At 34.6% G+C, this 144,179-nt stretch overlaps 3 protein-coding genes across 3 annotated transcripts in view; 2 read left to right on the plus strand and 1 right to left on the minus strand.

Annotated features, from left to right (window-relative positions):
* Window positions 1–3,929: 3,929 nt before the first annotated feature.
* On the minus strand, window positions 3,930–28,927 carry SLC25A32 (solute carrier family 25 member 32). Its single transcript, XM_051970967.1, has 7 exons — window positions 28,680–28,927; window positions 22,109–22,259; window positions 13,539–13,624; window positions 11,795–11,952; window positions 8,043–8,156; window positions 7,464–7,609; window positions 3,930–5,400 (listed from the first exon to the last, which is right to left on the minus strand). The coding sequence occupies exons 1-7, from the start codon at window positions 28,831–28,833 to the stop codon at window positions 5,268–5,270; spliced, it is 942 nt and encodes a 313-aa protein (XP_051826927.1). The 5' UTR covers window positions 28,834–28,927; the 3' UTR covers window positions 3,930–5,267.
* Window positions 28,928–29,246: 319 nt separating this feature from the next.
* Window positions 29,247–59,706, plus strand: DCAF13 (DDB1 and CUL4 associated factor 13). The gene is made up of 12 exons (XM_051970966.1): window positions 29,247–29,419; window positions 33,958–34,157; window positions 34,679–34,786; window positions 36,874–36,963; window positions 38,008–38,163; window positions 39,668–39,745; window positions 43,936–44,018; window positions 49,351–49,515; window positions 54,610–54,745; window positions 55,262–55,425; window positions 56,316–56,427; window positions 59,280–59,706. Exons 1-11 carry the CDS (start codon window positions 29,350–29,352, stop codon window positions 56,401–56,403), a joined length of 1,338 nt encoding a protein of 445 aa, XP_051826926.1. The 5' UTR covers window positions 29,247–29,349; the 3' UTR covers window positions 56,404–56,427; window positions 59,280–59,706.
* A 72,889-nt stretch (window positions 59,707–132,595) lies between these two features.
* The window catches only part of RIMS2 (regulating synaptic membrane exocytosis 2), a 761,226-nt gene continuing 749,642 nt past the window's right edge, over window positions 132,596–144,179 (plus strand). The window contains exon 1 of the mRNA XM_051974462.1: window positions 132,596–133,135. Coding sequence (XP_051830422.1) covers window positions 132,966–133,135 — 170 coding nt within the window. The 5' untranslated portion in view covers window positions 132,596–132,965. The remainder of the gene's footprint in view (window positions 133,136–144,179) is intronic.

The raw sequence follows: 144,179 nt of genomic DNA on the forward strand, positions 1-144,179 counted from the left end.
AATGAATGTTGAAAAACTATCTTTGCGTGTATTTTGAAAAATAAAAAGCTATTGTAAAAGTATTTCTTTGTTGCTACCTGGTTTGGGTACTTGACAATCCATTTTCTACCTCTTTGCCTTTCCTGAATTTTCTTGTTGCTAGTGCTTTTTTCCTCTTAAAAGTATTTTGTAGATATTTTGTATTTATTTAATGTACTTGTATCCCTGAATAGAAAGTAAGGTCCTTAAGGGGAAGGGCTATTTCTTTTTATTCCCCCAAAGTACATAGTAGGTGTATAATGCTCATTAGATTGAATCATATCAATATGGCTTTGAATCCTCTCCTATTTTTTAATCTCCTTTTCTAAAAGGCATAATTTCTCAATGTCATTCCTGAATGGAAAATAATATTAAAGATACTGTCTGATCAGGGCAGAATAGAGTATTAATTCCTTCATTTTAGAGAGTATTTCTTTTAGTGCAATATAAGCTAGATTTGCTTTTTGGCTACCACATGACATAGCTGACCCATGTTGAGTTCTTAATCCACTAAAACTAATCTTTTAAAAAATGTTAATTGTTGTCTAGCCTTGTTGTGTACTTCTGCAGTTGGTTTTCTGAGCTGAAATCCAAGATTATTTCATACTTACACAAAGAAAATTTCATCACATTTGGCCTATGATTCTAGCTACTGAGAACTTTTTGTATCTCATTTTTTTCATGCAAAATCTTAGCTTTGTAACATTTGCAAATTTCCTAAGTATGTTCATTGTTTTCAGCTAAATTATTAAAAAATGCTTATCCGAACAGAGCCCAGAGCAAAAGTAACATATCAACAGAAACAGAATTAAAGAATCTCAGAATTTGAGAATTAGGATTTCAGCAGAAATCTAGACCAAATCATACGTTAAAGAAATCCTCACTATTAACGTATCTGTTCTGGCATCTACTTGAAGACTTACAAGGAAAGGGAACCCAAAATATTTAAGGCAGTCCACTCTCTTAAAAATGATGTTATGAAGCTTATTTTCCCCTTTTTCTTGACCCAATAAATACAGCTTAATTTGTCTCTGTAAGTTCTACCCATTGCTCCTGATCTTACCTTTTGGAGATGTTATGCCACAGTTCTCTTTAAATGTCCTGACTCAGTTTCCCTGTACGAGTTTCCCTTGTCTCAGTTTCCTTAACTATTCTGTCTCAATCTCTTTAATTGTAAATCCCCCTCTGACCCAGTAAGACTGAGGACTATTTGTTCAAAGGTTATAAATTAGCAAGATAAACAAGAGAGTAGGCCTTCTGACTCTTTTCTGTCCTCAAGGATTTACAATATCCCTCTAAAATATTCCAAGATACCCCATGGTATCTTTACTTCTTTGTATTCAGACATCCTGTCTCTGGGTTTTCTAGATTTATGGCCTCCCTATCCTGATAGAAGTTTTCCCTTGCTTCTTACCCCTTCCTTTGTTTAGAGAAAAGGTATTTAAGAAGTTGGGGTTCCTCCATTCATTGCTGGAGGATGGCAGCTGGCAGCTGGCTGTATGCTGGACGCTGGATTCTTTGGGATGGCAGTCTCCTCCAGCCCTGGGACCAACATGGATTCCTTGGTCCCAGTATACTTATCTCTGACTGGATAATTTGAGATGAGAGTCCTGTCCAGTCAATCTTACTCTCCCATTAATAAAATATTAAAAACTCTCTAATCTCTCTCCTGCCTCAGTTTCTCCGGCATTACAGAGATGAGGAAATTAAATTTAATCCTTTCTCCATGATAGCCTGACAAATATTGAATAGTTTTCATATTTTCTCCTGAGTTTTCTTTTCTCCTAGTTAAACCCCAATTTCTTCAACTGATGCCCACATGAAAAGAACTCAAATGTTCAAAATGAACATTTGATAACTGGCTCTTCTGCATACCCCTGGAGCTAACTTAAGTATACCCTTGCCTTTACCACTCTCAGTCTCCTGGATACTCTCCAGAGATGGTGCTCAGAACTAAACAGTACTTCAGATATGGTCCTCTGAGGATTGACTGAGTACCAAGGAACAATCATATAATTCTTGGAAATTATTCCTCTCTTAATTCAGTCTAAGATCACATTCATTTGTATAGTTGCTATATCATACTGCTATTTCATATTGAGTTTGTAGCCTGCTAAAACTGTTTAAGTAGGGGGTTTAGCAATTTTTCTATTAATTGGCACTTGGATATTTTATCAGTTCCTGAATTCTGTGATTTGGATCATCTCCCCTGGCAGACTTGACTAAGTTCTTTGAAAGAAAGGTTCATATCTTGTTTTCCCCATTTTTTTGTTTTTAGCAGTGGGTATTGGGAGTAGGAGTAGGGTGAAGTCTCAGTAAGCAAATACACCTCTAGCTATTGCTTTGATAAAAAAAATGTTTATTTTTTCAAATGATCATTTTAACACAGAAAAAAAGTTTTTTCAGCCTCAGAAGATGCCAATAGGACAAAGCTTGTGAGGATTTCAAAGGAGAGTCAAAGCAGGTGGGGGGCAAATAAAGCAAGTGGAGACACAAATACAGTCCATCCCAGATGGCAGAACCCAGCACTTCCCGAGCAAGAGCAGAACTAAGGGATGGTTGGCCACTAGTAGTTCCAAGATATTGGCAAAGAACAGATAGAATTAGTGGCCTCAGGTGCTGATCATTAAAACATGATTCTCCTTTCTTGGACTCAGCTTCCTCCTTCCAAATTCTAAATATGAGCATTGCTTAGAGTTCTGTTCTTCCCTCCCTTTTCTTTGTACTCTCGTTTGGGGGATCTTTGCATTTCTATGCCTTCAATTCTCACCACTGTTAAGATTCCAAATCTGTCTAGATCCATATTTTTTTACTGCCCATTAGATTTACCCGGATTGCCTAGACTTGAATAGTTTTCATTATCTTCCCCTGAATTTTCTTTTCTCCAGGATAAATGCCAGTTTCTCCAATTGTTCTTCAGATGAAAAGAATTCACGTAAATGTTCAAAATGGACAAACTTCCATCCTGATTTTTCTACTTCTTAGTGGTACTACCAAGCATTCCCAGTATCCTGGTAGCACAAATCATCTTTGACACTTTTCTTTTTTTTTTTTTTTAAACCCTCTCCCCCCCATTCCCAATCTTAAGAGTGCTGTGGATCTTTGACAGATGTCTCTAGCATATCCCTCATCATTTTTACTACTAATGCCACTAACTTTGTTCAGGCTCAATGCCTGGTAAAGTTCTGGATTGGAGTAAATTCTGGCTTTGCTATTTATAATTCTGTACAGGTCATGCCACTTCCAAGCTCACTCCTGTCCATAACTGTAGTATAGGAGTTAACTATAAAAATAGTCATATATATATATATATATATATATATGTATATAGGAGTTAACTATAAAAATAGACATACATATATATCGATTTCCAGGAGTGATTTTCACTGGTAAAAAAAATTCCTTAAAACCGTTATTCTCATGTCAATTATTGTTACTATGTCAGTATACTAACTGGCTCTCCATCCTCCAGTCCTTTCCTGTTCTCACCTACCAAACTTTCCTAAAGCATTGCTTAGATTAGCTTTGCCATCCCCAATCTCCTCTTCATTATTCATCTCATCTATTGGCCCAATTCCTACCACCTTCTCTCAATTCCCAAGATGATGTTTACCATAACAATAAGCATTTGTGAATTATTCTTTTGTATTAATTGGCACTTGGATATCCTTTTAATTCTTAAATTCTATGATTTGGGTCATCTAACCAACTAGACTTGACTAAGTTCTTTGATGGGGGAGTTCATATCCTGTTCTTATTTACTTTTCTTACAGCCCCCTGCCTAATTCCTGTTACATAGTAGGCATTTGATAAATGATCATGGGATGAAAATTCATACTGTTAATGTGAAAACAAAATATTAGCTTTATCAATGTTATGCAAAAAGGAATCACCATCAGAATCTCATGAACTTTTTGCTATAATCTATTAGTTCTTGAGAAGCACGAATGAAAAGATTTTATTAGAACCTTAAAACACATTTCCAGGTATAGTATCAATGCCTACATAGGAAATACACATAACATTATTTATTTCAGCTTTATTTGAAAAACAATACCATTCAAAATGTAAAAATAGATCCATTTTCAAAGAACCATTTAAATATGGCTTTGAAAATTGCAATATTTTATTTACAAGAAACAGATGGTAGTGCAATAGCAGTCATAGATATTTATGATAAATAAGAATATAATTACTATTTCAACATTTTAGGGTAAAGGGAAAGGGTAATATCTTTTTATTTAAGCCGCTCCTGCAATGCCTCATTAAAAATAAAATCAACAATAATAAGTACAGGTAAAATTTGTATTTCATGTAAAAACATGAATTTGACCAACCAATGGAATCCAGACCCCGATATTCCAAAGTTAGAGCATAACTGGGAAGACTGTTTTCCATTTTATATATAATCAACCAGTTAAGTAATACAACACTGAATCTGCAGAGGAATTCTGTAAGCATCTCTATTAAATTGTATGTAAATCAAGACAGAGATACTCAGTCTGGGAGCACGATGAGATTTGAAAAATCAAAAGTATATTCAATGCCAGTTTTCAGAAAACTTGGATCTGAAAGTAAACTTTAAACTGGGGGGGAGGGAAGAGAATTGTTATTACAATAGATACAGACTCCACTCACTCCTTAATCCTGAGAGAGGCATGGAATTTCAGCAGAGTACAAACTAACCTAAAACCAAAGTATATCACTAGTGAATGCTTGTTTCACTGTCCACTGATTCTGATATACTCTAAATTTGGGCACTTCTTTCAGCAAACCTTCTAAAGTTCGAAATCATTCCCTTAAAGTCAACTATTACATATATACCACCATGTATCCTTGTACAGAGGACAACTTCATACTATTGCACAAAAGCAGATTTTAAAAACCAATCTATACAGTTCAGTTTAGCAATAAAGGCAAATCATTTAATCCACTAGACAAATGTTGCAAAATCAGCTTCTATTTGAACAACGAAATGGACAAATTCACGGAGCTATACACTTCATGTCAGTTTTAATATTGTTTTGACGGCAGCTATTCTAGGCAAAGACAGCCAAGTCATATAGATCAATGAGAGCAAACCCAGAAAACTTTTGAGGATTCATCAGTTCTTTGACTTCTTTCAACAGTTCAAAGTTGATTTGAATTGGATAAATGCTGTTATGCATTATTTCTTCCATTTTTTGAATAATGAGCACTAAGGAGTATGATGTTTCTTGGCAGATATTTTTGCATTATTTTCTTTACATTTACTCTTCTCCTCTAAGGCCAAGTAAAAAATGGCAGACATTTTCGTAAACTAGAAAGGTAATGCAACAGGCTGGAGTCACTCTAATCAAATTAGGGACAATTCCTTTGTAAAATCCAAGGATGCCTTCTTTCCTATAGAAGGGAGAAAAATAAGTCAGTCTACAAAATAACTAGAGTGAAAATACTGAATAAAATTGAATCAAAACACAACATAGGAGAAAGAATATCTAAAATTTCCACTTAATGTTCTAAGATGAACAAGGAAATAATACTCGTTGCTATTTAGAGCCTTTGAGAAGTGCCATTTAGTTATTTTGTTTGTATAAATGTGAATACAACTGTTTATATACATTTAGTTATGGTTTACCATCCTGACCTGATCTGACCTGATTAAAATAAAGAACAGGAAAGAAAGCAATCTTTTTCAAAGAACTGCAAAGGATGACTTTTAAAATCATTTCATCTTAAAGTGTAGCTGCTAGAAAACTTTTCCCATAAGACTGAAATTGTGTAAGCCTACAGAAATGCCATTTACCAATTATCATACTTATTCACAATTGAATTTTATTGATATATAATCTATGTGATATTGGCATAAAATTAGAAACTAGGTAAAGAGTAGGCTTTTCATAAATACTTGTTAATTAGAACTAAAAAAGCAGTGTGCAGGAAGGAGAGGTCAAATCCTGGATCATGCCATCATTCTTAATCATGCTTTACTTTTTTTGTTGCTGAAGAATTGGGGTTAAGTGACTTGCCCAGGGTCACACAGCTAGGAAGTGTTAAGTATCTGAGACCAGATTTGAACTCAGGTCCTCCTGACTTCAGGGCTGCTGCTCTATCTACTGCACCAACTAGCTGTTCCAATCATGCTTAACTTTTACAACCAAGATTGTTACCTATTATTTTATCTTTTCCTTATCCTTATTGGATCCTAAACTATAACCTCTGCTCTGTCTTCACTGTTCTCTCTTTCCAATCTCAACTCTTGAAACAATCTGCTGAACAGTAAACTTTCCTGCACTCTCCCATCACAGAATTCTCAGGCTTGGTGTCACTTAACTCTTCCTAACCTTAATTCTCCATTAATGCAACCTTATCTACTTTTACTCATACATTACTGAGGAGTCCAAAAAAAGTCAGACAATGTGCTGCAAAAGTGCTCATCACAGATTGAGGTTAGCTGACCTGAAGTGGGACCTTAATACAATAAAGCAATCCATCTGTTCCTTGCTAATTAGCTATCACACTCCCTACAATAGTGATTTCTCCTACAACTTTAGAGCTGGGGACCTTACCTCATTATTAAGAAAATAATGGTCATTCTAAGCTCTTTAGATGCCCATCCTGCCTCCTCCATTTCTTATACTTAAAAAAAAAAAAAACTCATTGTAAATGTACACATTGTCTCCTCCTGCTATATTGTAAGCTCTTTATGGGTAAGGATATTTCATTCTTGTTTTTGTATTCGTAATGCCTAGCTCACAGTAGGTGCTTAAAGCTTTAAAAAATGATTGAAGGAGATAATGTTGGAGTTGGGAATCAGGAAGACTCAGATTCAAATCTTGTCTGGCATCTGTCTGTGGGACCATGGCAAGAGTAAACATATCTGTACCTGAGACAACTCTGAGATCAATGGGAGACTGTACATATTGCCTTGGAAAACTACAAATTACCATTATTGATGTTCTACTACATTTTTATTTATTTTGTTAATCATTTCTCAATTACATTTTGGGCTATGTTTGACACCCGTGTTTTATTACGCTATCAACTAAGTTACAAATGAGGTATGTTCAATGTTTCTTGGAAGAAATTTGCCCACCCACAAAGTCATAAGTCCCTGAGGAAGTGAATTGAATGGAAGTAAATTTATCATACTTTAATACTCAGCTTTTGAAAAGATCTAAAACAAAGTGTGGAGATCTCTTCCACTTCCAATTCATCTATATCTGTACAAAATAACAATGTATTTGTACGGTTGAGCTACCCAACAGAAAACAAGTACTACTTTGAGATAAAGTGTCTACAAAGAGTCAGTCTAAATTATAGCTTTCTCAAAATGTTTTAGAGCAAATATTTTATTCTATATAAAAACAAAAAAGCAAAATCCAAGGTCTTCCACAAGCTAGTCATTGCTACATCATTATTACCAATTCTATACTATATGAGACATTTAGCAGTTGTTACCTCACCTCCATGTCCTGTTGATTACATCAAGTACACCGTTGTAAAAAATATGTTGATCTTGAAGTCGGGCTCTCACTACTTGATATGGGTATGTTGCTGCCACAGCAAATATTTTTGACATCGCTGCAACTGATATATATTCTATTGTGCTCTAAAACAATAAGACAATATAGTTATGTCTTTTCTGGATATTTCTTAAATTGTACAAATTTCCTACCTTGAGCTTATAAAGCTTTCTTTTAAGTCCTCTTAAATGATGCAGTAAAGCTAAGCTAAAACAAAGCAACAAGTATTCAAAATGTGCTTAATTGCAAACTTTAAAATTTCTTAAATATATCCATGTTCTCATTAACTACATATGGCATTTTAAAAGAGTTCTAAACACCAACTTTAGAACACAATTTGTGGCATATTATAAATGACAAATGGGGGGAAAAATCAATTTTTGAGTATTGAAAACTGACACCCAAAGGTTAATATGATTTGAATTTCTAGCACATTTGATGATTATCTTCAAAAAGCCAATTTCAATTTATACATTTTCTTTAAAAGTAAATTAGACCATCTTTTCAAGAATTTCTTACCAACTGCGCATCTGGTAATCTATTAATGTGTGTGTTGTACTTCAATTTCAGCAATTCATATGCCATGAACTGAAGTGCTCCATGTGATGTTCCAATCAGCCCAGGCAGAAATCCCTAGATTAAAAAAAAAGTTACAATATCTATTGAAATAGTAAAACGTGACTATAAAAGTCACATTTAATATGTATTTCAACACTCCAAAACCATAGAAAGTTGTTATGGTAATAAAAATTCAACACAGAATCATCTTTTAGAACTAGAAAGGATATTAGAGGCTACCTGGTCTAACCCCCTCATCTTACAATTGAAGATTCTGAGGACTAAGGCTAGGTAACATTGGTGAACAAATGGATGGGATTTGAACCCAGGCCCTCTGATTAAAAAAGCCAGAGCTCATTATAATGTATTGTTACCACTTTATGACTAAACTTTAAGTGATAAGTCATTCTACTTAGCTGGGTGAGTCTTTAAAAGGCAGAAAACCAGGTCCATATTTATACTTAAAAGCATAATACTTCAAAGTATGTGCCTTTTCATCAATGTGGGATAGCATCCTTGCATACCCATATATTCTGCTATATATTCCTGCTTATATCTTTTTGAAAATTATCCAAAGCACTTTCTCTGAGTCTCCTGACATTATGTGGATACCACTGAGGAAGGTAGACAATTATTCCTCATTTTTAGTGTATAATTGGCCTACCTTCCTTCTTAAATGTTAATGTTTCACAGATTTTTTTTTTTTTTTTTGGATTAAATCTTTCCAAATATTCTCTCACCCTCATATCTCTTACTCACTTTTGCACAAACACAAACAATAAAGCAAAATTAATACAGCAAATGCTTTTAAAAGCAAATGAAATATTTAGCACCTCTAGTCTCCTATTCCTCTACTGAAAAGAGATGAAGTTCTATCACGAATCTTATGGAACCAACATTGTTTTTTTGCCTTTGAATTTAGCTGCCCTATAATGTTTTCAGTCACATTATTGTAATCAATGTTCATATTATTCTCCTTGTTCTAATCTGCTCTGCATAAATGCACATAAGCCTTTTCATACTTCTCTTAATGTTTCCTATTTGTTTAAGACACAATAACTTTTCACTATATTTATACAAATCACAACTATCTAAGACGTTCTCCAACTCATGTATACCTACTTTTTGTCTCTCCCTGCTCTCCTAAGAAACAAGGATACTAATTAATATTCAGGTATTTACAGGGCATTTCTGTCTTTCACCTCTTTGGGGCACAGAAATAGTAGTGCTAGCTCAAAGGGTATAAATAGCTCTAAAATATGAAAGAGAATTTCAAATTCTGTTGCAAAAAAAGCTAGCTCAATTCACAGCTCCAGCAGACATTCATCTTTGGTACTACTATTATGCTACTTCTTGTGTGTAATTCTTCATTAAATGATATCCTGAAGTTTACTCCCACCTACTATATATTTCTTCCCTGCTCTGAATCATCTGCAATTAAAATTCTTTAGAAATTGTAGTGTAAAAGAATGTAGCCATACAGTATCATTACAAAAATACCATGTTTGAAGCTGGAGCTTTGTTCCAATTTTGAGTCATTAAAAAGTACTAAAAAATTTCCCAAATGAGATTCAGCCCTCCTATTCAGTTTTAGGCCCAGTCCAAACTGTTCTGTTTGCCCACACATGTATGTATATATTTATGCATACATGCACACATATATGTATATATATTGACAGACCAACTCTGGAGGTTGTTCATCCAACTCTCTATCAACTAAGACAATGATATATTAGTTTAAAAAAAGAAAAAAGATGAATCTTTCTTTAAATAAGTTTAGGAGCTTGCTATTTAAAGGAATTAGACAATTTTAATCTTAGAAATGTCTTTAGAGGTCATTTAGTCTAATAGTTCAATTTTATTTAAAAATTATCTCCCTGAAACCAAATCCCAGTTGTTTAAGATTGATATTCTTCTAATGCATTAAGCATTTCTGTGTGCCAGAGAAGAAGCACAGTGTAATGGTTAGAAACCTAGACTTAGAGCCCAAAGATCTGGATTCCCATTCTGCTCTAATGTGTACTAGCAATGTAAGCCCAGACAAGTTCTAGGCAATTTTCTGAGACCAAGAAGGTGCCAACTTGCATTAAGAGAGAATTTATTTATAGGGAGTTCCTTATACCAATGAAATTACAGGTTTAGTCCCTCTCTTTATTCTTCCAGTGAAGCTATATAGCTACAATTCATTATAATCTATTCTGCTAAATCAAAACTGTGGGTAACCTATGGTGGGTACAATTAGGCTGCAGCATAATAATAATTAAATGCATGTAAGATGCAGTGCTTAAGATTCATTTAATACCTGAGAAGAAAAGGAAATAGGTCAGTTCATGAGAAAGGGTCTGTGGTAATGTTAATGAATACATAAATAAGGTAAAAAGATCATCAAGAAGGCCTAAAACACGATGGGTAGATTCTTCTCATGAAGGACACGGATAAGGATCATATAAAATAAACAGAAAATGAATGACTTGCTCTACTGACACTGTTGAATATTATATAATAATGAGATGAAATCATAGATCTATTATGCATGGTTCTTTTTTTTCTGTCACAGGAAAGGGAAGGGGTAGAGAGTAAGGGTAACAACCAACAGAGATGTTTACATTTTAAAATACAACAAATTTTATTTAAAGGTGTAAACATCTTTATTTAGTTGGGGCTATATAAAAAATAATAAATAGGTAGCAGGCCAAATTTGGCCAGCAGGCTGACAATGTCTGGAGTACAAAAAAGGAAGACAGGAAAGAAATATAATGCATTAAATAATTTAAGATCCTAATCAATTTCTTACACACATTGAACAATCAAAACTCTTCTATGTTGACTAAAGCAGTGTTATAGGAAAATTTCAGGACTGGATTGAATCACAGGATCATCATTGATTTAGAGCTGATGTATATATGGGCTTCAGAAGTTTTCTTTCAACTTAGATATAAGAAAACGGAAGTCCAAGTTGTGAAGTGTCCTTTCCAAGGTTTCATAATATTAATACCTATAATGTAAAATTATGAATGTCGTATCCTCTTTCATCCACAAATATAGAGAAGTAATTGTAATCATTTCTGTGTTTGTCTGTAAATATCTGGGAAGAAATTTTGCTTATTTTGTCCACAGCCTTAAAAAAATCTAAAGATCTCATTAAATTAGGTTAGTTAAAATATGAATGTAATTAACCAAAAATATAGGTCATAGCTCTGTACTGAATTTGATGCTGACATTTTTTTGCCATCATGTGCATTACTTATCTGACATTGGCATGCGTTGTGTAGCAAATCTTCTTTTTAAACATTTATTTACAATTATAAATTGTAACAATCAGAAAGATCTTATTGACCTATAAAACAAAATATTTCGCTAACCAGCAGAATTGTTTAAAGCGTAAATGCATGCCAAACTATCTACATATTAAAATAAGATGACTACAAAATTTTGGGCAATTTTGTTTCCCTTTCATCCACATCACCGTGATGCATCATATGGCAGTAAACAGAAATAGCCTAAAGTGAAAATACCCTTACTGTGGAATATATTTTATTTCTATTAAAATTATTACTTGCTCCTAGGCTTGTTTCTTTTTAGGACTGAGTACTGGAATCTTTCAGAATCTGAACCTAAAAGATCAATGCAAATTTATGTGGCAACTAACTCTTCAAGTAACAATATATATATTTATGTATCCTAATGATTTAAAACAACCAAATAAAAAGTACCTTGTATAATCCACGTACACCTTCATATTTATATATCTTTACAAGGGTATCCATCATTCCTTTGTACTGTCTCTGGGGAGTACTGACAACATCATACTGTAACATAAGTCGAGTCTTTGTAACCCATAATGGGTTGGTAATACAAAGTGTCATGGCCCCTAAAATAGAGAAGTTTAATTACATATGTACTTTCTCGACTAATGAATGCTACAAATACTTAAAAGTATTACTGGGAGACAAAGATGAACTCTCCTTGGAAACCAGGAGGTAAAGAAGTGACCTAAATCACTGTGTGCTTATCTTAAGGTGGACCCAGTGGCCTTAGCTGCAGAAGGATAGGAGAGAAAAGGCATTTTGGGAAGATGACAAGATTTTATTGTGGACAATGGGGCCTATTGGTTACAGCACTCCTTGGAGTGGGGCTAAAAAAGGGGATCATAACTCACTCCTTGGGTACATTTTCAAGAGCTTGACTTGGAGTGGGAATCTGGGTGTCCCAAAGTAGGTAAATAGTGAAGGTACTTAAGCTGGTTTCTTCATTGCTCTCTCCTTCCCATTGGTTCCTAGGACTTACTCTCCCAATTCCTTTCATCCTCTTGTTCAGATGCTTTGATGGTAGGGAAGAGGGAAGAGGTAAAGGGAGGGGAAAGAAGGGGAAGGGAGAGTTATATTTGCTGGGTTTCTACATTGCCTTTTCTGTTGTGAAGAGTGGGAACACTTTTCTCACAGAAATATTTAAAATAATTAGGATGATATATTACCCATCAAAAAAAGCTATCTAACTTTTAAAAATATAGTAGTAATGCTCACTAGGGTTAAAATAGGCTTTTGTGGTCTAGCATGGAAACTTAATTTCCATATATCACATTGTTTCTGTGGGAAACATTTGGGAAGTACCTTTTGGGTTCTAAAGAAATGATTTATAAATTAATTTTGGAACATAATCTATTTGTAATTTGGGGGTCATCTGAATATATGATTTTATAAATTCATACTCAGAGCACTTTGCTCCTTTAAGCCAGTCATTTCAGCAATTCTATGATTCAACTCCACTATTAAAAAAAAATGCCTTATTCTAAATAGTAGTGTATTAAGTATTATACACAGCAAAGCAGACATAGATGGAAAAAAGCAAAATATTTATACTGTCATATACCCATGTTTTCCCCTTTTATTTAAATACTTCAATAAACTAAACCAAGTTCTCAATCATAGTTCATTCCATAAAAATGAGATAAATAGAAAATAACAAAGTACCATGAAATAGTAAAGATTTTGCAAATATGTAAAACTTAAAAAAATTATTTTATAATTTCTTTAATATCTGCATATTTTCTTGGTTTTTCTAAAAAGTTAATCAATATCTATTAAACCTGGAACATGTTAAACACTGAATTAGATGCCATAAGGGAGTAAGTCACACTTCATATTTTTGTTCTATAAAACAATCAATTAAACAGTGTCCTAAATTAAATAATTAGGAAACTAAAACACTTTTTCCCCCTCTTTCTGCAAATTACATAATTTGTTTCTTATGAATCTACAACTTTGCTTAGATATTAAAAGTATATTATTTCAAATCTATCCAGAATAAAATGCCTTCCCAAGAATTTCATGTAATATCCAGTTTCATCCAATTGATACAGCTGAATAGAAAACAGTCATTATAAAGAAGGTGTGATAAAATACTGCAGTTTTTATAGATTAATGTGATGGAATTTTTATAAATTATACATTTCCTTACCAGCTTCAGCAGCTGAAACAAGGTATTCTGTTGCCTCTAGCCGTTCTGTTCTCCCCTCTGTCTTATATGATTTAATGGCGTTGTAGCTAAAAGAATTAAATGAGATTTCAATGAAAATGAGGAAAGATAAATTAAACATTTAGTGTTTTGAGTTATTCTAAAATGTTTTAATATAAATGTTTAAAATGTTATAATATTTAAAGCTGAACTATAATACAAACAGAAAAAACTTTATTTTTCAAATACTGAGCTTTAGCAGAAGAATTTTCTCCAATGCATGGCAGCTGAGAAGCTACATCATGAAAGTAAAAAGTAATTCTGAATTATAATTTACTTCAGTATCTAGCAATATTAACACTTCTTTCAAGGTGTGGGGGGGATGGATTAGATTTTATTAGAGCACATGTTTAATCAATTATCTGATGATGGGGAAGAAAAAAAAAGACACAAAGAGTATTTTTAAAGGGAGAAACATTAATTTAATAAATGTTTCCTGAATACCTATTATACTCAAGGCACAGTGAAGAAGGATATGAGAGATAAAATGCAAAGTTTAAATAAGTTCATGTTCTTGATCCTAAGGGATCAGCAACCTAAAAACAGAGATAAATTCCTTAACAATTAAAACCAGCACAAAACAAAATGGGCTGTCTCAAAAGGTTCTGGGTTCTTTCTTACTACAGATTTTTGGATAGATGGACTAAATAGCTGCAAAGATTGCTTTTAATTTTTAAAATCTGTGATTCTGGGAATGGGAGGGAAAGAAATATAAAACAAAAGATATTATGAATAACCAAAAGTTCCTGAGAACCAATTGCTTACATAATAGCTCATTATTCCACTGTGCTGTAAGGTTTACAAAGCACATTCCTCACAACAACTCTGTGGAAATATTGTTATCCCATTTTATAGATAAGGAAATTGACCCTCAGAGTAGAGTAGGGTTAAGAAAAGTCTGAATAGCTACTGTGGGGAATGTAATAAGGGGTCATCAAAAGATTAACAATTTTTAAAAGATGGCAAATTCTATATATGTAGAAGCTAAGATATTGGGAATTAAAAGGAAGACATAAAGTAGAGATGAGGAGGGAAAGAATTCCAGATATAGGAAATAGCCAGAGAAAAGTGAAGTGAAGACTAAACGACTAACAAGAAAATGCTTTACATGATTAGAGATGAATAAACTATATCAAACTGCTTACATTCTTAGACAGGAGGGAAAAGAAGATAAAAAGGGATAGAATTTGAAACAAAAAAAACAACAAATGACAAAAATCGTTTTTACACATAATTGGGGAAAAATTAAATATTATTAAAAAGAGAGAGACAAAATTTCTTGTCTGTGGAATAATAAGGTCACTATACTGAAGAATACATGGTAAGGAGTGAGGTGTAAGAAAACTAGAAAAATATGTTGGGGGGAAGGGAAAGAGGGAGTCTGATTATAAGGGACTTTTTAACATCAAACAGGATTTTGTATTTGATCTTGGGGGTTTTGCCGAATAAGAGTTGACATAGATGGATGTTCACTTTGGTGGCTCAATGAGGAATGGATTGGAGTGGGAAGGGAGATGAGACAGGCAGATCCATCAGCAGGATATTGGGATAGTCCAGCACGAAGTGATAAAAGCCTGCATCAGAGTGACAGTAGTGTCAGAGAAGAGAAGGGGTCATATTTGAGGATATTGCAAAGTTGAAATCAATAGGCCTTAGCAACAGATTAGATATGGCAAATGAAAAACAATGAGGATAAGCTACTAAGTGTTGTACTTTACAAGTAATAGGAAAAGGGAGGGCAGGGAGAGTAGCTAGTGATGGTGATGACATAATGGTCTAGAATAGGGGTTCTTAATTGAGAGGATTTATCAATTTGTTTTTAAAAGTGTGTCAATATAATTGTTTTCCTTTTTAGTCCTATATATTTTATTTTATGCATTGAAAAATAATATTCTGAAGTGTCTATAGAAATTTATGACACAAAAAGGTTAAGAAGGTTAAAAATCACTGGTTTGGAAGGAGCTGGGTGGGGGTTTCGATTCAGGAAGACCTAAATTGAAATCCAACCTAGACACTTCCTAGCTTTATGTCCTGATTAAGTCTTTTCGTTTTGCCACAGTTCTCCCAACTAGAAATTATGAATAGCACTTACCACCAAGGACTGTTGTGAGGATCAAAGGAGATCATATTTGAAAAAAAATTTACTGTAGTGCCTGGAACATAGTAAGTTCTATGTAAATGTTTATTCTCTTTCCTGATGAAAGTAAGAGACCTTCTATTTGGGAATCTAAATTTTCACAAGATTCCGAAATAGAAGGTCTCTTATTGAAATATCTTTTTTAATAGCAAGATTTCTTAGAGGTCAACTAGTCCAACTGTTTCATTCTACATATAAGGAATGAGTTCCAGGGAAATAAAGTGATTTGCCCAAAGTAACATGGATAGATCCAACAGATCAGAGAATAGGACGAAGTTTCCCAACTCAAGTCTAGTGTACTTATAAAAATAAACAAACAAAAAAACACATCTGAGAAATAACTTTTTCTTTATTGTAACAATACTTATCTAAAAGCTACGTTTCAAGTATATGAAACAGCCAAAAAAGTAATCAAAAAAGATATCACAAAAATTTATGAACTTTGCTCAATGGAGAGTCCCTCAGGAATTCACTTGAAATTTACCCTTCTTTTATTTAAAACTCTAAGAAGCCTGATAACCAATTACAAAGAGAAAAAGAGGAACTGGCATCGAAAAGAAGCAAATGGATGATAGAAAGACAGAAAAAATTTAAAGACAGACATCAATACTTAAAGAAGAAAAAAGAAAAAAAAAGCATGGTAATCTGGGTTGATGAACAAGTAGACAGAGTCCCACTCTGCTCATCTCAACAGGCCATGGAGTCATTATACAGGTCAACAGCCAGAGTTCATAATTATGACTCTGAGACATCTGGAAAAGTAACTTAATTGAATACAACAACTTCAAAAAGTCAAGGAAGAATATTATCTAAGAAGGAAGGTATATAAGTAATGCAGAATTCTCACTTTATCTAGTCTGGGCTTCAGAAAACTATTTTGTTTTTGTTGAGAGATTTAAAAAGGGGAAAGAATATTCATCATTTTCCTCTCAGATGAGGGTCTTTGGACCATTTGACAATGACCAAGACAACAACTACTTTATGGATGCATGCTTTAATTGAAGCCAAGTACCAAGTAGGAAAAGATTGCCATCACTTAACAAACATTCCTTTTTTTTTTTTTAAATAAAGAAAATCTATCTACTTTAAAATAATTTCTTGACTAGCAAAAGAAATATGGAATTAAAGATAACAGATAAAAATGAAAACTATTTGTAAACATGTTATTACAAACTTGTTTCATCATCAAAATCTAGGGAACCACCACATATGCACTTTAATATCTCATACAGATGTGCTGTATGAAGAAATAGAAATGACACTGAAGAAAACAATTGGAATAAACCAAGTATACATAAACCATGTATACATAAAGAATCACTAGCAAGTGATACTATTTTTAGGTTGCTGCGGAATTCTTAAGAATTGTACCTTCAAGGAAAGAGTTTAAAAGGGAGGGACTCTGTTACATAATTAACTACTAAGTCATATACCCACTATTTTCTTTCTATAAAATTATTCATTTTTTTTATTATAGTTAGCTTTTATATCACATCCTTACAAAAAAGATTTCAAAAGAAAAAGGAAAAGTAGTTCAGCAAACCCAATTATGTCAACTGAGGGATTCTATATCCATGGGCCCTCACTTCTACAATGAGAAAAATATATTTTCTCAACTCTTCTCCCTAGTCAAACTGGATCATTATAATTACACAGCACTGCTTTTTGTTTTATTGTTTTTTCATTTTAAATTGCTGTGCTCTTTCTCTCTCTTCTCCCCCTTTCCCCCCCGCCCCGGGAGTATTCGCTTACTTCATTCTGCATCAATTCACATATAATTTCCCATGTTTTTCTGAATTTCTCATTTTTATTTCTATAGAACCTAAGTTCCTTGAAAGCAGAGGCTGTATCATTTTTGTCTTTTTTGCTCCATAGCATCTGACCCTACGGTATGCAATTAAAAATTCTTGGATAGATTTGCTAAGGTGCAATGATATTCTACTGCTTTTCTGCATTACAATTTATTTAGCCATTACCTAATTGTTCAGCACTTGTTAGTTTCTTGTCATTCATTTGCTGCTATGAATATTTTGATGTAATACAGGATCTTTCTTTGCTTTTGACTTCCCTAAAATATGTCCAGCAATGGACAGATACATATTACTCCAGAAGAGTAACTGAATCAATCTACAATTTGACCAAATGCCTGTATCCACATATTTTCATCATTTTTTACTATTTACTACATTTACTATTTCCATCTTTTTTCATTTTTGTTAAGGTGACAGAATGAAAAGCAATTGTTTTAATTTACATGCTGTTTATCAAAGTTTTAAAACAGTATATTTATGATGAAGTTATGAGAAGGAAAAAATATCTTTCTGCCAAAAAAATGCTCTACAGTAGATCATATATTTACAATCACATAAGAGGCTGAAAGATGTAAAGAAAACAAGATCTCACTTGTTTGTTGATTATAAAAAAGCATTTGCTTTAAAAAATACTCCAAAAATGTTGTCCGTGCAGATACTGAAACCATGTAAGATATCCTGAAAAAAAAAAAGTACCGTATATACTTGAGTATAAGCCGACCCGAATATAAGCCGAGGCCCTAATTTTAACCCCAAAATCTGGGAAACCTTATTATATCAGTAGGTTTAGGTAGCACACCGGTGCCGGCAGAGAAAGAGAGCGGGTGCCGGTATACGTATGTAGAGTGGTTGCCAGCATTAGTATACAGTCCGGTTACCGACTGTGATACTACAGGAACAGCCATATCACCGTACCGGCCCTGAGGAGGGGATTTTCTGCCCAAAAATTGGGCAGAAAAACTCGGCTTATACTCGAGTATATATGGTAATACAAATTTAACTTTGTTCAAATATTGTCACATAAACCAAGAATATGCATGTTTGCCAAAGGTGTTTATCATTGAGACAGAGTTCACATAGGGAAGAATTTCCTATGGATGCTAAGATGTTCTAAAAACTCCTATTCTGCCAAACAATGCAAAGTCTTCTAAATAAGATATATAAGGATTCAATAGTTTAACAGAACTATCCATCCTGAGGGAAAACAAACAAACAAAACATTACATGTCTAGACTATGACACAGAATTGAATAATAACCATACCCAGTCATCAGTAAATATACTTTGGATAAATACTATAAATGGAGAAATAATGTACTTTTCAGAAATCACAAAATTATTTTATTTATTTAGCATCATTCTTTTAATAAGCCTAGACTTCTCTTTAAAGCAATGGTTGATTTTTAAAATACTAAAATGGATGTTGTATGGCTATGAGTCATAAAATACAGTAACTTGCACACAGTTGTTGCTCAATAAATGCTTGTTAAGTAATTGACTGAATACTGTAGTCCTTAAAGAACTGAACTTGAAGATCACCCAAAAAGCAATGGAGAAGATAAATGTTAGCTATGAGAAGACTGAACACATTGCAAATGAGAAATTATGTGGGCAAAACAGTATAAAATGTATCAGAGAAATATATAACTGGGTAAAAAAAAATGGACCAGTCAAATAGTGAGAATGAGAGATAATTGACAGCTTCATTAATATTCATGCAATGTCAAAATATCTTGAAGATTTCTAACACTGTGTGTTCCCCTTTCTACTCACAATAGATTTATAGGAATCAGAGACCAGAGTCACATAGCATGGCCATACATGGATGGTTTGCAATCTACAACTCAGGCCCTCTTCTCATAACATATGGTTATGTCAAGGTTGTGCTATTGTGTTCTTGTGTGTTTATGATAGAAAATGATGAGACAGTGTTTATATGTATGGTAAAAAACAACAGATTTGGAAAAGTGAATTTATAGCAGAACTCTGCTCCATGTATGACCCTAAGCAAGTTGCTTAAGTTTTCCAGGTCTCAATTACATCTATTAAATGAACTAAATTGATTAGACTATTTCTAAGATAGTTTCTGCCTCATTAACTGTATGACAATATGACAATATTACAATCATATATGTTTTGTTCTCTCTGTGTCCAAAAGAATTGCAGTTGTTTCCAAATGGCAGAAATAGAATAGGTTTTGAAGAAGGACAAAAATAAGTAGTAGTAGAAGTTGGTCAAATGTTAGAAAGCAAAGAAGATGCAGTGGGCCATCCCTTGAAGCATCATCATTTCTATCTTCTCATTCACCTGAGATCTCTCTTTTGCCCAAAGTTCTCATGTGGCATAAATGTATGTTTTGTTTATGAAAGCCAACATTCACCTTGGACCTTTCCACTTTTCCAGGTTCACAATACAGAATTTTGTGTTCTTGGAGAACATTAGAACCAATACCTCTTCCCCAATAAATATTGATAATCATGAACACATGTGAGTGATCCACAGACAATAAAAATATTTTCTTAAGAGTTTGATTCAGTGGGTTAGATTCAAAGGACAAAACAGCCAATAACTTTAATAATCTAGTGTTAGACAAACCCAAAGACTCCAGTTTTGGGGATAAGAACTCACTATTTAACAAAAATTGCTGGGAAAATTGGAAATTAATATGGCAGAAACTAGGCATTGACCCACACTTAACACTGTACACCAAGAAAAGGTCAAAATGGGTTCATGACCTAGGCATAAACAATGTGATTATAAATAAATTGGAAGAACATAGGATAGTTTACCTCTCAGATCTGTGGAAGAGGAAGGAATGTATGACCAAAGAAGAATTAGAGATCATTATGGATTACAAAATAGAAAATTTTGATTATATCAAATTGAAAAGTTTTTGTACAAACAAAACTAATGTAGACAAGATTAGAAGGGAAGCAATAAAGTGGGAAAACATTTTTACAGTTAAAGGTTCTGATAAAGGCCTCATTTCCAAAATATATAGAGAACTGACTCTAATTTATAAGAAATCAAGCCATTCTCCAATTGATAAATGGTCAAAGGACATGAACAGACAATTCTCAGATGAAGAAATTGAAACTATTTCTAGCCATATGAAAAGATGCTCCAAGTCATTATTAATCAGAGAAATGCAAATTAAGACAACTCTGAGATACCACTACACACCTGTCAGATTGGCTAGAATGACAGGGAAAGATAATGCGGAATGTTGGAGGGGATGTGGGAAAACAGGGATACTAATACACTGTTGGTGGAATTGTGAATACATCCAGCCATTCTGGAGAGAGATTTGGAACTGTGCTCAAAAAGTTATCAAACTGTGCATACCCTTTGATCCAGCAGTGCTACTACTGGGCTTATATCCCAAAGAGATACTAAAGAAGGGAAAGGGACCTGTATGTGCCAAAATGTTTGTGGCAGCCCTGTTTGTAGTGGCTTGAAACTGGAAAATGAACGATGCCCATCAATTGGAGAATGGCTGAATAAATTGTGGTATATGAATTATTATGGAATATTATTGTTCTGTAAGAAATGACCAGCAAGATCAATACACAGAGGCTTGGAGAGACTTACATGAACTGATGCTAAGTGAAATGAGCAGAACCAGGAGATCATTATATACTTCAACAATAATACTGTATGAGGATGTATTCTGATGGAAGTGGATTTCTTCGACAAAAAGAAGATCTAACTCAGTTTCAATTGATCAATGATAGACAGAAGCACCTACATCCAAAGAAAGAACACTGGGAAATGAATGTAAACTGTCTGTATTTTTGTTTTTCTTCCCGGGGTTATTTTTACCTTCTGAATCCAATTCTTCCTGTGCAACAAGAGAACTGTTCGGTTCTGCATACATATATTGTATCTAGGCTATACTGTGACATATTTAACATGTATAGGACTGCTTGCCATCTGGGGAAGAAGGTGGAGGGAGGGAGGGGAAAAGTCGGAACAGAAGTGAATGCAAGGGATAATGTTGTAAAAAATTACAGACCCCAGGCATGGGGTCTGTCAATAAAAAGTTATAATTATGAAAAAAAAAAATAAAACTTACAACTAAAAAAAAAAAAAAAAAAAAAAAAAAAAGAGTTTGATTCAAATTCCATTCTTTCCCACAAATGCTCACCCCAAACCATTATATAATGGCAAAATCAAAGTAAGTGATTTTTACTTCTTTGCCCTGTACATAAATACCCATTGCCAGAAATAAATATGAACCATGAAAAGAGCAACATGTGGCCACTAGAAGAAGTTTACTTCTACTTAGACAATTTTTATAAGGCAAAAGTGGGCAGAAAATCTACCTTAAAAGAGCCTTCTCTTAAATGGAAAGTTGTCTCCTCCCAAAGACATATTTATGACCAGAGATCACGAAGGGTGTTACATAGCACTTTCCAAGTCCTTTACACAAATCTCAACAAGTTAAAATGAGGCTGGCTATTTAGCTTGATCAACATTGTGCTATAAAAGGAAGGGTAAATATTGCTTCAAAAAAATTCATGTTCTCTCATAGAATATAATGAAATCTCTTTTGATATACTTACAAGAAAAAGTAGAGTCCCCAAGACAAACCTGCACCCCATACATTTGGAGTTACTCCTTGATAAAGGCCTCGTAGTCCATCAACTTTCCAAATAGTGGTTAAACAATGCACTATTCCTTTATATTTCGGTCTCAGTTCCAGTCCGTCACTCACTACATATTAAAGAATATAAAAAATTAGTTAAAATTGATTTCTACTCATTCTGTCAAAAATAGGATACTGGTAAAATGCTTAGTACAATTACTAGTGAATAGGAGGTTTATTCTTTTCCCTTTCTACCTTACCCCTACAGTCAAGGATCTGGGAAGAACATCAAAGGTCATCTAAACCAAACCCTTCATTTTACAAATAAGAAAACTGAGGCTTCAACATTAAGATTCTCATTGATGGTAAATAGGATATATAACTGTTGATATTTTATAAATCTCTTTTTCACATGCGAAAAAAAATTATGAAGACAAAATCTTTATATGTATGAAGCAAAATTTTTTGTGTAAGCAAAAATTTTATCTCTAAGGTCCATATGGCATTTTTTCTTGAAGTATTCAAAATGTTATAGAAATGACTTGTTTATGATCATAACAGTTATTATTTTTCTTTAACTGATAACTAGATAAGGAGAGAGTAGACAATCTACTTAATAAACTCCAATGGCTGCTTACCACCTCTAGAAAAAACAAAACAAAACAAAAACATCAGTTTAGCTTTTAAAGCTTTTTACAACCTGGTCCCAAATTATTTTGCTGGTCTGGAAAAAATATTTGAACATTTTTAAAATTTATATTCCAAAGGCTTAGCAAAATGTATGGCACATTGTTGACACTTTACAAATAGTTGCTGATATATTTGATATTGGATTTGAACCCACAAGTCTTTCTGATTCCAAGACAACTCTCTAGACACTTACATCATGTTGTTGAAGTAATGAATAGACATTTTAAAGGGCAAATTTAGACTTCATGTAAGGAAATTTTTTTTCTTTTTAAAAAAATATATATTTTATTTTTTCCCCAACATTTTACAAAACATTTTTATCTTTTAAAAAAAGTTTTGAGTTCCAAATTCTTTTCTTCTCTCCCTTTTCTCTCCTCTCCCAATAAGCAATCAGATATAGATTATACATGTACAAGAATGTAAAACATTGCAAAGAAAATGTATTAACAGTTAGTTATTCAAAATGTAATGTGTCTAAGGAAGAAATGGATTTTCCCTCAGTGGGGAATAATAATGATGTACGATGGGGATGTACATTGTAAAAAGCATTCTTTCAGGTATGGGCTGGATTAATTGGTCTCAGAGCCGTTTTAATTCTAAAATCATGTAAAAATTATCCTCTAATGAAAAATAAAACAAAACAATGAATGAGAAAATATAGAATGCTAAATGTATTTATGAATGTGTGTGTGTGTGTGTGTGTGTGTATATATATATATATATATATATGGAAAATAAGATTTCTTGACAAATATATTTTTAAAAGTGCTTTATTTACAAAAATCCCAAAGTTTTTTAATCTACAAATCCAAAATTTCTCATAATCTTGCCTCTCAAAATTGTTTCAGTAAATAAAGCAGGTTTTTTTCTCCCCAATGTAGAGAAGAAACATTAATAGCTCAAAGGGAAAGTAAATTCCTTTTATAACTAATCTGCTCAATAGTGCAGTTTTGCTACTCCTTTAAATGAATTATTCAATTTCTCTCTTAGCTTTTTGATGTTCTCCTTGGGCTTTAGGTTTCTCTTTCCCTTTCAAAAGTCTTTTGATACAGTAAACTACTTCCCTATTTTTCTTTCTTTCATTTCTTTCAACATGAAGCTCATACCCATCCCTGTAATGCTGCCCAGGTGGAGTTCAGAAGCACTTGGCTTGTCAAAGACCAACTGATTATGGCTTTAGTCCAAAGATCTCTACATTTGTTCTTTTGAAAAGTTATGTGAAATTTGGAACAAAAGGTTTTGCAAGGGTCAATGTTGGAAAAATTACCCATGCATATGCTTTGTAAACAAAAAGAAAGCAAGAAAAAAGAAAAGTTATGTCTGTGGTTTCTTAATTGTGGTGGAGGTAAGGGAGAGAACCTAGAACTCAAAAATCTTAAAAAACAAATGAAAAGTAATTGTTTTGAATGTTTGAAAAATAGTAACTAATTAATTAAAAAAAGTTATGTGCCAAAATTCTTATAATAATAGGTACCATCCTCTTTCTTTTCAGACACTTTTATTCCCTACTATAATATTTTACTCTATATTATACTCAAAATCATGTTTGATCATTTCAGTTGTGCCTAATTCTTTTTGACCTTTTTTGGAGTTTTTTTTGGCAAGGATACTGGAATGGTTTGCCATTTTTTTCTTCTGCTTATTTTACAGATGAGGAACTGAGGCAAAATGAGTTAAGGATCACATAGCTAGTAAGTGAGGCCAAATTTGAATTCACGTCTTTCTAACTTGTTTAAGCCCACTGGAGTCAGATTACACATAATAATTGTAACTATCCTTTATATTGTGCTTACTACATATTAATTGCCCTGGTACTATTCCACACAGAGCTTAAAAAAGAAATATAAATCATTTTATCAAACATGTATATCACTGGAGCATAAAAATTCATAATACTAGAAAGACATTATACAAGATAAAAACTATTAAATGAAGATATCTCATTCTGCATGACCCCACTCCTCTCCAACTATTCTTGCTAGTTTTACAATTATCTTAAAATCTTTAGCTGCTGAGAAGTTGGCTAAATAAAAACTGAAGACTTAAGAGATAAGACAATATCCTAGGTGCTAAGGAAGTGGTACAGAAAATGTCATCTGGGCAACATAGCTAATTAGTACTGTGTTGAAAGGAAATCTTATGACTTCAGAAGTGACTTGTGACTACCGAGTCTCCTTGGATATTTAAAAGCATTAAAAAAAAAAAATTAAAAAATGAAAACCAATCTCTTTTTTGTGAACCTAGAGCAATAAGAGGTAACACAAAGAAGAATGACGTAAATATAGTCCAAAATATTTTTTAAGATTAATAGAAGTCTACTTACTGGGAATCACTTTGAAAATTTCAGATAACATGGTAAATGAATCGAAAAAAATTAAGTTTAAAGTGTAAGTTCTTTAAGTATCTACTATGTACAAGGGATTAGATACAAATATAAACCTGAAAAACTATCTCGTCCTTGAGAAACCTGCATGGTAATAAGAAATAAAACAAACAGATAAAAAAATACCAAGTAATTTGAGAAGGAAAAAGACACTAATAACTAAGAGCATCAAGGGTTCTTAATTTTTTTGTGTGTGTGATGGAATTCTTTTCAAAATGTTTTAAAAGGTACATAATTATGAAGCAAAGCAATTATATATAAAGTTAGCAAAATATATTTTAAAAAATTCATGGATCCCAGTTTAAGAACTCTTGCTCTATTATACTTTGCTTAGTGAACATATCAGCTTTCAAGTTTCAATTATCAAGGCTTTGCAGCTAATTCTAAGATTTAAATCTCTAGTTCTAACTGATTTTCACTTAATGGCTATACCATGGTGCAAACTTTACCTCAAGCCTGGAAACACACACACACACACACACACACACACACACACACACACACGTATATGTATGGGTATAACCATAATATAATAATGGGTTGGAGCTCTTGCCTCAAATCTCTAAATATAAAATGTTCAATTTTGCATTTAAAGTCTTTTACTACTTGGTTCAGTTTTCTTAAACTATAAAATCCAATAAGACTTGCCTTCTGGCTGTACTTTACATGTTACATTGTATTTCTTTGTTCCTCCAGTCTGCATTTTCACTGGCTATTAATCAGGCTTGCAGTGTTCTTATTCCTCATAGTCAGCTACTGGCTTCAAGACTCAGTTCAAATCTCACCTTGTGCCTTTTCTGGTCCCCAAACTGCCTGCTTCCATGGCTACCTTCTGAGATAATCCATCTACTCTGTATACTTTCTTGTATTTTCATGTTTTTTTTAGTATGCTTTCTTTTTATAATGTGATCTTCTTGAGAGCCATTTTTCCCCCCTTTGGTCTTTGAATCTCTAGCACTTAATACAAGTAATTAGTACAGAGTATAAGTTTATTAAGTGCTTGTTGACTATTAACTAACTGTTCTTAATCTGGTCATCACTCCTATTTCTTCTTCTTCCTTCTCCCAAGGAATCAGCCAATAGGATGCCAGGCTCTGTTAAATCCGTTTTAGATTTATCTTTATAAGAACAAGGCTTCCATGCTATTACTAGGTCATCTTCATACCACACTCCTATCCCTTTATGTACTATTATCCCATATTAGAAAGGGAGTTCTTTGAAAGAACAAAGTATGTCTTTTTGCTTATATTTCTATCTCCAACCCAGCATAGTGTCTGGGAGAGTGCTTTTAAATACTAAGAATATTTAACAATCTCATTCTCTCTGTCTCTCTTCCTCCTTTTGTCTCTCCCTCTCCAGATTGTCCTTCAGTCCTCAAATGAACATTTCCCTACCTCACAAGACAGTTAACTGTATTTTTGGACTTAGCTAAATCTTAGAAAAATCTGTCTAATTTTGAGCTGAAATATATTCCTTAACTTTCACATTTAATATTCTATAATTTAATATGGGCTGTACTACAGAGCTACAATGATTAAGTTTAACACTCCTTATCTAAATGACCGTTTGATTAGTTTGATTTCTCCTAAGTGAGGGAATAACAAATATTTATAAAACCTATTACAGTATTCAAAGTGGTTTACATAGTTTCATTTGATCCTGAGGTAGATACTCTAGGTATTATTATATCTACTTCATAGATGATAAAACTGAAGCTCACCAAGTCAGTAAACATCAGGGATGAGATCTGAACTCCAATCTATCTTGTTTCACAGTTCCTCATAATTCATTGCCTAGTGCTTTAAGGTTTGAATTTTCTTCACAAAAACTATCAGAGGTAGGTGTAAAATGATATCCTCATTTTACAGATGAGGTTCTGAGATATGATTTTCCTATAGTCACATAGATAGTAATATCCTGAAAAAAATACTTGTAACAGTCCAGAATGCTATTTGTACTATGCTTCTCCACATCATTGGTAGAATCATAGATTTAGATCTTAGATTTTAGTCAAACTCCCATACCAAACAAATGGGAACAGAGAGGCAGATTAACTTATACCCAATAAATAGCAGAATCAGTATTTGAACCCAAGACATCTGACTCAAAATCTGGCCTTCTCCCAATGTACTGAATACTATGCATAGAACCTTTAATTAGCCCCCAAGGAAATAAATGAAATTCTCTAAATAATCACATGGCTCACTTCTCAGATCTAATACTTAAAACAAAACCCAATCTGTAAACAATTAAAATTTTAACAACAATAAAATTAACAATAAAATTCAATTTTAAAGCTCAGTTGTTTAAGCAGCCTTTTCATAATTTGCAAAAAAAAAAAATGCTGTTTTTATTTTTCATGACTTTTTCTTAATTTTGTTTCCACAAAACATTTCATTTGATCCTTACTTAGGTATACAAATATCATTTCCTTTATTTGCCAGATGAGGAAGCCTGAAAAGATTAAATGCTCATCCAGTGAGTAAATATCAGATCAAGCATTTATTAAATGTCTTCTGTGCCAGGGAATGTGCTAAATAGGGAAAATTTGTTTGCTGTCTCTCCCAATAGATTCTGAGCTACTTGGGGCAAGCCCCCTCACTTAGAGGGCACTTAAATTATTAGAGATTGATTTGTTGGGATCTACATGTACTCAACTTACCGGTGGAGAAAATTTACCTCGATAAACGTTATATAGAGCAATAATTGGAGATAAGTACTAGTATCAAGGGGATCAGGAAAGGCTGATTCATCAGGGAATGGGATTTGAACTTGTCTACCTACCTAGACCGTAATAGTTCAGAATATTTTAAACATAACATGCTGATATGACACTCAAACGTTCTAAAAATGTACTGTGGCCTCTGACTATGCACTTCTTCATGAAAAGGAGTTATGGCATCGAGTTCCTTGAAAGGGGGTTTCTTTGTATCTCACATCATTCAAAGTGCTCGGCATTTAGTAGGCGCTTAATAAATGCTTGCTGACAGTCTCCCTAAACCTGGGTTTAAGACGTTACTAAATCTCTCCACGCTTCAATTACTCAGGTGACTATGATTTGGGTATTTCAAGAGAAGCTGCTCTGAGGCAAAGGTGCGGACCCCAGAAAAAGAAAAAACATTGGCTCCCATTCTCCCCTAAAGCTCCCGCTAGCATGCCAGGTGTCCTCTCCCCGCCCTCAGACCGCTGTCGTTGGGTGGGTGCCCTGTCATGTGCTTGTTTCCTCGTAACCGTCCTCGTGGCAGCCACTCCAGGGTCCCCCGCGCGTGGTGCAAGGGAGGATTTCCGCACTTAGCGACGGGCCGAAAGCTGTCCTGTCTTGGCACCCTAAGGGCGGGGTCCCATGGACGGGAGGCCAGCCAGGGCAAGCTCTCTGTCCCCCGCCCCACCCCCGCCCGCTCTGACCCTAAGTATCCCGCATGGCTGAGCAGCAGCGCGAGCTGCCTCCCCCTCCCCGGCCCGGGCGGCCTCTTACCGGCGAAGCGGATCTTCACCAGGTCAAGCGGATGCAGCGCCAGGTTGGAGAGGACACCGCCGCTGATGCCCGCCACCAGGTTCTCGTATCGCACATGACGGAACACGGTGGACAGAGGCGACGACCCTGCCGTCGACTGGCCCTGGGCAGTCATGATGTCGGGAGCCGCGGACACCACGGCGTCCAGAGCCGCGGAAGTAGGACGGGACGCCGTCGCCGCCACTGTAGCGACCGTCGCCGCCTGGATCGGCGGAACAGCGCGGGTCGCGAGCCGGGGTCGGTGCGACCTGCGCGCGGGGACCCTAAGACTCCACGGAGCAGAGGGCGGGGGGCGTGGCGGGGGCGGGGGAAGGGGCGCGGCGGAAGCTGCCTAGCTAGCGTGCTTGCCGGAGGCGCGAGATGGAAGGCGGTACCTGTCACGCAGCCGCGGTAGGGAAACTCACACCGAGTGATCCCACCTCCTTTCAAATACCCGCCTCCGCTTTCGGAAGAGGAGAAACTACAAACCGTCAGGTCTTGGGCTGGGGGAATAGCATAGGAAAGTGATTGAAAGACGGCTTCCGCCGGGCTTCGGTCACGTGATCGGAAGTGGCGGGGACGATTCGTAGGGAAGGCGGAAGTCGCATGTGCCAGAGAAGTTGCTGGTGTAGAGTGGACCCCGGCCTACAAAATGAAGGTGAAAATGTTGAGCCGGAACCCGGACAACTATGTCCGAGAAACCAAGCTGGACCTGCAGAGAGGTGAGCGGGTTCTTGGGAGTGGGAGAGATGGGATTGAACAGCCCCATGATCCCTTCTCATGACATGGATTCCTGCCGGTCTCCTCGGACTGGGGTTACAGGAGGAGGGTTGGCTGGACTCGAGCCACCATAAGTGGGGTGACTCGAGCCGGGTCTTGTTCTTATCCTCAGTTTCCACGTTCTTCGCTCGAATTCGTTGTCCTCAGTGGGAGAACACGTGAGGCGTCCATTGGAGCGTCCGTGGTTCCACGCCCTCTGTGGGGGGAGGGTCCTAACCTTTCCTGTGGAGGGATTTAAAGTCCATAAATCACTTTAAGATAAACTATTTGAAGAAAGTAGTGCGCGCCTTAATTTGGAAGCACGGAACGTTCCTGTGAGAAGAGCCATTAGAGATAATAATCTTAACGTTTTTATAAAACTTCGAGGTTTCCTAAGCATTATAAATATCTTGTTTAGTTGTTTCATCTACTTTGGGAGGTGGATGCTGTCATTTCCCCATTTTACAAATGAAGAAACTAAGGCAGAAAGAGATTAAGTGACTTTTTAAGGCCAAAAAAAAAGCTATTAACTAACTGAGGCTGGATTTGAACTCGGTTCTTTCAGACTCCAGGTCCAACACAGTTGGCTTAGACACCTAGCTCCTTCATTTTTCTGATAAAGAGACTGAGGTCCCTTTTTTGAGCACACACATTAAGATCTTGCTATGTGCCAGGGACAGTGTCCGATGATGGGGCATGCCAAGACAAAAATAACTATTCCTGCCCTCAGGAAATTTATAGTTTATAACCAGAGAAAGAAAAACTTTGCCTCAGGACTAGTAATGACTTTAACACTGGGTATTCAGACTTCATATCCTCTACTTTTACGTTTAATCATCTGGGGCATTGTAATTGTGTTTGTCCTCAAGTTGAAGTTGAAGATCTATACATTTGTATGGTTGAGGAGTGGAACTTTAAAACTCAAGTAGTTTCTTTTAGGGACCCATCCAATTGAATAACTGTATAAGTCCTTTACTTAATCCCTATTTTTTTCTCTTCTGCCTTCATTCCTAAGCTGTCTGTTTTGCTGACCAGTCTATTTTGCTGTCAGCTCAGGACAATGTGGTGGGAAGAGTTTGAAACTAATGTTTAAAATTCAGATTGTCCTTTATTCACATTTTTCTTTTCACTTATTGACAAGTATATTTGAGAATTGCAAAGGTTCAACAAATGTTAAGGCTAAGAATGCACTATCTATATAACACTTGCAGAGAATGTTCACTTTCCTGGAATACTTTTCTTCATTTTTCCTTATAAAAAACATTTGTTGTTAATCATGTCTTCATGACCCCTTTTGGAGTTTATAATATATACAAAGAATACACATATTATGTACACATTGTGCCTAATATATGTGTATAATGTATAATGTGTTTCTCATGTATAAATGTGGGTGCTATGTATTTGTATGTATTTGATAATATACATGTATGTATGCACACACACACAGATATACATAAAAATAAATATGAAGTAGAGAAATGCTAGTTTCCAAACCGAAAGAGGAGGCAAATAGTTGGGGGAATCAGGAAAGGCTTTATGAAGATGGTGCTTGTATTCATTCCATCTTAAAAAGAGAAGAACTCTTGAAGGAGAAGTCAAGGTAGAATGCAATTCAGGAATGAGACCAGCATAAAGACAGGAGATAGTTGGTGTAAGAAGTGAAAGGAACAAAGAACTGAGCTGTTTAGATAGTTTGAAGAGATTGGGAAAGGAGGTAATGTCCAATGAGACTGAAAAGATAGGTAAATAGTAAGGGCTAATTAATTAGGGTTTTTTGGAACTACCTTTCCTACATCACAGGGAACCTTTCCTCCTCATATTTCCTCCACTAAATTATTTGGTAGTTATTATGTATATGTTTTATATTAATTATATGGATACATGTTTTTTCCTCCAGGAGAATAAAATCTCTTTCAGGTTGGGAACTTTTTTTTTCCTTACTTTTTTGGGTTTTGTGTACTCAAGACCTAGTACTATGATTGCTCACATAGTAGGTCTTATACGCTTATTGATTTAAATTGAGTAAAGTCCTTGGAGTAGCAATATAGATCTTATGACCTAGAAATAGTTTGATAAGGTAGTCCCTGCTCAAATAGAATTTATAATCCAGTGAGGTATAAAATCTAAATACAGATGATTATAGTCTTAAGGGAGGCAAACCACCTTGTTGTTGTTGGATTTTGTTTAACTATTCTTGACCCTTTTGGGGTTTTCTTGGCAGATTATGGAATGGTTTGCCATTTCCTTCTCCAGTTCATTTTACAGATGAGGAAACTGAGATAAATAGGGCTAAGTGATTAACTCATTTAGATGTATGGTTCAATAAAGAAGGATTAAAAGATAGATGCCATGGGCTCAGGTGATAAAGAGATTATTTGAGACTAGGATGATTTCATGAAATAAAATGCTTAAATTGCTAAGAACTTGAAGGATGGGTAGAATTTGAATTTGATAGAGGATGTACCCAGTGTACCCAGAGTCACACAGCTACTAAGTATCGTAGGCTAGTTTTAAGATCAGGTCTTCCTAACTCCAGGCTCAGAACCTAATCCACTTTGATACCTGCCTACCCTAATCTATCTTACATATCATAATAATAGTTAACATTTATATAGTGCTTACTATGTGCTGGGCACTAAGTGCTTTACAGTTATTATCTCATTTGTTCCCTATAACTTTGAGAATTATCCCCGTTTTACAAATGAGAAAACTGGGGCAAATGGGTTAAGTGATTTGCCCAGAGTCATATAGCTGGTATGTGTTTGAGGTCAGAATTGAACTCAGATTTTCCTGACTCTAGGCCTAGTACTCTACACACAGCTCACTGAGCTAATGTTTAGAGTTATTAACATGACTTAGACAAAAGAGAACCACTGAAGATTTTTGAGTAGAAATGATGGACCAAGATTATTTAAAGGTAATCCTGATAACATCATAAAGTGTAGATGGTAGAGGGAAGGTAGTAAAAATGGACTAGATAGAGACTCTTTTTGTCTTTCTGTCTTAGAGTCTAGCATGCTGCTTTGACACAAAAAGGAGCCATAGTAAATGTGTTTTGAATGGAAATAGAGGAAAGACCTGTTAGGCTGTAGTCCTGGTGGGTGGTAATGAGAATTTGTAGTTAATTGGTAGCTTTTGTGATTAATAGCTTTTTAGGACAGAAGTTTCTAGATTGTTCTTATTTTTCTTTATTTGTGGGAAGTTTAGAATTTGTGTGGATAATTTAAATCATGTAATAATCTCCCAAATTTCATTTTGGTCATGAATTTTCACAACTCTATCCTCAGCTTTTGTGCATCTTGTAAAGGAAGTGCTGATAAACAGATGGCAGAATAGGAATGTTGTTGTTCAGGAAATGACAATGTGAAAAATATTCTGTCACTATATTTTAATTATATGGTGTTTCTGCAACGAATAAATTTTCTTGACCATATAAGTGCCAATGGCACTTGGTTAAGAATATGATATGGTATTCAAATCTTATACTTTTTTTCAAGATCTAATTTAAGACTTACCTTCTTTATAAAACCTTTTGTAATTCTCATATGATAATGATCTTTTCTCTCATTTAAACTTTTTTAGTCTTTTTTTGTATAGTAAAATCATTTACAAATAATTATTATTAAAGTCCTATTATATACTAAGTACCGTGAGGCTTTATGGAGTGGACAAAGAATAGTTACTTATACTTGCCTACAAGTAAATGGAGAGCCAACTTAAACACAGAAAACATTAAAGGTAGAAATGATTATTAGCTCTGTGTGCCAAAATAGGTGCCACAAATTGGCTGCCGGCTACATTTAGCCATTGGTCTGTAGTTTGTTTCACAGGCCCTTGTTTTAGACATCCCTGAAATAATTCAGTTGAAGAGAAGGTACCAACCTGCATTGGGAGAAAAGCTTCCTAATTGGGAACTCTGTATACCAGTGAAATCTCAGGTCCAGTCCCTATTTTTCTGTGAATAGGGAAATGGGCTAAATGTTGGGGAAGCAGAAGCCTAAGACAATTTCTTTTGTCAAGGAACTTAGAATTATTGATTTGAGAGCTAGAAGGGAACTCATAGAAACCATACTATAATTAAGAAAACAGACCACAGAAATTGGGTCTTGCTCAGGTCTTATTATTAATTTATAGCAGGGTATGGACAAGCACTTGTACTTTGAACTCTTGGTTGTGTGCCTTTTTAAAATTTTTTAACTACACATGGCACACCTGCCTTGGCTTATGGTAGAGTTGTAGAGAAGCAAAGTGACTTATTTCACATATCTTTATTAAACATTTTATTTTACAGTAAATTCCTTAAGGACAAATACCATGTATGATAGCGCTTTCCTTTTTTTTCCCCATAGTGTTTAGCATAGTACTGGGTATACAGTAGATTCTTTAAAAAAATTTATTAGAAAGTAAAATGAGTCAATGAGGAGCATCACAAGAAATAGTAGGTGTAATTTTCTCTATAAAAGAATGTAACAAACTATTAATGGTCATTATTCTTCAGTTCCAAGAAACTATGATCCTGCATTGCATCCTTTTGAAGTTCCACGAGAATATACAAGAGCTCTAAATGCTGTCAAATTGGAACGAGTATTTGCAAAACCATTCCTTGCTTCCCTGGATGGCCATCGAGATGGAGTAAATTGCATGGCAAAACATCCAAAAAGCTTGTCTACTGTGCTTTCTGGAGCCTGTGATGGAGAGGCAAGTGTGGCTTTGAAAATTAATAAAAAACATTATTCTAAAAATAATTTTCTTTAGAAGTTCCTCTTTGTATAAGCTATGCCTTTTGTTCATATGTTTTAATGCCCTATTTTTTTAATTGAAAGATGTTTTCAACTTGTCATAGTGAAGCTATATCTGTTAAGCTATAAAAAAGTTGCAAATACACTTTGTAAAACCTTCCAGATGCACAGTGTAGAAGTAGTAGTTAAGTAAGTGGTAAATTAAAATATTGCTAGTTAAGTGTTATTATAGAAGACGTTTATTTGAATGTCATTACTATCTCTAGTAAGAAAAATGCCTTGAAATGCTGTAAACAACAAACTATTTCACAAACTGAATCTTTTCTGCTTGATTTAAAATCATGTTTCTCTGTAAAGGACTCTATTTTTATAATTTTAATAGTGATACATTGCACTTGCAATTTATTTTTTTCATGAAATGTAGTTCTTTTCTTGAATATTTTATGCTTAATAGGACTATCTTGATGTGGTTTGTCATAGGTTAGAATTTGGAACTTGACTAAACGAGAATGTGTCCGTACATTGCAAGCACATGAAGGTTTTGTACGAGGAATGTGTACCCACTTCTCTGGAACTTCTTTCTTTACGGTAAGGTATTAATGCTTTTTTTTTTTACCTGTGTTCTCTAGCATGCCAGTATGGAACTACCTAGAATGGATGTGTATTCTTGGTCAATGTTTCCATTTAATGGTGTTCATAATAATTTAGCCTTCCTTAGAGTTTTCAGAAAATGAAGGAGAAAAACTATATATATATATATATAAATGATAATTATTTTTGTAACTATTGGCTGTTTCTTAAAAAAGAAAAAATTCTCGAGAGAAAAATAAATATATATATATTCATATGATAAATAATTTATAACCTGATTTCTCTTTATTCATTATCAATTGAGAGAATCCATGTCTCTTATGAGACTTCTTTCAATAGGACTAACAATAATATCTGCCCTACCTGTTTTTCAGGGTTGTTGGAATTGAAAACACTGAAAACTTTAAAGCACAGTATTAGCAACAGCTTGTTTTAATATACTAGGCAAGGACAGAAAAGCTCTCTGTTTGAAGATAGAGGCAATCTAAATGCTTAGCAGAGAGTGATCACTAAAGAACTTGTGGGATGTTATTATAGTAGAATGTTATAATGCAATTAAAATAAGATGTGAGCATATGTAAAAATATTTAGGAAATAATGCAAATTGAAAAACAACTAGAATAGCAGAGTACATAGAAATGAACACAGTACATATTAATTGTAATCTTATGAGGAGAAATGTGAATTGCTTTTTATAGTTTCAAGACACATTCACTGAACATATTTTTAGCTTCTGGATAGAGAGTTGCAAATGAGATTCTCAACTCTTTAAAAATTTATATTCTAATAGAGAAGATAATATATAAAACAAAGCTAGAAATAGGAATTGAGCTGGTTCATGAAATGGTTCATGACGGGGTCCTGATGAAATAGTGGTCTGGGTTTGGTATTCATGTCCTATAAACCAGGTACTCTTTTAAGAGCTAGTAAGATATAAAGACAAAAATGAAATTATTCCTGCTTATTGTCTTTCTAAGCAAAATAGTATTTACAAAGTAATTTCCTATTAAGGGAAAAATATTTACATTTTGTGTATTTGAAGACACACAAGCTGTTAATTCTCTGAGCATAATTTTAATTGCTAATAATAGATTGCAGATAACTTTTCCAATAACTCTTTGAAGTAGGTTTTATGAGTATTCTCTTCAAGGGTCGCAAAGCTACTAAAGATCTGAGATGAGATTCAAATTTAGATCTTTCAAAGGTCCTCACTTTGTCAATTATGCCATACTTTAGACATTCAGAATTTGTGCTTAGTATTTATTGTTTTGTCTATTCTCCATTTCTCTAAAGGAGAGCCTTGTGCACCTTGATGTTTGAGAAGCAGGAGAGGGTTAAGGGTATAGAATTCTAGGTACTTTATAATTCCTAATATATAGGTTATCCCATTAAATCTGCTATATTCCTTCTCATCTTAGCCTGTTTAATCTTTATTCTCCTTTGTGCAACTTCCTTAGCAGCTATGGATCTGAGCTCCTTTCTGTATGCTTTTAGTCTTCAAGGTTGTATTTAATATATACTGGTTATTTAATTTATTTATTTATTGTTATTTATTACATTTAATGTTATTTAATGTATATTTTGGTCCTTCAAAAAAAAGTCAATGCAAGTTTTCAAGGAGTACTAATTTACTCTAGGAAATTAGAATCACAGAGTTAATATTGAAGATTTGAAGATCTCCCCAATACTTTTTTTCTCCTTGATCCAAATTTGTCATTTCATCAATATAGAGAACTCCTGATATTGAAATTAACTACACTAATGCATATCAACAAGTTCTGTGTAACTTAGAACGCTGTCTAGGGGTGTTGAGAGCAGACTTTAAGTGATTTATCTAGCAGACTTTTAAGTGATTTATCTATGGCCATGCAGCTAATATGTGTCTAGTAAGACTTGAACAACAGGTGTATCCAACTCCCAAATTAGCTTTCTATTCACTATGTCAAACTACCTCTCTGGAAAATAGCTTGAAAGAGATTTCAGTTAAATTTGAGACATATGCTCTATTTTTTTTAAATTCAAGATACAAATAATTTGAAGTACACCAAGTCTTTTTAACTTAGAATACTCTAAATCATTTATAGATTGGTGATGACAAGACTGTGAAGCAGTGGAAAATGGATGGACCAGAATATGGAGAAGAGGAGGAACCTTTACATACGATACTAGGAAAGGTACCAAAATAAATCTTTCATTTATAAAATTTTTACTGTTTGATATTTTAGATTAACACTAGAAGGACCAAGTATATCGACTGACCAAAAATAATAGGATTTTGCTTTGAAATAAAAATTTTCATTCTGTTATTACTATTTGTTGTGCTTTATGAGTTAAAAAAACAAACAAACAAACAATGCACTCTGCCAATTGACACAGGTTGATCCTTTCAAATCCTCTTAAATTCCAGTTCTTCCAGTGTTAAATGTTACTATAGTAGATACCATTAAAACAAAAACCAGTTGTTTTTTTTAAGTAATAATATTGAAATAGGTCTTTAGGCTATAGCTTTTTATCACATGGTGTTTTGCCACTGTCCTTGGCGTAAGTATGAGTTCTGCCACATTTTGAGAAAGAATGAGTAGTCTTGATAGAGAAAATATGATAGGGATAATATTTATTGGTGGTAAAACATTGCTTTCACAAAATAACTTACTTGATTTTCAAATGTTCTATTAACATTTAGTATTATTATATAGGTATCAGTTATTTTTATAGTCATCAAGATGGAAAACATACCTTAATGGATAGTAAAGAGTGTGACTTTGTTATTATGTACATATGAGTAGCAAAAGAATATTGTGCTTTAAAGGTGACTAAATACTTCCTCTGCAGTTTAGTTTACATTATATAGTCTAAAACATTTCTTCATGTGTTGTAAAAGTAAATTTGAGCCTGATTTTTGTCTAAATTCAGTTTCCCAATTAACATCCTCTAATATCTGAGCTTACTAGTCTAAGGGAACAAAATAAAGTAGTGTCCCTTCTTCCTCCACCATTTTGATATAGGTTAGACAACACTGTTTAAGAACCAAAAATGATTATTTTTGTTAGGTAAATGTGGAGTAAGGATACTTTTTTCTTCATGTCAATGCTTCATTAAGCTTTTCTAATTTAGTAATGGGACTTTTTTGTAAACATAGAAGATAGGTAAATATACTGAAAGTAAAAATATTTGACCTCATTAAGATTATTTCTATAACAGCTTATTTGCTTTTAAAGACAGTGTATACAGGAATCGATCATCATTGGAACAAAGATATTTTTGCTACATGTGGGCAACAGGTGGACATCTGGGATGAACAAAGAACCAGTCCTATTTGTTCAATGACTTGGGGCCTTGACAGTATAAGCAGTGTTAAATTTAACCCAATTGAGGTAATGTTCTTTTTAAATTTTTTGCTCTAAATAGTTTGTTTTCAAATATAGATGGTTATTTTATGCTGTGTGGTTGAGACCTTTTTCTAAAGTTTTGTTTTTGGGAGAGGAATGTGTTGGTGAGGCAATTGGAGGTTAACTGATTTGACCAGGGTCACACAGCTAGTAAGTGTTAAATGTCTAAGGCTGGATTTGAACTCCAAGTCCTCCTGCCTTCAGACTAGTACACTGCACCATCCAGCTATCTTTTTTTTTTTTTTTTTTTTGGTAAAGTTTTGATGTCATTTATCTGAATCTTGATGTTCTTAAGTTTCTAATTCAAATTAAGTTTTTTTATCTTTGAATGATGATAACTATCTTACCTACCTCAAGAATTATTATGAGAATAATACATATGCTAATATTTCAGAATATATTAATGTAAAAAATAAGGTGACTAGAATTACTGCTATAATATATAATAATAATATATAATCATACAATAAAATGCAGTAATATATTACTATAATGTACAATAACTTACAGTTACTATAGCATATAAAACTATAGTATAATACAATATTTGATACTATAGTACAAAATGATATAATCTATTTCTCCATATCCTAAGGAGTAGACGTGGATGTGTGTGTGTGTGTGTGTGTGTGTGTGTGTGTGTGTGTTTTCCCCCCTTCTCCCTGGTTAATTTGTATGGCAAATCCACTGGCCAGTTTTAAAGCAGCAGTCAAACAGCTTGAGAACTCAACAAAATTTCTTTTTGTTCAGTGGTGGATTTATTAATCCTTAAAAATGAAATAGTCAGTAAGTTTTTCTTCTGTCAATGTGGACTACAACCTTTCCCACTCTTTTCCTCTTAAATGATTCTTCTTACATGATTATGTATCTTATATTTAGCAACTAGGAAAGTAATGATCCTATGTTAAAAAATTCTGGAGTCTATATTAAGCATTAGACCTTGTATAAGTTGTTAGTAGTAGACAGAAGTCAAGAGTTGTAGACAACAAAAGTAAGGAAGAATGGCATTAGAAAATGTTGGCATGAGGGGAGTGTTGGATCCACACTCATTCTCATGGAGTAAGCATTATAAAGAATACACTAAATTTATGATATCTATCATTTAGAAGCATATATGAAGTGTTTCAAAAGTCTTAGTGCAGTCTTAAACTTTAATAGATTGACTATCCGGGGCAGCTAGGTGGCGCAGTGGATAAAGCACCAGCCCTGAAGTCAGGAGGACCTGAGTTCAAATCTGGTCTCAGACACTGTCTAGCTGTGTGACCCTGGGCAAGTCACTTAACCCCAATTGCCTAAAAAAAAAAAAAAAAAAAAATAGATTGACTATCCAACCTTAAAATAGCACTAAGATTTTTGGGAAAATATATGGACACTCTTTGATTAAATAACTCATAATAAAAAAAATAAATTAAATGTAATTATAGAATTATCTAATATTTAGAGTTTGCTACTAAATTAATTTTGAACATGTTGTCATACTTATTTTTAGATCAATATCTTGGGAAGTTGTGCTTCTGACAGAAATATAGTGCTATATGATATGAGGCAAGCAACTCCTTTGAAAAAGGTGAGTTTCTATTTTCTTTCCTTCTTTGCATTTGTTAATGTGTTTCTGTGTGTAGGTCACAATGTTAAAAAAGAATCAAATTTTTGGGTTTTTTTTTTTCAGAATTTAAAGTTTAAATAATTCTACAAAAAGAACTTCATCAGAACTGTTTGTACTTAGCTTTTTCACTGTATCTAAAACATTTGTAATCAGATGAAGCATGTATGTTTGAAGTTGTTGCCAAACCTGTATTTTGACTTATGCTAAGTTAGGAGAATGATAAAGTGGAAGAGAGTGTTCACTTACTTAAGTACTTTATTGGTCTGGAACAAATACATGGTAATATAGATTTATATTTGGTACTCTAATTTTTGTAAGATTTCTCATATTGCTTATTAATTGCTAGATAAATGTATTTCCTGTGAAGTTGGAATGTGGGCATTGGACAGCTATGGAGCACAGTGGTTAGAGTGTGGGGCCTGGAGTCAGGAAGACTTATCTTTGTGAGTTCAAATGTGGCTTCAGACATTTACTAGCTTTGTGACTTTGGGTATCCTATTTGCCTCAGTTTACTCATCTGTAATATGAACTAGAGAAGGAAATGGCCATTCACTCCAGTATCCTTGTCAAGAAAATCCTAAGTGGTCTGTGCGTCAGACTTGACTAAAACAACTAAATAATAGCAAGATTGATCAGGTACTTCTTTTTTCTTATCAGATCCTTTAAAATGCTTTTAGTTTTTAGTTACATTCAAAACTCAAATCCTAATATTTTAAAATATTTGATACCTGAATTGTATCAGTAACTAAAACCCTGAAGCTGTCTGATTTTTGAGGAGCCAAATTAGTCAGCCTTGGCCTGGCTGGAGTGGTGTTTTGTGTTTTCTCATTTTGGTGCTAGATGTTCAATGTTTAAAACTAGTTATAAGTCTGTAGAGATCCTAGATACTATGGAGAAATTAGCACGTATCTTTTTCATACCTTCAAGTATTGCTTAGCTTAACTTTAGAGCCACCTTAGAAAATTACAGGGCCTAAATTGTGTTGAGGTGCTTTCTGATAAATTCAGTGTATCTTTGCCTCATTTCCATTTTTGAAGTCTTACTTTGAAGTTTTTGGAGTGAATATGTTTGAGCTGACACTGCATTATAGGGAGGAAGGGACCACAGAAGCTGTCTAGTCCAGTCTCCTCATGTAACACATGAAGAATAAGCCCATAGATCTTATGACATCGCCAAGGTCAAGCAGGTAGTCAGTCAGTCAGTGGCAAAGGTGGGATTAAAACTTGTCTCTTGACTCAGTGCTTTTTCTAAACTCCCTCCATAGTGGTAATTGCTTGATCCCATATAGAGTACAGAATTCTTTCTTTTATTGAAGTTTTTTATTTTCAAAACATATGCAAGGATAATTTTCAGCATTGATCCTTGCAAAAACTTGTGTTCCCATTTCCCCCTCCTTCCCCCCATTGCCTTCCCTAGGTAGCATGTAATCCAAGTATGTTAAACATGGTAAAAAATATATGTTAAATCCCAATATAAGCATACATATTTATACAATTCTCTTGCTGCAAGAAAAATCATATCAGAAAGTTAAAGAGAGAGAAAATAAAATTCAAGCAAACACAACAAAAAGAATGAAAATGCTATGTATTGATCCTCTGAGTGTAGATGGCTCTCTCCACCACAAGTCCATTAGAATTGGCCTGAGTCATCTCATTGTTGGAAAAGAGCCACATCCATCAGAATTGATCCTCTCATAATCTTCTTGTTACCGTGTATAATGATCTCCTAGTTCTGCTCATTTCACTTACATCAGTTCATATAAGTCTCTCCAGGCCTCCTTGAAATCATCTATACAGGATTATTTCAATATTATGGGCATATGAATTAAGTAGTAATAGAACTTTTTTTTTAATGTTTTTATTTTATGGAACTGCTTGGAGTCCAATCCTCTGATTAAGATTTGTGGTTTACAGAGCTTGACAATTACTAAAGTTTATAATGATAACTTTGGACAGACTTGGATGATTAATCCTGTTGTAAATGGGTTTATTTATTTTCCTTGTTCAGAATCTTTCAGAGACTCCATTGCTTACAGGATCAAATGCTAGCTCTGTAACTTAGCATTCAGGTTTTTTTTTCTTACTCAGTTGACCTTTCCTCAGTATTCCTTGCTTCATTTTCTTCCTTGCAACATACACTCCTTTCAAGGAAAGCAAGTAAACATTTGTTAAACACCTGTTGTGTGTCAAATACTATGCTAAGTGTTAGAGCTACAAGTAAAAGCAAATCCAATTCCTATTCTCAAGAAGTTCACAATTTAATAGGGGAGGCAACATGCAAATAACTCCTTAAAGATAAGACATTTTCAAGATAAATATGGGATAAATCACAGAGGAAAGGCATTATTATTGAGGGAAACTGTAAAACCTTTCTTATAGAAGGTGAAATTTTAGCTGGGTTTTGGAAAAAACTAGGGAAGTCAGGATGTGGAGATGAGAGATTTGCAGGCTAGGTGGACAGCTGCTGAAAATGTATGGAGTTATGATAAGGAGTTAGATCTTATACAAGGAACAACAAGGAGAACAGTGTCACTGGATCAAAAACTATCTAAAGGTAAGTAAAGTGTAAGAATAGAAAAGTAGGAGAGTGCCAGATTATTTTAGACTTTAAAAGCAAAATAGGACTTTTTATTTGATATCAGGTGTTAAGGGGCCACAAAGTTTATTGAATGAAGGTGTGACATGATCTGACTTTTGCTTTTAGAAACATCATTTTGATAGCTAAGTGGGGGAAGACTTGAAGCAAAAGAGACCAACCAAAAAGTGTTTAAAATTGGTCTGGGTGTGAAGTGTTAAAGCCTTGGAAGAGGACGTTGGCAGTATCGAAAGAAAGAAGGGGCAGTATAATGGATATGTGAGAAGAATTGACAGGACATAACAGTAGACTAGATATGGGGAATAAAGAAAGAGTGAGGTTTAGAGGAGTACATTGTGGACCTGGATGGGACTAGAGGATAAGATGGTGATACCTAAGGGGGCTTGCAAGGGAGAAAGGCAGTGAATTTAATTTGGGGCATGTTAGTATGTCTCTAGGGTATCTGAGTTATTTAAAAGCCTACTGGAGTTGGGAGACTGCAAGTCAGGAGAAAGGTCAAGGCTGCATAAGGTAAATCTGAGAATCATCTGCATAGGGTAATTGAATCTATGGGAAGTTGAGGAGGTTACCAAATAAAGTTATTTAGAGGGTCAAGAACAGAGCCTAATGGGACACCCAAAGTTAATGGGTGTGATCTGGGTAAAAATTGAACAAATCATAGAAGGGGCTGTCAAAGGTGGAAGGAAAATTGAGAAAGAACAATTACACATTTAGAAAAAAGAGTGTCAAAGAGAAGAGTATTTCAAGGAGATGAGTGATTCAAAGTATCATAGACTACAGAAAGGCCAGTGAGTAAAAGGATTAAGAAGAGGGCATTACATTGGGTAATTAAGAGATCATTGTTTTGTTGATTTCTCATATATTGATATATTAGCTTACCTTCTCAGTAGACAGAGGAGGGGATAGAGAGAGGGAGAGAATTTGGACCTCAAAATATTTTTTAAAAAATTTAAATAAATTTAAGGAAAAAAAGGGAAAAAGAACCCATTAATTAAAAACTTTAAAGAAAGCAGTTTCATTTGAATAATGAAGTCAGAAGCCAAATTGTAGATAGCTAAAAAAAAAAAAAAAAAAGTTCCTGACTGTTGAATAGCTCCACAGTAAGGTCAAATGCAGAATACTGAAAGGATAAGTCAAATGCTGCATTAATGGATACAAAGAGATACCCAACAATTTATTTTTACAGCCATATTTCTCCATTACAATAAGGTCCTATATCTCTCCTTTTCATTTCCCTTGTATTGTAAAGACAATCTTTTATTTGCTTTTAAACATTAATAGTTGAGGCCTTGATTCTCCATGCTTAAATACATTGGGTGAAACATTTCTGATGTGTGAACAGAGATCCTTTGTATTCCTTTGACTACTTGGCTGTTGCTGTTACATTTCCTTCTCCTCTGTCCCAGCTGTTCCCTTGACCTTCTTCCTAATTCAATATAGTATTAAGGCACAAGTGCTGAGGCTAAATTAAGATTTTTGAATAGGCAATATATTTATTTTAGAAATAATTACTTACTGTTCCTGGTAACAGATTAGTATGTGTATTTCCTTCTTAGGTCATCTTGGATATGAGGACAAATACAATTTGTTGGAATCCAATGGAAGCTTTTGTTTTTACTGCAGCAAATGAAGATTATAAGTGAGTAGTTTTTCTATTCTTAAATATTGTTTATTCCCACCATTTAATTTTTCTTAAAATGTTTTCATAGTCTGTGTGACCCTGGACAAGTCACTTAACTCCACTTGCCTTGCAGCTTTAAAAAAAAAAGTTTTTATGGTCATAGTAATTCTACTTAAATTTTAAAAATGTGGTCTGGTTAAAATCTATTTTATCATTGATTGAAAATGTTTTCTTTTAAATTGTTACTGCTATCTTTTGTTTCCTATGTTATAATTTCTCCCAATATCTCTCTTCTTCCCCCCCCCCAAATTTTAATATTTTATTTTTCCCAACTACATGTAAAGATAGTTTTCAACATTCATCTTCACAAATCCTAATATTCCAAAGTTTTCTCTTCCTTCCCCATCTTCTCTCCCCAAGACATCAAGCAATCCAATATAAGTTAAATGTGTGCAGTTCTTCTAAACATATTTCAATATTTGTCATGCTGCACCAAAAAAAACCCCAAAAAACATCAAAAGGGAAAAAAACACGAGAAAGAAAAAAAAAAATCCAACACATCATCAAACAAACAACAAAAAGGTGAAAATACTATGTTTTGATCCACATTTAGTCTTCATTATTCTCTTTCTGGATATGGATGGCACTTTCCATTATAATTCTATTGAAATTTTCTTGAATCGCCTCATTGTTGAAAAGAGCCAAGTATATTACAGTTGATCATCACATAATCTTGTTACTGAGTACAATATTTTCTTGGTTCTGCTCACTTTACTTAGCATCAATTCATGTAAGTCTTTCCAGGTTTTTCTGAAATCAGTCCACGCATCATTTTTTATTGAACAATAATATTCTATTACATTCATATATAATAATTTAGTCATTCCTCAACTAAGGAACATGTACTCAATTTCCAGTTCCTTGCTACCACAAAAAGGACTGCTACAAATATTTTTGCACATGTGGGTCCTTTTCCCCTTTAGATGATCTTTTTGAGACACAGACTCAGTAGTGAGACTGCTAGATCAAAGGGTATGCAGTTTTATAGCCTTTGGGGCATAATTCCAAATTGCTCTCCAGGATGGTTGGACCATTTAACAACTCTACCAACAATGTGTTAATATCTTAGTTTTCCCATATTCCCTCTAACATTCATCATTATCTTTTCCTGTCATCTTGGCCAATCTGAAGTGTGAAATGGTATTTCGTAGTTGTCTTAACTTGCATTTCTGTAATCAGTAGTGATTTAGAGCATTTTTTTTCATGATTAGAAATGGCTTTAATTTCTTCATTTGAAAATTGTTCATATCCTTTGATCATTTATCAATTGGGGAATGGTTACAAAAAAAATTTTAAGGGGGAAAAAAGAGTAAAAATATCAACAAATAGTGTCAATCTGAAAACAGTGCAGTGTGGTTTTAGCATTGCCTCTCTCACTTCTGCAGTGTGTATGGGATGAAGGCATCTTTATATCTCTTTGGGGCCATTCTTCATCTTTATAATTTTTCAGCATTTACTTTTGATTGTTCTGAGGCTGTTCTTTCAATTTACATTGCTTTCATTGTATACATCTTCTAGTTTTACTCTGTATCAAATTGTGTCTTTCTATACTTCTCTTTTGTATCATATTTGTTATTTCCTAGAGCATATCATGTACCACAAATTTATTTAGCCTTTTTCTAATTGATGTTGGCTAAGCCCTAGTTTATTTGGAAGAACATATTAAATGCCCATTTTTCATGATGCATTTTGTTAGGAATTGGTTATATAAACATGAAGGGATGTAATTACTGCCCTCCAAGCATTTACCATCACGTAGGAAATCACACACACACACACACACACACACATATATAATGCAAGTAGGATATATGAAGTTCATAGGATTGTACTCTTATTTACATCTAGACAGATATTATGGCTTATCAGGGAGGATTCTCCCTAGCTAGGAATATAAGTGAATGAAAAAGCATTTGTTGAGCACTTTACTGGCGTGCTAAGCAGTTTAAGCATTGGGGACAAATACAAAAGCAAAAACAATGCTGCAATGAAAAAGCTTATATTCTTATCATGATCACAGTACAGTCCATACGAGGTTAGTGGCCTGGGAGGGGGTACTTATTCTGAAAAAAAAAAAGTAGATTTTTTTTTATCATAGTTATAGAAATTAGTGGTGGAGGTGAAGTAAAGCACATCCTTGGATTTCCAGAGATAGTGGTCTGGAATAGATAGTTACCAAGCAGAGAAAGGGCCTGAGAAAATCCCTCCAAGGCATAGTCTTTGGTGTGGGGCACAAGGTATAGAGACTGTGGCTGAAGAGAAGGGAGATCAGAAAAATCAGAATAAGGTCTAATGAATAGGTGATATATAAGTTGGATTTTGTTGGAAGTATGTTAGATAAAGAAGTGGTGAACAATACCTTCCAAATGTGATAGAGATTAGAAGGACAGTTGTATGGAGTCAGGATAGGGTTAGGGATCTATTAGTAGTCCAGTTTGACTGGATATGAGGGGAAAAGCTTATTAGAAAAGTGGATGTCGTTTCATCACTTTGTTTTGTCCATTAGAAATTTACAATCCTAAAAGTTTTATATCTTTTAATTTGAGAGATTTTGTAAATATAGATCCTAGTTGCATTAACTTAACTAACTATAGAGAGATGGAAGTTAAAATGTGTGTTGTTCTAAAGCTTGAGAAAGACTAAATCAAGGTTCTAGCTTAGCTAAATAGTATAAAATTGTCAGAATGTTTTGAATGTCTTCTGAGTTCCAGCAAATGGAACAATTTCAGAATGAATAAGGTTAACTCAACAATAAGAAACCAGATTCATTAAGCAATTGTAGTCTGAATTGATGCTTGAAATTAAAAACCATTGATCCCATCAAAAGCAGTAAAAGAAGTAATTGCTGGCCAAATTTCTTAAACCTTACTATAGAGTGTTGTTACTGATCTGTTTCTTTGGCAAGAATCTTTGTTTTTCAAAGCACCATGTTTATTTTCCTTGTTGGGAGGAAAGGAAGGATTAACAGTTGAATCACTCAGTAAGCATTTATTAAGCCATTTCTATATGCCAGACACTCAACTAAAAATCACTGGGAGGCAAGGGAAATAAAAGAAAAAAATTTGTTCTTAAGGTGCTTGAAGGAAGCAACATGCAAATTACTGTATACATACAAGAAGTATAAAGTATAAATAGAAGATACTATAAGAAGAAGGGCATTGGGAGTAGAACAGCGGAGGACAAAGGGGAAAGACCTTAGGAAGAAGGAAAAAACATCTGAATTTTGAAGAAAGCCAGAGATAGGTGAGAAGGAAGAGTCATAGTTAATAGAGGAGTGTTATATGTAAAGAACAGAAAAACAAACAAACAAAAAACCAAACCTCAGTATTTGGTTTGTAGAGTATGTATAAGAGGATGAAGTATGAAGTATAATGAGACTGATAGAGTAGAAAGGGGATAGATTACAAAGGGCTTTAAATGCCAAGTAAGATTTAAACCTTGATTCTGGAGATAATATGGAGTCATTAGAATTTATTGAGTAGGGGGATGCCATAGACTTGTGTTTTAAGAAAAGTACTTTGATGGTCCAAGAACTGTTTGGTTCTGCAAATATGTACTGTATCTAGGATATACTGCAACATATTTAACATATATAGGACTGCTTGCCATCTTGGGGGGGGGGGGGTGGAGGGAGGAAGGGGAAAAAACGAAACATAAGCGAGTGCCAGGGATAATGTTGTAAAAAATTACCCTGGCATGGATTCTGTCAATACAAAGTTATTATTAAATAAAATAAAATTAAAAAAAAAAAAGAAAAGAAAAGTACTTTGCAATTCTCAGTATTCAAAGAGTTTTCAGGATAAAAATCTGAGCCTAGTGGCAACTGAGCATGTGTAAAGAATGACCAACTTGTTCTATTCTAAATGAGTTCTGTACTTAAAAAGCATCAATTTATTGCTGTTTTTTTCCAGGGGCAGCACAGGTTAGGGCAAGGACATTTTTACCCAGGTTCCAGAGGCAACTCTGATAGGGGTTAAAAGAATAGGAAGGAGAAATTTGATAGCCATAGGATGGCCCCAGTTTACTGTGATTCCTAACTCCTAGACGTCTTAGGGATAATGGATGTAAAGTGCTCTACAAATAAATCAGTATATATCTTTGTGTCTATTAACACACACATACCCCTGTACCCACATACATTATGTATATTAGCAGTGATGATAATGAAGCATTATGAAGTCTTTGAAATACCAAATTAGAAAAGAAATAATTTTGTTCATCTGAATCAGTAAAGAAAACTGATGGTCTTGTTTGTCTCCAGAATATTAAACATTCTGTAATCTTTCATGGCTCTGAGGTCCCAGCAACATAAACTCTTCTTTTTCTGGTTTCTGGGGCCTTTGGATCTTTAGTAACTTTGATACGTAGAATTTTGAGCTCTCTATTAGTAAGGATTATTTCATTGGTACTTAGGTTTGGTATTTGGGCACTACTGACAGTTGTGAAGTTACAGTAACACAGACAAATATTTTGTGTGCAAAAGTTTTGAAGGTTTTAGTGGACTTCAAACATGAGTTATAGAATGATATAGTGGACCAAAGAGTTACTCGTATCCTAGGTTACATTGAGAGGAATAGTAATCCTATTGTCCTAGGCATACAATATTGAATTCAATTCTGGAAGACATTTTAAGAATGTCATCCATAAGCTAGAGAGAGGGTCCAAAGGGGAGCCTTGAGTTCACACTATATGAGAATATGTTGAGGAAACTGAATATTAAATCTAAAGAAGACTTTAGCCATCATTGGCCTGATAGCTCTCTTCGAGTATGTGAAGGACTTTCATATAGAGGAGATGCTATAGTTTTTGAACTTGGCCGAAGAGGACAGGACCAGAAGTAAGTGGTAGATATTCCAAAGAAGCAAATTTAGATTTGTTAGAACTCTTTCAAAGTGGAATATGTTCCATTTGACTAGAGATTTTCCAACAAAGAAAGGACCTTATATGTTGTTGATAGAGAAGGTATTCTTGATAAGTAAGGATTGTACTCATTGGACCCAAAATTTACTTTCAACTCAAGAGATTCTATGAAGATATTTTTACCAATGTTGGTAGGTAAATATTTTCTAATTATTGATGTCAGTTTTGGAAAAAATACTTTCCCACCTTTCATATTACCTTCCCCATCCATACATCTACATCTGTTTAAAAAAAAAACCCAACCCAGATGAATAGCATCAATATGTAGAATACAAGTGATGGTAGTTAAATAATGATATGTAAGAAATAGTATATGTAGATCTTTTTAGAAATTCTTTAATGCCACATAGTTTATTCAAATCTTTTACAGTTTATATACATTCGATATGCGTTCCCTTGATGAACCTGTGAAGGTACATATGAATCATGTATCTGCAGTCCTTGATGTGGATTACTCACCTACTGGGAAAGAATTTGTGTCCGCTAGTTTTGACAAATCCATTCGAATCTTCCCTATAGACAAAATTCATAGCAGGTAAGTGACTGTTAATAAATTGCTTGTTTTTCTGTCAGATGGATCTTTATCATATTTATTTCCATTGGTTTTATTTTGCTCATGTTCAGAATATGATTATCATGTGATTTGAGTTGTAAAAATACTGTGCTATTATCTCTTTTTGTTGTAATTGTTGCACATTCTAGTTCCAAAGGTGATTCAAGGAATTCATGCTAGACCAGTCTCTTTCATTAAGTAGAATATATGATACAGTATCAAGAAATTAATTTTGCTTATGATTATTGCCTCCTCGACATTATCTTATTTTCTCTTTTAAACCCTCCTTTCCTCATCTTGTTTTCCTGTTGAGTTTGATAAGATTTCTATATCATACAATTTGTATAGATATGTGTGTTCAACCCTCCTTTGTCAATTTCAGATATATTCTTCTCACATACTACATGTCACTTTTGAAAAATAACAAGTTCCATCCCCTTCTTCCTTCTTTTTATTCTTCTTTCTCATTTTCTTCTTCAATTCATCAAAACAAAACCAGTTCTCCCACATGTTCTTCCTTTGTAGTCTTTGAAGATACTAACATTTTGATAGAACACTTGCTTCTTCTCCTCCTATTAGAATATTAGCATTATATCTTTGCACAGCTACTTCCAATTGCTTGAATAAACTTACCTTTCTAAGTTTATTTGGACTTTAGTTTTCCAAAGTTCTTACTCTTTGTCAGGTAAGTTTTTTCCTCTGTTAGATTATCAGCTTCATAGTATGTACTTTTTCAGATAGGGTTACCAGTCCTGCTGGTTCTCACTGAAAATCCTGTGCTGGCTTCCTTTTTCTTGCTGCAGTTAGGTTTCCTTGGGCACTGACTCTTCAGAGCACTTCCTGGTGTTTCAGGACAGGATGCTTGGAAACTTAAAGATCTGGAATGCCCTTGTCTGGGCTGTACTTACATTGATCACTGCTGTTCCTTTCTGCTTTTTTGGAGAAATTCTTCCTTCTTAGTGCTTCCAGACAGAAAACTTTTCAGGCTAGACATGTCTTTACCTCTTCTCTAGTCATTATTCCTTATGAGAGTAAAATTGATTCCACTCTAATCATTTAGATTTTTGACAGTAGGTTAGCAGTCACATTCTCCAATTCTTTCTGGACCCCTGGGATTTATTTAAAACATTGCCAAAACTACTCAAAGGAAGCTAGATTTTCTCTTTCTTCCCTTACCTTCATATTATCTCTAGTATTATTGCTGTTTCATCCCACCCAGAAGAGTTTTCTTATCTCTTCTTTGATCTTATTTTCTTTAGGATAATTGAACTCCCTTTCCTCTTTTGAAGCTATTTTATAAAAGCCATATTTTCATGAATGTGGCAACCAGATACTATTGCAGTTATGGGGTACAGCCACAGAAAATAGTAATTCTATTGTACATTTATCACTTATATGCAAAACATAGGTACACAAATAATATCTGTCCTCTAGGAGCTTACATCTGACTGGGTAAAGACCATACCTTATACCAAAACCAATCTGATTCTCATTGGCCACCAATAGATCCTAAGCCAAATCCCATTTGGTTCTTGTTTGGGTCCTGATTGACTCAAATTGAATGTCAATAATAATCATTTCTGCTTTGATCAGATATTCAGAAGATCTTCCCCTCCCAGATTTATTTATTTGTTTAGATTTTTTCTTTGGGGGGTGGGGAAGGAGAGACTAAGTGAAAGAGGACATTCTTTGCTTAATTGCTACCTAGCCTTATTCACTGAATGGGTATGGGCTGTCAGATGAAGATCTGGTGAAGACCTTAGTTTAAAAAGACCAAGGTCTCCCATTGCATCTAGGCCATCTATAGTCATCTTGATCTATATATGGCCACTGGACTCAGCTGGCTCTGGAGGGGAGAGTGGAGCAAGTGACCTTGCACAGTCTTCCTTTACTTAAATCTAGTCACTTGCATATCATGGCATTACTTCCTGAGTCATGGTCCTCTTCGAGAAGGAAGAACAAACAATAGTTATGTTGGGAGACTGGGGTTTGTCAGTGTTGACTTTGCCAATAGTTTCCTTCATGATTCAAGTTGCCTCGCACCTTAATGAAAGAAAGCAAGAAAAGGAGTTATTTTTAGTAGTTACTCTAAGTTTGTTTACAGGATCCAACCTAATTGGACAAGGTCTTAAGAGCAGGAAGGCAATGACATTCCTAGGAATTTTTAGACAGAGGAGTTTTTTATTTTACACTTACTTTGACATAGAAGTAAATGCTGCATTTGCTAATAAGAATATTAACCTGTCAACTTATACAATACACATGTGTACATGTTCCTATATCTCTATTATCTCTCTCTGTCTCTCAATGTCAATGTCTGTTTCTGTCTCTGTCTCTTCCCTCTCTCATTTGTTTATCTGTTTATATATTGTTGTTTGTTGTCTGTCCTTCATTGTAGGTGTTGGGGAACCAGATAGTTTTCTTCCATTCAGAAAGCCATTTTGCCAAGATGTTTTTTGTTTATGGATCCTTTGATCATTTATCTATTGTAGAACGACCCTTAATCTTGAACATTTGTATTAATTTCTTAAATATCAGATGTCAAAGACATGTGATGCAAAGGTTTTTTCCCTGCCAGTAACTTTTTATCCTATGTGTACATGTATGTGTATATGCAAATGCACATATATATGTATATGTGTAGGGTGGGAAAGAATGTTTAACTAAATCAATGGTGAAGAATCATAGAAAGCCTTGAATAGAACAGTGATAATTACATGTACTGGGCAAAAAAGTGATTGTTTTCCCCATAAAACATTAAAAACAAACAAAAAGGTCTTGCTTCCTTATATGTTTTATTCCTTTAATAATCGTGATTATTTCTGTTGCTTTTGTTGTCAAACCTTGGTGGTGTCTTAAAATCTCTTTTAGAACTATATGAGCAACTATTCCGGGGAGGGGGGGGGGGGGACTTTTTTAAACTAATTTTTTTTGTATTGTATCCCAGGGACATCTGAACCATTTTGCTAATCAGAGTAATATGTACTGTGAACAAAAACAGGAATGCTGAAAAGCCACAGATTCCATATCCCTGGATCTCACAAGTTCCTTTCAATCCCCTAAGTCTATTATATCCTGTGGTGATAGCTTTTAAAAAATAACTAAGTAAAATAAGCTTTTCTTTGAAATGACCTTCAGAAAACATAAAATCTTTATTAGAGGAACTTTATTAGATAAACTGTGAGTAAATAGATGCTTTTGAATGCTACATAGTATCAATACTTGAAAACTGTTGTATTTGGATTTCATTCAGTTTTACTAAGCAAAAAGCTAGATCAATAGAATTTTTATAAGGCATTCATTTTATTTTGATATATATGAAAAACCTTTAGTGAATTTCATTTTATTTAATTCCTTTTCTGGGGATGTATTTTTAGAATGTCATGAACTTTTTATAATACTTGAAATTTTGTGTGCTTTTCATGTAGTATGTAGTTTGTTGAATTCTAATTCAACATTTAAACATAAGAAATGTGGATTAAGAATTTTGAAATTATATATCATAAAGGAATGGTTAAAATTGGTTTATTTATTACTAAAAAAAATGTATTTTAAATCTAGAATAATGTTCCAGTCCTTCCTCTTGGCATAGTAAATTTGTGACTGAGAAAGTCTTTTATCTTAGCCCCATCGCACTCTTCAAGTGTATAATAAATTACAGACTAGCTGTAGACCTGCATTATGAGGAATTTCCTCCTCTAGAGCTCACTGAATCAAGGAAATCTGCTCGTGTCACCATTATGTACAAGTAATTTACATTATTTTTAAAGACTAGCTTACTTTCCTGCCATTTAAACTTCATGCTCTCTTATTGCTGTTGGAGAAAAGTGTCTGAATGCCTTTTTTGGATAGAGATGAACTTTGAAAAAGTTGAATAACAAGAATGGAACAGTTTGTTCTGGAATTCAGTGGCTATTTGTATCCAGATGACACTGCTGTAGGACAGTTGTAGTCTCTCTCTTTGTGGAGTGGGAATTTTCTTGGATTTTTTAATGTAAGTTTTATATACTCAGCCTGAAAGTTGATTTCATTAGAGCTGACAAATAATTTACTTTTAGATTTAACGAAGTGCTTTATATATGATTATTTTATTTGATAGCTATGATAGTCATTTCCATTTCACAAATGAAAAAAATAAGGCTCTTAAGTGAAATGACTTGCCCAATGTCAGTGCCAGACTTGAAGTTTGAACTCAGATCTTTCCAGCTATCAAGTACTTTTTCCCACTGGTTTCTCCTACCTCTTTGGTGTTTTGAGATTAAAGTAAATATTGTATAAGGTAACAATTTTGTGGTTATGTTTGGGAGGACTCAGAAGTTTGTTCTTTTAGTATGGATATAAATCCTTAATAACCTCATAGTTTTCTTTTCCCATGAATAATTTTACCCAATTTAGTTTATTCCCTTTCTGTTTTATGCTCTGTGTCTTAGATAATTTTCTCTTTGGATTTCTTTCTTTCTACCCTTTTACTTCTTTCTTTTTACATTTACCCTTTTCTAATTGTTTTGGCCTTGTTTTGCTTTTCCTCTTAGTGCTGTTTATGACACTTCCTAATATAGTATTTTCTGTTACTTTTTTAAAAAACCGTTTCGCAACATTTTCAAATAGGTGTGAAATTTAACTTCATTTACTGACTAATTCGTACCCCAACCTACTAGGTGCTTTTGTGACTCTCACTGTTTTTTTCCACACATATAAATCAGCAGCACATTTCAATTTTAGCCAGTTTGATAGGATCATATATTTCATGACACAAATTGGGAAACATTACCGAATTCTGGAAGCTACATGAGACCACTCTGCATTCCCTTTATTTATTTAGTGTAAGAAAAAAAGATGAATGATGTTTTTGTTTTTAGTAAATACAATTCATTTCTTTCTGTTGTGGATTCTCCAAGTATGTTTTTACTTATTCAACCTTGACTTAATCTATGAATTTATGTGAGTGATCTTAGATAATATCTCATATTCCTTAAAGATGTAAAGAAAATATATGGTGCTTGAAAAGTAGTGCCTAAGATATTAAAGAAAAGATCCATAGAATTCTAAAGAGTTTGGTGAATTTTTTTTTAATAGAGAAGTATATCACACAAAGAGAATGCAGCATGTTATTTCTGTGAAATGGACATCTGACAACAAATATATTTTATGTGGATCTGATGAAATGAACATTCGACTCTGGAAAGCCAATGCTTCTGAAAAATTGGGTGTGGTAAGAGAACCCATTCATTTTCCATTTATCTTATTGATGATCTGGCTTCTGTTTTATTAGCTTGAAACATTTGGATCAGTTTAGTTTTTTAAGGTAATTACCATAGCTAAATATTCATTTTTAGCATGATATTTAACTTATTGAGTGGTCTGTAACATAATTTTAAAAATCCAACTGCAGGGTTAAGTATTTTTGTCTGTTTTAAATTATATTGGGCTCCCACTTCCTTTTTTTCTAGGAGCATGTTTTTGAAATTCATGTAAATTCATAGAGGAATGATTTTATTTTCAAGAAATGTAGTTCATAACAGTGATCCTTGAAGAGCACAAATACAGTTGTATTAGTGATTTGGAATGTAATTTATAAAAAATATTGTGGGTTATTGTGGTGGTTTTTTTTTTTTTTTTTTAAATAAAAGGTGAGTCTTGGCTATCAGTATCATAAAATAAACCTAACAACTTCAGTATTCTTGACACTGTATTTTTTTTTTGTTGTTGTTGTTGTTGTTTGTTTAAGCTTACATCACGAGAAAAAGCAGCCTTAAATTATAACCAGAAGTTGAAGGAGAAGTTTAAATACCATCCTCAGATAAGTCGCATAGCAAGACATCGTCATTTACCGAAGACCATCTATAGCCAAATTAAGGAGCAGCGCATCATGAAAGAAGCTCGTCAAAGGAAGTATGTTTGACACTGTATTACTTACATTCTTTCTCCTCCCTCACTAAATAAAATGAAACAAGGAAGTGACACATAATGCCATAGTTGTCTTTTAAGGGGCTCAATTTAGGTACTTACACACTAGTACTTCATTTGATTTGGGAAGAAAGGAAAGGTTCAATCATTCAAAACTTGGCTGCTCTCCAGTGACTGATGCTCATGGAAACAATCATGACTTTAAGAGTTATGAAAAAATTCACAGTTCCTAAGAATATAGGCTTGAGTTAAAAGTTGGCAAAGAAATTTAGAGTGAGTTATTTCACAAAGAATCCATTGCTTTTCCCTATGTTTAGATAACATAGGAGTTTAGATCTAAACTCCTACTGTTAAAAATGGAAAATAATTAACCCTTTCTTGTCTAATTGAATTTGAGACATTTTTCTTAGTAAGAATGTTCAAAACATTCTTACAATTAAGAGAGAGGAAAACTTTTAACCTTTAGATGCAGCTCTTTTTCCTATGCTTGTGTATTTGAGATAAGCTGAAGTATAGCTGTGCTCATCCCAATTTCTGATCACCTGATCAGAGTAGGCCTTTTTCTGAAATGCCCTTGTGTTTGTAATTCTTTCATTTGCTAAAAGTACAAGATTCATATGGTATGCTGTGTCTTTTTATACTGAGATATACCTAAAAAGGATCATGGGATTAGGTTGTATTGGGACTTGGATATGATATTGGAGCATTTGTAATTATAAATAATAAGTCTTAATGTTTATCAGAGAAAGATATGAAAATGTTGGCTACTTTGTTCTATTCTAGTTGTGATTATTTCCAGTGAAAGAATTTTTTAAAATTATATTTTGATTAAATGGATTTTCTTATGATCTCATGTGCATTTTCCTCCTTCTTAGGCAAATGAATCGTATCAAACATAGCAAACCTGGATCTATACCATTTGTGTCAGAGAAGAAGAAGCATATAGTGGCTGTTGTGAAATAATATATGAGAGTTCTGCTGATTTTGGTATGTAATTATTATGTATAGTGTGATAGATTCTAAAAATGACATTATAGGCTCTGCTTAATAGCAGAAAAACCTTAATTACATATAAGAGAGCTTCTCTTAGAGATGTTTTCTTAAATTACCTTAATTTGGTGTGTGTTTATTTTGAGGAGCCCTAAAAATTCCCCTATAAACTGTTCGCTGCATAACAAGTATTTCTCCCCACAGCCATTATCTTTCAATAGTTAAAGGAATACAGCATTCACAAGAGAACTTTGGTGTCATAGATGAAAAATGTGAAAAATTGTTATTTTTCTCTAGCATTGTGTTACTCTATGCATTTTACCTGATTATGTATCTTCTTTTGAGTGTGGTTTAAATCAAATCTGTTATTTTTTATTTTGCTATGACCGATATTTAATGTTCTTTTTACGAGACTAGTGTTTATATGTTAGAATGTTTTAAATACTATTGCTGTTTGATTTTTTGTAATCTTCAAGATTAGTAATCTAATAGTATTTTTAATTGATAATAAGGCAAAGTTTCAGGTGACTTTTACCCATTGATATCATTAAGTCCTTTTGTTCCATCAGTTCCATTGAAATTTCTTATAATTTTAAGTTCTAGATTTTAGGACCTTAAACTATGGAGAACATTTAGACAGGTAACAAGGAAAAGAGAGTGTTTAAGGAGGGAGGCATAACATATCAATCACAGAGAAAGAAATGAACATGGGATATGAAGGGGCCCAACTTTAGGATCAGATCCGGCCTCAGATACTTTGTGACCTTGGCTAAGTCTCTTAACCTCTATTTGCTTCAGTTATAGGAGTAAGACTTGCCTCCCATGCTTGTGAGTATAAAATGAGATGTTTTAAGTTTCATATAGATGCTGTTACTACTGTTGTTACTACTTTTAAGTAAAAATTGTGAATTGTGAATCTCTACTCTCAGTGACATGAGTATTCTTTTCCATGTTGTAGACTAAAAACTTTCTACTCCCATTGAATTCTTTTCCATTCCTTTTCATTTGTCCTAAGAAGTCTACCCAATAAACTGGGGGCCTTTTTCTAGATCTTAGATCTCTTAACTATTTACTTGGAGCTCATTTAACATAATAGACTGTTATACTGTTATAACATAACTGAAGTATAACATACAAATATGTTATACTTCAGTGTAGCTATATGATAGGTGCACCCCTTTTACTAGTTATCCATCTTTTTTAGATTTTACACTTGTTGTTTGGCATTGGTTATATTTTGCAATTTGCAGTTTTTTGTAGCCTAGTAGAATGTTGGTGTTAAGAAAAAAGGGGTGTTATCTTCTTTTATGTTCTACTGTGCATATGGCAAGTTTTTTTTTTTTCTTTTCCTGTTTTGTATTTAAGTTTAAAATAAAAAATGCTTGATGGATTGGAGAGAAAAAGAAGGTGTTTTGTTTCAACAACCCAGGACTTTTTCCAGAAAATACTAGGCATATCCTCAAAACATTTTTCCTCTTCAAATCTGGACACCATTCATTCTTTGAATTCTTTTGAGGCAAATAGGCAGAGTGCGATGTATAAATCACTGAAGTTAGTAAGACCTGAATTCAAATAAAGACTCAATACTTAGTTTGTGACCCTGACTGCTTTTTGCTTGAGTTTCTTAGTTGTATGATGGGGATAATAACTGCACCTGCCTCATTGGGTTTTTGTGTGAGGCTCAGATGAGATATTTGTAAAGCTCTTACCACAGTGCCTGGCATATAGTAGACATGCTATAAATGCTTATTCTCTTTCCCTTCTTTGCCTTTCATCTTTCCAAAATATACTAATGAATAAGTTCAGTAGACTGTCCATCTCACTAGACAAGTCTGGAAAATAGGTATTCTTCACATACTTGATTCTCTTGTTAAGCCAAACTCTTAAGCAGTAGGTGATCTCACTTAGTAAAATTGTGACATGTTCCATATTTTGATGCATTCAACATGGAAAACATCACTATCTAAAGGGAATTGCTTTTCTGAATATGCTCTATTTGAATGTCCAAACTAGCATGGCATTTATGCCTTATTTGTAGAACAAAGTTATTTCTGATGTCACATCTGTCAATGAATTTTTTTTAAGGACCTTAACTTTGCATGTGAGATACCTTGTTGGAATAGAGCCTTTGAAGTGACTATTTACTGTACTCAAATTCTTAAATTTTATAGTTAAATAGGAACTTAATGACATGTTGGGATTTTTTTCCCCTCTAAATCTTGTCTTTCAGTAAATGACTATGAAATATCTACTGGAGAGTATTGGGAAATGTGGAAAATAATTTTGATAAGGTAGTGCCAAATTATTGAAGGACCCTAAAAGCCAAGAATGGTAGGAAGTAGCCATTGCTCAGATATGAACAAGGGAATAACATATGAAAGCTATGTTTGGCAGCTGAATGGATAAGAAGGAAGAAATGAATGGGGCAGGTCAGTAAGAAGGATTTTTAGACTAAATCAAGAGTGAATCTGTTAAAACCTGAATTAAGTTTGCTACAGTAGAAATGTACTTGCTAGTCCTAACGTATAAAATTGACTCAAAGATTTTCATCCTGGTTTATTAGGTTTATAGGTAGTACCATTGAGAAGAGGAGCTGGCTTTTGGTTAGCCTTAGGTTGACTGAAAGATATTCCATTTTTATTTTTTAATAGGTATCTATAGATATGGAAACGGAGTTTTGGAGAGGATAGGATTAGCAAGATAGATTTCAGGACATTACTAGGATAGCTGAAATGGTTGAAATAATTGTACTCTTACAGTCCTTCTAACCTATGCTGTTTATCCATTTATGACTTATATTAATTTTTATAATATTAACATTGACAGTGAGGTTTTTTCTCTCATTTTAGAGAATCACATAATCTTGGAGTTAAAAGGAACTTGAACAATCATCGTATTCAATGTCCTCATGTTATATTATGGGGAAATTGAGACTTGCAGAGGTGTGAAGTGACTTATCCAGATCATCCAATGGCAGAACCAAGACCAGAATCCAGTTCTTCGGAATCCTAGCCCACTGTTTTTTCTGCTATATCAAGCTGTCTCTTAGATTTGGAAAAGCACTTCTGTATTTGATCTCTACTTTTATATATATGTATATACATACACATACACACACACACACACACACACACACACACACTCACACACTCTTAATGTATGTTCCCAGAGTTGTCTTAACTTGAAGACAAACCATGTTTCTTCAATAAACCTTTGTACATTTTTCCAAAATCTCATAGATAGTATATGCAAACAATAAATATTTTTACTGAAAAATGGCTAGCATATATTCAATTCAATAAAACAACCATTAGCATAGTTTTTTTTTTAATTATAGCTTTTTATTTACAAAACATATGCATGGATAATTTTTCAACACTGACCTTCGCAAAACCTTCTGTTCCAAATTATTCCCCTCCTTTTCCCCACCCCCTCCCCTAGATGTCAGGTATTCCAATACATGTTATTATATATGTTAAATCCAGTATATGTATACATATAGTTATCTTGCTGCACAAGAAAAATCAGATCTAAAAAGAAAAGAAAAACCTGAGAAGGAAAACAAAAATGCAAGCAAATAACATCAGAAAGAGTCAAAATGCTATGTTGTGGTCCACACTTAGTTCCCACAGTCCTCTCTCTCTGGGTGTAGATGGTTCTCTTCCTTACTGAACAATTGAAACTGGTCTGAATCAATTCCTTGTTGAAGAGAGCCACGTCCATCAGAATTGATCATCATATAGTCTTGTTGCCATGTACAGTGATCTCCTAATTATGCTTATTTCACTTAGCATCAGTTCATGTAAGTGTCTCCAGGCCTCTCTGAAATCATCCTGTTGGTCATTTCTTACAGAACAATAATACTCCACAGCATTCATATACCACAATTTATTCAGCCATTCTCCAAAGGGCATCCATTCAGTGTCCAGTTTCTTGCTATTATGAAAAGAGTTGCCACAAACATTTTTGCACATACGGCTCTCTTTCCCTCTTTTAAGATCTCTTTGGGATATAAGCCCAGTAGTAACACTGCTGGGTCATAGGGTATGCACAGTTTGATAGCCCTTTGGTCATAGTTCCAAATTGCTCTCCAGAATGGTTGGATGCATTCACAATTCCACCAACAATGTATCAGTATCCAAGTTTTCCCCACATCTCCAAAATTCATCATTATCTTTTCTTGTCAGCCAATCTGAGAGGTGTGTAATGGTATCTCAGAGGTTTCTTAATTTTCATTTCTCTGATCAATAGTGATTTGGAGCACTTTTTCATATGACTAGAAATAGTTTCAGTTTCTTCATCTGAAAATTGTTCATAAACTTTGACCATTTATCAATTGGAAAATGGCTTGATTTCTTATAAATTTGAATCAATTCTCTATACATTTTGAAAATGAGGCCTTTATCAGAACCTTTGAATGTAAAAATGTTTTCCCAGTTAATTGCTTTCTTTCTGATCTAATCTGTATTAGTTTTGTTTGTACATCAACTTTTTAACTTAATATCAAAATTATTTATTTTGTGATCAATAATGATCTCTTGTTCTTTGGCCACATATTCCTTCCTCCTCCACAGGTCTGAGAGGTAAACTATCCTATGTTCTAATTTATAATCTCATTCTTTATCCCTAGATCATGAACCTATTTTGACCTTGTTTTGGTATACGGTGGTAAGTGTGGGTATATGCCTACTTTCTGCCATACTAGTTTCCAATTTTCCCAGCAGTTTTTGTCAAATAGTGAGTTCTTATCCCCAAAGCTGGGGCCTTTAGATTTGTCAAACACTAGATCGTATTAGCATAATTCTTGACCAGCATCATGTTAAGGCACTAGTTTATTACTGATTTGCAAGAAAATGTCACCTACTGAGTCATTAACATCACCACCTGCAAATAACCTGTGGTTTCCATAGTGATATCTCACAGTGGATTGTGCACAACAGAACCTGATTCATTAATTAAGGACCTGAGCAATTTCCTGCAATTCAAAGCAATTTCCTAATTTAGAATTGGGAGCACAACTTTAATCATTTTCAAATATAAACTTTACTGAGCACAACCTGTAGAAATGCAGTGCAAGAAAAACACCTAACTAGTAAAATTGCCAGGACAAAACTTGGAATACAGCTAGACCCTTAAGTTAATGGAATATTACTTAGGGGCTTCTAGCATCGTTGAGTGGAAAGAAGAATCCAAAATGTGCTTCAGTATCCTCAGTTTTCCTGTTCTGTTGAACAGTACACTTTTATGCAATGGAACCCTATCTGACTTCTTGTCTATTTTGATCCTTGTTCCCTTATATATCACTGCTACATTTGAGGATGATAGGGTTAATGATGTGTGTTAATGATAGGGATTGGACATTTTGCAATTAAATTTAATCATTTATACTAAGGAGACAGTTAAAGGAGAAAATGGATAGCCAGGAATCTTCATAAGGATATTAATAGTTTTGATTTTTTTTTTGGTCTTGAGTACTGATTGAGAATCATTTCATGAAACATGAAGTGCTTCTTACTCCTTTAAATGTTTTATGTAGAAGTGGTATTTTATAAACATAAGTTTTTTTTTGTTTTTGTTTTTTTTTTTTTAGAAGACATCAATATAGTAAGGGCCTGTGAATTTGTCAGTGTGAGAGTTCTTCCTGACACATCAGAACTGGTCCTGAAATGTAATGGCATAGTGATTTCTAGTCTTTTGGAATTTAGACATCATTTATTTCGTTTTAAGGAAATCATTTTTCCTGAAAATGCTGAATATCATTAATTTTTTAAAATTTAAAATTTCTTTGAGAATTTCCCTATATCACTTGAGGTAATTGAAGCCCCTTGATATCAGTCAAGTCTAGGGATTATTCTATTTTTAAAAATTAATTAATTAATTAAAAAAATTTTTATAATGACTTTTTATTGATAGAATCCATGCCAGGGTAATTTTTTTACAACATTATCCCTTGCACTTGATTCCGTTCCGCTTTTTCCCCTCCCTCTCTCCACCCCCTTCCCTAGATGGCAAGCAGTCCTATATATGTTAAATATGTTGCAGTATATCCTAGATACAATGTATGTTTGCAGAACCAAACAGTTCTCTTGTTGCACAGGGAGAATTGGATTCAGAAGGTAAAAATAACTCAGGAAGAAAAACAAAAATGCAAATAGTTCACATTCATTTCCCAGTGTTCTTTCTTGGATGTAGCTGCTTCTGTCCATCATTTATCAATTGAAACTGAGTTAGGTCTCTTTGTCAAAGAAATCCACTTCCATCAGAATACATCCTCATACAATGTCGTTGTTGAAGTGTATAATGATCTCCTGGTTCTGCTCATTTCACTTAGCATCAGTTCATGTAAGTCTCTCCAAATCTCTCTGTATTCATTCTGCTGGTCATTTCTTACAGAACAATAATATTCCATAACATTCATATACCACAATTTACTCAACCATTCTCCAATTGATGGGCATTCATTCATTTTTCAGTTTCTAGCCACTACAAACAGGTCTGCCACGAACATTTGGCACATACAGGTTAGGGTTTATTGTAATAAATGAAAGCTGACTATAAGGAACCATAAAAGGATTTCAGATGAATCCTTATGTGTTATATGGATTAATATGAATTTGTAGCTATATAACATGTCACCTTCAACAAAGAGAATATTACATAATCATTTTGTTAGAAACTATTACCACTGGTAGAAATAACACGAGATAAGTCCCATAATGTTCACATTGTGCATGTGTGGCAGAATGTGAGGTAAAGGAATTTATTACTTAAAATAACCTCAGATGTGCTAGGAAATATATGAAACCTGTTTTTAGGCAGAGAAAAAGAGTTAGTGAGCCCACCCATATTTGGAGAAAGAAGCAAAAGTATCATGACAACATCTGGTATGGGTCAGAAATCCAAGAAGAGACACAGAGAACTAAAAAGAAAGCTAAAATGTGGAATAAGAGATCCTTATATCCAGAAGTGATCAGGAATAAATGTGCATTAGCCACAGTCTGACACAACTCATCCTCTCAAGGGGAAGGAGATCCCCAGGAGATGAAGAGATTATTTTGATCCATGTCATCCTCAAAGGACTAAATGAAGTTCACCTGGATTACCTTAGAATAGGTCTGGAATAGTAGGTTCCGCACCCCATCCTACTCTCAATTTACATGTTTACTGATTTCCTGTAATTTTCTAATTGGGTAAACTCATTTGTACAATTAGAGACAAAAAAGCTTAAAATGCAGATTCTGGTTGAGGGGACACATTGACTAAAACTTTTCACACTAAATTGTAATATATTTCACAATATACATGTAGATGAAGGTGGATTCTTTCTTATTTTGATAGGGTAGAATAATGACAACAGCAAGGCAATGGATGCCAGAAATAGGTGGATATGTCTCTTCTGAAGGTAAAAAAGCCAAGAAGAATAACACTGAGGGTGACAAACCCTAGATTTCAACCTTTTTATCTTTAACTGAATAGAAATACTTCTGTTATTTTAACAGGAGCAGTAAATTCTATGCCATGTGATTTTTTTAAAAAGTACCTATAACTTCATTGCTGAGTCATTTTCCTAAAAGACATGTCCACTATAACAATTGACTCTTTCGATCTGATCTGACAAGCATTTATTTAATGTCCACCAAGTGTGAGGAATTGTACTAAGCACTGGAAGTCCCCTTGAATCAAAATTATGAAGGAATGTAGAACTAAGTTTTAACATATCAACACATTTTAAAACTAAGGTTTATTAAAAATTATTTTGGCTTTAAGTGCACATAAAAATTATGATACATAAAAATGACTTTTTTTTTAAAGCTCAGGTGCTTAAAGAGAACCATTAAAATGGCTTTAAACCATGCTTCAGTTCTGAAAGGAAATAGTTTCTTTGCAAAATATATTAATTTAGATTCATACTATTTGGAATATAAAACAGCCTTTTCATTCTGAATAAAATAATAGTTATTTCTGTTATTTAGATTCAGACTCACTGTTCTTGATTGAAGGAAAAAAAAAAGCATTTCTTTACTGGAGGAGACAATATGATGAAGTAAATTACTTTAAATTTCTCTTCTTAGCATTTCCAACTAGCCAAAAATAGTTTAGTTCTAATCAACAAAGATGGCAACCATAAGAAGAGAAAAAGGAAAGCACTCCCTTTGTGGTAAGTGTTTACTACAGGAAAAAAAAAGTAATTTAGGATAAGAAATTTATCCTCTTAACTTCTAATCCTTCAATGGAAGGCAAAGCTTTCTTAGAATATTTCTTTATCTAAGGCCCAACTGGAGCCTGGAGCTAGGGATTTGAAAACCATCCTGGTATTAACCTGTCCCTAGGCTCAGTTTAAACTTGTCTTGTTCCTTGAACTCCTATGAGGAACCAATTTAACTCCAAGTAATGGGTGATAAGGCAGCTTTATATATAGGACTCTGACCAGAACTATAGTGTATCACATTTAGCACAAAAGTTAAGGAAACGAATAAAAGAACTACCAATGGCAGGCTTGATTTGATCGTATCAACCTTAAAATTGTAGGTGCCATAGTTCTCTTTTATTCTGCCTCAGTTTCCCTAATTGGTCCTGCCTTAATTTCCTTAATTGTTCTGCTTCAATCTCCTTAGTTGCAAACCCACCCCACCTCAGGTTTATTAAGACAGGTATAACTCAGAGGTTATAAATTGTCAATGTGTAAACTCAAAAAGGGGGAGTCCAGACTTGGTCTCTAGACAGATACTTTCTTACCTCCCAGTTAGTAAGAATTTATGGTCCTACCCTCAACCTGTCTGAATCGGATTAATGGTTCCTGCCCTGGAGATTCCCCGCTCACCAGAATTTGGACTCCCCCTTCCCTCCCCTCTCTCCCTGCCAGCCTTTGTTTAGCTACTGTGTGGATGCTGCATTCTTGGAGATGATAATGATTAGGGCAAAAGTACTGAAGAAGAGGTTAGGCAGGAATGGGTGAGATTCCATGTTCTCCAAGGCTCGAGTTTGCAGTGAAGGAATTTTGCTAAACTCAAAGGCTATGGTAAAAAGCTTTTATAATTAAAGGAAACACCAAGAGAGACTTCCTTGGTGGGCATATCATTTTCAAGAGAGAACTGATCGGCAAAGAGACATTTTCTGAAAACCCTATGCATGAGTCTAAGAGAATCCTCTCTCCAGAGGATGCGAGACCATTTGAGTTTGTATATACATTTTGTTGGTGATTTTACATAACTTTACTAGACTGTCTCAGATGAAGCAGAGTTTTACTCTCATCAATAGTCTCATTCAGCCCTAGGACTAAACCATGGATCTATTTGGTCCCAGTAAATCTCTCCCTTTTAAATAAATTATTAAAAACTCTCTAGTCTCTATCCTGCCCCAGTTACTCCAGCATTACAGAAGGTGATGGCTAATTGCAGAAGAGACATCTTGAAAAGGCAATAGACTGATAAAAACAAAAAACACATGAAAAGGAAGTACTATGTTGAAAACAGCTATGAAGAGAAAATGATTCTGAAGACTCTTAGAAAAAAGGAATCAACAATAAATTTAGAAGCCCCTCTGAAATTATGAGACAGCTACAAGTAAGTAGTACTAGATTGGCTCAATTAGTGAAGATGAGGAGGGAAAGAATTCCAAGCTGGGAGACAGCCAGTGAAAGTTGAGAGACGCAGTGTCTTGTGCAAGGAATAACAAAACCAATGAAGAATATTTGAAGAGTGCAAGGGGGAAAAACTCAAATGGTTAGAAGAGGCCACACTATAAAGAGTATTAAAAACCAAAGAGGATTTTGCATTTGATTCTGAAAAAGATAAGAAGATCCTTTATTATCTCCTTCCTGGGGCTGGGCAGCTTTCTGGAGAGCCTTTCAGTCTGGCCTTGGTTCCGAGAGCTTGAGCTCCTGCCTGCCTTCTTTGTCTTCGGACTCTCCCCAACTGAATCCTGGCTGAGGCTCCTAGCTTATATATACTCTCTTATCAAAGGTGTGAATCTTGTAGAACTATAGTAAGTACTAAGTACATGTACTGAACTAGAGAACTGTTAAGCACCATGCTAAGTTAGATAACTATTGTCTCTATTAATTCCACTGACTTAGCACTTTGTTTCAAGTTCTTGCCTATAATAAGAAGCTAGGTTACACAGTGTTAAGAAGAGAGTAAGAAATAGTTATTGGTTGTTGATGACCTCAAGGAGTTTAGGCACAGAAGGGAAATCAGAAGTTGGATGATAGTTAATGGAAATCAGTGAATCAAATGATGATTTTTTTTTTTTTTTTAAGGAAAGAGACATGAGCATTTTGTAGATAGTAAAGAAATAGCTAGTAGATAGGAAGAAGGTGAAGTTCAAATATTAGAAATGACAGGGGGAAAAATCTGCTAAAAGAACGGAATGGAATGGCCTAATATCAATGTAAAAAGATTTACTTTAGTAAGAAGAGTCACCTCTTCATGTGAGATGGTTGAAGAATGAAGTAATAGAGGAAGGTATCTGAGTGATAGGAGATGGAGAAGGTGGAGGAGAGACCTTAGGGAATAAGTTCACTTTTTCCTGTGAAATATAAATCAAGATCCTCATTTGAGAGGATGTGGGGGAAGGAAGTCAGAAGAACTTTGAGCAGGGAAATTGAAAGTCACTGTGATAAATGTTATAGTTCTTTATTAGGAAATATAGTGAAATTTCCCTGTTAGGAAAATATAAAAGGATTGCTTACCCACAGTGAGGTCCCAGTTGAGATTATGTAAAATACATTTGTAGTGTACCCCTTCAGCATGGTTTTATGATTTGCTTAAGTTTCTTTCATCAGCATGTTAATAGGAGCAAAGCCAGCAGATTATGGTAGTACTCCAAGTCTTCAGCTTGATCAGACAAGGTCAATGCAGGTTAAGGGAATTAAAAAAAAAATCAAGAATAGGGGATACTGTAGAGATGAATTGATTTAGCCTCAGGCTCAAGATAACTAAAGGAGAAAGACTGTAGTCAGAGTGATAACCCCAAAATCAACTGAAGAGCTTTTGAGATTGAAGATTACTGTGAAGACAATAGGATTAGGAAGGCTTATGAAAATGTGGAATGCTAAAAAATAGTGATCAATAAAATAATTTTAAAAATTTTGAAAAAGGAAGGGAAATACTTGTAGGTGAAGCAAAATGAAGGATATTACCTGCCTGTAGCTTAAGTGAAGCTAAAGAATAAGTCATAGGAAATGAGTAATTTGAGGGATTAGGAAGTGTTCTGAATATGCAAAAGAGATTGATTTACAATCTGAAATAACATGGAAATGGAAAAAAAAAAAAGGATTCTGGTCAAATGAAATACTAATCATTTCTTCAAAAGAAACCATAGGTGAACTGGTCTTTTTGATATACAAGTTCATCAATCAAAAGGCATAGGAAATAGGTAATTAACATTAGAAATTTTAAAAAGATCTTTGAAATGAAGGCTTTTATTCTAGATAGGCCAAGACAAGACCAAGCTTGTTTTTAAAAATGTGTTCACATGGATTGAGAAGCATCAAGTGAAATAAGTAAGAATAGTCATGAACAAAAGAATGTGGAGTAAAGACTCTAAAGTGGGCAAAATAAAGTGAGAGGAAGAATAATTCAGTGAATAGTTATTAAACTGAGTAAAAATGAAATTTTCTTCTTAGTAAATTAGTATTGGAAAGTGGGTAGGAGAGGTCCAGCATAGGTTGAGTCTCTTCTTAGATGAGAAGAGGGAAGATGAGAAGGGAAATCAGGAAATGTACTATTGCTTTTGGGGGCTAATGAGCTCAGGAGGAAAAGAAATAGGAAGAAAAGGAAGATTGATGGGATAATGGGAGGATGAGATGATGAAATTATGGGAGGATAATGGGATGAAGATTATATGATGATGATGATGATGATGATGTGTGTGTGTGAATGTGTGTGTGTATTTTCATAATAACATCTTGTACTATAAGCTTTGAAAGAAGAGAAAATAGTCATGGAAGCATAGGACACAGGAGTGGAAGCAGGAGTTGGATCCCATTGGCAGAGTTGTATAATACCTTCTATATACATGTAAATAAAAAAGAGGGACATGGAAAAGATTTGAAGTCAAATAAGAGTTGGACCAGCTAGGCAAAGGAACAAAGCTTAAGTACCATAAGCCACATTTTTAAAATGAATGTCATAGAATAAAGAATAGGGCATGAGAAACAAATCTATAATTATTAGATTCTAGAATATCATAAAGATCAGAAAACGAAATGAATATTCCTTGAAAAGGAGCATTAAGAGGAAAAAACCTCCCACAAAACCAACCACAGGAACTATATACTAAATTAAAAGAAATTGAGGAGTTAAAAATAAAATTTAAGAAGAAAAAACAAATATAAGAAAAATAATTCTACATGTAATTAGCATCCTAATAAAGACACCATAATAATGGACAACAAAACAAAATCCAACAACTTGCTATATAGATAGATAAAAACATTTATTAAGTACAATATGGGCTGGACACCAAACTAAGCAAGATAGTTTCTGTCCTCAAGAAGTTTAGGTTCTGATCAAGAAAACAACATTCAACATGTACAAGGAGACCAGTATAAAAGTAGGAAGTTAGAATGCTTTAAGTAACTAACTGACTAAAAGTCAGTGTGGCAATCACAATTTTAGATTAGGCAACTATTAATATTGGTAATGTAAGGAGAGATCAGTAAAATAAATTATGGTTTAAAATGCCATAGAAAAACAATATCATTATTAACTATGTGTCCATCAAATGATATCTTATCTAGATTCTTAAAGGGAATGCTACTCAGATTACAAAGAAAAAAAAAACATTGAAAATAACACAATGATTGTATGATATTTTCATGTTCTTCTTATAGAATTGGATAAATTAAACTTACTAGTAGAATAAAATTATAGCTATGAATGAATGATGAAAAAATTATATCTGAAAAATCTTTGGCTATTTCTGATTGAGAATACTAAGTACACATATTCCTCAGCATCAATAGTAGTTTTACAAAAGTTGATCATGGAGGCCAGGCAGAACCAAGATGTTGAAATAAGGCAGAAACTCACCTGAATTCTCCAAAATTTGTTTCCATGCAATTATAAAATAATGCCTCAAAACAAATTCTAGAGCAGGGAAACCAATAAAATGAGAGTGTCAAAACAATTTTTCAACCTAAGACAACTTAGAAGGTTAGCAGTAAAATTCTATCTCAGTAGGTAAAAGGGGAGTACAATCCAGTGCAGGTGGTATCCTGGTAAATCATGGGAGGCTCCAATTCTAGTACAATTTGGCAACCAAGCCCCTGTAGCCCAATTGGTAAGTGGCCCAGCAGGTCAATTGTGAGGCCCTAAATCAGCAGGCAAGTGTAAGGCCTGATGGTTTTGGCATATCAGGTGAGCAGCCAAAGTTGTGAGCCCTGACCAACCACAGAAAGTTCGGACATTGCTACACTCTTTACCCCAGGAGCAGAGTTCAACTTCAAAAGTTACAAAATAGACTGGGAAATAGGCAAAACCAAAACAAAACAGAACCTAACTATAGAAATAGGAAAAATATGGTAATGGGGAAGATCAAGCTACAAATTCAGAATAGGATAATAATGTCAAAATATCTACATGCAAATCATCAAAGAATGTGAATTGGTCTCAGGTCTAAAAAGATCTTCTGGAAGAGCACAAAAAAGAATTTAAAAATCAAAGAGGTAGAAGAAAAATTGGAAAAAGAAATGAGAGTGATTTAACATAATCATTAAAAAGAATCAATGGATTGATAAAGGAAGCACAAAAAATGGGAAAAAGATGTACAAAAATTAACTGAAGAAAACAGTTCCTTAAAAAAGTAGAATTGGTCAAATGGGAAAGGATGTTCAAAAGTTAACTGAATTCCTTAGAAATTAGAATGGGCAAGTGAAAGTTAATGACTCCATGAGACATCATGAATCAATCATGAATCAGGGAAAGGGAGAAAAAGAGAGAGAGGGAAAGAATGAGAATGAAGGATAAATAGGGAAAATAGGATGGAAAGAAATACACAATAATCATAAATGCATAACTGTTAATATGAATAGGATGAACTTACCCATAAAATGGAAGCAGATAGCAAAGTACATTAAAACCGGAATCCTACAATATGTTGTTTACAAGAAATGCATTTGAAGCAGAGAGACACTAAGAGAGTAAAGGTAAGAGATTGGAGCAGAATCTATCATATTTTAGCTCAAGTAAAAAAATCAAGGGTAGCAATCATGATGTCAGACAAAGCAAAAGCATAAAGAGAACTAGTTTAAAGAGATAAGAAATAAATCACATCTTGCTCACATTTACCATAGACAACAAAGTAATATCAATACTAAACATATATATGCAATTGGTGTAGCATCCAATTTTCCAAACATTTTTGAGTTCCAAAATGTACTCTTTCCTCTCCTTCTTCCTCCCTGAAATGGTAAGAAATAAGATATATGTTATGTGAAACACTTCCATATTAGTCATTGTATTACTGAGAATAGCTAAATTGTTCACAGTTCTTTGTCAAACATTCACAGAACTTTAACAAGTTTTAAAGAAGTTAAATGAGTTACAAAAAGAAATAGATAAGCTAAGGATGTGAATAGATTAAAAACATTAGCTATGATAGACCTCTAGAAAAAAGTAAATGGGGATAAAAAGGAATGTACTTTTTTGTCAGTGGCAATGGAACCTATTAAAAAATTACCATGTATTAGGACATAAACACAATCAAATTCAGGAAAGAAAAATCTAAAATACTCTAATTAACAAAACATAATAAACCAAACTGCAAACAACCCAATATTAGAAAGAGAAATAGGAAAAAAAGTTTTCCCTAGTCACCTTGTTGACTCACTGATATATCCCCTAATATTGCTGCATGATATTTTCTCTGTAGTTAATTTTTTAGCTTCACCAAGTGCCATTTAAGATTAAAGAACAATACCACCAGTATTGTAAAGATTCTTGCCAATTTATCTAGTTGTTATATAATTAGCTGACTCACTAGGCTTTCATGACCTTAACTCTGTTAAGGTTCAAGTCCAGTTGTAAAAAGTTGTAAAAGTGGCAATGGTAATAACATTTTAATAATTCATACTGTAAAAAGGTCACCATGAAAATAATTCCAGTTTATGTACCACCACTGGTTACTGAGGATGAATTGTTATGGAAATTCTCCAAAGAAGGCATATTTTGATACTTTATGACTTCAATGCAAAGGTCAGAAAAAGTAAAGGTGGGAAGAAATATATAGGAATGAAATATATAGGTTCAGAAAAAAATGAAATGAGAGAGACCAATAATCTATAAATTACACAAAAATCTCATGCCTATGTATCACAAACACTTTAATTATTTAAAAACATATATATATATATATATATATATATATATATATATATATATATATATGAATTGATAGGTATTGGATACGGCAAGAACTTTATAATATTATAAAGAATGAATATCTGTTCTGGATGTAATAATAACTGTGATGACATTGAGGGCACAATTAATAGAAGATTTGAAGGGGAGAAGAGAAGAATACTAAAGCATGGGAAAAAACCCTGGAATGTAGGGCATTCTCAAAGAGGGCATTAGTAAGGAACAGACAGGGCTTCTATAAGCATTATTCAGCTGTGGACCATATTTTTATGATCTTTAAATTTACCAAATGGATGTAGAAAGCACAAGAATGCATATTATTTGCTGATTACAGTTATAAAGATAAGGTGATTGTTTAACTCAACCTTACCTTTCTTGAAATATTTGAATTTTTGGCAGCTTGCAATTTTTTTCCTTAACATTATAGCTCTGAGGTTTTGCAACAATGTTTCTTGGGATTTTCCCTATGGTATTTCTTTCTGGAGGTGATTGATAGATTCTTCCAATGACTATTTTGCCCTCTGGTTCTAATATATCAGGGCAGATTTCCTTGACGATCTCTTGAAAAATTCTATCCAGGCCCTTTTTTGATGTGTGGCCTTCAAGTAGACCAATAATTTTAAAATTGTTTCTCCTGGATTTATTTTCCAAGTTGCTATTTTTACCATGAGATATTTTACATTTTCTTTTTTAAAAAATTCTTTTTAATTTGTTTGATTTATTCTTGAAATAAATGATAAGATGTAAATTAGTCTCTTAGGCTGAAAAGTTCTTTAAAGTATTGTATTGATATTGCACAAGAACTGTTTGGTCAGGCCAAAAAACTTGGTCACTCCCTAGGGTTATCTACAAATTAAAATATTGAATAATTAAGTTGTTGTTTTAATCCCATAAATGACTTTCTAGTTTTTTTTCCTCCAGGGTAACTTACTTTTAAGTGCTTCATTCATAGTTCCAGATGACTTCTACGGGCAAAAAACTGGCCTTAGTTGGCCTCAATTAGTTCTCTTTTCTTTAAGCCTGATAGAACTGAATATATATATATATATATATATATATATATATATATATATATACTCCCTATTTTGGTTACTCTTGTTCCTTAGTTTTTTTAGATGCAGAGTTGATTATTCAGTCAATAAGTATTTTTTAATTTTTTAATTTAATAGAAAAAAGAAGACAGAAAAGAAAAATAAAACAAAACAAAGCAAAGCAAACCTTGTCATTTGTCCAGTAGAATGTCAGGGAGAGTTCAAAATAGAACAATGAATTTCCAGTTCAAGAAAAGATACATAGGGGGCAAAGCCAAGATGGCAGAGAGAGACACAACTTTCTGACCTCTCAAACCAACAGTAGATTAAATCTCTAAACTGGTTTTGGAGTGCCAGAACCTACAAATATCTAGAGTACAACATATCCCAGAAGAAGATGCCTTGGAAGAACTTCAGAACAGGCTTGTATCAAACAGGCAGGAGGACAGTCTTCTGTATCCAAACTGCAGCCTAGGGAGCCCAGGGCAAGGAGATTGGGTGGGGATTAAAAGTGCAGCAGCTTCTAAGAACTGGGGAATTTTCTGTGAGGCTCTTAGGCTACTCTGTCCTGGTTGCAAGCAGGTGTTTAGCAGATTTGCTGCAAACTCCTCCAAAGCTAATACAAAAGGCATATTGTAAGCTACTGAGCCCTTGAAGAACTCAGAATCTGTCCACCATTACTCAGCACTGAAAGTCAGTGAGAAACACTGGCCCCAGGATACTAAAGTAGCTGTTGCTCCTTTGCCTTAAGAGCAGATCTCAACTCTTAAAAATGAGCAAAACAACAAAAAGCTCTGATCATAGACAACTTTTATAGAAATAGAGAATAGACATCAAACCCCGAAGTTAAAGAGCAGTTAACTCCAGATGAAGTCCCCAAAATAGATGTAAGATGGTGCTCATTTCACAAGGCTTTCTTGGAAGATTTCAAAAAGGATCTCAAAAGGGAGTTAGAAGAAAAATAGGGAAAGGAAATGAGATTTTTGTAAGCGAGTATGGAAAAGGAAAAACAGAAATTATCTGAAGAAAACTCCTTAAAAGATTTTGATGAAATGGGAAAAGCATATAAGTCCCTACAAAATAGATATGAAAAAGATGCCAACTTGTTAAAAAAAAAACCTGCAATGAACAATGAAAAAAAATGCAATGAACAAAACAATTCAATTGGCCAAATACAAAAGGAACTCAAAAAAGTAACTGAAGAAAATAATACATTAAAAATTAGAATTGAACAAATGAAAGTAAATGACTTAACAAGATGTCAAGAATCAAACAAAACCAAAAAAATGAAAAAAACAGAAGAAAATATGAAATACCTCCTAGGAAAAACAACTGACTTGGAAAATAGATCTAGGAGAGACAATCTAAGGATTATTGGACTTCCTGAAAGCTGTGATGATGTTATTTTACAGGAAATCATAAAGGAAAACTGCCCTGATATCCTAGAATCAGAAGGTAAAATAGCCATTGGAAGAATTCACTGATTGCTTCCTGAAAGAGACCCCAAAATGAAAACTCCAAGTAATATCATGGTTAAATTTCAGAACTATCAGACCAAGGAAAAAATATTGCAAGCAGCCAGAAAGAAACAATTTAAATACAGAGAAGCCACAATCAGGATTACCCAGGACCTAGCAGCTTCCAACTCAAAGGATCGAAGAGCCTGGAATATGATATTCCAAGGGCAAAGGAAATTAGATTACAGCCAAGAATAAAGCTATCCAGCTAATATGAGCATTATCTTTCAGGAAAGAACATGAATATTCAATGATACAGGTGAATTTCATCTATTTCTGATGAAAAGACCAGAGCTGAACAAAAAATTTGACCTCAAAATACAGAACTCAAGGGAAGCATAAAAAAAGGTAAAAAGGAAAGAACTCTTGAGAACTATATTTCTGTTAGCTGTATATTTAGAGAATGTGGGCATAATTTGAATTTATTATGATAATATGAAGAAGAAACTAGAGGTGGAAAGAGGATTGTACTGAAAAAAGAGAAAAAAAGGGTAAAATAAGGGAAAGTACATCTCATGAAGAGGCAAAGAAGACCTATTATAATTGAGAGAAAGAAGGAAGAGGATGTGCATTGTGTGAATCTTACTCTCATCAGATTTGGGTCAAAGAGAGAATATCAGACATATTTGGTTTCACAGAGAAATTTGTCTGACCTTAAAGGAAAGTGGGAAAGAAAAGGGAAAAGAGAGAGGAAGGTTAATAGAAAGGAAAACAGAAGTGTAGGGAAAAGGTATAAGAAAGAGGGAGGGGCTTTAAAGGAGAAGGGCTCTTTGAGGGAGATGGTGATCAGAAGCAAAATACTGGGGAGGAAAGAAGGGGAAAGGAAAAAGAAAAACTTAACTTAGGGTAAATAAGATGGCAGAAAATACAGAATTAGTTATTTTAATGTGAACGTGAATGGGATGAACTCTCCCATAAAATGGAAGCAAATAGCTGACTGAATTAACAGCCAGAATCCTATGACATGTTGTTTATAAGAAAGACATTTAAAGAAGAGTGATACATACAGAGGGAAGGTAAAGGGCTGGAGCAGAATTTATTATGCTTCAAGTGAAATTAAAAAAGCAGGGGTAGCAATCCTGGTCTCAGATCAAGTAAAAGCAAAGATAGATGTAATTAAAAGAGATAAGGAAGGAAACTATATCTTGCTAATGGGTACCATAGATAATGAAGCAGTATCAATACTAAACATATATGCACCAAATGGTATAGCATCCAAATTCCTAGAGGAGAAGTTGAAAGATGCAAGAAGAAATAGACAGCAAAACAATACTAGTGGGGGATCTCAACTGTGCTCTCTCAGAACTAGATAAATTGAACCACAAAATAAATAAGAAAGAAGTTAAGGAGGTAAACAGAATGTTAAAAAAGTTAGTTATGATAAATCTTTGAAGAAAATTGAATGGAGATAGAAAGGAGTTTACTTTTTTCTCAACAGTTTATGGAAGCTATACAAAAATTGACCATGTATTAGGACATAAAACCTCAAACTCAAATGCAGAAAGGCAGAAATAGTAAATGCATTTTTTTTCAGATAATGATGCAATAAAAATCACATGCAATAAAAGGCCAGAGGAAAATAGACTAAAAATTAATTGGAAACTAAATAATATAATCTTAAAGAATGAATGGGTAAAAAGTCACAGACATAATCAATAACTTCATCCAAGAGAATGACAATAATGAGACAACATATCAAAATTTGTGGGATGCAGCCAAAGTGGTTATTGGGGGAAATTTTATATCTCTAGATGCTTACTTGCATAAAATAAAGAGAAGACCAATGATTTGGGCTTACAACTTAAAAAAAAATTAGAAGAAGAACAAATTTAAAACCCTCAATTAAACACCAAATTTGAAATCCTGAAAATAAAAGGGGAGATTTCTAATGTTCTTGTTTGCTTTTCTGGAGGTCTTGGAGCAGCCTTCATTTCAGTTCAGTAATCACCACAAGAATAGCCAAGTGTTAAAGTCCAAATCCTTTATTATCTCCTTCACTGGTGTTCAGCTAACTTACTTGTGGCCTTCAGAGAGAACTTGGTTTCAGTGGAGAAAATGCAGGAGGATAGGCCACCACAGTGGTGTGAGATGAAGCAAATCTGAGTCCAAGAGTTTGTGCTTTAGCCTCCAGCCATCACAAAGGAGGATGGAATGAATCTATCTCTGTCTCCTTTGCCTGAATTTGTCTCAGCTTATATGCTTTACACTGAGTATAAACCAATCATCACATCACTAGAAAACCATTATTTGTTGTAAGATTAAATCAATCATACTGAATTTAGAGAACTATTAAGCACCATGCTAAATTAGATAACCATTGTCTCATCAACTCCACTGACTTAACGTCTTGTAAGAATCCTTGTTTCAGAGTTCTGGCCCATAACAGAGATTAATAAAATTGAAAATAAGAAAACTATTGCATTAACAAATAAAGTAAGAGTTGGTTTTATGAAAAAAAAAACAACAAAATAGATAAATCTTTAGTTAATTGGATTAGAAAAAGGAAAGAAGAAAATCAAATTGTTCATCTCAAAAATGAAAAGGGAGAACTTTCCACCAATGAAGAGGAAATAAGAGCAATAATTAGGAGTTATTTTGCCCAACTATATGTCAACAAATCTGATAATTTAAGTGAAATGGAAGAATGTCTACAAAAATGTAGACTGCCAGGTTAACAGAAGAAGAAATAAGTTATTTAATTAGTCTCATTTTAGAAAAAGAAATAGAACAGGTTATTGATCAACTCCCTAAGAAAAAATCTCCAGGGCCAGGTGGATTTACATGTGAATTTTACCAAAACTTTAAAAAACAATTAATTCCAATATTATATTAACTATTTGAAAAAATAAAGAAAGGAGTCCTACCAAATTCCTTTTATGACACAGATATGGTGCTGATACCTAAACCAGGTTGGGTGAAAACAAAGAAAGAAAATTATAGACCAATTTCCCCAATGAATATTGATGCAAAAATTTTAAATAAAATATTAGCAAAGAGATTACACAAAGTAATCCACAGGATAATCCTATAACTAAGCAGGATTTATACCAGGAATGCAGGGCTGGTTCAATATTAGGAAAACTATTAGCATAATTGACTATATCAATAACCAAACTAACAAAAATCATATGATTGTCTCAATAAATGCAGAAAAAGCATTTGATAAAATCAACACTCATTCCTATTAAAAACACTAGAGAGTACAGGAATGAATGGACTTTTTCTTTAAATGATCAGTTGCATCTATTTAAAACCATCAGCAAACATCATATGTAATGGTGACAAACTAGAGCCATTCCCAATAAAATCAGGAGTGAAACAAGGTTGCCCACTATCATCATTACTATTTAATATTGCATTAGAAATGTTAGCTTTGACAATAAGAGAAGAAAAAGAGATTTAAGAAATTAGAGTAGATAATGAGGAAACCAAATTATCATTCTTTGCAGATGATATGATGGTATTCTTGGAGAATCCTAGAGGATCAAGTAAAAAACTACTAGAAACAGTTCACAACTTTAGCAAAGTTGGAAGATACAAAATAAATTCACATAAATCATCAGAATTTTTATACCTCACAACAAAGTCCAGCAGCAAGAGATACAAAGAGAAATTCCATTCAAAATAACTGTCAATAATATAAAATATTTGGTAATCTAACTGCTAAGGGAAAGTCAGGAACTATATGAACACAACTACACTTTCCACACAAATAAAATCAGATCTAATAAGTTGGAAAAATATCAAGTGCTCATGGATAGGCCCAAGCAAATATAATAAAAATGACAATACTACCTAACTTAATCTACTGATATAGTGCAATACCAATCAAACTCCCAAGAAATTATTTTACAGATCCAGAAAAAATAATAACAAAATTTGTCTGGAAGAACAGCAGAAGGTCAAGAATTTCAAGGGAATTAATGAAAAAAAAATGCCAATGAAGTTGCCCTAGCTGTGCCAAACCTAAAATTATATTATAAAGCAATGGTCATCAAAACTATTTGGTATATGGAAAAAAAGTTCCCTAAATCACTATTGATCAGAGAAATGCAAATTAAGACATCTCTGACACACCACTCCATACTTTTCAGATTGGCTAAGATGTCAGGAAAAGATAAAGATGAATGTTGGAGGTGTTGTGGGGAAACTGGGATGCTAATACATTGTTGGTGGAATTGTAAATGGATCAAGCCATTCTGGAGAGTAATTTGGAACTATGCTCAAAAAGTCATTAAACTCTATGTACCCTTTGATCCAGCAGTGTTTCTACTGGGCTTATAACCCAAAGAGATTTTAAAGGACAGAAAAGGACTTGCATGTGCAAAAATGTTTGTGGTAGCCCTTTTTTGTAGTGGCAGGAAACTGGAAACGGAATGGATGCCCATCAGTTGGAGAATGGCTGAATAAGTTATGATATATGAATGACCAGCTGGATGATTTTAAAGAGACCTGGAGAGACTTACATGAACTTATGCTAAGCAAAATGAGCAGAACTAGGAGATCATTTTACACAGCAACAGCAATATTATACAATGATTAATTCTGATGGATGTGGCTCTTTTCAACAATGAGATGATTGAGGCCAGTTCCAGTGATCTTGTGATGAAGAGAGTCATCTACACCAAGAGAGAGGGCTGTGGGAATTGAATGTGGACCACAACATAGCATTCTTACTCTTTCTGTTGTTGTTTGCTTGCATCTTATTTTCTTACTCATTTTCTTTCCTTTTTGTTTTGATTTTTCTTGTGCAGCAAAATAATTGTATAACTATTTTTACATATATTTGATTTAACATATATTTTAGCATGTATAGCATATATTGGATTTCTTGCCATCTAGAGGAGGGGCTGGGGGGAAGGAGGGGAAAACTTGGAACACAAGGCTATGCAAGAGTCAATGCTGAAAAATTATCCATGCATATGTTTTGCAAATAAAAAGGTTTAATAAAAATAAAAAAGAAAAAACACATAATAGTAAAAGAATTATATTCATGAGGGTTCATCTTTTCTTTACTACCTTGTAGAATGTTTTTTTTATTCTCTGCTGTGCACTTTTTATTATTTTTTTCTTTTTCACCCCTTTCATCTACCTCGTTTCCCCCAAGCAGGCCACAGTTAAGCACAGGTATCTTTAATAGATTTACGTTCCTTCTTCCTCTCTTCCCCCTCCCCTCTGCCCCCACATTTATATATACACATACATAGAGCAATATGCATATGTGTCTACATATATTCAAAACCACAAATACATACATACATATATATATATATACACACACACACACACACACACATTTACCCATATGTAAACACACATCTAAAACAATATTAGTTTGCCTAACATATAATGTAAATTTCTCTTTTGATTGAATTTTTAAGTTTGGTTGTGACTAAGATCAATGATTACTAGCCATACTTTTTTTCCTAATAAATTCAACTCTTGATCTATGTTTACATATATTTCTTCTTTCCTATCTCTGTTAAGTCTCCTGCTTTAATTCTGCTCCTTAATCTACCTTGCTATTACTTAACTTCCCCTCACCCATTGATCCTTCCTTTGTCTTCTTCCCTCACTTTTTGCTTTCAGCTCTTTCCACTCTTCCTCCTTTATTTCTTTATAGATTTTGGAGAGTGCTGTACCCTGTACATATGTAGTGTTGTCTATTTAACCTATTCCTGGTGTGAGCAGATTTTCAGAACTATGAGCTCTCCTCTCTAATGCTGTGTCTATTCTTCTTTTGCATCTCATTTGTATACATCTTTCTTTTAAGCTACCCAATTCCTGACATCCATTGTAAACACATGGTATACATTTCCATATAGAAAACATAAACTATTTGTCCATGTTAAGTTCCTTACAATTTAAACACAGTCTAAATCCATCTTACTTTTCTAACTTTTTTATACTACTCTACTCCATATAGTTGATAGTCCATCAAAGACTAATTACTAACTGCTTCTCAACTCAACATCCTCTCTTCTACTTCTATGAATTCATACATCCTCTCTGTTCCTGGAATACACTACCTTCTCATCAAGGTCTTTCAGAATTTTTCTATTTTTTTTCAATTCTCAGCTTAGCTTCCACTTTCTATTAATAATCTTCCCTGGTACTTTAAGTGAAGGTGGACCTCTCCTTTGTCTCCATTATAACTCACACTATACTTATCTGTGTATATGTTCTAGTAGAAGGCAAATTTGCCTTGAGGGCAGAGAATACATTTTTAAAAAATCTTTTTATCCTCAATACCTAATAGTTCTTTGTGTATGGTAGTCACTTTGTAAATGACTGATGAATTATATTGAACTGAAAAATCATAGCCAAATTGAAGGATGATTCACAGATTCTCCTTGGAGATATGAATAAAGAAAGCAATTTCATCATGTACTCACATGCAAGAAGAAACATTATTTCATGTGACAGTTATTTTAGTCTTACAGGGCTCATGATGATCACAAGCAAATAGACTGCTATGAAGATGATTGTAGCTTATGTGACAATATGAATGATGATGAGAATGAAATGAAGCAACATTTATATAGCTCCTTCTCTAAGCAACTATAGTGATCTATATAGGACAGTCCTGAAACAATGGGTATATTTTGGGAGACATGATGCTTGATTGTCTAAGAAACTTTTCTTTTAAATCACTAATTATTTATATATTGTCTCCTTTATTATATTTATATATACATATCCATATATATGTGTGTGCATATATACATATACATATACAAACACACATTTGAAAGGTAATCTGAGAAGGTAAGGGTAGAAAGAAGATTCTTTATTACTATCAAGTTCAAGGAATGCTTTTGGAAGAATGAAGTGTCCAGATTTATGGTTTTACCAGAGTGGAGAACTCCCAGCATGGAAACTCCCTCAGCTGATAGAAATCTATAATTATATTATTATAGTTTTGGAGAGTTGCCTGGGGCACTGAGAAGTTGGGGGATTTGACCACAGTCATACAGGGATTATGTGTCAGAAGTAAGGCTTAGATTCAAGTGCTCTTATCTGGATAGTATAGCTTAAATTGTGTCCAAAAGTTAAAAGTTAAAAGTACATCTCCAATATTGACTTAATTTGTTCTTACTGTTATGTAAGAGAGAAATGTAAGTGTTGCAACCATTTAACATTAGAACAAGTCCTGGTTCTGTTATCTATTATTTGTGCAATTTTGGGAAAGTCATATGATCCCATGATGCTCACCTTCCTCATCTATTAACTCTAAAAGGATAATTCTCAATTGGAGGTAATAAGATACAGTGGAAAGAGTATTGAGGCAGGTAGATAGATATTGGTAAAGCAGGGAGAGCATGAAATCTGGAGTCACAAAGAACCAAATTCAAATCTAACCTTAAACACTAGCTGTTTTTTTTTTTTTTTTTTTTTGGTTGTTGTTGTTGTTGTTATTATTGTTATCAAATAGTGTCAGACTCTTTATGAGCCTATTTAGTGTTTGTTTTGTTTGGCAAAGACTTGGGAGTGGTTTTCCATTTTCTTTTATAGTTCATTTTAATGATGAGGAAACAGGCAAACAGGATTAAGTTCTTATCCAGTGTCCCACAGCTAGTAAATGTCTGAGGCCACATTTCAACTGAGGTCTTCCTGACTCCAAGCCTAGCACTCTATCCAATGATCATTTACTTTCTTTCTGCTTCATTTTTTTTATCTGTAAACAGAGGAACATAATAGCACCCATCACTTAGCTCTTCCCAGTAATACAGTGATTCAAGAAAATTCCAATAGACCTGGGATGAAAAATTCCATCTGCATTCAGAGAAAAATCCAAGGAGACTGAATAGAGATCAAAACATATTATTTTCTCGTTTTTTTCTTTCTCATGATTTATCCTTTTTGTTCTGATTTTTCTTTTACAACATGATTAATATGGAAATATGTTTAAAATGATTGTACATGTATAACCTATATCAGATTGATTGCTGTCGGGAGGAAGGTGGAGGGAAGGAAGAGAAAGATAAAAAAAATTGTAATTCAAAATCTTACAAAAATATTGAAAACGATCTTTACATATAATTGGAAAAAATGAAATACAGTTAAGTTATAAAAAAGAGAGAAAGAAAGAAAGAAAAAAGAAAGGAAGGAAGGAAGAGAAAAAGAATGGAAGGAAAGAAGAAAGGAAGAAGAAAGAAAGAAAGAACAAAAGAAAGGAAGGAGGGAAGGAAAAAGAAAAAAAGAGGTATGGGAAACAAACAAACAAAAAAAATAGCACCTATCTCCCAGGGTTGTGTGAGGATCAAGCAAGATAATAATCATAAAGGGCTTAGCACAGTCTTGGTAAAATATGTATATATATAAAGTATATAGGGTAAACATTATATAAATGTTAGATATTATTAGCTATTATTATCACTGGATCTGAAGTCACAGGATCTGAATTCAGATAAGAATACTTATAATTTGTGTGATATTAGGCGAATCACTTAATTTTTCAAGCCCTCAATTTTGTCATCTGTAATGTGACTTCTGAGATCCCTTCTAGCTGAATATCTAAATCTCTCTCTCACCATAATTACCAAGGTAATTTATCTGTCCAAGGTCATGCATCAATGGTGGAAATGTCTTTAGAATCCCAAGTTCATAGCTTTCTTTCACTAGACTTTTCTATCCCCTTTGAAATTGTCAACTCTTCATACAAAGTGATAAAAATAGTATACACTCATATAGGGGAAAAAAAGCAATTAAGCAAGGCTTGGCCTAGGCAAAGGCAGGTCGTGACTGAGTCCCTTTTGCCAGGAAAAGGACAGGAAATTATAATTTCTCTAGGGAACATACATCTCTCTGAAGCTAGCACACCTGGAAAATGGATTTATGTAGCAATATTTCAGGGAAAAGCAGCCAGATTTACAATGACATAAAATGCATTCCATTTATAAAATAAATAAATAAATGAAAATCCAGCTTCTGCTTTGTTATCCCCAGGACCTATCTTCCCTAGCCAGGCAATGCAAGCTTAACCTTGACAAATTTCTTCTCCGCAGCAAATGTTTGTATCAAATAGCAGATATTTTTGTAGAGGTTGAGAACTTGTAATTGCTTTCTGAATTTTGAAGAACAGATTAAAAAGCTACATGAGAATCTGAATATTGCCTTCTACGCTTCTTCCTATTAACTGGCTCTTTTGAGGTATAATTAAGTGGGTTTTCCTTGTTTCAGAAATACTTCCTGGGCTAGTGTCACACTGCCCTGGAAATCAAGTGCCACATTATTCAGGATAAAAAATACAAATTTTGATATAAATGAAGACAGAGATATGGTGGGATAAAATTCAAGACAGTTTTGAGCAGTGTGTATGTTTGTGTGTGTGTATGTGTGATGGATGAGAAAGGGACTGAAAGAGATGCTTTTTTTCTTAAAATTTTTACAAAGTCAAAAGATAAACCCATTTTAGGGTTTTCTTGGCAAAGATACTGGGATGATTTGCCCTTTCCTTCTCCACCTCATTTTAAAGGAGAGGAATTGAAACAAATATGGTTAAATAATTTGCTCAGTCACATAGCTGGTAAATATTTGAGATCAGATTTGAATTCGGGAAAATGAGTCTTCCTGACTCCAAGTCCAGCACTCTATCCATTGTGCCATCTAACTATAGCTATTTGGCTGTTATTATTTATAAAAGTTATTAGTGCTTGTATTGATTATTCTATTTTCTCTTGCTTCATCTTTAGCAATCAGCACCTCTCTACCTAGCATATATGTAAGGAGGTTACAGAAATGAAAATTTAAGATATTTTGCCTTCCTGATTTATGTTTTTTAAAAAAATTCTTAATTACAAAATTGAATTCTTCGTGAAATAATAATAGCTATCACATTTATAGCAGTGTTTTAATATTTGCAGAGCAATTTAAATATGTTATCTCATTGGATCCTTATAATAATTTTGAGGAATGCATTATTATTAGCTATATCCTAGAGTTAAGAAGATGAGTTTTGGAGAGATGAAATGTTTTGCCTAAGATCATACAACAAGTGAGTTTCTGAGTCAGAATTTGAACTTCAGTTTTTTTAATCCAAATTCAGCATTCTAGCTACTGTGCCAATCAACTGCTGAAAGGTCCACTTCAATGCCTAATTCACTGTGGCATGGCCATGATCCTGGGTCCTTGGAGGCTTGCGTAATGCAAAGCAAACAGGAACAGCTTTGAATGGGGCACAGGGAGAGACAATAAATCTGTCTGAAGAGAGGCTTCTCATTGAGTTGTCCACACTGGGTGATGATTTTTTTTAACAGTATTTTTTTTTCAAATACATGCATAAATAGTTTTCAACATTCAATTTTGTAAAACTTTGTTCCAAATTTTTCTCCCTTCCTTCTTTATCTCCCCTCTCCCCAAGACAGCAAGCAATCTGATATAGGTTAAATATGTACAATTAAAAAAATGTTTCCATATTTGTTCTGTTGTGAAAAAACATCAGATCAAAAGGGAAAAAACCATGAGATGGAAAAAATAAAATAAGGAAACAACAACAACACAATAACAACAACAAATGGTAAAAATATTAGCTTTGATCCACATTCAGCTTCCATAGTGGATGTGGATGGCATTTTCCATCCCAAGTCTATTGGAATTGCCTTAAATGGGTGATGAATTTTTTCAGGCATCGCTATTTTAATTTATTTTAATTTTTAATTAATTTTTTTTAATCAAAGCTTTTTTTTTTTTCACAACATATGCATGGATAATTTTTCAATATTGATCCTTGCAAAATCCTGTGTCATAATTTTCCCTCCCTTCCCCCCATCCCTCTCCTAGATGGTAAGTAATCCAATATATGTTAAATATTGTAAAAATATATGTTAAATCCAATATATGCATACATATTTATACGATTATCTTGCTACACAAGAAAAATCAAATCAAAAAGGGAAAAAATGAGAAAAAATGCAAGCAAACAACAAAAAGAGTGAAAATGCTATGTTGTGATCCACATCCTACAGTCCTCTCTCTGGGTGCAGATGGTTCTCTTCATCACAAGATCTTTGGAACTTGCCTGAATCATCTCATTGTTGAAAAGAGCCACATCCATCAGAATTGATCATTATATTATCTTCTTGTTGCCATGTACAGTGATGTCTGGTTTTGCTCATTTCACTTAGCATCAGTTGATGTAAGTCTCTCCAGGTCTCTCTAAAATCATCCTGCTGATTGTTTCTTATAGAACAATAATATTCCATAACATTCCTATACCATAACTTATTCAGCCATTCTCTAACTGATGGGCATCTACTCAGTTTCCATTTCCTTGCCACTACAAAAGAGACTACCACAAACATTTTTGCACAATGGGTCCCTTTCCCTCCTTTAAGATCTCTTTGGGATATAAGCTCAGTAGAAACACTGCTGCATCAAGGGGTAAGTCATTGTTATTTTAAAGATTATCTACTAAATTCTGGCTATGTTGAAATGTGTATTAATTAATACAGATAGTACTCTTCCTCATAGAGTCCTAAATTTTTGAGATTTTGAAATATTTGCCAAAAAGTCTTCATGTATTGAAACGTGTTAGCTAATATGAAATAGACATGATAAGGCAAGAAGAGGTAATTGGGAGTGAATGTAAGAACAATCTTTAAATATATGAATGTGTCTTACAGAAGAGAGACCAGGCTTGTTCTTATTGGATTTAAGAAGGCAAGAATAGGACTAGTGAATAGATAAGAGAGGTAGATGTTGCCTCTATAAGCAACAGATCCTACCTAGTTTGAAAACTGCATTAGATAATCATGAATTTCCTATCACTGGACTTCTTCAAGTAAAGTCTGGATGGATCTAGATTGGATAAGATAGTCCTAGAAGTCCCTTCACTCTCTAGGATTCTATGTTTCTATAAGGCTTCTTACGATTTCTATAATTCTACATACATCATTGAATCCAGAGTCTCTATTTGAATAAAAGCAATTGCATATCTGTAATTTTATTATTAGCACCCATTATAAGAGTGCGAATTTGTTCTAAGTCCCTTGGGTACTTTGAGCTTTTTGAAAGAAGTTATTTAATCTTGTATTAATGGTAGCAAAGACCTCTACAATATGATTATAATTTACAATATCCTCTCTACCTCATGTGCCTTTATGAGAGCATGTACCATTCCTTTTAAAATCCTCTACACTATCCCAAATCAGACTACTCTCCACAGCCTACATTTTCACTTCCATTTCTTTATCCACATTATTCAATTTGATTCAGTTCAATTCAAAAACATTTAAGTGCTGATCATGTAAGGTACTTTGCTAAGCACTGAGTCTACAAAAATAAGTAGAAACCAATTCCTAATCTCAGGTATTTTACATTCTATCATTTGTCTGCTCTTGCAATACTCTCTATTCACATTTCTGCTAGTTGTAATCTTCCAAGGTCCAGTTTAAATGCCACCTTTATATAATTTTCTTGATTCCCTGATGTGTATGAAAACAAGCATTTATTAAGTACCTACTGTGTGCCAGGCACTATGCTAAGTATTTTACACATATTAACTCATTTGATTTTCACATCATCCTTGGAAGTGGATGCTATTATGATCCTCATTTTACAGTTGAGGAAACTGAGGCAAACATCATTTAAGTGATTAATTAGGAAGAATCTGAGGCAGAAATTGAACTCCTGGTCACATGCTCTCTATCCCATGTACCACCTAGCTGCCTCTAGTCCTAGAGATAGCTCCTTTTTTTGAACTCTTGTACTTCAACCTTTTCTTAGGTGCTTCCATGCTTTGTTTTATCTTATATCATAGCACCTGGTTTGTTACTTTTCCCCTTGGATTTGAGGTCCCTCCCCAAATTCTTCCAGACAGGTTTGAGATCTGCATCTCATCTGCATCTTCTTAAAAGCTGTAGCTCACTAGTTCTCATCAATGTGTTTACTTTTATTAATCAATTAGAGAACATAGTTCAAATGTATTTAGTGAAATAGTATAGTGAGAAAACATTTCCTAATTGCACATGGAGTATATTCTTTCACAAATAGGCATACCTCAGCAGGGTGTGCTGTCCAATGTGGCTAATACTCATGCATGGAGAGGTAAGAATGTGGAGAACATATGTGTGAATTCCCACATCCTACATTGTGGGGCTACCGATGGTTGTCTTCTGGGGGTAGCATTACGCCTGATTCTTCTGGTTTTCTGGGGTGTGTTAGCTCTTCGAAGCATGTCTTCTTTGACAGGAGAGTCTCTGCTGTGATCGTGGTTGTTGTACTGACCATGTACAGCATTTTTCTGTTACCAGCTTCTCCCTTAAGCTCAATGTATCATATGAAGTGCTATCTTTTCCCCATAAGAAAACTGGTCTCTACTATTTCCTTTTAACTTTGAGTCCATAGGCTTGAAATCATTTCACTTACTGCAGGAGAGAGACTCTTCACTAAATCATTGGTAAAACTAGCAAGAAATCCTAAGTTGCTTTCTCTCCATTAAGAAAAGGAATATTTGTCCCTAAATTTTTGATTTCCAGAGTATGTTTTTTTTCTTTCTAGAAGTTTTTGCCTGTAGGAGATTAGCACTTTTGAAATAAAATATAGCCACTCAGCTAAGCAGAGCCCGCAGGTGAAACAGGAACAAGGTCTTTATTCTTAGCCTCTCCATCTTCTCTTTGGCAATGGGAAGTAGAATTTTCCTCAGTTGGAAAAGGAGACTAAAGGATTGGAGAGATGGAATCTGCAAGATAGGGAAAGAGAAAGAGATTGGAAACTTTTGAGTCCTGTAGAGAGGAGATGATACCAGGAAATCAGAAACATTTGCCAGTGGCAGGTCCATTGGCTAGCAGATTGCACCTGAAGGGTGTTGCTATATCATACTGAATATAATTGGGAACAGTTGGATCCTTGTCTGACTCACTCACCTGCTTAATGAGTCATCTGCCTGGACAGAATTTTGTAGTCTTTCTGACTGTTTCTGGGACATGGTGAATTTATCTCCTTTACTTTCTCATCTTTCCCTGACTCACTGATGCTTGTTGTTCTGACATTGCTTACCTTTGATTTCTCCAAACCATCTTTAAATAGTCTTTTTCTATATGTACTTTTATAATGAGTTCATCACCATATAAAGCTGGTTTTTATTTCATCCTGAGTGAATTTTAGCTGAAAAGGAGTGGCTCATACAAAGGGGAAGAATTAAAGGAAAGTCTTGAACAAATGACTCAACAGTGAATCTATACTGGAGCATTCTCTTCCTTCTCCCCCCTCTGCCTTCCTGTCCTGCCTCGCCCTACCTCCCACCGCCTCCCATCTCCTTCTATCTGTATGTCTTTCTGTCTCTGTCTCTTTCTCTTTCTCTATCTGCCTGTCTCTGTCTGTTTCTGTGTATATCTCTGCCTCTGCCTCTATCTCTGTCTGTCTATCTCTCTCTCTTTTCTTTGTCTCTGTCTGTCTTTCTCCCCACAGGAAGAAACAAGTGGGAAATCTATCCTGTGATAAAGAAATATTTGTCCCTTTTTTAGCTTGATGGCACACACATTATTTGTTTGAATTTTTTTGTTAATCCTGACATTTAGTTTTTCAAATTTTGTTCTTTGCTTCCACTGCATTGACCCACTCAACAAACCCATTGCTTATGAATATCAATATCTATTAATTTTAGTGAAACAGGACAAATTATTTGATCAGTTAGTGAGATTTTTTTTTTTTTGGTAATTGATAAATGTTGATATTAGGAACCAACAGTGTGAATTCTTGAGAGTGAAGTTTAAAACTTACTGTCACCTTATTAATGTTAATTTCCATAAAGCTAAAATTGAGATAGGCTCTGGATGTGAGAATTAAGGTGTTATTAAGGATCTCCTCATGTCTGTTCTATTGCAGCAGCTTGCTGATGGATCTTCCTACCTCAAGTCTCTTTCCAGTCCACTCTATCTACCATTTAGCCAGCAAAATGATTTTTCTAAAGCACAAGTACTACCATGTCATTCACCTACTCAAGAAACTTCAGAGGCTCCTTATCACCTCTAGAATGAAATGCAAAATGCTGTTTAACATTCAAACTCCTTCATAACCTAACTTCCTCCAACATTTCTAATCTTGTTAGACTTTACTCCCTGCCATGTATTCTTCCAATCAGTGACATTGGCCTCCTGGCTGGTCCAGGAGAAAAATGCTCCATCTCCTACCTCTGGGTATTTTCTCTGGCAGTTACCCATGCCTAGAATGCTCTCTCTCATCAACCCTACATACTGACTTCCCTAGTTTCCTTTAAGTCCCAACATAAAATCCATCTTTTAAAGAAAGCTTTTCTAAATCCCTCAACTCTAGTGTCTTTTGTCTGTTATTTGTTGCCACTTCTCCCATGAAGCCCCATCTGATTTTCCAGTTGCTATATTTATATATATTTGTTTGCATATTGCCCCCCATTAGACTGTTAGCTTCTTGAAGACAAAAACTATCTTTTTTCTCTTTTTTTATTCCCAGTGCTTAGTAAAGTGCCTGGCATTAGGTGTTTAATGAATGTTTATTGTACGATTAATTGATTTGATTTATATTAGCATTATAGCTACATTGTGGCAATATTTGTGTAAAGCTATGCATAATTAAACATTTTACATGTTTTCTTATGCTTTGTACTCTCCTCTCTTTGTATCACCTCTCTGTCTCTGTCTCTCAGTCTCTATCAAGCCAAAAAAGGATAAATGTATCTTTTTCATAGGATGGATTTCCCACTTGTTTTCTTATTGTGGAGAGAGAGACACAAAGAGAAAGAAAACAGAGAGAGAGAGAGGGAGAAAGGAAAAGAAAGAGAGAGAGAAAGACAGAGAGAGAAAGAGAGAGAGAGAGACAGAGACAGAGAGAGAGAGAGACAGAGAAACAGAGACTTAGGGAGGGAAGGAGGGAGGAAGAAAGGGAGAAAGTAAGGGAGGGAGAGAGGGTGAGAAAGGGGGAGAGAGACATGAAGAGAGAGGGGAGGGAGAAAGAGAAAAAAAGACAGAAACAGCGAAAGATACACACACACAGAGAAAGACAGAGGGGGAGGAAGGGAGGGAGGGAAGGAAGGAAGAAGGAAGGGAAGAAGAGAGAGAGAGAAAGACAAAGCATGTACTGCTCTGGCATATACATGGCATGTAATTTAGATCTGTAGTCATTGAAGCACTCTCCCAGGAGATATTTTGTGCTGTCTATTGCTTGTGTTACTGTTGTATATTTGCTCTGAATGGTACTCTAAGGTGAGCTACTAGCCAGGATACTGGTTTATTCACCATCATTATGGAAGTGCTGATTTGTAGTTTGATATTATGCTATATATTCTAGCTATCAAATGCTGCAGAAAATTTTGTAAAGGACTTCAAAATTCTAAACCCCAGGGAGAAATGTAGCCCTAATTGTTAAAGACACTCTGAGGGTAGGGATTATACCTTATTTGTCCTTTTATGTTCCTCAATATCAAACCAGTGCTTCACATACAATAGGCATTCAATATCTATTTATTGAACTGAATTACAGAATAATTTTTTAATAAGGCTTTTCAATATATCATTATTTGGGGTTCATAATTACACTTGTGGCATATCTGAGACTATTTAGAAGAATTATACATGTATATCACATCCATAGCCATCTTTCCTTCAAGAGAAACCACCAGATTTTGTAGTCACTTTAAGATGTTTTCTTTTTCACCCCAAGTCATCCCATTCCTCTCATTTTCCTGGCCTCCAAAATCATGTCACAGTTAGTTTCAAGAAGCAATTATAAATCAGTGAGGAGAGAATCATTAATATGGAGAAGTGCTAAAAAAAGAGTAAGAAACCAGCAAAGTCAGGATCTATATAGTCTTAAATCTATGATGAATCTCTTCTATCTCAGTGTAAACTGTTCTATGTCCCATAATTAAAATTTGTATCTTTCTTTCCCCCCCTTACTGAATTGTAAATTCAATGATGGGTCAAGGACTATGACATTTTTAAATCTATGTAGCCCTAGAGCTTCTAATGCAGAAGTGGTTTAATAAATAATTACTCAACTGACTTGAATGCTCACTTGTTATTCTATTTTATTTTACTTTATTTTCAGTCTGGACCAGGTTCACTAATATGGCAATGTTGTATAGTCAAAAAAATGATGGTCTGGGAGTTTAGGATCTAGGGCTCTAGTTTTGGCACTGCCACTTAATTATATCTGTGACATTGAGGAAGTCATTTTTATCTCATTAGGACTCAGTTTTTTCATCTGTAATAGATGAAGCTCCTTTCATTTCTATATCTTTATAATTCTATGACTAGAAATACCTCCGCTATATATTTTCTAGTTTTATCTATTCTAGAGTCTCCGAATTGCTGTGCTATCATTATCCTAGAGACCCTGAGAATAATGAAGTCATTTCTTTCTTCATGGCTCAGCTCAGATGCCACCTCTCCCATGAAACCCCATCTGATTTATCAGTTGCTAGTGTTATCTCAAAATACCTTGTGTAATTCACATCTGAGTACATCCATCTGACCATTCCCAGGAGATTTAAGCTTCTTGGGGGTAGAGTTCATTTTATTTTTGTTTTCCTACTTTCATATCCTTAGTGAGTAGCATATGGCTCTGTATGGAGGAGGTAGTTAGCAAATGCTTGATGAATGGCTTTGAAATGAGCCAATGTAAGGAAACCTTTTCCTGACAATAAGAACTCTCCAAAAGTGAAGTGAGCCAACTTAAGTCAATGGATCGCTTCTCTTGTAAAGATTTTAAGCAAAGGCTGGAAGACCACATGCTATACAGGGTGAAGAATGGATTCTTTTTCAAGTATGAGTTAGATTCTAAGGCTACCAAGGCTACTTCCCCTTCAAAACTTTGTGATTTATTATTATTATTTTTAATAATAATAGCTTTTTATTTTTCAAAACATATGCAAAGATAATTTTTCTCCAAATTTTTCTCCCTCCCTTCCCCTCTTTTCCCCTCTATAGACAGCAAGTAATACAATATAGATTTAAACATGTGCAATTCTTCTAAACATATTTCCACATTTGGCATACTGCACAAGAAAAATCAGATGAAAAGGGGAAAAATGAGGAAGAAAAAAGCAAACAAACAACAACATCAAAAATGGTAAAAATACAAAATCAAAAAAATGGAATATGATCCACATTCAATCCCTATAGTCCTCTCTCTGGATGCAGATGGTTCTCTCCATCATAAGTCTTTTGGAATTGGCCTGAATCACCTCATTGCTGAAAAGAGCCATATCCATCCCAATTAATCATCATGTAATCTTGTTGTTGCTATGTACAATGTTCTCTCAATTCTATTCACTTCACTTAGAATCAGTTCATGTCTAAGTCTCTTCAGGCCTTTCTGAAATTAACCTGGTGATCATTTCTTATAGAACAATAATATTTCATTACATTCACATACCATAACTTATTCAGCCATTCCTCAAATGATGGCCATTCATTTTCCAGTTTCTTGTTACTACAAAAAGAGCTGCTGCAAACATTTTTGCACATGTGGGTCCTTTCCCCCTTTTTATAATCACTTTGGGACATAGACCCAGTAACTCTGATTTTCAAAATTTTATTTCATCACAAATCACCTTGGAAACACCACCAATAAATGGTCTTCTAGAGTTTAAGGCAGGGATCTTCGATCTTTCTTGTCTCATTGATTCCTTTGGTAGACTGAGGAAGCCTGTGGGTTTCTTAGATTCATGTTTTTAAATACATAAAATAAAATGCATAGGATTGTAAAGAAAATCAACTCTACTATATAGAAACATCCAAATATTAAGAAAACAATCTTATAGACCCCCTGAAATCTACCTATCATCTATTCACAGATCCCAAGTTAATAGATTTGATATGGAAGGTAAGAAGGATGACACCTAGATCATGTAGCTGGATGATGATGGTCTCTGTACCAGTAATAGGCAAGTTAGGAAGAGAAAGAAACATTTAGCTGTAATTGTTAGGAAACCTTTCTTTGCATTAAGCCTAAATCTGCTTTTCTGAAACTTCCTGCCATTTCTCCTACTTTTATCTCCTGAGCTGAGCAAAATGTCTAATCCTTTTCCCATGTGAAGAGAAAACAATGTTGGAGAGTATCTATTTATGTAGACTTTGGACAGATTTGAATGCAAATACAATCATGGCCCTCCTGATGATTTTCTATATTTAAGTGCAGTACTCAATGAAATCCCAGTGAGGGTCATTGGATTAATTGAAGTGAAGATGAGCTCTTTTTATTTGTGTCATTTTGACATCACTGGCTAAATTTCAAATAAGAAATAGGCTCACTTTTCCTTTTTTCAATGTGGAATGCCTCCCATTTCCAGGAACCACTTTGATTGAAGATTTTAACTCATGGAGATCATGTAATTAGCTGAGGACATATCCTAGGGAAAGATGGGGCTTATTCCCCTATAAGTTTATTAAGATTTCATAATTAAAGCCAGCAAAGTAATTTTTCCTTTCCTCCCCTTTGCTGACAAAAGATATACGCTTGTTATATCTCACAGTTGGTGTCCTTTGCTTTCTAATTGGCTTCTTTCTCTATTGGGGCATTCAATTTGCTCTTCCCATGCATGAATTTTGCTGGCTAGCTAGTGACTTCATTAGAAGCTGCTTTAAAGAACTCCCCATGTAGCTACTCCATCCCTAGTCTTCACCATAAGGTAAACAACATCTCTTTAAGACTGGCTTATGTCAACAACATTTTTTGAGAATCTTTTGTGAGCAAACCACTGTGCTAGGATTAGTGGGAATATAAACTCCCTGCTTTCTTCCTTAGAGTGGTAGTATCTACTTGCAGAGCCTGTGTGAACTTGAATAAAACATCTTTCATCTCTGACCTTTAGGTCTTTTATCTTTAAAGCAGAGGACTAGGTTATATGTGCTTTAACACTATCTTTTAATTCTAAGGAGCTATGATTTTTTCAAATTCACTGCCTGAAACTTTCACATAAGAGAAAGATCTCCCTCTCCTTTTTTTTGAAATTTTTATTGAAGCTTTTTATTTTCAAAACATACACAAGGATAATTTTTCATTATTGACCCTTGCAAAACCTTGTGTTCCAATCCACCCCCTTTCCCCAACCCCTCTTCTAGGTGACAAATAATACAATATATGTTAAACATGGTAAATATATATATATATATATATATATATTACATATATATATATATGTAAATCCAATATGTACATACATAGTTATACAATTATCTTGCTGCATAAAAAAAATCAGATCAAAAAAGAAAAAAATGAGAAAGAAAATAAAATTTAAGCAAACAACAATAGAAAGAGTGAAAATGCTGTGTTGTGGTCCACACTCAGTTCTAACAGTCCTCTCTCTGGGTGTAGATGGCTCATCATCACAAGATCATTGGAACATCACTTACTTCTCATGATGGGCTTCATTTACTTTAGGTTGTCCAACATACTTTTCTGGTTCCCAAGCTGTTCCTTGTTCCAATCTATCATAGATCATTTTAGAGATGGAGCTATAAGGGCCCTTAGAAACTTTCTTATCCAAACCCTTCATTTTACAAATGAGGAAACTGAGTCTCAGGTAGTTTAAGTGTTTGGCTAAAATTCAGACATCTATGACATCATATAGGACTTTAAGGTTTACAAAATGCTTTTCATATATTATTTCATTTGAATCTCATGACAATCCTTTGAGGTAGGTGCTATTATTACCCCTTTTATACAGATTAAGAAACTGTGGATGAAGGAGTTTTAATTATTTTTCCAGAGTCACACAGCTAGCAACTGTCTGAGGTAGGTTTGAACTTTTTGACTCAAAGTTAAATACTCTTTAGATTGAGCCACCTAGGTTCCTAGTAAGCATTAAAAATAGAATTTAACTAGAGCTATACTGAATGTAGAGTCAGTGCTCTTTGGGCAGTGCCATCCAGCAGCCTTGGATTTTAGCGGAAGCTTTACCACAAAATGCTGGCAGTCAATGCTGGCAGCAGAAAGTCTTTAGTGTATTATTTCTCTTCAAGAAAAGGTTTAGAGTCATGGATTTAGAATCAAAACAGACCTCCAAAGACAGCTAATCCAACTTCTCAGGTTACAGATGAGGAAATTGAGGTCTAGAAAGGATAAGTGACATGTAAAAGTTGAAATTTGAATCCTGATCCCGAGATTTCAAACCTAATCCTCTTGTTTAAAAACTAACAGGAGGCATGCCAGGGCAGAACTAAAGCAGGTAAGAACCATGAAAATTATTATGAGAATGAACACTTTAATTCAGCAGATCCTAGTTGGTTTCGTCTCTTTGTGGGTGTGGACAAGGAGAGGCCCTGTCAAATTCAGCAAGAAACTTGAAAGTTTCTACCATAGACATTTCTAGGCATAGAATATTATATCAGTTTTCAGAAAGGGGCAGCAGATAGGGGAAAGGATACAGAGAAAGATGGTACATCTGGAGCAGAAGACACCTTCTGCAAGAAATAATAGGTCCAAAAAGCCATAGCAGGTTTTCTAATGATCACATTGACAGTGATGCCTTTATTTTTCAGCTTCACAAAAACACAGATGCTATCAGCAGACCAATCTCCTAAGCAAGTTCATCTAAATTTTGATGTATTTTTATAGTACTTGGACTGATCTATTCTTTATTGACATATAAACAGATCTAAATTATGCTTTAAATACATACAGAAAAGAACCTCAAAAGTGATTTTTATATATGTGTGTATGTGTGTAGGTATAGACATCACATATACATATGTTTGTTGTGTATATAAAATATATGTATATATGTGTGGGTATATATAAGATATATGTATGCATATGTGTGCACATCTACATAGCTATAGATATGTCTATGTATGTAAATATAATCTTCTGAAAAAACTCATTCAACTTAACAATTTGAGTAGACTTGTCTGGCAAATGTTATCTCCCAAGATCAAGTTCCTAAAGAACACACTAAAATTATATTAATGCTAATCCACTTCTTTATAGTCTTAGCAAGTAATAAGGGATATCTTCCTTAAAGATAAGGAAGAGAAGAGTTCAAATCTTGCATGATACTTAGTAGCTGAATGACCTTGAGCAAATGTCTTAGCCTCTTTCGTCTCCAGGCCCTAATATTGCTCTATGAAGCCATATATGGAAGCCTGAATTGTTGAAGGGAGTTACAACATCAGAAGGCCCCCCATGTGGAGACAAACATAGCTCCTTCCAGATATTATCATGTCCAAATACACACTTCCTCTCCTACTTTCCCCCTCCAGTGAGAAAGCATCAGGAATATTATTATTATAAGACTAGTGATTGACCAGAGACTCCCAAACACAAAGACTCAAACACTGGCTTACCTTCCTCCTCTAAGAAAGCCTTCTCAGATAAAATTTTAATATAGAGTTCTAAATTGTTACTGAGTTTTACTAATAAGGCATCATTCTACCGCCTACCAATCACTAAATTAACAAAGAATTTCCACTAATGGGCTAATTGATGAAGAAGGAAGCTTAATCCACACCAGTCTTTTAGCAGACTGACATGTGGTTATGATTATGTACTGTCTCATCAAGTGCTTGACTCAACTGAACAATCAGTTCTACTGACCAACATTGAATCTATTTGTAAAATCTGGACCTTCCAAAGATATTACTATTTGATTTTATGTTTCACTAAATCCATGGAATCTTCAAACCACATTCACATTAAATGATAAGATAAAATCACTAATATTGAAATATTAGATAAAGCCTATTTGCTAATTTGACAGTAAGGAAGGAGTAATTACTTCTCTGGACTAGACATACAGAGAATGGATGATAATAGGATGCTCAAAATTGTTGTTTTTGTTCTTGTTGTTCTTTGTTCTCGAAGAGAACCAGGACATCAGGGAGATGATACCATGATGTGCAAGTGAATTGGATTTAAGTAAGGAACAGTAGACAAGGTCACCTGCCTCACTTTCCAGAGCTGTCTGAGTCCAGTGGCAAGATACGGAGATGTTCCTGGATGCAATGGGAGACTTTGGCCTTTTTAAGCTAAGGTTTTCAACAGATCTTAGTTTGACTGAGTCCATACCTATTCAGTGATTAATAATTTTGAATAGACAGAATGTGTAGTAGGACTAGCTTTAGGAAAAACAGAAGTAGAAGTAGTTATCTTTGACACCTTTAATATATCCACCTTCTTCCCTTACCTGTTTTTTTTTTTCTATTTTTAGCCAGTGTCTCTTTCTAGGGTCTTGCTCTTCTTAAATTGAAAAGCAATTCAACCTTAACATCGGGTCCAGCACATAAGTTCAGTCATTTTTAAATTATGTCTGATTCTTTGTCACTCCTTTTTGGGTTATATTGTCAAAGATACTGTCAAAGATATTGTCAAAGATTTATTTTTCTAGTTCATTTTACAGGAACTGAGGAAACATGACCTGACCAGCATCACACAGCTAGTAAGTGACTAAGGCCAGATTTGAGTTCAGGAAGATGAGCTCTATCCATTGTGCCATTTAGTTGCCCTGGCATATAGTAAGCACTTAATAAGTGTTTGTTGACTTGACTTGAAAAAGCAATCTCTGTATAAAGAAACATACATTTGGAACTGAAAGAGACCTTAGAGGTCATCAGTCCAATTCCCCTATATTACAAATAAGAAAACTGAAGCTCAGAGATTAAATGAATCTCTTTAACTCATAGGGATAGACAGCGGCAGAGCTGGGATTTGAACACAAGTTCTCTACTCTTTCAATTATACTGAAAAGTCCCCAAATGGGACTGTGAGAAACATAATCTTGAATCTTTGTAGTTAGAAGTTTATTACTAGTTCTTCACTCCCTAATGCAGATGGTATTTTTAACAACTCAGATGTACTGTCCTGAAAAATCTGAGACCTTGACAGTCTGATAAGCTTAAAGAAAGACTGCTCTTGCTGTCTGGGAATGGCCCCCTTAGAGTGATAACTTTTTGCCTCCCGTTTAGAATAGAAATTCTTTTATTATGACAAATGTATCAAGAAACATTTTGATGTCTCTCTCTCTCTTTTTTATATGAAAATATGGCCCTGAGGCCACTCATTACTGACCCCTCCAATAATGGAGGGTCAATAATAAACGCTCTTAAAACTTCATTATTTTGGTTGCCCTGTTTTCACTCACCTGGGTATTTCAATACTAAGGTACACTGGTACTAAAACAAACAAACAAATCCTTCTTCAAGATCTTTGTGGAATTGTGAGGACCTCATTCTGAGAGGCAGGAGGAATTATAAATTGGGTTTAGAAATGCTAAATGTAGTGCTCTAAGATGGATTGAATATGAGGTACTTAGAGTAGTTTGAAGATGGATGGAGAAGTTTAACTCTGGGGTCCAGGGGGAAGGGAATGGATGAAAGGCCTTATTGGAACTATAGAGAGAAAGCTAAAGGAGAGTTCAGAAAGAAGGATGAGCCAGAGATGGGACAGAGATATAATTTGATATTGGCTGTAGGGTTACTAAGAAGGAGTGCATTGACCAGAGCTACTCTGTGTATATCTTGTATCTACCTAGTCATTCACGCGTTGAATCTACTATTAGAATATATACTCCTTGAGCACAGGACCAATGTTTTTTTGTCTTTTTGTTATTTTGGAAGTGCTTAGTATGGTGTCTGCCACAAATAGGTCCTTGATAGGTTTGTTAACTTATGGATTGGAAAAGGCTTCAGTATTTTCATCTATCTGTCATCATAGTGGCTAATGAAAGGAAATGCTGAAAGAAGAGAGACTTTGGGACTTTCTACCTTCTATGATCATATGGTCCTGTGAGATGACTTTGGTCCTTGACCTGTTTTCTTTTGCCGTTAATCTGGAGGTTGGGAGAGTGAGCTGTAGACATCCAAGAGTTAGAATCCAAGTTAGATTTGGAGCCAGTCCAGAACTGATGCTCCAAGCAAGGAATGACTTGGTTCCATGTAGATGGAGACAAGGACTTGTCTCACTTCATCTGGACATGCACTTAGTGGGACCAATGAGATACAGAGACTGAGCTAAGAATGTGCTGGGTGAAGGTGAACTTCTTGGGAGGATACCCAAGTATTGAGTGAAGTAAAAGCTAAAAAGAGGGATGGGATTTACAAAAATAAGGAACAATTAAGTAAGTCATTTTGTTTAAGAAGACAATAAGAATCTAGAGAAATGAAGCTATATTAAGAAAGATGGTGGGTGATAGCAAGATGAGGGGAATACAGAAATTAGAGCTCCAGGATTGGATGACCTATTTTACTAATAGACATGAACTGGGGATTTCTTGATTCATGCTGAGTTCGGGTGAAATGTAAAATGCCTATAGTAATTTTGTCAACTGCTTTTTGTTCTGATGAAGTTTAACTATCAGTCATTGGAGAGAGTATAACAGAAGTTATGAATTAAGTTATTGAATCTTATTTTAAGTTTTTTTCTTATTATATACCATGAGTCTTTTGTGGCTGTTAGCCTATCTTTTCAAGCTCAGAAAATAAATCTCTAGTTCATTTCTGAATTATATTGTATATGTTTTTATGTCCCTTTTTTGGGGAGACCCTTTACGTAAACCACAACCTAAGCTTTAAATGATTTTTCCTCTGCTAATCTAAGATAAGGGTTTAACCAACCTAAGAATGTGAGAAAAGGGATCCCAGGTCTCCTCTCATTGGAGGCAAAAGCTGTTTAGGACTGAAACTGGTTTCTATCACATGCATAGATCCAGAGTAGAGGGGCCCCTTAGTGAAAATGGATTGGGCATTTGTGAACTTAATAGTGGCTTTTTATTGTTAGACTTAAATCCTTCCCTTTGACATTTTTGTGATAGTAAAGGAATTGGAGGCTAGAAAAAGTTGAAACCTTTGGGGATAGGTCTTTTCTAGGTGAAAGAAATACTTTTATACAGTTTCCCCCTCCAATCAAATTTGCCTCATGTTAGATGTTAAATCAAAGAAACACAATTAAATTATCTTTCTCCCATCAGATTTTATTTATTCAATCTATTGTTTTAGGTAACTTTATTCTGTTACTTATTTTTGGAAAGCACTGACATTCAAATTGTTTGTTAGTTGCTCAGAAGCTAAGAAACTCTAACATTTTGCTTCAAACAAAATTTCCCCCAAACCAATTCTATTCTTGGTTAAGGGTTTTTGAGTTTGCTTTCACCTAATCATTAGATCTTGTTGAGCACCTAATCAACAGAAGATTTCAATTTTAGGAAGGAGAAAAGAGGATTTCCAGTACAGTGAGTTGGTTGAGAGATCAAATATTGGTTAATTCCAAAGTGACCTTAGAGAAAGAAAGGGAACATATTACAATTAGTTTCACTGAAATTGGAAGCCATTGTCAACTTACCTCTGTCTACCACTTTCCCTATCAGACCTGCTTTCCATTTAACAGGAGGCAGAGAGGTACCCAAGCCCCTTATTATAGAATGATCAGGAAATCTACAACTAGCAAATTCCCAGGTTATTGAGAAGAATTTGTGTTGGTTTTTCTTTTTCTTTTTGCTTGTTTTGCAGATACTTAGACCCTTTCTTTATTATTGGTTTTGCTCATATTTATTTTTGTCTTAGATTGTTGTTTTTGCCTTTGCCCTCATAGTTTTCTATTTACTTATGGCTGGCTGCTTCTCTCAATTACAGACACACACATAGGAAATGAAGATGACACTCAAGTTGTAAGTCTGAGTGACTGGGAGCGAGGTGGTATAGAGTGCTAGGGTTTGAAATGAACAGTGTAGGGCAATCTGTCCATTCATCCATTCATTTCTCTGGCACTCACTGTTTTCTATATATGGGGTTTTAGGTCCCCTTCTAACTCTAAATTTGTGATTTTATCCAATGAAAAACATGCATGTGAAAACATTTTGAAAATCATCACAAGTGTAATACAAATTTAAGCTATTATAATTATTATTTAATTACTTAATTTCCTTGAGTTCAAGGGTTTAAAAAAGAGTGAGAAAAGAGGAAATAGGGGTACCCAGCAGAAACAAGTTTTTTGAGGAGCTTAGCTAATAAGGAAGGGAGAGAGAAAGAGGATATCTGGAGCAGTATCATCATATCTTTTTGTATTTTCAGGGCAAAGCACAGTGCCTTGCATATAGTGAGTGCTTGATAAATATTTGTTGATTGGTTGATTACGTTATGCTTTTAGTCTGATAAAGAGCAAGCAGCTCATACTTGCGGCTAAATACAGGATAAGCACATGTTTATTCCTCAAGGGAAATGTATCTCTTTTTTATGACTATGGGAAAGTAGATCTTGAATGCCATTGGACTCCCTATGCAATATTTATTATTACAAAATGGACTGCTTGAAAGACTGACCTGATGGATGAAATGGTTTTTCTCTCCTGTAATTATCCCCCCAACAAATGCTTACTTATCCTCTCAGGGGCCTCTTTAACAACTGGATCCTGATGCCACTTTGCATTATTCAAAATTCAAAAATATTAATAAGTCATTTGTATGTATTGCTAGGTGAGGCCCATTACATTAATATAGAGAGACTTCTAATAAAAAAACTCTTGTAAATCCTGGGACCAGGTGTAGAATTCTAATCAGCCCAAAGTTTGCTTAAGCAGCCATTTTTGTCAGAAATGTTTCCTGTACTTTGTGAAGCTAGACTTCAAACTGAAACAATTTTTAAATGTTAATGATAACTAGAACTCCCACTTACATAGAACTTTGCCTTTTTTGCATGCAGCAACTCACTTGATCTTCACAATGGTTCTGGGGAAATGAGTACTAGAATGTATAAGTTTGAAAGCTTCCTACTAGAAGAAGCTGCTTTGAGCACATGGCAACATAGTGATGATGAAGACCTGAACTAGGGTAGGCTCTGGGTAAGTGAAGAGAAAGGGATATATCTGAAAGATATTGAGAATGTAGAAATGACAAAAAATGAACAAATGATTGGATATGTGGGGCAAGAACAAGTAAATACATTGTTGCAAACCTGGGTAATTATAAGGTGGTATCCTTCACAATAACAAGGAAATTTGGGAGAATGGTTGGTTTGAGGGGAGAAATAGGAAGTTCTTTTGTGGACATATTGAATTTGATCCCAATGTCCAACAGGCAGTCAGTTGTTCAGGATTAGTATTCAAGAGAAAGACCAGAACTGAAGATATAGAAATGAGAATTGTCAGCATATAGAGCACCAGCCTTGAAGTCAGGAGGACCTGAGTTCAAATTTGGCCTCAGACAATTAACACTTTCTATCTGTGTGACCCTGGGCAAGTTACTTAATCTCAATTGAATTATCAGCATAGAAATGATAACTGAATTGACAGAACCTGATGACATAAACAAGTGAAATAGTATAGAGGGAGAAGAGAAGAGAACCCAGGATAGAGCATTGAGAGATATATCAAAGATTCAGTGAAAAATGAGAAGCAGTCAAAAGGATAAAAGGATGACCAAGAAGGAGCAGTGTCATTTAAACCCAGAGAAAAGAGGACATTCAAGGAAAGAGGATAATTAACAATAAATAAAAAAGAGATAAAGAAGGATGAGGACTGAGAAGAGGTCATTATACTTGTCAGTTAAGAGATCACTAAGAAGAGAAGTTTCATTTAGATTCAGTTGAATCAGAAGCCAGATTATAGAAGGATAAGAAGAAAGTGAGAGAAATGAAGGCATCAAGTATAGATGACTTTTTAGAGAAGTTAAACTGAAACCATAAAACTACGTACAATAGCTAATGGGGATGGTTGTCTTAAGTGAGGATTTTTTTTTTTAAATAGGAAAACACAGAAGTATTTAAAGGCATTAGGAAAGAGGTAAATACATAAGGAAAGAAGAAGATTAAAGAGATATTGAGGATAATAATATGAATAATCTGCTAGAGAAGATAGGAGGGGTTTAGGACAAGGATATGTATAGAGGTATTGGTTTTAACAAAAAGAAGGGCCACTTCTTTCTGAAAGACTTGAATTATGGGTTCCAGAAAATCAAATATTTCAATGGCTAGACAATTAATCAGATACTAATAAGTGTCAAAATTAAATCAGGACTTCTTCTTTACTCTAGGCTCAGTACGTTATATCACTTAATTGGAGTGAGACAAGCAGTTCATGTGGAGTGACATTATGATTTTTGTTGTTTGTTCCTCGTTCGAGAAGAGGACAAATGGCATCAGGAAAGCGATGTCTTGACTTACAAGTGAATTAGATTTAAGTAAGGGAGTATTGTGCAAAGTCACCCAGCTTCACCCTTTCCTCCTGGGTTATCTGGGTCTCAAGATATAAGTCAGGATGACGGGAGATCTCAGATGCAGTGGGATACATTGACTTTTTTTTAGTTAAGGTCTTTTTCAGGTCTCAATTTATCTGAGGCAAAAACTATTCAGTGATTAAGGCTAGGTAAAAAATGAGGTAAAAATGGTCTCTTTTACCTACTCAAAAAAATGTCATCCCTCAGAGGACTTATCCTTGGAGTGTGTAATAACTGATGAGGGTAGTCCAAAGAAATACTTAATTACAATTATGAAGATAAATAAGAAGCAGAGGATTTTGTGGAGATAGATGGAATTTCCATCACAACTGTTCACTAATTAGAATGATGTCATTAGATATGGCTTGAAGAGTCTGGCAACTGAGGCATGGGGCAGAAATTGATAATAAATATAAGGAGCTCTTGGCACTACTGAAGAGTACTAGCTAATTTCTGGATTTTTAAAAGGAAAATATGAATTACTTTCTCTCCAGTTTTCTTATTGTCCTGTTCCTGTAAAACTATTTCATTCTGCGTTTTAAAATTACACAATCATATTTTCTTTCTTTCTTCATTAGATACCAGTTGCTGTCCAATGATGAGGCTTCAAGAAAATAGGAGGAATAATTTAGTGACCAACTGTGTTCTAGCCAGCTCCCTGGGGTTTTTTCTTGCCACTTAGCCTCTTTAATTAATCAGATCATTTCCTAAAAAGTTGCTCAAAATTTCATGATTCACCTTTCTCTTCTGCTGTTCTTAGTTCGGCTGACTAATGGAATTCTGCAAGCATCAGCACTGAAAAAGCCTACCATTTCCTTTTTACCCTATTCAAATTCCTTTTGATTATTTAGAATGATGTTTGTTCAAAGATCAAAAGACAAATGAAAGAGAACCCAAATGATGATTAATTGACTTCCTCAGTCAGAAGCACATCATAGCTACAGGGACCAAAACAAAGTGTGAACTGAAATCACAGGCCACTCCATTGTTCCTTTTGAGGGTAGGGATGGGCATTCTACACTAATATATGAGACTTAAATGATATTTGGAAATTAAGTATGTACTTTGATAAAAGGGTGAAGAATTGTGCAGGTGGGATGGTTTATGTTTAATGGACTTCCATTCTGAATTGACAAAAGATGATTAAAAAAAATTATAGACAACCCATAACTGTGTCACCTGAGAATTAAATGAATCTATGATGTCAAAAGAAATAGGTCTTGATTTATCACACAAGGGAAAGTTTGAGGCTTAAGAGGACAACCAGCTATGTGAACATAGAGAAGCAAAGGTAATTATGAAAGTATATAAGAAATGTTCACTGGGTTTTAGACACAATGGGCTCTAGATCAGATAAGAAGAGGAAGAGGACTCATTGAAGAGCTCATGGAAAGCTGTTTCTCAGCTTCGGTGTTCTCAATTTTATCTATTCATTTTCTCTGCCTAATCAGTGTAAGGGACAAGTGGGTCTCATTTCCTTCAGTAGGGGGTATATTCTGCCCCAGATGAGGCTAGAACAACATCAAATTAAATTCATATAACAGACTTGTATTTCGAGAACTTGTGTGAGTCCTATCCTCACCAACTATATTTTCCAGAAGGCTTTGGAAGTGGTATCTATTTAGTTTCTTGAATTCTTTCAAGAGAGCTCAAATCCCACCAATTTGCAGGAGGGTTTTCATGATTTCCCCAGTTACTACTGTCTTCCCCTCATATCACCCTCTTTCTATTCTACACACACACACACACACACACACACACACACACACACACATATGTAGGCAATTTTATATATATATTTGCCTAGCTCTAAAATGTTGCCTCCTCTATTAGAATGTAAACTTTTTTAGGGAAGACACTGTTTTTGTAGCTGTTGGAGTGAACGAGAATTTCAGTGATGAGTATAGGTTCTGTGAATAAATGGTACATCCATATACTTCTTGTGCCAGTGGGATTTCTGAGGTTTCTTTTAATCACCTAAATCATAATTTCTTTCACACTGAAATTGGCAGCTAGCTTAAGTGAGGTCCCAATATGGGGGGTAGTACCCTGAAATGTTTGCCAATTCTGAGGTTTTCTTTCTATTGCTTATATTTTATTATTCTTTTGTCTTCTCTTTTTGTTCAATTAACAAATTTTTTAAAATAAGATAATGATCCAGGTATAAGGATATTGATTGGCAACTATGAAGGGAAGGGGGAAATAGAAAGAAGATGAGAGCTTTGATTTGATTTGATCAGCAAATACCATAATCAAAGAATCATACCAAGGATTTTTAATGTTAAAACAAAAACCAAATTATTTCATTGCAGTTGGTTTTCCTTTGTAATCTTATGTATTTTTTCTTGTTGTTTAGCTGTTTTAGTCAGAGATTTCAGAAAAAAAAGTCCCTGACTTTTTGTGATCCATTTGAGGTTTACTTGGCAAAGACATTAAGAGCCATTTCTTTCTCCAGCTCATTTTACAAATGAGGAAACTGAGACAAACAGGGCTAAGTGACTTGCCTAAAGTCACGTGACGAGTAAGTATCTGTGGCTGGATTTGAATTCTGATTCCAAACCCAGTGCTCTATCCACCTAATTGTTCTGTTTTATTTTATGTACTTAAAACAATTTTTTTTTTTAGAAAAGGGTTCATTGGTTGATTGTTATCCTTTGTACTCAAAGAGGACCAAAATGACACCATTATGTCAGAGTCAAGTGTGTCCAATTGTGGCTGATCAGACCAGTATGAGTTTGGAATACTCTGAAACAGGTTGGACACAGGTAGTCCATGTGAACATTTGGGATGAATCTTCTAAATTTATGCATTTCTCATTTCTTTTGATCTACCTCAAATATGCTTTGACCAAAGAACACAGCGCCTTCTCTGATGTGGGTATTCCATTCTGAGCAGTCCAGTGTTAGTGTTTCCCATGTTATAAATCAATTCAAAGTTCTTAAGAGAGATCTTGAGAGTGTCCTTGTATTATTTTTTTCCTTACCATAATGTGAGTGCTTGTTCTATATAAGTTCTTCATAAAATAATCTTTGGCAGTGTATGTTTGGCATTCAAACAATATGGCCAGGCCATTGAAGTTGTGCTCTCTGCAGTATAATTTGGATGCTTGCAGTTTTGTTTAAGAAAGGAACTCATTGTCTAGTATCTTATCCTGCCAGGTGATCTTCAGAATGTTTCTAAGACAATTCAAATAGAAATGATTCAGTTTTCTAGCATGGCACTGATAGACTATCCAAGTTTCACAGGCATACAACAATGAAGGTAGCACTGTAGCTCCATAGATTTTTAGTTTTTCTCACCCACACTTTTCCTCAGAGCCTTCCAAATACTGAGCTTGTTCTGGCAATTCACGTGTCAATCTCATTAACAATGTGTGCATAGAATAAAGTAAATTCCTGCAAATATAAGTTCCTTGAAGGTTGACTTGGTTCTTCCCTTAGTCATGCACTAGATAGGTACATAATAAATGTCTATTTCTGTGATGATGGATTTTAGGCAAGTTATCTATTCTTTTGGTCAAGAAGACTGTAAGGGCAACTAGATGTCCCTTCATCACTGACTTTGCCTCTGCAAAAAAACTTAGCTGGGTTCCTCAAAACTTCTCCATTTGCTCATGGTTCCTTGTATGGGATAGTGTGGTGTTGGCCGATGGATTGTTAGACCAAAATTAGTACGAGCAGCAGAGAATTGATCTATACTTTGTTGCATCTTAGCTTTAGAGGCTGTATTGAGCACATAATCATCTGCAGAAAAAAAAAATCCATGAAGTTTCTAGTACAGAAGTTTCTAAACACAGATCCTGAAAAGCAAGATATACCCTATAAGGAGAAGGGAGTCTGAGACTTGAGTAAAGACAGACTTCTCCATTCAAGCATTATGGATCTCAGTGGGATCCCTTTCACCACCAAAATCAATAACAATAACAACAACAAATTTTTTGACTATCATCCACTAATTAAGATTCAATCCTCCCACTCATGGAGCTTATAGTAGAGAAGAGGAATATAGCATATATATATATATATATAATTATGCAAAATAACATGTGCTTAAGAAAAACTCAAGTAAAATTCTGTTGGGGGAAGAAAAGACTTCCAATAGGAGGAATCCTTTGCATAGGAACTTTACCCATTAGTTTAGATTAAAAAGGTGGGAGACAGTGCATCCAAAGAATAGGAAAAAACCTGAGCAAGAGAAGGAAGATGGGAAATGTAGAACATCTAAAATGGACAGTGAGCATTTCAATTTGAGAAAAAAACAGAAAAAAAGACTGGGAAAATAGGGAAATATCAGTTTATAGAAGGCACTGGATGTCAGCAAAAGAATTTGAACTTTGATCTTTAGGTAAAAGAAAGTTATTGTTGATAAAGATCTCCTAATTCTTACACAAAGAAAAAAAGTTCAAAGCCTTACAATATTTTTAAGCTGGTTAGTGCAGAGGACTGAAACTCTGAAAAAGGTGTACTTGAACCAGACAACAGAACACTTAAGGCTAATTACCTATTTGATGTGAAATGATGCTCTATATACATATATTTAGATGAGATGGTGATGTGATGATTCTTCTTACCATTGGTGCTTGTGGAATATGTGGTGGTGAGGTAATTATAGGCAAGGATTGGAGGGCTGAATGAGTAAGAGTCATTCTGCTGAAGGATGAGGAGAGAGAATTCAGGTTCCGGATTCCAGAGTCCAGGATTCATCTTTGGGAAGCTATGTGGCAGCTTGCGTGCCTCCTTCACTTCTCCTCCTAAAGACCAAGGACTTTGACTGATCCTGATTCTGACTGATCCTGAGGCCCTCCAGAGAGCTAGCCTGGACATTACATATTGGCACCCATTGAAATTTGACAAATGGATGTGACCCATTATAAATCTTTTGGTCGTCTGTCTTTTATCCATGCTGTGGTAGACACCTTTTCAGGATTCACTTTTGCAATACCAGCAGCAAAAGAAATAGCCCGAGTGGTCACTGAATTCCTCACACAAGCATTTGCCATTATGGGTGTGCCACAAGCAATAAAAACAGACAATGGTCTGGCATATACTTCTAAACATTTTGCACACTTTTGTGCACAGTATAAGATTTTACACACCACTGGCATACCCTTTAATCCTCAAGAACAAGCAATAGGAGAGAGGAGAAACAGAGACATTAAGATGCTGCTCCAAAAACAAAAGAAAGGAGGAGCCACAGGTAACCCTAGAGAACTTCTAAATCTAGTACTTTATACTATTAACTTCTTGATTTTTGGCAAAGATGCACTGGCTCCGGCAGACAGGTTTTATAACCCACCGGAAGGGCAGTGTCCAGTGCAAGCAGCTCCACTATCTTTAGATAATCGCCAGGTGATATGGAGAGACCCAGAAAGTGGCGAATGGAAGGGACCAGATAGGCTAACTGCTTGGGGGAGAGGGTTTGCTTGTATCTCTACAGGTGGAGAAGGAATCAGATGGGTTTCAATGAGCCATATTCGCCTTGTCCATCGCAGAGAGACGGAGCAGACCCTTGAAACGAAGGAGAAGACCCAAGAAACATCAGGTGGTTCCATCGCTGACTGTGCCCACCACTGAATGAACATGGCAGTTATGGTGTTTGAATCATAGACATCAAAAATTCTTGGACTTGAAAACCCTCAGGAATCATTGGATTCTCTGAGACATGAAAAGATTGTTGTAGGACTTGGAAATCCTCAGGAATCATTGGATTCCCTAACACATTAAAAAGACTGTTGCAGTCCTTCAAAAATTTGCGGGGATCACTGGATTCCCTGACATGTGAAGCAATGGACAATAGATTGGTTTGGGACTATCTCTTGGCTGCTGAAGAAGGCATGTGTATGACTGTTGTTTACATATTCTCCTTCTAGGACTTCTGGCAATCTTTTACACCATGGTGATTTATATTGTTTGTTATACTGTTACTTGCGTGTACAATTCATATTTGTTGCACCACATCGAGCCTGCACTGGCTGTGGGGAGAGTCATCACTAATAGCCTCTGTGTTATTGCTGTGTGCTTGTGTAATACCTCCCATGCTGATGGGTTTGTGCATACCTGTCTCTAGTAAGACTCTTCAGCCCAGAAACCCACTAGCAATATCTGGCTTGACTCCCCACTTCCCTTTGGTGTTTTTCATCTCTCTTCCTGAGAAGTCAGGGAGGGCGTGACCACCTGTGTTCTAAAAATAAAAGAAAGCGGGAGATTAGCATGCTGCATTTCCCTTCTTGACTATTAAAACATTCTGAGACACAAAATATTCAATCAACTCTTTGTATATTAGCTACCTTGATTTATTATCAGAAGCAATTATTCAGAGCTCTATTTTAAAAAATCATAAAGCTGCAAAGGTTTCTAAGTAAGGAGGTTCCTGAGCTTTACCTGAAAAATGACGAAGCCCTTTGTGTTTCAGAAGAAGGGAGCTATGCCATTTATGTGCACAAATTCTACAGTTTATTGTGAATTTTCTCCATGTGTTTATTTTTCTTAACTGTCATTAATATTCATCTTTATAAATTTCCATATTACATTTGCATATCTGACTTTTATAAAAGGATGTTTTTCATTTTTCAAAACCTGCAAGTGCAGACTTAAAGAAAATACTGGTTGAATTCTAATGATCTCGATTTATGAATAAAAGATTGTAGTACAATTAGATGTTTTTATACTAAAGCTTTCATTTGAAGTACAATAATTCAAAGTTTTATCTTTGCTTTTAGATCAGTCATATTAGAAGCAAAAATGTTTTTTAAAAATTGAGATGCTTGTCAACTATATAGCTTCGTGAAATAGTTGCAGTGTAAAGCACATATCAGAGATTGATGTTAATATAGCTCATATTTAAAGTTATAACATTTCAACAAAGTAGAAATTGTGTGAGTTCCATTAAAATATTTTATGTAAAAATAGGCACAATATTTTTGTATAAAAACATGTTTTATTATTCTAGTTGTGGATGATGGAGAGTGATTATAATTTAAAACCCTACATGCAAGTACATTTTGGTTTTAATAGCAAAAGAAAAAGCCAAGTGGTAAATGGAGAAAATCTAGAGGAAGTTCAAAAATAGTTTTCCCAGAATCTCAGCATTAAAAAGGAACTTAGAAGTCATTTAGTCCAAACTGAGAATTAATCTCTGTTTCATCACCAAGAAGTGATCATGCAACTTTAAGCTGAAGATGTTTAGTGTGGGGGAACTGTTTCCTTTCCAAAGCCCTCCCATTCTACTTTTGGAGAGCTCCAATTATTATAAAATTTTTCCTTACATTAAACCTAAATTTGCCTTCCTGTATTTTCTACCCCAGGTTCTTGATTTTGTTCTCAGAAGCAAACAAAAAAAAGTCTAATCCTTATCCCTTTAAACACTTGGAGACAACTATGGTTCCATAAAACCTGTTTTCCAGGTTGAAATATTTGTGTTTTCTTCAATTAATGATGAGTAATAGTCTTACTGAACCACTAGGTGGTGCAATAGATAGAGTACCAGACTGGGAGTGCAACTTCTGAGTTCAAAGTTGACCTTAGACACTTATTAGCTGTGTGACCCTAGACAAATCATTTAACTCAGTTTGCCTCAGCTTCCTTATTTATAAAACGAGTAGGAGAAGGAAATGCCAAACCTCTCTACTACCTTTGCCAAGAAAACCACAAACGGAATTTTGAAGAGTTGGACATGACTAAAATGACTGAACAATAACAACAAAAACTCTCACTATTGCAAATTGCCTTCTTTTGATCAAATTTTAGCTTGTCAATGACATTCCTAAAAAGTACTACCTGGAATTGACTAGTCTACTCCTGTGCAGGTCCACAAGGGAAGAGTACAGCTATATCACCACTTTCTTCCTGGACGGTATAACTCTTTCATTGATGTTGAAGATTGTGATTTTTTTTATTGCTCTCATGTCAGACTGAGGGTTTGAATTGAATTTTCAGTACACTTAAATCTTCAGCTCTCTTTCTTTGTCAAGCTATACCTTCCTCATCTGTTGTAGTTGTTTTTTTTAAAACTCAATTGTAAGCCTTTTTATTTATTCCTATTGCACTTTATCTTCTTAAATTTTAACTCTTCATTTTATCCTGCCAATATAGTTTTTGATCTAGTCTCATCCATGTTAGTTATTCTTTATGGATTTTAATCTACTGCAAATTCAATAAGCTTATGATTATTATCTTCATCTAAGTCATTGATTAAAATTTAAGAGAGAACAGACTCAAACATAGATTTGGGAGGCATGCTACTGGGGAACAGCTTTTCATCTGACTAACTCATTAATAACTACTCTATTAATGTCCCTACCAATGGGGTAGCATAGTAGATAAAATGCTAGCTCTTGAGTTAGGAAGATCTGAGTCAAAATCTGGTCTCCAACACTTACTAACTGAATGATATCAACAAATTAAACCTCTGTTTGACTCAGTTTCCTCATCTGTGAAATGGGAACAACCATAGCACTTATCTCTTAGGTTTGTAGTGAGGATCAAATAAAATAATAATGTTAAGGTGCTTAGCACAATGCCTACCACATTGTAAGCATTATGTAATTCAACAACAATCAAGTCCCAGTCAAAGTGAAAAATGAATCCTATGAAGCATTTGAATTTTGACTACTTTTTTCCATTATAATTGGATCAATAATCATAACTTAACATAATTATAATTTAAAATAGTTTTAATTCAGCTACATCACAACACTTTATTATTGACACCAATTAGGACCTAGCTGCATTTAGGAATCTATTTAACTCTACACTCTCCCAAAGGTATAAAACTTAATCCAGGGCCTCCATAACCAAACTAAAATATAACAGGAAAATGGTTCATAAAATAAATAAAAATACAATACAGCATAAATAACGTTAATTTGTGGTTTTCTAAGTCAGTATATTACCCAGATGGAATCTATTTCTATTTGAGTTTGACACTACTACTCTAGCATAGATCTATCCATTTTTTTTTACAAGGACAGCAGAAGAATATTTTTAGATGTTTTAATGAAATCTAAGTATAATATATCTTAATATTCTCTTGATTCACCAGCCTAATAACCCTGTGGGAGGAAAAAAATGGACTTAATATTACGTTTGGCATGAACTATTCTTGCGGAAACCAGGCTAGTTCTCTGTGATCATATATCCTTATCAAGATGTTTTCTAACCAAAGTCTTGGGGACATCTAGATGGTACAGTGAATAGAGCACTGAGTTTGTAATCAGGAAAATTCATCTTTATAGATTCATATCGAGCCTCAGACACTTATTAGCTGTGTGACCTTTTCATGTCACTCAGTTCCTCTTTTGAAAAATGAGTTGGAAGAGAAAATAATAAACTGCTCTAATATCTTTGCTGAGAAAACCCCTAATGGATTTAGGGAAATTCAAACACAACTGAATGACTTAACAAACCATTTCTGTAATGATATATCCTAAATCTTTTTCCAGACTCAAAGTATAATACATTAGCATAGAGTTTGGAAATACTACTCTTTTACCTTTTTTTTTTTTAAATTGACAATATTTGAACTTTTTTTAAAGTCCTGAATTACCTCTTCATTATTCTGTAATCTTTCACTTGTAGTTGCATTCAATTCATTCAACAAATTCAGTTCAACAAATATTTATTGAGTGCTTCATATCATCTAGATAACAAAGCTATCCAAAGAAGAGTAAGTCATGTATGGTCTTTGCAGTCATCCAATTTATAATTTCAAGTGGGGGAAGAGTTATAAAACCAAGAAGACATGAGGATGAAAAACATAATCTCAATCCAAGGAAGAATATAAGTGCTTTGTTGTTGTTCAGTAGTTTTAGTTATGTCCAACTCTTTGTGACCCCATTTGGGGTTTTCTTGGCAAAGATATTAGAATGATTTTTCCTTTCTTCCTCCAGCTCATTTTACAGATGAGAAAACTTAGGCTAGTAGACTTAATTAATTTAACCAAAGTCACACACCTAAAAAGTATCCTGCATCTAGGCTTCTTGATCTCTCCATTGTCATACCTACCTGTACTATAAGTTCTATGAGAAACCCCCAAAGCACTATTCTGATTGAGAGGAAGAAATTATAGATAATTTGATTGGTGGGGACAAGAGTGAATAAGATAGAAAACGTTTTATGAAGAAGGTTGTATATGACATGAACTTTGAAGGAAGCTTGGGCTTCTTCCTGAGGAAAAAAAGTAATATTATAATATATTTTGGCAGGGAATCTGCCAAATTATATCACATTGAAGCAGTGCTTTCTTGTCAGAAGTTTTAAATGAATTTATCAAAAGAAGTTAGTTTTCATTGAATTTAATATAATCATAAACCCAGATTTAGATCATAGAGAAAATTTAGCCCAATATGTCCCTAGTGCTTGAATCTTCTCTATAATATTACCAACAAGTAGTAATTTAGATTCTATGTAAAAAACTCCCTCACCAAAAGTCTTTCCTCAACTCCAGGATCATGTACTCAGTATATTGGTCCCCAAGTTTACTTGTCAGGCCATTTGCCTTAACATTGTGGAGATGCTAAAGTAGTTTTGTTGCCTCTACGAATCTAGATTTTCTTCTTATTCATCCAATAAAGTAGGTCCTGGATCAAAGCAGGGTCATTTAAAACAAGGACTGATGCAACATGCATTGGCTATATAGTCATCCATCAGTTTCCATGAAGGTCTATTGTTATATAGATTCCAGGAAATTAGTTGGATTTGATGCCCTCCACACAATACTTCTCAGAATTGTTATGAAGATTAACTTCCTCTTTATGTGTGTTTGGCTACCATAGGTTAGATCAACAATCAATGAAAATAACTTCTAATTCTTCTGGTATTCATCAGCATTAGAACAATAGTGTATACAGTGAGTGTAAAGAAGAACCAGTAGTTCAGACTATATATAAGGATATATTTCAGGTAGACCTGTAAATTGCAATATTTCAACAGAATTGTATAGTGAACAGTAAGGTAACTCTGTTATTTTGATATTAAGAGGCGAAATAGTCAATGACTATAGAAATCTAGTGTTTGATAAATCCAAAGACTCCACTTTCTGAAATAAGAATTCAGTATTTGACAAAAGTTGCTGGGAAAATTGGAAAATAGTATGGTAGCTAGACATTGTCCAACACTTAACACCCTATACCAATATAAGGTTAAAATAGGATTCATGATTTAAATATGAAAGGTAATACTATAAACAAATTAGGAGAACAAGGGATAATCTACCTCTCAGATCTTTGGAGAAGGAAGGAATTTATTTTATTTTTTAATTAAAGTTTTTTATTTTAATTTTCAACGTTAACCCTTGCAAAAACTTGTGTTCCAAATTCTTTTCTTCCCTTCCCTGTACCCCCTCCCCTAGATGGCAGGTAACTCATTATACATTAAACATGTGCAAATCTTCTATACGTATTTCCACAATTATCATGCTGTATAAGAAAAATCAGATCAAAAAGAAAAAAATGATAAAGAAAATGAAATGCAAGCAAACAACAACAAAAGAGTAAAAATACTATGTTGTGATCCATATTTAGTCCCCACAGTCCTCTCTCTGAGTGCAAATGGCTCTCTTCATCACAAGACCATTGGAACTGGTCTGAATCACCTCATTGTTGAAAAGAGCCATGTCCATCAGAATTAATCATATATCTTCTTGTTGCCGTGTACAATGGCTCACTTCACTTAGACTTAGTTCATATAAGTCTCTTCAGGTCTCTCTGAAAACATCCTGTTGATTGTTTTTTATAAAAACAATAATATTCCTTAACATTCATATACCATAACTTATTCAGTCATTCTCCAACTGATGGGCATCCACTCAGTTTCCAGTTTCATGCCACTACAAAAAAGGCTGCCACAAACATTTTTGTACATGTAGCTCCTTTTCCTTCCTTTATGATCTCTTTGGGTTTTGAGTCTAGTAGTAACAGTGCTGGATCAAAGGGTATGAACAGTTTGATAGTTCTTTGGGCATAGTTCCAAATTGTTCTCCAAAATGGTTGAGTCAGTTCACAACTCCACAATATATGAGTATCCCCTCCAACATTCATCATTATCTTTTCCTGTCATTTTAGCCAATCTGAGAGGTGAGTAGTGGCATCTCAGAACTGTTTTAATTTCCATTTCTCTAATCAATAGTGATTTAGAGCATTTTTTCATATAACTATAGATAGCTTTAATTTCTTCATCTGAAAATTGTCTATTCATATCTTTTGCTCATTTGACAGTTGGAGAATGGCTTGTATTCTTATAAATTTGAATCAATTCTCTATATATTTTAAAAATGAGGCCTTTATCAGAACCCTTGGATATAAAATATTTTCCCAGTTTATTGCTTCCCTTCTAATCTTATTGGCATTGGTTTTGTTTGTACAAAACCTTTTTAATTTAATATAATCAAAATTATTCATTTTGCGTTCAATAATATCATTCAGTTCTTCTTGGGCCACAAATTCAAAGGAAGGAATTTATGGGCAAAAAAGAATTAGACAATTATTCCTTGGGAGTCTGGTTTGTGTGCATTGTCCAGTGACTGAAGGTTATATCCTGTGGAATATTACATATGAACCTGTGAATAAGTGTTGGCCATAAATAACTAAAAACAAAAAACAAAACTAGAGAAAACCACCAGATGATATGAGAATGATGACTACAGAATTAGAATATTTCTAGGTCTAACAACCTTAAAGATTGTAGAAAATCAACCATTGAAGATGAATTGGTGAATATAAAAATAGTTTTAGGAGTGCTAAAATTCAAAATGAACAAAACTAATGAAAAAAGAGAAATGATCAAAAAGGTTTTTTTGTTTGCTATCTTAGGAGAAGAATCCAAGAGAGTCTAGGACCTTGACTTGGAATGGATGGAATAATAATTGATTAACAGAGAAGATTGAATTACTTAATTTATATTTTGTTTCTGTTTTCTCAAAAAGGAAAATGATCATACTAGAAATAACAAAACCAAAAATGGCTAACAGCTTACTGATTATACAAGATAAATAAAGAATTCTTTGCTTCCTTTAATGAATATTTGTTACCTGTCCCAGATGAATTTATAATCTCAGGTAGTTAAAGAATCCTTGTTTGTATCTTAATCCTTACCACATACTCTATCATCTGCCATTGCCTCTTGACTCTTACATGAATAAAATATTGAATCTGGACATTTTTTCTGGTTGCTCCAGAATACCTGAAAATCTCTTTCTTATCTATTCTACCCACTTATCTCGTTGGCTTCTTTTATGTCCCAACTAAAATCCCACTTTCTATAGGAAGACTTTGCCAATCCATCTTAATTCCAATGCCTTTCTTCAGTTGTCTCCTATTTATTTGGTAGATAGTTTATTTTGTATCTGTTTGCTTACATGTTGTCTTCCTCCATTAGATTATGTGCTTCTTGAGGACAGGGACAGTCTTTTGCCTCTTTTTGTATCCCTAGTACCTGACATCTAGTAGGTACTTAATAAATATTTATTTATTCAAAAGTGATTCCTGAGTAATTTACAGTGATATTTGAAAGCTCATGGGAAATGAGAGGAGTACCATAAAATTAGAGAAGGGCAAGTGTCTTAATTTTGAAAAAATTGAAAAAATAAAAAAATTAATGAAAAAGGAAGAGAGCTTTACAGGCTTTAGACCAAGGAGTTTGACTTAAATTCCTGTGAAAATTCCAGAATGGGTCATTAAACATAAACAAATGGTTGGTGAATGTCTAAATAGGAAAATGATGATTACAAAGACTCAGCATGACTTCAAGAGCAAGTCATGCCAGACTAACTTTATTTCCTTTTTTGACAGTATTAATTAATGAGCAGATGAAAGGAATCATGTGGATATAGTTTACATAAATGTTAACAAAGCTTTTGATCAAGTATTTCATACCATTCTTGTGGAGAAGATGGAGACAATGGGTAATGGAGACAGTGAGTTAGTTGATAAAATGATTAGATAGACTGAGAAATGGTTTGAATTACCAGACTCAAAAATCCATTGTTAATTGCTCAACTCAAAAGTTGTTAATTGCTCTTCCCCTGACCCTGAGCTATCTAAAAGTTTTATCAATCATTTAGATAAAGATGTAGATGATGTGCTCATCAAGTTTGTAACTGACATCAGAGTAGGAGCAATAGCTAACATATTAGATGATAGGTTCCAAAAAAGATTTAAAAAGATCCAGAAGGACACTAAAAAATCCAAAAGGATCTTAATAGGCTAGAACACTGGTCTGAATCTAATAAGATGAAATTGGGTCTGCAAAATTTTAAGGAATATTGCTTCATTGCAAAAAAGGTCAGCTTTACAAATACAAAATAAGGGAAATGAAAGATCTGGGGATTTTAATGGAATGAAAACTGAATATTAAAAATGCTTTCTAGCTTCTAAGAAAACTTATTTTATCTTGGGCCTCATTTAGAGTAGCAAAACTTCCAGGAATAGGGGAATGATAATCCCATTGTATATAGACTTATTGAATTTCTTCTGGGGTATTGAGTATAGTTCTGGGCAACAGTTGAAAAACATCAATAAACAACAGTGTCTGGAGATCAACTAAAACCAAAAGAACTTTGGAATTATGATATAGAAGGACGAATTAAAGGGACTGGACATGTTCAGCTAGAGGCAAAGATGATAGAACATGAAAGATATATTTAAGTATTTTAAAGGATGTCATATGTGGGAGGGATTTTTTGTTTTTTTTGCTCTAGAGGCCAAAATCACAAGTAATAAGGTAGAAGTTACAGGAAAGTAAATATTAGTTTTATGACAGTGTAAGCGACTTATCTAAGATCTTACAGGTAGTAAGTTGAAGAGCTGTGATTCTAATCTCATTCTTCTGACTACAAACCTGGCCTCCTTCCCACTATGCTCTACTGAATCTCAGCCAGTCTTTGTGATGAGGGCATGTTTAATAGAAAGTTCAGCGTCATTACTTCCTAAGAATAAGGAGACTTTAGTAGAGAATCAAATAAATCTGCTGGTATCTCACTAGGATCCTTGACCTAAGCACATATACCATAGATCTGAGCACACTAGCAGACATTATGATGTATCTCATGACCTCTAAAAATCCAGGAAAATAGTAAATACTGTTTCAAATGGGCCTATGCCACTCACAGCCAGGAAAGTAGAAACAGAGACTTGCTCATCAAACCTGACTTGGAGTAGGGCAGAGCATATGGCATAAACGTAAGTTCAAGAACCTATCAGATATTAATACTTCCTCAGGTACAGGAGTCTTGCCAAGTTAAAAGGCTAAAGCTTTGGTTTTGTGATTCCTGATCAAAGTTTATAGGTCCAGTTGAGCCTGAATGATTATGATTCTCTGTCTGTCTGTCTGTCTCTTTCTGTCTCTATCTCTTTCTCTCTGTCTCTGTCTCTGTCTTTCTTTCTATCTCTGTCTGTCTGTCTGTCTGTTTCTGTTTCTCCTCTATCTTTTCCTAATTCTCTGTCTTTATGCTCTTTGCATAGAGGTGAAAATTGAACTCATGGGAGATCATTGAAAAAAATTCAGAGAGAAGAGGGCAGGATAGAGTTTTGGGAATGCCCTACATCTGAGGGCAGAATATGAATAAAGATTCTGAAAAAGAAACTGTCATGTAGAAGAACTGGAGGAAGCAGTGTCACAAAAACCCAGATAGGGGAGAGTAATTGGCAGTGTCTTATACTGCAGAGAAGTCAAGAATTATGAGGGCTGAGAAAAGGCCATCAGATTTGATAAAGATAATAGACAACTTTGGAGAGAGTAGTTTTAATTGAATAATGAACCAAGAAGCTATAGTACTAGGGGGCTAAAAAGTGAATGAGGGAAAATGAAGTAGAGGCAATGAATAAAAAAAATTTTCTAGAAGTTGGTTCATGAAAGAAGGGAGAAGGGAAGATAGAGGGGTTACAGATAGAATTTGGAATTTAAAACTTAAAAAAACCCTAAATGTAAAAAAAAATGTTTTTACATGTAATTGAATATATATATATATACACACACACATATATATGTGTGTGTGTGTGTGTGTGTGTGTGTGTGTGTGTATACACATGTATGTATATATTTGAATAAAGATAGGATGCTATGGGCATGTGAAGGGAGAGATCATATATGAGGATGAAGAGAACTCCAAAGAATAGACAGAATTAGAGTGGATATAATATAGGAGATGGAGAATGTTGATTTTGAGAAAAAGCTAGTTCAGTTTGGCTAGAATCCAGAAGGCTTAAAATACAATACAATGTAAAATACATAAGGAAAAGTAGGGTGGAACTAGATTGTGGATGGCCTAAATATCAAGTAGAGGACTCTGTATTATATTCTAGAGGCAACAGAGAGCCACTGACTTTTTTTTTTAAATGCTTGAGAATAAAGGGGATCAGACCTATGTCTTAGGAAGATTGTTTCAGCCACTGTGGAGGGCAGAAGTATCAAACTTATTGCTTATGTAGAGGATGGATTAGAGAGAGAAAAACTAGAATAAGGAAAACCAATTAGATTTGTTAAAATTGTATAGATATATTTTGGTTTTATATCACCTTCATTTATGAATATTTCCCTCTCTCCTTTACCCAAAGAACCATTCCTGGAATTAGAGGGACCGCACAATGGCTGGTAACCTGGATTTGGAGTCAGGAAGAACTAAATTCAAATTCAGACTCATATATTTGTCCTAGCTGTGTGACTAAGGTCACAATTCACTTAATCTCTGTTTGCCTAAGTTTTTTAAACTATAAAATGGGATAATAACAGGACCTACCACCCAGGATTGTTGTGGGTATCTAATGAGATAATATTTATAAAGTGCAGCACAGTTTTGACACATGGTAGATATTATATGAATGATTTCTCCTTTTTCCTTCCTTCCTTATATGAGTAAAAAAGAAAGAGCAAAAAAGAAAATTCAGTAAAACCAACCAACACATCAGTCAAGACTGACAGTATATACGATGTTCTACAGCCATAATCTCCTGCCTCATAATCTCTGCAAAGAAGGGAGGAAACTACATTCTTGTAACTTTCATAGAACCAAGCTTGAGAGATGGGGTATGTTTGTGAAATGGAAATAATGAGGCTTACATTATTTTGGGGAAAGAAATTATTTAGACTAAATAGCAATTGAGGTCCATTCTGACTTGGAGATTTAGTGTAAGTATTTGAAAACTAGGGAGCACTTATGTGCATATATATATATGCATATAAAATATATGTATATGTAAATAAGCAAATACACAATGTGCATGTATGCAAACATACATCCCCCACAAATATTAAATATATGCTATACAACATATATGTTATATAATACACTTGCTGTTGGATCATTTTAATAGCATGTGATTCCTCATGATCCCCGTTGGGGTTTTCTTGGAAAAGATGATGGAATGATTAGTCATTTCCTTCTTCAGTTCATTTTACAGATGAGGAAACTGAGGCAAACAGGATAAAGTGCCACAGCCACACAGTTGGTAAATTTCTGAGGCCAGATTTGAACTTACAAAGATGAGTATTCCTGATTCCAGGAATACTGGATTCAAAATGTAGATCTTCCCCATATATATATTTATGCATACATACATACGTACATATATATATATATACATATACATATATACACATATATGTATATATATATACACACACATTTCCCTGTGGGATTTTCATACATAAACAATACATACACATCTCATGGGAGGTAAGGACAGGTATTATGTGGGATCTGATCTGGACTATCCTGTCTCCATGAGGTCTTTATTCCTTTATAAGAAATATTGGAAAGGATATTGTTGACAATCTAAGTGTTATTAGTGGAGGGCAGGCAGGCTCTGGATGACCAAGTAGACACTTCCCCCCCCGCCCCCTCCCCAGTCTCAAAGAGTGGCAATAGCCTACAATTAGATCTATTCACAACCTCCAAATATCTCTAGTTTAGACAAGTCTTTTAAGGGGTTTAGAGGATACTCTTAAAGTGAAGGGCTAACCCTCAGTTTATATCACCATTTTAGCCTCTTCCCAATTAAATGCTGTTTGTACAAAAGGCCATTACAAATTAAAAAGCTCAAGTAAGTCCATTTATTCAAGCAAAAACATAAAATGAAGTCAAGGATTTCATAATACATATTAGAACAGACCAAAGAAATATAATAGTACAAAAAACCCTTTACCTGGGAACAAGATAAAACCTATAGATTGAAACCAAGAGAGAGAGAATGACCTCATTGTTTGGAGGTCCACTCCCAGAAGCTTCTAGGTTAAGGAACATGATAAGGGCATGACTTAGAGGTTCTAATATGCTTTCTAAAAATTTGCAGCTCCACCACCCTTCCTTCGAGGTCCTTTTATCAAAGTGTCTCTACACAACTGAAGTCCCTTAAACATATATGCATAATCACTCTCACAATTCTTTCAACCAATCAAGAGTAAAATCCCCTTCTGCATAGGGCTGTCTTTTCATCACTTTATCTCATTCAGAATGGGTGTTTCATATTGTAGGAATGTGAATTTTTATTATTGAAGTTCATAAATTTAGAAGTCAGAGGTTACTGAATCCAATTTTATGAATGAGAAAAATGAGACCCTAAAAGGTGTAGGTAGTAAATGCCAGAGTGAGGATTTGAACAGAGGTTTTCTGTCACATCTCAGAGTTGTTATGAGGATCAAATGAGGTATTTGCAAAAGTGTTTACCAAGTACCTGATGTTCAGTAGGTACTTAATGAATCCTTGTTTTCCTATACTTCTTCTTTGTGAACACATGGAGTATGGGGAAGGAAGCCATAATGATAAAAAAGAAGTTGGTAGGGGTTCAGGTAAATGTATAGAACAAACACTGATTTTCAAAATTTTAATGGATTTGGTAATCTCAAAAAATTTAGAAAAATCTTTGTAAAGTTGAGTACAGTGATGTTGTGTGTCTATATAAGTATATGTATAACACGAGCTGAATATTCCCCAGCATGCCCCAAGAGGTATTGTTTGGTTCATTTTAGAAGTAAGGTTTAGTTATTATTTTTCAAAGTTTAGTTGTTTTAGCGTCTTGGTTTGATGAATAAAAATTATGTCCCCTGTTATTTAATTATTATTTAAAACCAATTATTACTTTAAAACAATTGATATTTAAAATTAGTTATTATTTAAATGTTCTTTTAAAAAATAAAATTTTGTATACTCCAGTGAAAAGAATTGGGCATACCTATATGTGTCTATTCCAGTTTGTCCTACTCTATCTACTCATGTGTCCTATTGAATTTAAAATTTATGTTATCATTCTAGTGAATTAGATTCTGTTTTCATTGTGTATCTCCTTACAAGATTCTGAAATTAATTCCAGGAGGTCCTAGTTTTGACCTCTTCTTTTCTGAGAATTATCATAGCAAACATGAAGCCTAATGTTTCTTGCTTGATTGAACCACTACTCACAGCAGTTTTGAATGGCTCCTTAATTGAATCTTACTTATGCATTATTTTGATATGGTTAGTATACCAGTTGCTATTCTTACAAACTAAATTACAATGAGATCATTTCTTCAGGGTTGCTATGGTCTCAGGACTACTGGGATTTCCACAAGACTATGTGGGAGTGGCTTCTCTCTGGACAAGAGAATTGTAATTTCAAGTGTCTATTCAGAGGCTCTTTCATATATATATATATATATATATCCCATCAAATTATTATCCTTCCTTTTTAATTTGCCAGATGTTTTTCCTATCTTGAAAAAATCTATTGTGTTATGATTCGCTTGATAGAAAATAAATCCTAACAAGAGAAACTCCATTAAAACCGGTATAGTTTATTATTTGAACATAATTTAGTGGGAATGATTTGAATTATGCAATTATCATTTACTTTATCTATATTTGCTCCAATTTTTTAGGTGTATATGTTGTTTTCATGATAGAATGTAAACTCTATGGAGGCTTTCATTTTTATTTTTGAGTCTCCAGCACCTTAGATTTTTGTTCTTCAGTTGTATCTTATTCTTCATGACTCTGTATGGTAAAATTTTCTTGGCAAAGATAGTGGAGTGATTTGTCATTTCCTTCTCCAGTATTTTACCAGTCTTCACTTGAAGATCTTCAGTGATGGAGAACTTACTACCTTCCAAGACAGCTTGTTCCATTTTTTAACAGATCAAATAGCAAATTTTTCTTTATTTAAGTTAAAATCTTCCCTCCCTTCAGCTTCCCCTCATTGTTGCTAGTTCTGTCCTCTGGCAAAACATTTTGTCTTACATAAGATGAGCTTCATAATACAATAATACTAAAAAACAAACATCTGGTAGCCAGTCTAGCCTCTTATATCTCAAGTGTTTTCTTAAGCACTTGGATTTTGATAGGTGTCTTCTTTATGGTAATTTGATAATCATTAAATTGGTATTGAGATGTCATCTATTTTAATCAAATGAAGTGAGACTACTGGAACATGCTGTGGAAGTGTGCTCTTCCCATATGTCAGTACCCAGGGATAAATTCCCTTTTACCCCTAGTTATGGTTTTGAGCATAGTCTATGGATATTTTTGGATATTTAATGGATATTTTTCTTTTCATCACTTTTGCTTCTGAATATATAGCTCTTCCTTCCACTCAACTTCCCAGAAAATCCTTCTTTGTAATAAAGAGTAAAGAAAACAAAACAGTTCAACAAAATCAACTAACATCTCAACTGTGCCTTGCAGTATATTCTCTGTTTCTGCAAAGAAGGAAGGAAGATGAATTTTTTTCTCTTTTCTTTTGGATCCAAGCTTGACTGTCATCATTATACATTTTTTTATTGTGGTTGATATTCTTTCCACATTTACACAGTTGTAGTAGAACATTATAAATATTGATCTATGTCAATGCAAAAGAAATTTCCTTAATTAGATTCAGGCTAAATTGCAGGAAATATATGTTTCAATATAATTCTTAGATATTCTACAAAATGCCCAGTCATTCAAGATAGTAAATCCATGTTGCTGTTTCTGTAATAATGGGCTGACTTCCTGCTGACTTATAGGGTACAGGCTATAATAGGCTTGAATTGTTTTTATTCTTCTGCTCATCCTTTCCTTTCCTATTTGTTGTGAGATGTGAAGAAGCTTTTTTTTCTCCTGTCTCCCCTTTTCTTCAGTGTTATATGAGACTAATCAGAAAGATAGTGAGGTAATCAAGTCTATGGTACCATTAGTGCACAGTTGATAGTAAGCTTTGCATCTCTTTTTATCAGATGTGGGATGTTGTTTCTTGAATTTCAGAGACTGGTAGTATATAAGACATGGAAGAAAGTAGTTGGATCAGACACCATCCAGATAAGATTGAAGTGATGATGGGGGAGGGACCCGGAAGGAAGAATGGCATCTAAAATATATAACAACCTTTTCAATCTTTTAAATTGTAGAATATGAAATTATCCTTTGCTTTTGAAAGTCACAATTTTATGGGGACTTCTAGATCCTTGATTCTTGGTCAAGACTTATAAACTCAATTCTAAAATGCTTCTCATTTAAAGATAAAGATTTTTTTTCTATTCATTTGGGAAGTTTTCCTCAATTTATCATGTCTAAATGAATATCTTTAATTTTAAGATTATCCTGAAAATCATGCAAAATAATCATCACTATTACTCTGTAAAATACTTCAAAATGTGACTACTCTCCCAGAAATCTTCACTGAAATTCAGATTAATAGAGATGTCTAATAAAATAAAAAAATAAAAGCTTTGCTAATCCCATTTGATTTAATATTTTCCACCATTGCATTTAATTTCTTATTTTTATTAAAATATATTCTGTTATAATTTGTTAAGAATTAATTCATATTATCTTAGGTTTCAGAAGTTTGAGGTAAAGTATAGCTTAATAAGAAAGTTCAAAGAACTTGACGTCAAAAGACAATGTGGTATGATGGAAAACAGTGTTGTATCTAGACATAGAAGACTTGGGTCAAAATTGCAGCTTGGTTGCTTTCCAACTGTGTGATTTCAAGCAAGCCACTTAGCTTATTTGGGCCTGAATTTCTTTATAAAATGAGGGTGTTGGAATACATTACTAGGTCTTTTCCTAGTACTTTGATCCTATGACTTAGGTTAGACTATGGGTATGCGCAGTTACTAGCCTTGTGATCTTTAGGTAAGCAAACTAACATTTCTGAGCCTGAGTCCTCATCTGCAAAATGAGAACAATCATACTTACGTTACCTGCTTTACTGGGTTGTTGTAAAGAATGTAATTTATGAACCTTACTTCAATGTTTAACTATGTCATTGCTATTGCCTGTTATCCTCATATTTTCAACAATTCCCTTTCTACTAGGGAGCCTTGGGGACAAAATTAGTTGACTTGGATTTTATAATATCATTAATATAATATAATCAACCCTCACTCTGAAGTTAATTTCTGCTAATGGGTTGTTCAACCTTTGTTTCAAGTTTTTTTTTTTTTTGCTTTGGTTATTAAATATTTCAGAGAGATATTGCCAACTTTCTTTAAAAGAAATTTCACTGACCAGCAGCATGAATACAGAAGAGGCTTGGAGAGACTTATATGAACTGATGCTAAGTGAAATGAGCAGAACCAGGAGAACATTATATACTTCAACAATGATATTGTATGAGAATGTATTCTGATGGAACAAAGAGAAGATCTAACTCAATTCCAATTGATCAATGATGGACAGAAGCAGCTACACCCAGAGAAGGAACACTGGGAAATGAATGTAAACTGTTTGCATTTTTGTTTTTCTTCCCAGGTTATTTTTATCTTCTGAATCCAATTCTTCCTGTGCAACAAGAGAACTGTTCAATTCTGCATATATATATATAGTATCTAGGATATACTGTGACATATTTAACATGTATAGGACTGTTTGCCATCTGGGGAAGGGGTAGAGGGGAAAAGTGAGAACAGAAGTGAGTACAAGGGACAATGTTGTAAAAAATTACCCAGGCATATATTCTGTCAATAAAAAATTATAATTATATTTAAAAAAGAAATTTCACGTATTGGTACAAGTTTATGATAATTAACCCAAATTCACAGAGGCAACATGCCAAACTGAGCAACTTCTGAAACTAAAAGAAAAAAAGAATCAAAAAAGAAATTGTTGTCCAATAGGGTATAACTAAGATAAATATCTCAGGTATGGATAGGTACAATATTTCCTTAGAAATCTTAATGTCCATTGTGGTTTAGGATTGCTAGATGGGATTGAAAACAGCAGTAAGTTTCTGCTATTTATAATACTATAAACAGCATTTGTAGTAGGAGATCAAAAAAGATAAAGTGTTTTGCAAACTTTGAAGTGCTTATAAATGGTAGTTATTAAATGATAATTATTTAATAATTTAAAATAATGTGATTATTATTTTAAAAAAACTATTTAATTTCCAACATTTATAAACACCCTAACGTTTGCAAAGCACTTTATATATGTGATCTCTTTTGATTTTAACAATGACTCTAAAAGGTAGTTTCTAATATAATCCTTACTTAACAGATGAAGAAACTGAGTCTGAATGAGGGGATGTGGCTTGCTTCATTTACATGACTAGTAAATATTGGAAGCAGATCTTCTTGATATCGAGTCTACTACCATTACACTACTATCTAAATGGTGTAGCTAAGATAAACAGAACATGATTTCTCAAGATCCTTTTAAGTCTAGGGTTCACGAATCATATGATATAATAATCAAGAAATAATTCATTCTATTTCTAACTATATAAAATTATGCTCTTATTTGTGTTTATATCCATTACATTACTTCATACTGTTACTAAAATACTAATAGAGCATTGTATTATCACAATTTTTTAGGCATACGTATTTGTACAATTATTTTGCTGCACAAGAAACATCAGATCAAAAAGAAAAAAAATGAGAAAGAAAATAAAATTCAAGTGAACAACAAAAAAAGAAGTAAAATTGCTATGTTGTGATCCATACTCAGTTCCCACAGTCCTCTCTTTGGGGTACTATCAACAATTTAATGCAATAAACACTTATAGGAACATATTTAGAAAGAACAAATATTTAGAAGTGAAGACAGTGCCTACCCCAACATCAGAAAAACCTAGGTTCAAGTCTTGCTTCTATATGTAATGTCTGTGTGACTTTGAACAAGTCACTGATAATTCTCATGCTCACTCCCTGTCAATATGATAAAAATGGAAAGTTACTGAATAATTTCTGATTTGCAGTAATAAATAGAGCTTATTCATCAGACATTCTTTGTACTAACAAAATCATTGCTCCAGACCCCATCTACCTTCAATATTTATTGAGTAACTCCAATGTGTAGGACACTGTATGAGAGAGCTGAAAGGAAAAAAAAATGAATAATACCATTCTTGCATTCAAAAATTAATAGTTTAACAGAAAATCTTTAAACTTTGTCTTTTCCATGGTGCCTAACATAGTGTTCTCTATGTATTGAGTTACTGTTAAACATGTATTAAGTACTAACTATATGCCAGGCACTGTGCTAAGTACTGAAGATACAAATAAAGACAAAAGAGTTGTTCAAGAGTTCATAGTTTAATGGACAAGTTAACATGCCAACAACTATGTGCAAACAAAATATAGACAGAATAAGTTGAAGGGGATCTAGGGGAGTGAAGAGAAGGATTTTAACTGGGACTTGGAGGAAGCCAGGAAGGAGAGATTAGAGAAAAAGCATATAGATAAATAGGACATTTACTGAAAATGGCCAGAATCAACAAAAGGAGTGTTCTATGAGAGAAACTGCAAAGAAGCCAGTGTCATTGGATTGTAGGATATAGAAGGGGTGAGTAAAGTCTAAGAAGATTAGAAATGTAGGAAGGGGTCAGCTTGTAAAGGGCTTTTAATGACAAATAGGATTGCATACTTGATCCTGGAGGTGGTAGGGAAGCACTGGAGTGTATACATACATACATACATATGTATATATGTATAAATATGTGTATACATGTATGTATGTAAACATACACATGCACATATTATATATGACAGTCATAGCTATGCTTTAGAAAGATCTATCTCCTAATTATCAAAACCATTGTTTTTTCCTCAGTCCTCATTCTTCTTGACCCCATTGTAGCCTTTGATAGGGCAGTGTCAAAGATTACCAGAAGGTGTATTTGATATATACGTATATTATGAATACAAACATTGCAAATCATCAGTGTCAAAGACAAATAAAAATGGGGGCCACTAAATCATATATTTGCTATTATTGTTTAATGTCTGACTCTTTCATGACCCCATTTAGGTTTTTTGGGCAAAGACACTATTAGGTTGGTTTACCATTTCCTTCTCATTTTATAGATGAGGAAACTGAGATAAACAGTGACTTGCCCAGGTTCACAGCTAGTAAGGATCTGAAGCAGAATTTAAATTCCTGATTCGAGACCCAGTGATCTATCTACAAACTAACTTGGCCACTAAAAATCACTCATAGAAACCACATATTGACATTATTTGTATTCTATTGTATTTTAATTTATTTTGTTAAATATTTCCAATGACATTTTAATCTGGTTGAATAGCAATCAGGAGTATAGCTGACCATTTGTTCTATGCCTTTGGCATAAATAAAATTTCAGAAGCTAGGAATTATGGGGTAAATGTATGAGGTATATTTGGGAAAATGCAATAGTCCAATCTGGTTGGAATACAGGATGCTTTAAGGTTTGTAAAATACTTTGCAATTTCTTCTGAAAACCCTGGGATGAAGAGAATATTATTATCCCCATACAGATGAGGAAACTCAGACACACAGAGCATAAATTACTTGCTCAGGATCATATTGGTAGCTATTAAGTATCTGAGGTTGGATTTGAACAGAAATCTTCTTGACTCTAGGATCAACCTTCTAAATAATGTATCACCTAGCTACTATCCTTTCTTTTGGATTTGCAAAACACAATTCTTTTTTGGTGTCAGTTATTTTCTCTATCTTTTTTCTAGTGTCAGTAGTTTTTTCAGTTCTAGAAACTTTTCTTACCATTAGAAAACTGTTATTTTTAGGCAGCCAAGAAGACATGTATTTAAATTCAGTCTTCAACACTTACTAATTGTGTGACCTTGGGCACATCATTTAATTTCTACTCAGTTTCCTCATCTGTAAAATGGAGATAATAATAGAGCACCTACAACTATGATTAGCACAATGTTTGGCACAAAATAAGCATTAAATAAATGGTTGTTTCTGTTCTTCCTCTAGGTCATATGTTTGTATCAAGGACTAGAATGGTGTTGCACAAAAGTACAGTGTTATCATGAAGTCATACAGTCTAAAACATCTATGTGGAGAAAGTGAAAAAGGTTCACCCTGAAACTTTACTTTAAACTTTCAAAGATCCAGTGCCTCTGTGCTAAAAATACTCTGATTCTCATCTCAAGAGGAAGGATCACATTCAAGTCCTAAGCCAAAGGATTAAGCCAAAGATACATAAACCAAAGTAAAGATTCATCACTCATCATCAAGTAAAATTATAACACTGGCTTTAAGGAATAAGTTCCCACAGAAAATTGGAATATTTTCTTAAATTTTGAATGTTTTTGCTATGAAACAATATTTCTTCAACAAACTTTATAATAAAGCAGTTCTTCAGAAATAGAGATTTGATCTAGTTAGTCCTCCTAATCAATGAATTCCAGTCCGTCTGATTTATCCCTGAGATCAAAGTCCTTTTCAATATTCTTATGTCTTCTCACCCCCCTCTCCCAACATACTCAACAATCCAGTGACATTGTCCTTCTTGCTGTACCCCTCACGAAACACTTCTCTGTACCTGAATGCTTTCTTTGGCTGTTGCTAAAGCTTAAAATTCTCTCACTTTTCATTTCTGCCTCCGGACTTTCTTGCCTTCCTCTAAGTTTCAGTTAAAATGAAGGCTTTTGAGATCCCTTCTAATTGTAGGACTCCCCTCCCCCATTTATTATTTTCAATTAATCTTTTCTATATCTCATTTGTTCATAGTTGCTGAAACATTATCTTCGCCATTACATTGGGAGCTCCTTGAAGCAGGGAATAATTTGCCTTTTTGTATTCTCAGCACATAGAAGGCACTTGTTTATTGACATTAGAATTTTTTCTTTAAATTGTAATTTATGTTACGTTGTCCTAATGTATATTTGCATGTTATTTGGAGGAGGAACGAGCATGTTTATTGTTTTTTAATTTTTGTTTGTTTTTCTCTCCATTCATATTTTGCTAAAGTGTAATTAGAGAAAACAAATCATCTCCCCTGCTTTTGCAGGTACAAATGCAGGAACTGGACGGTTTTTGTAGTGTGTAGGTAATTTAGGCAGAAAGTTCTCCCTTTTCTTCTTTAGGTTTTATGGAACAGGATAAAAAGGAAGGCAAAAAAAAAAAAAAAGTAGGAAGCGATGCTCCAATTTTTTTTCAGGGAATTCCAAGGCATCTTCACTCAGCTCTGGAACAAGAATCCGTGGAGGTATCTGGGAGACAGCAGCAGGAAGACAACTTACTACAAACTACAAACACAAAATCCCACAAGGTTTTTACACTACCGATTTGATAGTAATCTGGCCCAGTCCTAAACTACTTGCGCGTGGGAGCAGGGAATACGCTCACCATTTCCCAGTACAGCTCCAAGCTCTCATCTCCATAGGGTCCACCTCTTTTCCTCTTCTTCCACATTTCCGCCCTCCCCTTCTTCCCCTCTCTTTCCCTCCTCCCTCCAGCTGGGCTAGTTGTCAGGGCAGCGCCCGGCACCGGCGGGAGTCCAGACGCCGCGTCTCCAGCAATTCTCCTGGGACTTGTCTCCTCCTATTCTCCTCATTCTCGCCTAGCTCCCTCCCTCTCAAATCCGGCGGGATTTCATGCAAGCCATTTCTGAGTTTATTATTATTATTAATAAATCCGATCACCCCTCCCCCCTGCTCTTTCTTTCTTAGAGTGTCAGAAGAGCGAAGGAGCTGGGACATTGAATACCGGTCCCTAGCTCAGCAATATACTATCTCCTACCCGCCCTGCTTCCTGCACACTCCCCCTCCCTACAGGTCTCCCTCCGTGGGCGGCGGCGGCTGGGAGACGGAGCCCCAGCGGGTGACTGACTCCCTCGGGGGCGTCCCGCCATGCCCCGGGCTCGGCGGCAGCAAGGAGCAGAGAACTGGGAACGATTGCCAGAAAGCGAAGCGGCCCTGCGTGAGAGGAGGAGCTGGGGACTGTCGGTAGCGGCAGCAGCAGCAACTGCTGAGCTCGGGATCCAGACACCCTAAAGGCTACTTTATGGACTCGGGGACGGCAACCGCCGCCTCCATATGAGCGAGCTGTCTCCATCTCCAGCGGGCACTCTCAGTACGTTAGAACTTGTTTTGACTTCCATTCATTTACCCGAGGAGGCCTTCACTACAAGATTCCGCGCTTCTTTCTCACCTCACCTTTCTCTCCTTTTGCCCTTTCTCTCCTTTGCTTTAACCCCGTAGTCTCAGTTCCTCGGTGCCCACCCCCGCAGTCTTTTGACCATCACTTTCTCCTCAAGATGTCCTCACTCGCTGGCGCTAGAATACCACTGTGACGTGATCGGTCCTAAAGACTTGAATTCCACCCCCCCCCCTTCCCCTCTTCTTTTAAAAAATCATCTACCTTCTCTTACTACCAGTTCTCCACTTCTTCCCTTCATCAATCCCCCCCTTTGCCCTCGAGTCCCTTTTCTTCTAGCTTCCCCAAAGTGTCTTTTCAACTGAGTTCACGGGACTTTTAGAGTCCCCACTTATTATTTAATCAAGATTTTCATTTTAAGCTTCTACCATCCTAGCTCCCTCAGCTCCGCACAGTCAACGCGCGCGCACCTACACTCACTTTCCAGCCCTCGGATTTCCACCCCAAACCAGCACTCATAATCCAGTTTTCTAACACTCTTAAGGCACACGCGTGCTCACCCTTTCTAAACATACTCCACCCACCCTTATCTTTCAAGCAGCTCCCCTAACTCCCCCAATCCACACACACACCGGCAAACACACACTTACTCCATACAGCTGTCTGGCTTCCTCACAGTTACCCCACCCCTCAACCGTCCCTTCCACCTTCCTTGTTCCACCCTCCCTTGGCACTTGTCACACTCTCTAGATCTCTTTGCTCTTTGCACCCCCCCCCCCAACCACTCACTTTCCAATCTCTCTCTCTCTCTCTCTCTCTCTCTCTCCTCTCTCTCTCTCTCTCTCTCTCTCTCTCTCTGTGTCTTCGTCCCTATATCTTCCCTCTCTCCACCCCTTCCCCTTCCCCTTCCCCTTCCCTTCAGAAAGAAGAAAAGAAACCTAAACTCCTCACTCCACAACCCCTCCTTTCTCTCTCCTATCCCCTCCCCCCCAACTCTCATCCTCTCCTCCCCTCCCCCCTGCTATTTATTTATTGGGGGAGGGGGGTGTTGCCGTTGATTGAAAGGGTATTGATTTGTATGTATTTCTCCCAGCGCTGGTGGCCGCCGCCGCCCCTGCCACCACTACTGCTGCTGCTGCTGCCGCCGCCACCACCGATACCGCTGCTATTGCCGCCGCCGCCGCCACTTCAGTTGCTACAGTATTTCCTATAGTGTTGTTCAGCTCCACCAAACATGTCGGCTCCTGTCGGGCCCCGGGGCGGCCCTGTTCCTCCTCCTCCTCAGCAGCCTATGCAGCCCGAGATGCCCGACCTCAGCCACCTCACGGAGGAGGAGAGGAAAATTATTCTAGCAGTCATGGACAGGCAGAAGAAAGAAGAGGAAAAGGAGCAATCGGTGCTCAAGTAAGGACTACGGCTCCATGTCCGGTTCTCTTTCTCTCCCCACCACCCCTCGTCCCCCCCCCCTTCCATCCCTCCATCCCCCTTTCCCTTCCCCCTCTTTTCTTCCCCCCCCCCCCACCCCGTCTAGACAGAACCCTGTTGTCTCTGGGTCATTCCCTTTCCCTTGTTATTTTTCTCTCTTAGTCGCGTTGTCGGGTGCGTTTTTGAGGAGGTTGTTTGGTGTTTTATCGCCTCGGGTGTTTTCCGTTTGTCTGTGCGCTGGTGGAGGAGGGTGGGGGTGTGTGGAACGGTGTTCAGAGAGGGACGGCACTGATGTTAAGGGTGCTGCTGGTGGAAGGAAGAATAGGAGTTTTATTTTGGGCAGTTTTATTTTCCAAATGCCTTCCGGTTTTCCCTCGTTTTAGGTTTGCTCTGGGGAGGGGGGTGGGGTGTGTGTTCCGGCGGTGCAGGTGCTGAATTGAGGATTCTCTGCGTCCCTTCATCCTTTCCCCTCCACCCCCCTCTTGGAGGCAATGACTGGGGCAAGGAATCCAATATGGCCGTGCACAGGTGCTCTTCTCACTAGTGCTGGTGCAAAAGAGGGCTGAGCCGGTGCTTCAGATGTGACGGGTTAGAGGCCTCCGGTTCGGCTTTCTCCTTCAGTGCAATTCTGTCCCTGAACGTGTTTGCAAGTGCAGAACTGACTGGGGTGTGTGTGGAAGTGAGCAAAAGGGCGGATACGTATTCTAGGGGCCTAGGCTTAGCCCTGGCTTTGGGTGGGTGTGCAACCGGCGCCATCTTCCAACCCCTCCCCCTCATCGTATTTCAACACCCCTGCACTCAGCTGCTCTTCCTGTTTGTAACTACTAAATCTGTTTAATCCAGAAGGACCGATAGTCCCCACCCCTACTACACTTTTGGGTGCTTTCTGCCATGTGAAGTTCTGTTATTCCTATGAATAATCTAGGGGACTGGAATTTCCTTAAACTGGAGATAGCAGCAATAGCGAGAGCCACATTTTAGACGGGGTTTAGCAGTTCTGTAACTTCAGCACCAGGGAACTGTCCAGACAGGGTTGTGTATCCATTGCTTTGAAACTGTTTCCGCTGTCTGTCAGTGTTGCTCAGAGATTTGTTTGGTCAAGTTCCCTTTAAATGTTTTATGGTTATGTGATTCCTTAGAAGTGCAGTGTGACAGAGATTGTGAAGAAGACATATCACCTTAAAAAACAAAACAGAACAAAACAAAAAACAAACCACTACTTCGTTTTTAGATTGTTTCATTTTCCTTGAAGAGCTTGGAATATGATATTTACATAAAATTTAAGACATCTTACATGTCAGCATTGAGGAAATGAATGCCTTTTGCAGTGCTATCAAATGAAACTTGTCCATATTCTGTGCTTACTCCTTATACACCACAGAAGCACCCAAAGAAGAATGTTTCAATGTGATGAAACTACCATGCTGACCTGTAATAACTTAGAGGATTAAAAATAAAAAGTCTCTGTGTTTAGTAGCCTTTCTTAATCTATAAACAAACCATTCATTTGTGTAAACAAAAACATAATATGTATTAGTTTTTTTATATTTCATATTTTAAATAAAACTACTACTTAAAATAGTTTATTGTATGAAGTACATTTTCATGAGATACTTGAAATACTTCCAGAAAGACACTGCTCCTTTAAAATAACCAATTATCCATAATATTCTGAACCCTGTATACATGCTACTTAAAAATAATTGGTCTTGGAGAGCAATAAATGTATTTTAATGCTTGTTTGACAATTTATTTGTTTCATTAGTGACTGTGGCATGAAAAAATTAACTCATTTAAATAATTTATTTCATTTAATGGACAATAAGACTTTATTTTCTAAAAGCCTCTTATGTATAACTCAAAACAAATATTTTGCCAAATTCTTGAAAATTTTTATTTGCAGAAAATTGAAATGATATTTTCTGTAATTGTTACTTACAGTAAATTAAATAATATGGTGCTTGAGTTTTACTAAACTGCTACTTAAATAAAAAAAATTGTGTTGCTATAATTCATGTACTTTGATGTAATTTGTATTTTCATTAACATGAAACTTTATTTTATTGTGTAATTACATATTTAATCAATACAGTAGTTCAATGATAATAGACACATCCAAATTTATCAAAAATTTCAGTTAAAACATATTTGAAAGAAATGTAATAAGATGGGCTATACTCGCTTTCAATAGCATGAATTGAGAGACTGACAAATATATTTCTACCTATATTATTATAAAGTTTTAAAATGATTATTACATGATTCCAAAAGGTTTTAGGAATTTTGGAGTAACTTTTTAAGGAAGATTGGAGTAAAATGCTATACCTAATGGTTTAAAAATATTGGAATAAAATCAAATTTGAAAATTGTTTTCCCTTTTACTGTAATTACATAGACATGCAGCCAAACTTATGGGCAATAGCTTGTGACACTGCTCAAAATTTATAAGCAAAATGTACAATTGTGGTAAGCCTTTTCCAGGTAGGTCTGTGTGTATATAGTACATCTGTAGCTAAACTTGTGCAGTAAGCAAACAATGCAATATTTGTTCAGTAAATATTAACATTATATTTGCATAGTTTCTGATAAAGACTAGCCTGGCTTATGCTGATGTATGTTCATAAAATTTATGAAAGTATCCTGATAAATGCCTTATTCAGTTTCTTAGAATATATATTTATAATGTATGTTTGTATATATATATATGTGTGTATACATACACATATTCATATGTAAACACACACACACATATATATCTTAGCTGTATCATTTTGTGACTTATAACTCCAAATTTACTACAGATTGACAATTGACTATCCAGAGTTTCAGAATTTATAAAATCATAGATTTAGATTAATAGGATATAAAGTAGTCTCAGTAGTCTAAGTCCTATTTTACAGATGAGGAAACTGAGGCTGAGGAAGTTAAGTGACTCATTTAAAGCCAGATAGGTAGTAAATATGTGAAATGGGATTATTATTATAGAGCGCTTAACACAAAGACATAATTATTTAAGGAACAAAGTATTTGATTATTTCAAAGACTTAAAATATATTTTGTTTTGAATTGTATAAAAGGAAAAAGAAGAAATATAAACATTACAAATAAAACCTTTTATATTAGCATAGAAAGTTAAAAATTGAATTTAATAAAGTTGGCCATTAGTAGGAATAGCAAAGAGAGCCTTAAAGGTGCTTACTAACAAACATTGTAAAATGTTAGTATTTATGGACAAAGCCCTCATTATTTTTTTCCACTAGTTACTATTTATCCAATTATCCAGCTAATAGACCCCTTGCTTTTCCTTTTTACTACTAATTTTTTTTTGGGGGAGTGGAGTTGGCATCTCTACCAAGTAGGCGGAGAGGACCAAAAAGAGGAAACAAAATTCAGATGATCTGTTCTGCTACTTTTTGTCAGTTTTGGTTTAAAAAAAAACACAACATTCTAAGACATTGATTCTTTTGACTAAAATTTGTAGATAATCTGTAAACTTCTCTTATACTTTTCCTCATTAGTTTTAATAATCAAGAATTGCATACTATTCTTAGTATTTCCCTCAGTGTCTAATTCAGGACTCACATTTTAAAGAAAGCTTTCTATACCATAATAATGCCATTTGCCAAGGGCTTTTACACTTTGCAAAAAAACAAACAAACAAACAAAAACCTTTCACATCTTCTTTTATCTAGATCTAATATGATTTTTCATTTCTTGGAATTCCTATAGTTGGCATATTATTATGATTCTTTTTTTTAATGGATGGAATCATTTACTCTATAAATGTCTATTTTCTTACTTGCTTTAATATTGTCAGTGATTCTATTAGAAAGGAAAATACACAGAAAGTAATAGGCAGCGCATTAATTCCTTTAGCAAATATCAATCTAGTTTTTTTTTACATGTGTGTTCAGATCTATTATTTCACTGATGTAGGAAAATCATAAGGAAACTATTTCTGTCAATTAAGATCACCAATTGCTATGGAACTTGTTCTTAGAGAGCTGCTGGGGCCACTCAGAGATTAATACACTTAATATGTATTAAGTCACATAGAACCAATATGTTAGTGTCTGAATTTCAGGTTTTCTGAACTTTGGGAACATTTACTCTCCCTCCTCCCATCTATCATATGTGTTATAATTGCCCATAAAATGTAAATGATTAATTTTCAAAATTTCTTTCACATGTATCTTTACTGGTTTTATTATTTTTCAATTTTTATTTAAATATTCTGAAGAATTAGTTTGGTATTTCAGTAAGGGAATTTAATAATCAATCCAGCACAAATTATTATGATAGAGTGATGAAACCATTTAGATATATAGGCATTCAATGTATGGAAAAATGACTATAAAAAGTTTTTTAAGGACTTAATCTGACAGGAAATGTATGCCATTTAATCATGAAGGTATATAACATAAGTTTTGTATCGACACATAAATTTTTAGACTGTTTTTACTTTCCACTTCTAAGCCAAAACTATATTGGTGTTTGTTTTTTAAACTTAAAATGCAACCCCTGAAGTTATTTTATCTTGTGAAGAAGGATCTAATTAAAAAATTCTGCACAGTGTCTTTCTTTTCTCCTATAAACAGGAGAACTAATAGCATGTCTTCACAAAGATAAGCATATATTTCTGTAAAGAATAAGCCAATTTTGGGAAATGATATTTTTCTACCTGAAGAGAATACCCTTCTCTTCATAAGTGTCTCATTTATTGTATTCTTTTTTTTTTTAACGGAGGCAGTGTCTCTTGAGAGAATTTTATACTATATTGTATAATTAATAAAATTTTACTTAGCACTTAGAAGAAATAAAGTTCTGAAAAATTCACAGGACAATGTAGCTCCTTGAGGTCAGGGACTGTTTCAGTTTTGTTTTTGTATTTCTGGTACTACTACAATATTTTGCACATTGTACATATTTAATATTATATATGTGGACATATCAATTTTGGCAATAAAAGCATTGCATGTCACATTTGAACTAAAAAGGGAAATGTATACCTAGAAGAAAGGAAGATTGTTGTTTTTGAGTCATTTTCAATCATGTCCAAATGTTTATGATACCACTTGAGATTTTCTTGACAAAAATACTGCAGTGATTTGCCATTTCCTTCTTCAGCTCATTTTACAGATGGGGAAACTAAGGCAAACAAGGCTAAGTGACTTTCCCAGGGTCATATAGTTAGTAAATATTTGAAGCCAGACTTGAATTTAGGAAAAGGGGTCTTTCTGATGCCAGGCCTAGCACGCTATCCATTGTGCCACCTAGCGACTTTTCCCTCCCCTCTTCCCCCCCCCCCTCCCCCAAAAAGAGGAAGATGGCTTATCAACTAGAGAAAAGTTCAGTATAGGCTTATCAGCCAGTGAAAGATATGGAGTTCATGTCATATGAGGAGTGGCAAAAGGAACTAAAGATGTTTATTTTGGAGAGGGGAAGATTTTCCTGAGTTTGTGTGGGTGGGGCATGATAGCTCTACTTAAATTTTTAAAGGATTGTTACAGTGAAATGGGAATCGACTTTCTCTTTTTGCTCCAGAGATCAGAAATAGGAGCAATGCATGGAGGTTTTCCAAAAGCCAATTTGGGCTTGGTATCTAAGGATAATGATATTATCTTGGAGACAATGAGTTCCTAGTGATGGGAGATTTTCAAGTGAAAGTTCTAAGATCATTTGTTTTACTTGTTAGCTATATACAGTGTTATCTTATTCTTGTATGGGTTAAATTGGGTAGTCTTTGGGGTCCTTTTCAACTTTCAGCTTCTGTAATTAGCAAAGCATCCCATTTGGTGCTATTTGTACTTTTGTTTGTACTTTTGACTTGTGGGTTGGGGTCCTCCAGAGCATGACTACTTACTTTCATGATTCTAGGGGTAAAAATTTGGGGTTTTATTCTCTAATGCTGTACACTCTGAAACCTAACCAGTGTGTTAGATAGATTCAGGCTTTTAAAAATCAAAGACATTTATTCAAACGACAGCAAGAACATTCATCTCTAAAACCTAAGGCTCACTTTTCTACAAATACACATGGCATCAATAGGAAAAGTGGGCTCAAACTTTATAATGGTAGTGAAGCATATGGGTAGAGAATATGTATGACAAAGGGTAACAGCTTTAGGATTAGGAAGTTCTTTCTTCACAGTTCTTATGCAGTTCTTGTTGGGGATAGTATTTTATACCCTCCTCTACACTATGAAATCTCATGTTCCTGAAGCTATCTCCTTCCTTGGGTGACTGCTTTTCCTCATCCATCTGTCCTTGGTGTGTTTCTCTGCTCCTAAATATAGGAATATCTTCTGCCATAAGCCATTGCCACTCTGATGGATGGTGTAGCTGCCATCTTCCAGGTTTTCAAAGGGATTCAGACCTTTTGGAACTCACAAGGACATTGCCAGTCCCGGATATGTTCATTGTGGACTGCCTATCTGTTTGCTTAACATTGGAAATGAATGTATACCAAAAAGGCAGAGACAGCCATGTGCTTATAGCTGTATTGAGAATAAGTGGGAGACAAGGCAACTGCCCCCTCCCTGCCAACTTACAGGTTCAGCTCAAAATAGTCCCCACCCTTTTCAATCAGAAAAACAAGCAAAGGGAGAGAATGTTCCTTTTGTAGTTCTTTGAGTCATCAGCTCTTCTGCATAGGCAACCAATTAAAGAACTCTATGTCATCACACAGTACAAGCCCTTCAGTCACACACAGCATGGAGCAGGCTCTCAAATCTCTCATGTCAATAGTAAGCAGACAGAGAGTATTAAGACCTACTTCAAGAAATGTCTGTTCCACCACAACTTAAAACTCTGAAGTATTTCATTCTTCTTCCTTATTTTCTACTAGCAATCTATTCCTAAATCAGTTGTTCCAAAATCCAAAATATTTCCTATGTATGTCCTCTTTCCCTCTCAAACTGCAACTAGTTTGTGCATTAATTATATCTCCTCTGTATTATTATAATATCTTTTAGTTAATCCTTCTACTTTTATTCTTTCCCCTTTTCAGTTTACTTTTCATACCATTTCAATTCATTTCAACAAATATTCATTAAAGGCTTGCTTTGTGTTAGGCAATTAAAATAAACAAGCAAAAAAAATTAAGACACTTTCTTTTCTTAGATTACATTTTACGAGGGGGATTTAGTGTGGTCAGAAAAAAGTAAATTCAAAGTAATTTGAGGGGGAAGAGACTGCATATAGATGAAGGGGTAGGAAATGAGTCAGGGAAAGTTTCCCAGAAGAACTGGCACCCAATCAGGTACCACTACCGAAGCCTTCTTTCTAATATACAAGTATGATCTATGATTAAAAGAATAATGGTATTAAAACAGAAATATGGGCTCAATAAGAACAAGATTTTTATAGATAGTTAATGAGTTCTTAAATTGGAGGTATCTGTGGGATATCTAGGTACAAATATCAAACAGTTGGAAATTTCAGACTGGGGCCCATTGGAGAGGTCAGAGGTGAAGACATACATTTAGGCATTAACTGTATAGATGTGATGATAACTGAAGTTATAGGAGTGGCATATTGTTAAGGTAAAGAGTGTCATTAAGTTAAAAAGTTTTTGTACAAACAAAACCAATACAAACAAAATGAGAAGGGAAGCAATAAACTGGGAAAAATTTTACATTCAAGGGTTCTGATAAAGGCCTCATTTCTAAAATATATAGAGAATTGACTCATATTTATAAGAATTCAAGCCATTCTCCAGTTGATAAATGGTCAAAGGATATGAATAGACAATTTTTGGATGAAGAAATTAAAACCATTTATAGTCATATGAAAAGGTGCTCTAAATCACTATTGAACAGAGAAATGAAAATTAAGACAACTTTGAGGTACTACTACACACCTCTCTGATTGGCTAAGATGACAGGAAAAGATAATGACAAATACTGAAGGGGTTTTGGAAAACTGAGACATTAATGCATTGTTTGTGGAGTTGTAAACTGATTTAATCATTCTGGAGAACAATTTGGAACTATGCCCAAAGGGCTATCAAACTGTACATATCCTTTGATCCAACAGTGTTTCTATTGGGCTCGTATCTCAAAGAGATCATAAAGGAGAGAAAGGGACACATAATGTAAAAATGTTTCTTGCAGCCCTTTTTGTAGTGGCAGGAAATTGAGAGGATACCCATCAGTTGGAGAATGGCTAATTTATGATATATGAATGTTATAGAATATTATTGTTCTATAAGAAATAATCAGCAGGATGTTTTCAGAGAGACCCGGAGAGACATACATTAACTTATGCTAAGTGAACTGAGCAGAACCAGGAGATCATTAGATATGGCAATAACAAGATTTTATAACAATCAATTTTGATGGACGTGGCTCTCTTCAACAATGAGATAATTCAGGCCAGCTCCAATGGTCATATGATGAAGAGAGCCATCTGTATCCAGAGAGAGGACTGTGGGAACTGAGCAAGGATTATAACAAAGTATTTTCACTCTTTTTGTTTTTGTTTGCTTGCATTTTATTTCCTTTTTCCTTTTTTCTTTTTTGATCTGATCTTTCTTGTGCAACATATTTGTGGAAATTTGTATAGAATTGCACATTTAACATATATTGGATTGCTTGCCCTCTAGGGAAGAGGGTAGAGGGAAGGGACATAAAAATTTTGGAACACAAGATTTTGCAAGGGTGAATGTTAAAAATTATCCAAAATTATCCATACATGTGTTTTGAAAATAAAAAGCTTTAATTAAAAAAAAAGTATAGAGAGTTGATTGGGGAGAAAATTTGGAAATATACCTTCACTTAGCAGATGAAATATGGAAGAGGAAAAGGAAATTAATAAAGAATCATTAGAAAACTAGGAAGAAAGCCAGGAAAGAGTAGCACCCTGGAAATTAAGGGCAAAATAAAGATGGAAAAAGTGATCATTAGTGGCAGATGCAGAGTGGTGAAAGAGATTGTAGATAACAGAGAAAGTCACTGGATTTGGCAATAAAGGTGAGAAACATTGTTATAAGGCAATAAGTGGTTGCAGTGGAAAGGGAAGAGAAAAAATCCCTAAAAGGAATATTAAACAAACTTATGGACTAATTAGAGGTATTCCATTTCTGAAAACCTGGGACCATTTCAACATTTCTTCCCTATTTAACAAGTCAGGTCCTAAAAATTTCTTTTTTTATATGTAATACAATTGTCTGCCAAGTCATTTGACTTCCAACTTTTCTGAAAGCCATTCTGAAGGTGATCCTGATTCTTAGATTACACAGGCAGGTATCACCTCAGCAACATTTTTGATTAGTGGCCATCCAGTTTCCTCTTGGGGAGCTTTCATGAACATAACCAATTGCCTTTCACCTGTACTGCTCTGATTGTTAAGAATATATCTTTTATATTGAGCTCAAGTCTGATTCTCCCAGACCTTCCTTCTAGGGGTCAAACAGATAAGTACATATATCTTATACATGACAGTCTTTCAAGTACTTGAGGCTATCATGTTCTCCAATATCTCCTCTTCTACCCAGTCATGTATTTTCCAGGCTAAACATTCTTAGTTCTTTCATCTGATCAGCTTGGCCACTATCTTCTGACCTATTGTTAGGAAAAATTTTATAACAATTAGAGGTATTCCAAAATGGAATAAGTTGCCTTAGGATATAGTAGATTTCTGTTTTCTTCGCTTCTTGGTGGATGAATGGACAATGGTCTGAGATATCATAGAAAGAATTATTGTCCAGGTAGAGATTGGAGTAATGGCCTCTTAGCTCTCTTCCAGCTGGGAAATTATGTATTCTTTGACCCACTCCCATGTGTTAATAGCCTTTCCAGGAAGATAATACAATGCAGTGATCCCAAGGACAGGAATATTGCAGTAACATTCCTATTGCTACAGTTGTAAACATTCATTCTTGACATCTAAACATTCAGTATTGCTTTATGATGAAAATTAAGAAAAGTTGGTAATAAATTATACATTTATTACATAAAAATATTTGAAAGTGCATGAGCTGCTTTAGAAGGCCATTAATTTTTCTTCACTAGAGATCTTTAAGTGATTCATGACTGCTTGTTGAGATAGTATAGATATGATTTCTATTCATGAATGGTTTGAACAAGCTGAGCCTAATGAAGTTTCTTCCAACTCTAAGTCAGAGGACTGAGGTTAATGGTCAATTTCTAATAATTCTTACCTTTGTGACCTTGGCAAGTCATCTATCCCATTTAATCTTCAGTTTTCTCTCCATAAAATGAGGGAATTGGATTCTAAGATCTCTAAGAGATTCTATGAACCAATTCTCCCTCTTTGAAGTTCTTGATGGACAAACTTCAGGGATTTGCTATACAGGGAGTTCTTGTCCAGGAGAATGTGGACTAATGGCCTCTAAGTTCTCATGAAGCTCTAAGAACTTGTGCTCTATGACATATTCCAGTGTTTCAATGTCCTGTTTAGAAAGGTCTTGAAGTTTGCCTTTGCTTTCACACAATCACAGCTAAGTCAAACTTGTCAGGTTTTTCTTATATCATCAGTTTTCTCTCCCTCCCTGTCCTCTTTGATTCCATGCTTCATTGCTTGTTATTGATCAATAGTGATTAAAATGAGAAGGATAGATTTTTGTTTAGAACTCCTTAATAATAAGCTTTTTTATGCCACTTGTATGACTATCTATTATTTCTACTATTTTTATACTTTATGCTATCTATTCTGGATTGGTTGTCCTAATTTTTTTCACTAAGTAATAAGTTAGTAAGTACCTCTTTGAATGTTAATCTGTATGACTAATAAATAATAAATTAGTAATAATTTAGTAATTAATAAGTACCCCCTTGCATATTAGTCTGTATGAAGCAAGTCAGTGATAGAGCTCCAGGTCATAGGAGTTTATTTAATGCAACCTGAGAGAGAGAGGCCATAATAGAACAGAAAATGACTATGGATAAAACCATGAAGGGCAATTAAAGAGACTTTTCCTTAAAAACTTTGTTTTTGTAGATGATGCTTAAAACCCCCAAGAACTTCTTTTACTAATTCAGATGACCATGCCAGAAATTCTA

Source organism: Antechinus flavipes, chromosome 1 (assembly GCF_016432865.1).
Source record: "Antechinus flavipes isolate AdamAnt ecotype Samford, QLD, Australia chromosome 1, AdamAnt_v2, whole genome shotgun sequence".
Classification (NCBI taxonomy): Eukaryota; Metazoa; Chordata; class Mammalia; order Dasyuromorphia; family Dasyuridae; genus Antechinus; species Antechinus flavipes.

Excerpts from the sequence above, each read along its gene's own strand:
- DCAF13 (XM_051970966.1), top strand. The coding sequence starts at position 29,350 with ATGAAGGTGAAAATGTTGAGCCGGAACCCGGACAACTATGTCCGAGAA. Across the intron at positions 36,964-38,007 it reads TACATACGATACTAGGAAAG|ACAGTGTATACAGGAATCGA; the intron begins GTACCAAAATAA and ends TTGCTTTTAAAG. Across the intron at positions 38,164-39,667 it reads TTAAATTTAACCCAATTGAG|ATCAATATCTTGGGAAGTTG; the intron begins GTAATGTTCTTT and ends ACTTATTTTTAG.
- SLC25A32 (XM_051970967.1), bottom strand. The coding sequence starts at position 28,833 with ATGACTGCCCAGGGCCAGTCGACGGCAGGGTCGTCGCCTCTGTCCACC. Across the intron at positions 22,260-28,679 it reads GGTGAAGATCCGCTTCGCCG|TGAGTGACGGACTGGAACTG; the intron begins GTAAGAGGCCGC and ends TTTAATATGTAG. Across the intron at positions 7,610-8,042 it reads GATTACCAGATGCGCAGTTG|AGCACAATAGAATATATATC; the intron begins GTAAGAAATTCT and ends TTATTGTTTTAG.